General features: G+C 40.9%; 1 long non-coding RNA gene and 2 pseudogenes across 2 annotated transcripts; 2 read left to right on the top strand and 1 right to left on the bottom strand.

Moving 5' to 3' along the window:
* Window positions 1-7,146: 7,146 nt before the first annotated feature.
* Window positions 7,147-8,469, bottom strand: LOC100728736 (shootin-1-like; annotated as a pseudogene).
* A 4,006-nt stretch (window positions 8,470-12,475) lies between these two features.
* LOC100733349 (pyridoxal-dependent decarboxylase domain-containing protein 1-like) lies at window positions 12,476-13,665 on the top strand (annotated as a pseudogene).
* A 9,177-nt stretch (window positions 13,666-22,842) lies between these two features.
* LOC106025130 (uncharacterized) lies at window positions 22,843-132,763 on the top strand. Of its 2 annotated transcripts, XR_010045480.1 has the most exons (9): window positions 22,843-23,129; window positions 23,545-23,702; window positions 26,322-26,422; window positions 100,765-100,963; window positions 109,239-109,313; window positions 124,490-125,360; window positions 128,216-128,337; window positions 130,988-132,447; window positions 132,592-132,763. It is a non-coding gene; the product is annotated as an uncharacterized LOC106025130 (long non-coding RNA). The 2 variants fall into 2 exon arrangements; XR_010045479.1 differs by having other exon boundaries at window positions 22,844-23,702.
* The last annotated feature ends 11,416 nt before the right edge of the window (window positions 132,764-144,179 follow it).

Raw genomic sequence — 144,179 nt, 5'->3', positions numbered from 1 at the left:
TACAATGCTGTCAAAGTTAAGTTTTTATAAAAATAGGTGATACTGTGTTTAACTATAATAAGCCCATGTTGTGGACAAATCTATTGAAAATAACAAGAGAAAACATAGTAACTACAGAAGATCACCTATATTGTGGTCTTTTCCTTTGCATGTTTTTCTAGGAATTTGTTTTGCTGTCTTGTTACGACTTGTTTTTCCCTATAATACAGAGAGGATAGATATATATGTAGAAATTCACACATGAGTTTTTTTTTTTTTTAACTATTTACGGGAACAGATTACATAATGCAAGATGTAATGAACAGATACTCTGAAGAAGAGACGTTAAGAAACCCAATGCTAATTTTGTAGCATTATGATATAAATTCTAGCAATACTATTGTTCGCTGATTAGAATGACATTGGTCTGGTCTCTTGAGTTCAATTTCAGCGTATGTAGAGATGGGGATGGCTACCACGAAGAGAATGAGAGATGCAATGGTAGTTATTATTGTCTTCCCTAATTTGGAACTTGAAGACCTAAAAAGCCTTCATCATCCTGTCATGATTTGATTAGTTCTATAATATGCAATAAGTATATAAAGTGGGTGAAAATGGGGACAACTATTTGTAAGAAACTAGAGACAGTTAGATAGACAGTGAGGATCTCCAGTGGACTTGCTTTGAAATCTGTATTTCTTTAGATTGTTTTTTAACTGTTTTGTTCTGTTTTGATATGTTTAATCTTACCCTCTCTGAGATCTAAAACAAGTGTGTAGGACTGATAACCATATTACTGAGTTTTTGTTCGATCATTGAGCAGAACTGTTTGTAGTGTCACTTTTTGAATGTCATTTTAAATACTTTAATTTTGTAACCTGCACAGCTATTTCTAAGATGACAATATGTAACTTATCAACCAGTGATTTCTTACAGTTTGTTTTTCTGTAATTTTGTATTATTTCTACCCTTTTTTTTATCTCCATGGTTTTTTTTGTTTCCTTTTCTTTAAATAAAAAGAAATTTAAAAATTTTGGCTTTAAGAGTGGGCAGAGGAAGCTGGGATGCGGCAGTGCATGCCGATCATCCCAGCACTCCAGAGGCTGAGGCGCAGGAGGATTGCTCTGAGCTTCAGACCACACTGGGGCACATAATGAGAGCTCAAGGCCAGCCTGAATCACATAGGGACACCCTGACTCAAACTAACAAAATAGAACAAAATGGAACATGTAAAGCAGCACACAGCTGTGCTCTTAGGCATGGCAGACCAGGCAAGCCTGGGGAACCGATGAAAAGCTCTGGGGGTCAGTGGTGAAGCACTTGAATAGCACATGCAAGGCTCTCTATTTACCTCCTAGAGAGGTGGCAGAGTTCCCTTGTTAAGATTTATAAATAACTCTGACTGGCTCCATACATTTCTGAAGTTCTGTTTTGTGGAAGAAGCACAAAATTGAGAGCTAAGCAGTAAGGAATGCTGTGAGCAGATCCTTCCTATCAGCTTATATATTTGACTTCTTCAAAACACAAGTTAGAGCCAGGCATGGTGGTGCACTCCTGCAATCCCAGCACTTGGGAGGCTGAGGCAGGAGGATCATTGCAAGTTCGAGACTCAGGACCAGCCAGCACTTCAGAATGAACCTAAAGCCAGCCTGCTGCACAGAGACTTTGTCTCAAAAAGAAAAAAAAAAAGAAATAAAATTTAAAAATAGTAAAACACTAGTCATGTTTTCACACAGTGGAGAAATTATTTTTTTATGTGTTTTTCTGTCACCTGTCTCCTTATATAGTTCAGGCTGAACTTGCCTCACTGTATAACTAGGCTGGGCTTACATTCATGATGATCCTCTTGCCTCAGCCTCCCCAGTGATGGAATTATAAGCATGTGACCACACACCTGACCAGAAACTTGTCTTTTAAGAATTTGCTTAAATGTAGGAGTTTTATCTTGTTTAGATATGTAAGAAAGGGAGATTGGTGATAGTATGTAAACTGAGTAGATATTCTGTATTTTTATTAAGGAAAATCTAGAACAACATTCTAAATCAATCAGTCTGAGTGACAAGTTTAGTCATGTTTGAAATTGTGGGTTAATTTAAAGCAACAAACTGAAATGGTTTATTTTTTTAGTAAACATCCTCAAACTTTCAGAGAACTGGGTTACTGACATGCTCACCAAGATCTCCTGCAGTCATGTTATACCTTGATTTCTCAGTCACTCTGTCACAGGTACGTTCCTAACACACATTTGTATGTAACTCTACTCCACAGTGTTTAGCACAGATCTTATTTGCATATAGTCCTCTGGAGTTTATGCATTTTGCACAGAGGTGACATCAGGTCTCTGGAGGCCGGAGAGGAGTGATTTGGATTAGATGGAGAATGACCCCCCAAGCCTCACACACTCAGAGGCAAGCTTGTGGGTGTGGCTGGCTTAGGGGTGCTTCAGGAGACCTGGTTAGAGGACCTGGTTAGATGTGGTCTGGACACTGGAGCAGGAAGGATGAATCTTCTCCGTTGTGTTCCTCCACCCCTGGCTCCTGGCTGCCCCTGTGCCCCTCTGCCATACAGTGTCTGTCTGGGAACCAGGCCCCTGGGAGCCAAAGTAAATCTCTCCTCTCATCTACGTGTGTAGGTATCTGTCCCAGCCAGGAGAAAGCTGATTAAGACAGGACCTGTTACTTGGGACCACAATGACTTTTATTTTTTTATCACCTGTAAACAATGTTAGTTTAGCCCCAGTATCAAGCATTCCCTGAAATGTCTGATTATTTCCTTTCACCCAGCACATGGTTACATGGAAAGATTCCCACAGGTCCTTTGGGAAAGGATGGAAATGTTAACAATAATATCGTTTTTCACCAAGGTCCATTATTGAAGGACCCAATCTCTGTTTTGTTCAAGGGTTCTGGGAGTGTAAACTGGCTAAAGTCTGGGAATTAGTGTCTTCACATGCTATGAGTCACATGTTGCTAATTGAAGTACAATTTGACTCATTTGTCCTTAATTTTTTTCTGTGTATTGTGTACATGAAAGACTTCTCCAATTATTTTTTGTCAGTTACTGCAAACAAACCCATTTTGACTTTGGCAGTTGAGAAATGACACTGAGTCCTTTGGGATTCAATTATACTTGCTATATTTTGGCTTCCCAATTGAGTAACTGGAACAACCACCAAAAGGTCACGCATGCAGATAAGAGTAGTGATGAAAATTTCAAGGGTGCTGGTGCTCTTCTCTGAAGCTCTCTTTTTTTTTTCTATACCTGGAATCGAACTCATGACCTCATGCTTGCCAGGCTGGTGATGTGACACTGAGCTGTACCCCAGCTCCAGAAATTCTTCCTCAAGGTCAAGGGATCATTTTGTAGACCATCTCTCTGTGGAGTAGTTTTTATGTGGCAAATCCACTCCACCATTCCCACCTTCCTGATCTTTTGAATTCCCTCATCAACAGTAACCCCACTCCCCCCAAAATTCAGGCTTCTGCATATCATTAAGAGTGAGCATCTCCTGATCCATATTTCAATCCAAATAAACTAGTCACACTTTAGGTCCTCCAACTGTTGCACCAGCCAGAGATTTAGCTCAGGTGTAAAGTCTATACCTGGCACGAGCAAGGCCATGATTTTGATCTCCAGTACCAGGAAAAAAAGCCCTTTACATTGCAACCAAAATGTTTGCTTAGTGTGTTCTTACAAAAGTTCAGCATGGTCTAGGTTAACATTCCTTGCACCGATATCCAACTTCCTTAAAAATCCACTCTCACACCTTTTCCTTACATTTTTTATTGTGAGAATTAAAAAGGGAGAAATTTTTTGGGAGCACTGCACACATCCTTCAGGGCCAAACTGTGCTCCTCATCTTTGGGAGCCCTGAGATATCAGCCTGGTCTAGGACTAGAGGGCATTGTATGCAGTGAAGCTGGGTTCTGTTCAAACCATAAAGTACTCAAATTGAGACATTTGTCTTACTGTTATGTTTGTAAGTCCAATAGGATGCAGTCACCATGAAATACAATGCACACTGTTTAGAACTAATCTCGATCGAATGGAATCCCTAGAGTGTCCCATTGGGTGGCCTGAGGCCTGGCACCAAGACTCTACTTATTCCCATGTGGTCCACACAGGCCCCAGCCTTCGTGAACAAGGAGGATGAGACTTCCCTCCCTTAAGGGGGAGGCAGAAACCATAGCCACCAGTCAGGGGAGAGGCGACCACGACACCCAGTATCTGCAGGGCAGCACCTGCTGCTTGGGAGCCTGACTTTGTGTCTGATGAGGGTGGATCACAGGTAGAGTTTGTATCACTTTATACCTGTGAAATAAGTAGAGATTCAAGTTTTAGAAGGAGAGTCAAACTTACTTTATTGGAAAGGGAAGAGAAAGGAGACAGACAGCTAGTACCTTGGAGTGAGGCAGGAAGCACATAACTGTTGTGGGATGCTTTTTTCCCTCTGGCTCCTTTATCAGATGATAAGAAAGGGCCTCAAGCCTTGAGAGCTGTTACCCCTGGGTTGGCTGTTCCAGCTGGAGACCCCTGATTTGGCCATGGCCCCATCCATTCCCATGTGCATGTTGTCACATGAGCACTGTTGTGGCTCCTTGTGCTGTCCTGGCTTCTCCTGAGAGATCTGCAGCAGCCTCGCACTCAAGGCGGGGTTAGAAGGAAGAGATGCGTGTGCCCTGCACTGTGTTAACATGGTGAGAGGATAGTGCAATGTGTGCGTGCTCACACCGCGGTACGTGCGTATCTAGGAGTTAGTGTGTATTTTATATTCCAAGGGGGTTTTGGTTTTGTTTTTTAACATAACCTCCCTCACTTCCCCACCTTTTTCCTTTTGTGTTTAATAGAAGGGGGAGGGGGAGGGAATTTGAGCCTTGGCAGATTTCGAGAGATTTATCCTTTCTCTGTTTTGTTCTTAATTGTGATCTCTGACTCTCTCTCTCTCTCTCTCTCTCTCTCTCTCTCTCTCTCTCTCCTGTTTAACTGTTTATTTGCCAGAAACTTCACTGAGACTCTTTAACTATCTCTGCTTGTCTGCTAACTTTACCTACAATTAAATCTTAGAAACAACATCCATGTATATGTTGCAAGAGATATACCTTGTCTACACAATTATACACCAACTGAAAATAAAAAATAAAAAATTATACTCCAAGAACTGAAACTCAGGCTTTGGATTTAGCTCAGTGGCATAACTTCCTGCCTGGCAAGCATAAGTTTGTGGGTTTGATGCCTAGTACCTCCCTAAAACTGAATAAACGTCCAATCTTTGGTGACTGAGGGTGATGTCTATTCTTTGGGTCTTACTTTGTAGGTCAGGCTGGCCTTAGACTCGTTATGTGCCCAGGCAGGCTCTGACCTCATGGTGATCCTGTAAGCTCTGGGATTCTAGGCATGCACCCCACTCATAGCTGTCTCTTCACCAGTGTAACACACCCTAAGTTAATACTTTATGTTATCCCAACTGACTCAACTTTTAGTAACAGTTTACAAAATTATTTGTTATAAAGAGTTAGTAGCTGTATCATACCCGATATGGTAACGATTACACGGTCTAATGCTGACAGATTTAAAAGGTGAAAAAGCTGGCTTGCTTCTCTATAATAAATAAACTACTATTTGACTGTCCACTCTTTGGTTAAATTAAATACTTACAATGAAGTTTTGATACTGTTTTGTTGGGGTTTTCCTACTTTAAGCATGTTATATGTTCTTTCCTAGATATACAGTGTTTATATCTATGTATGACATAATTCAGGACACAAATATGAGTTAATAACATGAGTTTTAATACTATTGGTTAGCTCTTTGTGAGGTAGCATACATAGTCATAAACGATGTGCTTATCTTATAAATTGATCGCTTATATATAAACTATAATTTTTTGACTTTTCAAAGATCCATTATCTAGTTTATGACTATGCAAGGAAGGCCTTCTATCTATTAAAATAAAATGCTACAGTCTTTTTCCTCCATATACAATTTTGGAAAAAGAAAAAAATCAAGACAATGACTAACAGGTGGGAAGTAAGGATTGAGCAGGTTGGAGAAATCTTTGTAACAATGTAGTATGCTACTCAAATACTAGGAGATCGTTAATATTTGAATTTCAAAGTGAATGGATATAGAGTTAATTTCAAAGATGACATTTAGTAAAGAACTTTAATAGTCGCATACTTTGCTCTTCTGCTTCATTTCCTTCAAAACTGCTATACTAGGGTCCTTGCTTTAATCTGGTTCAGATTCCTAAAGGCCTGTATCCCGGGAACTTCTTGCTCCTTTGAAGAACACCCTGGAAGTAGAATTTATTCATGCAATTCACTGAAGTCACTGATGAGAGGAACATTTACTAAACACTGACAGTATGAAGCAGCCTGCACACAGCTGCTGGGGATGCACCACAGCTCCTGGCTTCCGGGAGCTGCAGAGCCAAGGGTGCGCTCGGTGGTGCAGCGCTGCCCTCCTTGCATGCACGTTGCCCTGCGCTCAATTCCCAGCACCATAAAAAATAGTTGAATAAATACACATATGTCAGAGCGGCAGATTGAGCTCAGCAGCATAAGCGCCTGGCTGGCATGTGGAAAATAGTGAGTTCACACCCTGGTGCCAGATAAGTGAATAAATAAATGTATGTCACAGAGGCCATTCCTGGAGTCCGGGCTAACTGGGACCCGCTGAACTCTGTGCTGAGGTAACCTCCTCTGCCAGGGACCAGCTTTTGTTTTCACCGTCAGCCCTTACACAGGCAGTGTGGGCTACACTCTTAACACCAAGAACACTCCGGACTGTTTCATGTGAATGCAACGTCTCTCCAAACCAGTTCTGAAACCTGACCTCAAAGAGCGTGTTCTATTTTCTTCTAATTTCTTAGTGGTGCCTGAGTCTGTGCTGGAGATACCCACAGCAGATTCTAAGCAAAGACATTCAAATTTGAATCTTAAATATCTCCAGTGCCTATGTCTTCTTTTCACCATAAAGTTGGCTACTCTAATGTTCATTAAAAGGAAAGCAAAATTTCTTAATTTTGGATTAATTGGTAAAAGCTAAAAAAGAGAGAAAGTCTCAATATTGTGAACTACTTGATGACAGAAGTTATTCTACTGTGTGTCTGTAGTTAGACAGGAATTTAAAAACCAATCTTGCTATTCCCCATGGCATTCAGTACTGATTATATCCAATGCTTCGTCCTTGGTCTTAACAGATGAAGAATAAGATACACGTCCTGCCTTCTACCAGAATGCTTTACATTTCTGCCATTTTCTTCCGCATCCTGACATTCCAATTCCAGTTTGCTCTTATCTTTTTCTAGAAGCACCAGTTGCTGTTTGAGGTTGTGCATCTCCGTGCAGTCTTTTATTTTCTAGTTGCTCCTCCATCTCTTTGACCTTTGGAAGGTGTGAAATCTCTTTTCAAATTGCTGGATGAATTCTGCATTTTCAGCTAAAGCTTTCAAAGCTGCTGGTCAGGGACTGTGTCCTGTAGCAGAAGATGGCTTTGACACTGTAGTCCATTTTATTCTGGGAACATCTCTTATGCAGATGACGCTGCTGCCTTTGGAAGGTCCTCTCCTGCTCCAGGCTCCCTTGCATCTGCTATTCTTCTACTGCCAACACGGACACTTGACTGAATTGTTCTAAGACTTTTCTCTGTTCAGGACCTTCTGCATGTAAAACAGCCTTTTCTCATTTGACGTTACTAACTTCTTCAGTTACTTCCACAAGTTTGCTCTTGAGCTTTGGCAGCTCAGTGGCAAATACCTCCTTTTTCTCCTGGGCAGACATGATTTGAACTCGAAGTTCTTTGGTCCGCTTCTGTCACCAGTGAAACACAGGTCTCTGCAGTTCTGGCTGTGTCTGTGGTGGCATCTTCATTGTTATTGCTTCTCTCCCCCATTGTCACCTCTTTGTTTTTTGGTCCTTTTTTCATTTTTATCGGTACCAGGGATTGAACTCACAACTGCCTGTTTGAAAGGCAGGCGCTTATGCCGCTGAGCTAAATCCCCAGTGGCCCCCCCACCTTTGTCACCTCTTTCCTCCACTTGGCCAGGTGTAACATGCTGATTCTCATCAGCGTTTGATTTTCTTCAGTTAGCTTTGTTGCCTAAGCTTCGCACTTTCTTGACAAGTCTTCTGTTTTCCAAGATGGATTTGCATGAGGTTAACCTCCTCCATGACCACGGGAGAAATTCTCTGAAACAGCTTCATCTCGGGCTTGCCTGGTTTTGTCACACTTCTCCTTTGTTTTCTGGTTCTCTGCTCTGAGAGCTTACATCCACCTAGAGCTGACTCCTTCAGGCCATTGTGAGCTGCAACTGCTTCGTCCTGTCTGCAAGGTTCGCTTTGATGGTGCAGCTGCGACTAAAAGGAGCAGCAGGAGCGGCAAGGGGGCCATGGGCAGCGGGGAGCGCAGGTCCTCAGCCACGGCCTTGGGGCCCAGAGTGGGGTTTGCTTCACTCTGCCTCCTCCTGGTGCCCAGCACGGGCCAGATCATCCTTGTGGTGGGTAGAACAATGTAATTTTAAAATACAAATCAAAACTGGATAAAAAGATGTTGTATTTTTATACAATGGAATATTTCTCAGCTATGAAAAAGGATAATCTTGAGGCTATTGTAGGTAAATGGAGGCAGCTTGAGACCACACTCATGAGTGAAATAAATGAAACTCATATTTGTGTATGTATTGTCTCCCTAGTGTAAAAAATAATAAAAAATAAAATCTGAGAGAATAATAAGATCCTAAATATACAGTAGATATTGCATAATGAAAGGGAAGAAAAGTGCTCCAAAGGACAGAACAACTAGGATAGGAGAAAGGAAAAAGGAAGAAAGGAAAAGATCATATGTACATTGGTAAGCACATATAAATGTGTGTGCGCACACGTGTGCTAGGCAGGTAACTACACTGCTTATCTCTGTTAGTTCACCAAAAGGAGCAGACTGTGCTGTCACTGCTTGACTGATCACCTTTGAGCCTAGGTTTTGTAACCCGAAGAACAACTTCTGAGACAACAATACGTAATATATCAACTAGTTGTAAATCCTGCTTTATTTGTATCACTTCCATTTTTCTATTTTACTTTTTCAAAACAATTAAGAAACAGTTCAGATGAGCCAAAAAATATCAGTCCAGATTTATAAATGGAACAATTCAGCAAAGACAATAATCTTTTTATATATGATATATATATCTTCATTACAATGGCTCCATAAAGCAGATGCTGCTCAACATAAAGGGACAAACAGATATGCATATAAACATAGCGGGGGAATTAAATACCCTACTCTCTAAATAGAAGATTAGACCACAAAGTCAAGGAATGTCAGCCTCAAAATCCACCGCAGGATGAATAGATTTAAGAGACATCTGCACACATCGGTCGTTTTGCCCCACGGCAGCAGGATATAGATTTTTTCCGCAGGTAATGGAACTATAACAGTAGATCCTGTTTTCACTCCAAAAACAACTCTCACCTTACACCAAAAAATGGATTTTGCTGGATTACAATGGAAAGAAACTAGGAATCAACAGAGAAAGAAACTACATTACCAGGTGAGTATTCAACAGTCCATGGCGCTCAGAAGGAATCAGGATAGAAAATCCTTTGAAATATCAGATCATAGTGGAAAAATATTCAGACTCTGTGGGAAAAAGTAGAAGTCATTCTAAGAGAAATTGCACAGCTATGAGTACCTCTGTTAGAAAAATGTATCAGTCCCAAGTAAATAATCTAGTCACGCATGTCAAGGTCCTACATGAATCAGAACACTGCAAACCCAAGACTGGCAGATAAAAAGCAATAGTCAGAAAGTTTCTGACTAGAATCCCAATAACACAGGAGATAAAAGTGGCTTATATCACATAAAAAAATGCCCTGCAGAACAAAGGAAATAACAAACAGGTAAAAAAACCCATATGAAATGATATAAAAGTTTCCTAGTTATACTCTGATGGAGAACAAATACTTAGAATCTATAAAAGCTCAAAAAATTATCCTCCAATATGGCCGAATCAAAACTCCATGAAAGAACGGAATAATCACTTCTCAAAAGGAGGACAAACCACCAATAGTTCCATCAGAAATGTAAAGATGGGACCTGGGCATTTGGCTCAGCAACACAAGTGCCTGTGTAGCAAGAACTAGGTCATGAGTTCGATCCCTGGTAGCAAAACAAACACACCAAACTAATGTATAAAAATATAAATACATTTAGGCTTTTTAGCTGTTAAGAACATGCGATTCAAAATGAATTTGAGATTCCAGTTTACACCAGTTTAAAAGGCAATCATCAACAGCACAAACACACACATAAGAAATGAAGCCTGGCAGGGTGCAGACAGATGTGTGTGATTGAACACACACAATGCAGTGCTGCATTGTCGGTGGTGATTTAAACTATGAGAAGCATTGGAGGCATTCATTAGAAACTCAATAAAAATTTCAGTTGGCCCAGCCATCTCTCTCCCAAGTGCATTCTCAAAAGAGATAAAGACATCATCATAGAATGATACATGCATAGCCTTGTGGTTTACAGCATCCTAATTCAAAACAGGAAAGGTCTGGTAACAGCCTGGATATATGGACAGATGAGCAGATGAGGAAAATGTGGCATTTGTACACAAAAGAATTTTAGCCATAAAGAGTGAAATTGTTTTATTTCCAGGGAAGTGGATTGTTAGAAGTTCAGACCCTCATGCTAAGGAAAATGAACCTATGATTTTTCTATATTTAGAGGAGGGGACCTGGGGAGCTGACAGCTAGTGGATAGAGTGTTTTGTCTTGAGATAACAAAAATTATCTACATTTCATTGTCATCAGGGTTGTACAACTCTGTCCATAAGCTAAAATACAATAAGTCCTACATTTTTAGCTTTTAAATTGTGTACTATGCAAATTTTAATAAAATGAAGTCATTATCAAAAAAAGTAAACAAGCCAGACACATAAAATTGTCACACATTTGCTTTAATTAGGAATCTGAAACATTCATAAATAAATGAATAAAATAAAGGAAAATAAGATGAAGCTTAAAGGGTGACACTTGGAAATAATGAAGGGGTTCAGATGACGGGAAGTAAGAAGAGAGAAAGAAGGTAAAAAAAGAAAAAAAAAGAAGGTGAGATATTTCAAGTGAGCAATGGACCAACATCCTGAAACAAGCATTACTTTGTGAAATACAATCATACAGTTAAAAATAGGATAAAAATGTAACTGGAGCAAAACTACCTGTTGGCCAATTTAGTTACAGTCTGTTCAGACTGGAATGTTTGCATTTTCTCTGCCATTTATAAAAGTTACTTTAGGTTTTCTTATTAAATTTCAGGCACTTTATAGAATTTTAAAAATTATTCTTTCATAAGTATTTTCCCTCAAATCGTCTCTTTAGGGGCTGGGGATTTAGCTCAGCAGCATAAGCACCTGCCTTGCAAGCAGGCGTTCATGAATTCAATCCCTGGTACTGATAAAAATGAAAAAGACAAAAAAAAAATCACCTCTTTAGTTCTGCTTTTCTTCCCCTCAGTGTCTTGGGTTACATCATGCTCCTTTCTGACTGCCTGATCTTGTGTTTCTTCTTTAAAAAGCTTCCTTAATCACAATCACAAAAATGTTTTAAAAATAAGTGCTAACCCACTACATTTTCTAATGTTGCAGTTAATGTATTTTTAGAGATTTAACTCAGTTTTATTTTATTTGTGATGTTAGACCGGGCCTAACTTCCCTTAGGAGATGAATATAGTTTACTGTTTCCTTTTCCTGCTGAAATGTTGCTTCAGTTCTACATTAAATGACCATGTTCATAAGTGGCTGCTTTGACTCCTATTAGCAGAATTTGCAATACAGGTTTAAAAACCTATTATCTTATCAACCTGCAACACTGCTATTTTTTTCTAAATGGATTTTTGGAACTAGTTATTGAGTTGAAGTCACTTGCCTGAATTGTAATAGTGATCCATTATATTTATATATTTTAAAATGAGAAATCATGAATTTCCAAGATTAGGTCTTCCATAGAAGAATATTACCAAGCCTTTTTATGTACCTTTCACTGAAATTGAAAATATTCTTTGCACATACATAAGTTTGTGGATTAGTTAATACCTTCTGTTACAAGTGTGAAAGGCACTATTCTTACTAGGTATTTTCAGTGGTCACTGCGAATTGAAAGAAAGACACTGATCTGGCACAGGAAGCAGAAGTAGCCCCAGGCCACACCAGACCCCGTGCTTCTGCCCTGCAGGGTCCCTGGAGGGGAGAGCAGACCCTACAGGAGCTGAAATGGGAAAGGCCTGAAGGAGGCACTGAAGATGGAGATGATGGTCACAGAAGAATAGAAAAAGGTCAGAGACGATGGTCACAGAAGAATAGAAGAGGTCAGAGAAAAGAAGCTTCCATCAGAGAATACACCGGGGCCTTTCAGGCAGTGGGGGAGATACGGTGAGTACCCTGCAGCTAGTTCAGAGTCTGAAGCCCAGACATGATGGTGTGGAGCCCCAGAATATGGGAGATCGCCACCCAGAATATGGGAGAATGAGGTTACATGGCTTTGCAGGGGCGCACTGTAGGAGCTATGACTTAACTCTGGACAAAGAGAGGTCGAGAGAGCTCACAATTAGGATTTTTTTTTCTCACAATTAGGATTCTTTCAGATCCTAATTCTTTCAGATCCTAATTGTGAAAAATCTGGCTACCCATGGCTGTGCAGAATTTTCTGGTGTGGAAATGGCTGTGCTGATTTCCATGAGGAAGTAAGAGAAGGCCTTGCCCAGAACTGTGGGCTGCCCATTCATTCTCCATATGAAGACTTTGAGTAAATGGATTCAACGTGTAATATAACAAAAAGCCTGGTACAGATCTCAGTGCTGCTGGGAGACCTGGCCTGGACCAGTTCCTTTTCACTCAGCCTTGTACTCAGCACATTTGTACTCAGCACCTTGGTACTCAGCTTTGTGCTCAGTACCTTTGTACTCTGCTTTGTACTCAGCTTCTTTGCACTCAGCTTTGCACTCAGTGTTCAGCTCAGTTTGCCCTTTCTGCACTTGAGTCATGTACCCTGAGGCAGGGGGTTTGGGCTCCAGCATCAGATGGATGTTGCCTTCCTCGGGAAACTGAGTAAACATGGCACAGAATGAGGGAGGCTGCCCTTGCTGCTTATTGCAGATGCTGTGCAGAGCTGCAGCAGTCAGGCACACACAAGGCTAGAGTCTGAAAGCATGAATGGGGGTTGTGGATCTGGTGTTATTGGCCCTCGCTGAGGTCTCCTCATCAGTACCAGCTGCAACTAAATTTGACAGTGTGTCCTTGAGTCCTGGCCCATGGCTGGTTATGTCCACTGTTCCTGTGGTGACATTGGACAAATGTGATGATCCTGCCTTCACATGAGTTGCTGTTCTTACATCAAGAAAGTCAGCAGACAAACTCCATGCCCTCCTCTGTGGTTGTCTTTACAATACTTGGCATTGCATGGCATCCTGGAGAGGATAAAGCATGCCTGTCAACTTGGTCAGTGTTTGCAGGATAGTTTAAGAAACTAAACCAAAATTTTGGTGGAAGGTGAGTTCAGTTCTCCAGAATTTCAGTTCTCAGATTTTGCTAGGAGTTACCAAGCTCATTTAGTGTTAAAACGTGTCTTGGTGCCAGCCTGGTGCCCCCCAGAGTGCTCTGGGAGACACTTTCCTGGGAAGCTCTGAATTCCTGGCTGGGAGAGCAGTTGAAGCAGCTGGTGCCTGTGAGCAGCCTCATCATGGTGGACCTGCAAGTCGAGGGCAGGTGTGTGCAGTTCAGCCCTTGGGTGAAGGCAGCAGAGCTAGAAACATGAGGAGCGGATGTGGATCAGTTTAGAGCCTGCATCCAAGCAAACTGTCTGTCCTGACCTGAACCCTGCAGCTTCGAAGAGAATCCAAGAGGGAAGCAGTAGGTACTACATGTTTGCAACTGGTCTGGAATAGATGTGATCAGGCTGTCAGGCAACTGCTGATAACAGCAGTCTGAAATCAGATCCAGAGGAAGAAAGAATCCATGCTGAATTCCTAGAAAAATGAAACAAGCCGGAATCTGACCTCATAGTTAAAATGGGTGCTGAGACAGGAGTATGAAGAGCTGTGTTTCTGTTCCTCAGGAAACTGAAGAAAACTCAAGGCTCCTGGAAGACATGACAGAGCCATCTGCAAAGGAACTCAGGAAGCTCAGGGTGGGCTTCAGAAGGCAAATAAGGGGTGACTTCTGGATGTGGGGATATTGTGCAGATCCCTGTGGTAGGACCATACTGAGGTGTTTTTCTCCAGTATAAGCTTCTCAATAGGCAGGAAAATTTCACTTAATAGCAGGCTCTCTAGAGCCCATGGAGCACACCTATGTGTACAAAGTGTACAAAGTGCAAGGTACAGGGATGACACTGCCTCCAATGCCCCCAGGCACTTGCACCAAACAGAGGTGTCCAGGTTAGAAGTCTTTAAAGTGGTTCCTAAGGGATCAGATGCTGGGAATGAGAGCAGCTCAGTCAGTCACGTAGAAGACTTAGAAAAGGCCAAGGACACATCTGGTGGGCCAGAGCAAAGCACCCTAGAGGCCCACAGCGGCACCTCCAGGGGCTCCTGCTCTCAGGCCAGCTGCCTGAGTCCTCAAAACAGCACCCAAGGATGACAGCCCCAGGTGGAACAGCCAGAGAGCCCAAGATGGAATCAGTGCTGGGTTTGAGCCCATACTGACTGTTTCTCCAGGGAAGAAGTTATACTGAAAGTGTGCAGCATGTCACATGTCCCTCTGATAGATATGACATCTGAGCTGGCATTTTTGCACAAACCTATGCCTGAAAGCCAGAGTTCCCAGGAGGATAATCAGTTATTTTATATGTTTGCAGATCAACAAACTATTGTTCCTGGCTCACTCAAGTGCAGTAAAACCAATTCCCCCTAAGTTACAGTTGACACATTTATTCCTAAACAACACTTATAGGTTCAGATGTTTGCCATCAGAAACACTTGCTCTCATCTTTCTAAACATAAGCGCAGGTGATTAGATTGCACATAGTGACTTTTTAACAGGCCTTTCTGGGTGCTGTACAGAGCTTTCACACAGCCAAGACAGCAGTGGCCTTTGTCTGTTACAATGGGTCTGGGTGGTGGCGTTGCCATGGACACCTGGACAGGCTGGCTTCAAGGAATGGGTTTCACTGAACCCAAAGAGCATCCAGAGCCCTCTCCTGCCAACCAGCAGCTGCTGCTTTTCCTGGAAACTAAGAAAGCACTGTGTCCACTTGAGATCAGCAGGGCTTGTGTCTGGGCTTGTCCTTTGCTGCAAAACTTTTTTCTTTCTATGCTATTTGTAAACATATTTGAAGACTTGTCAAATTAAGAATAACTGGAGTCTCTTCCTGCCTCACTGAGTATGTTGGTTTTTAAATGCTGGTAAAGCTGTTAACTTAGGAGGGAGGCACAGGTTTTGCTTTCTTCTGTCTGGAAGCCTGGGACTCACTTGCTGTGCAGCCTGGCCTGGGTTGGAAGGGTGAAGTTTGCTTTTGTCTCACTCCAGAGGTCCCTAGCTTCTCATCGCTCATGGCTCACCCTGTGTCCTACTCAGAAATGGCACCTGAAAAGCCATCCCTCCCTCCCTGAAATGACAGAAAGTAAGTTCCAGATTCCTGCTGATTCTATTTCCCCGCAGAAGTGCATTGTTTCTTTTGTCCTCAGGTTGGGCCCCTGTGCCTTTTCAGTCTGCAAAGTCAATCACTGGGGGAGCCATCTTAAGATGGTGATGAATTCACAATGGGTTTGTGAGTTACTGTGGAAGCCTTAGTTATGCCACATTAAGCCCATCACATGGATGGCCTTTTTGACATTTGGTACTTGAGAAAATGTAATTTTCCTGATGCAGATTAAACAGTCTTCTCTGTGTATTTGGCACAATGAAGTAAAGCAGATAACATGGGACAGAGGTAAATTATCATCTTTAACAATATTAATTTTAAAGTAAAGAACAGCAACATGCAGACTATAGGTCCACACTGTTCAGTGGGCATCTGAACTCTGATGAAGCTGCCACGGGGTTGATTCATTTTTTTCCTCCTTAGAAGGTGAGAATACTCACCCGAACATGCTTGGTCACATCCTTTCTGCAAAATTAAACTCTGTCACAATGCCAAAACTTTATGTTTTAATGAGAAAGCCTGCGGAACTCTTATCACGTCTGACTTCAATATGTACTAAAATGTGCAGAATCTTTATAAAAATTTGTGTTATGTTACAATAACATATTATAATACTGAACTATTTATCCTTAAAGTAAATTAGGCATATTGCTTAATCCACTCATGATTTTGGTTTTTCATTCTGTATTTTGCCTTTCAATTTTTTTCTTTGTTTTTTTTTTAATGGTACCGGGGATTGAACTCACGATCGCCTGTTTGCAAGGCAGGTGCTTATGCTGCTGAGCTAAATCCCCAGCCTCCTTGCTTTTCAATTTTAAGAGCAAAGTTTTCTTTTGGTGCTTGTTTGCTTTTTGTGCAAACACTTCTGTGCTTGGAATCAGGTCATGCTGGTTCATATAATTAATTTGGAATATTTTCATTTACATTATGCTCCAAAATAGTTTGTACAACTTTGGAGTGAACCCTTATCTCAAAGTTTAGTGGAATTTGCCCTTGAGCTCCTCAGGTCCATGACCTTCACTCCTGGCCCTCTGTGAGACTAACTTTATTATCTGATCTTCCTCTGGTTTGCTCTAAATTTCAGGGAAGCATTTATTCAGGGCAGCATGCCTTCTGACTTTCAGTGACGTGGCCAATGGGAAGCACTGATTAAAAATGGAGGAAGGGAAGAGGGAGGAGAAAGGGGACATCTCTCCTTCTTGCTACTTCTTGGGGCAGCCTCTCAAACAGTTTCTGAATGCCCTTTACAAATCCCAGCACTATTTTATCTTCCCCCTCATTGAGCCAGATGCTGATGGGAAGCTCCTGCTACTGGTGCCTTCCCCTTGGTCCCACCAGCTGCTGACTGCTGCTTAGTGATCCCGCTATTTCTCTAGGCTCTGTGTCACTTGTGTACCCAGTGCCCTTATTATGACAGCTTAGTCTGAGATGCCTACATTTGTACGATCCCACTGGTACTTGATTTATAAAAACCATAACCTGATATTTCTTTACTCAGTTTTGATTATTTTATGCATTTATGAAAATTACATATTGTTACATTTTAATTTTATTTTCATTTTAATTGAGTATTGATTAATTTTAATTTTAATTTTCTCTAATATCCATATTGAAATGTCATTTCCTTTTTCCCTAAGAAGTAATGTATTTTATACCTCTGTTTAATTAGTTAGGGAAATTTGTTTATTCTATGGTTATATGATTTTAAAATCCAGTTTACTTCTGATTTACTTCTGTGGTCACAGCCCTGTTGTTGTTCATTAAGTAGCATTTTTTTTTTTTTTTGAATACTGGGGATTGAACTCAAAACCTCACGCTTGCCAAGCAGGCACTTGTGCCACTGATCTAAATCTCCAGCCTTAAAATTGCTTATTTGTATGTGTTTTTAATGATCAAAGTTGAGAGACGTACATCTTCTTTATTATGCTTTGGAGGATACTTAATGTAAATTCTCATTTAATCCTTGAATCAGTTTCACAAAGAGGTTTATATTTTCTGAAAACAAAAACAAAGAAAATCATTGCTTTTCATACCCAAGACAGCAGCTCTGTGGGGTTGCTGAGCTGGGACTCAGGTCTCCTGGGCTGAAAGCCAGTTTTCCTCACTTCCCCAGACAGCAGAATCCTCTGAGCAGGGGGAAGGACCATCATCTACAAATGATACTTCTTTCTTTCTTTCTTTTCTATTTTTATTTTTTGGTACTGGAGATCAACTCACGACCTAGCACTTGCAGGCAGGTACTTATGCCACTGAGCTGAATCCCAGGCCCAGACAATATTTCTTAAAAGGTCCTCATTTTGCTTCACACTGAAAGAGTTTTGCTCTAGAATAAACTATAGGACATTACGGCAGTCGAAGGCCAAATCCGCCACGTGTACGCTGAGGTCACTTTCTCCTTCCCCATCACAACTACCTTTTGCCTTTCTCAGTGCTTGTGAAGAAAATTACCATCAGCTCCTCGTGTGTTGTCAGTCCCCGTCCTAAGCATCACCCCTGGTCAAAGGTTAATGTGTCCCCTACCCCATATCCTCCTTGAAGGAGACAGCCCAGCCGCCATGGGTTATGTGCTCCTTTCCACATCTTCACCTCAATAAACTTGTTTGTTTTATATTTTTACTTTTCTATTGCACCCGAATAATCCAACACACTCTGTAAGAAATTGTCATAAATGAATAATTAAAATAACAATTGTTCTGAAGGAAAGGAAATGTTATCACCCAGCTCTTAGTTTGGAGTTAGGAGGCAGCCAGCTTTATCCTGCTTTACTCTGGCTCAATAGTTGGTTTTTGAAATGTGAACTCTTTCTCTCCACTAGGTTTTTATTTTTTGATGTTGAAGTTGCCCAAAGCGATTCAAATCATGATACATGCCCCAGGAGCCTTCTCCAGCCACTATGGAATGACATGGCCCTTTTGCCCTAACCCCTGCAGCTCAGTTAATAAAAAGACTTTTTCTTCTTCCTCCCAAGGGGCTTCCCAGAATGGCCGGGGCATTGGGATTCCTCTTGGGCACCAGGTCAACCCTCACCAGCTGAGCACAGGGCCCAAGCTTCTTGGCTGGGGCAGCTGGGGAGGGATCACTTGGTGTTTCTATGTTGCAGGTCTCTGTCAGTGAGGGGCAGGGCTGAGCCCAGGGAATCTTCTGAATGCTGGGTATGCAAATACGGGGCTGGGTCTCTCTCTTTCTGGTCTTTGCCAAGCCATGGTGTCCCCTCCTTTACTCAGAAACAGGAGCCTCTGCAGTGACTGGAGGGAAGGCAGGGCCTGTGCTTACTGCCTGGGCTCCTGTGGGAACGGAGAGTGGCAGCTGCACAGCCAGCGAAGACCCCACCAGCCTAGCAGGAGAACACTGAGTCAGACTGTCCCAGTCCTTTTAGGGACGGGGGCAGAGAGCAGCTGGCTGAGCTGCACAGACAGCTTCAGCCAACATGGGGAAAGTGAGGGGCAGGTGATTCCTTTCCCTTGGACTCTGAGTGGACACAGGGGTGAGGAAGGAAGGAAAGGAAAGCAAGCCCCTGCTGTGCTGGGCACAGCCTGCTCCCAGGGTGCACCATCCAGGTGTTTGTGGAGAGGTCTCCTGAGGTTGGGAAATGCAGATGCTTTGCAATGGGGATTTCACTGAGTCTCACAGCAACCCTGGGTGTCAGATATCAGTGTTCCTGCCTCACAGGTGAGAACCAGGAGCCATAGAGTTTATGAGCTGGGGTTTGCCTCTAGTCCCAGGAGTAACTGAGCAGTTGTGTTGGGAGCAAGGACTCTGGGGGTAGAGTCAGAGCACAAGGGACATTCAGGCATCTGACTGGGAGAGAGGGGCTGCATTCACATGTGGTGTCCTGAGCAAGCACCAAGAGTCATGTTTAAGAACAGGCATGGGATCAGCAGTGCCGTTCCTGACCGGTTCCTGGCAGACTGCTCAGCCCTCAGAGGCTAGAGATAACTTCCCCAATCAGTGGCCTGCTTTCTTCTGATTCCTCACCCTTCAGCACACCAAAGCCTCTGCAAACTGTCTCATGCTGGGAAAAATCTGTACTTCAAGGCTAACACCATATGTGGAATGCCCAGATTTAATCTAAAATTTGCATCTGCTAAGAATCACTTTTCCACACAGAGTGCATTGTCTCTTGAGCAGAAGGTAAAGCAGCACCTTAGGAGGCTGGAGCCACACCTGATGCTCTGGAAGCTTTGGGGCAGAGATCTGTCGCTACTTCTTGCATTTCTTTATGCAACAGCCCTGAAAGCTTGGGTTGCATCCTTAGCGTTTGTAAACCACAGACCCAGGGCCTGGATACAAAGGATTGAAATGTGTGGTTCCCTCTTAAGCCAAGCTCATACAGTGCAGTGGTTACTATATACCTATGGAAAATCATGTGTAAGAGTACATTTCTATGTTTGGATGCATCTGTGTAAGTCATTAACTACAGGATTACTGCCTTTGAAGAATTTAAAGTTAAATTGCAAAAACTTGTAAAAAATTAGGATATAGTGACAAAATAGTTTATTGAAGACAGTACAGGAGACAATTTGAGTGACCCCTGTGGTACTCAGGACAAAACCGAGTGCAGGGCAGTGACAGCTGAATGACAGAGGGGAGCAGGGGGCAGCTGCTCCTGAAGACACACTGAAGCTCTCCCAACCCTGCTCAGCCGCAAACTGCACTGTCTCAGCCTAAGTCCCTGTGAGCAGTTATGTAATGTGGTCTCCATGGTTCTTTAAATAGTGTCTAAGATACAATGAAAAATTAGAGAACATTTTAAGGGACCTATTCGCTCTACACTCAGGAAGAATGTTTTTCTTTTTTATGAGACAATACAGTGAAATTGGTACAAAACTCCACAGCAGGATACTGGGATAACAGTAATAGGTACCATAGTACCTTCACAATAGTTGTCCATTCAATCAGATATAGTAAAATCAAACCAAAATCAAGAACACTATAAAACCAACCAAAACATAATACTGAATAGAATGAAACAATCAGAACAAAGCAAAACAATGAAAACAATATTTGCCATCAAAGAGATGGCAGAAGGAAATCTCTCATTTTGCTATATTGCATAGGGTCATCCTCCCATGAGATGCTCAACCTCTGGCTCCCAGCTGCTAAAGGTGGGGAGGAGAGCTGGACATATGATTTTAAGCCTATGCACTGGTAGGCTCATGGAAGAGGCTGACTGATTCTCTTCCTGGCTCGCCTGCCACTTACTCCAGGCATGACTGCCTACCAGGAAGGGGAGGGTTGCTTTCTTGCTCAGAGCCCTAAGTTCCAACATGGCTGGATCTCAGGAGATGCTGACTGCCATGAAGAAGAATTTCCCTGAAGCAAAACTGTAGCTTTTGTACAGGTACAATGAGATAGCAAGAACTTTAAAATGATAATTTAATAACTTTAATGGATTCAGACAAGTGGAGATAAATAAAATTCAAGAATAGAGAGTAAATTTGTATAAAGCTATATAAACGTCAGACATTTTCAAACTGAAATCTACTGTATTGTAAATAAAATTTATCTCAGACACATTAGCACGCACTGGACACAGTAGAAGGAAAGACTGGTGAATTTGGAAATGGAACAAAAGAAATCATCTGATCAAAAACAGAAGAGACATTTATAACCAATGATGAGATCATCTGAGCCCTGTAAGAAACCTATGATGAGAGACTCAGACAGACATAAGTTACAGCAGAAGAAATGTTGCAAGGGTAAGAGAGTTAGGAATATTCTGAAAATTATCAAGCAGCTTATCCACAAGATTCAAGCATTTTAATAATCTTTAATCACTGCAAGTAAAATAAAAGGGAGTCTTGTGGCACCATAATCAAAGTATAAAAGATAAAATCTTTAAGGCTACCAACAAAAAATACCTAATCTAATAAAAGAAATAAAATTAGAATGATGGGTTACAGCTCATGAAATATAAGCAAGTCACAGGGACAGTGGAATAATAACTTTCCAATGTGAAAGAAACAAAATGAACTTTCAGTTTTTTCACCACAAAACCAGAGCAGTTTTTCCTGCAGACCTGGTCCACAAGAAATGCTAAGAGGATTTGCAGGCTGGAAGAGAACTCATAAAACATCACTTGTGGTCAGTATGCAAAAATGCAAACCTGAAGATAATTAAAAATTATATTTGCATTGGGTAGAAACCACTGACGCATGTAAAAATTACACCAAAATTTTTGGGATTATTTCTCATGTAGAAATGAAATATGCAAAGGCAGGAGCACAAGAAGAGTTTGGTTACAATCATGCACCAGGCAGGCAGGGATCCTGCTGTCACTGAACTGTACGCCAAGGCACCACAGGTGTTCTCAGTTGTCCCCAATGGCTAGAGAAGCCTTGGAATTTCCTTCCTACCCATCTCCCCATGTAGCTTCCCAGCCTGGATGCCAGGAGGGAGCTGGGACACAGACATCTTCAAGACTGGGCTCCAGTCTCATCACACATCCTGTCAGTTGGAGAACAGTCAGGGAGAAGGTGGAGGGGAACCTCATCCAGCGCATTGCTGGGCTGACAGGTGGGCAGAAAGGCCAAGCAACACTGCACTTTTTAATGTCCCTTTGAAACATTGCCTCATCACCTAGTAGGAGACTGCACCTAAGGACCCCTCTTCCTAACTGAAGAGAAGAAAGGGCTGCTGCCTTGCTGCCCAAGTGAAGGGGAGGTCGGGTCCAACTACGAAGGTGCAGCCACCTTAAAATGAAGGCTGGATTTGACCCAGAGGAAGATTACAAGTGAGGTCATCAGCGAAGCTGAAATCTCAGGTTTCCCAATACATGGACCAAAATCTGAGATGGTGGAATGTCAGTGAATGTGAAGAGTGCCCTGCAATTCTCTTAAACCAATGAAGAAAATTTGTGGAATTTCTTAAAAATACTCAGAACAGAGAACACCAAGTTCAAAGTCAAAGATACTTATTCCAGAAAAAACAAAAACAAAAAACAAAACTAATGAATGTAAAAGAATCTTACTGGAGCTCAAATAAAACCACGTGGAAAGAACTAAAATTATTTTAGAGTCAATGATAGAGCTGAAACTCCTGTTTAAAAGAAACAATGTTGACAATTTAGATTTCAAAAAGGACAGAATATATCCAAGGCATTGCAAAGTAAAATGTAAAAGTTATCTTTTTTCCTTTAGAGACAAGTTGCTTCCTCAGGCTAGGGCATGCATAGCTTCCTCCCATATCCTGAGTTCAGATAAACAAATAAAATATGCAGATACTAGCATCAGAAAGCCAGGGGCCCAGTTTCCTTTGCACAAAAGCAAGAGAACAAAGAACAGAGGAGGGCTAACCCTGCGGAATCTGGTGTGGAGACCTGCATTACCCTCCTGCATTTCCCTCCTCTCTGCTCCTCACTGTGAAAGAGCCTGGCCAGCTCCATGCTGAGAAGATGATGCCACAGAGGCAGCTTTGGGCAAATCTTTCCCTTTTTCTCCAAACTCATGGCCTCCTCTAATTTCATCAACCTTAAGCAGAGAAACCTAAGCCTATGGACCTAAGAGTGTAGTAAGTTTGGGGAGCATGAAGGGACACAGGTCCCGCCTTTTGAGAGGCATGCATGCTGGGAACAGGGATGTAGTGCTGGCAGCTATTGCTGGGCTACTTTCCTAATTAATTAATTAATTAGTTATTGGTACTGGGAATGAAGTCGGGCCTTGGGCTTTCCAGGCAGGCTGTGTGGTGCTGAGCTACATCTCTGGCCCAGGGTTACTTTCTTTTTTCGGGACAGTGGACCAAACTCACAGCCTCATGCTTGCCAGGCAGGTGCTCATGTCCCTGAGCTGTATCCCTGGACACCATGGGTCACTGTTTTTTTTTTTTGTTTTGTTATTTTGTTAGCAAGGCCTGAACTCAAGACCGTTTTTAACTAGGAATGACTTTTTTAACTAGGAATTTTCCTCCTTTCCTATTCACGGCATAGGCAGCCTAAAAAGATTCCCCCTTTTGCTGTGAAAAGGAAAAAGGCTGCTGGGGAGCTGGGGAGGGGGAGATTTGTGCCTGTTTTCCTGCTGGGAAGTTCTCCCCAGAATCCACTGGCCCCACGGCTTGGATTTACTCCAAGGTCATTCCTGCAGCAAGGTAAGGACCTTCACTGTTGGGGGATTGTGGGATGTAATACATTTTGAGACATCAGGTGGTCATCAGGGCCATTTGTGTGAGGAGGGTGCCATTCTTGGTGGTCCCTTGGAACTGTTGCTGTCATTTGGGGACACTAATTGGCTTGAGAAGAGATTCAGAGGTTAAAATTATTTGTCTAGCAGTTATTTTGGATTGCAGTACTCATTTGTGCTGGCTTTGCTCTGGTATGCTTTTATTTGCTTTTGTTTCTTTTCTCTTTCTCTTCCTGTAACTACCTTTAGCCTAGAATGGGCAGCAGGCTTTGGTGCCCATTAGAATTCTGTAAGCCACTTGGGCTCAGTTCTTTTAGGGCTTCCTTGTGAGTGTGTGAATCAGCAGTAAAATATGTCCACGAAGCAGATTGTGTATGAGGACTGTGAGTGGAGCCCAGCAGGACTGGAGGGGATGCAGCCCTGAAGCTACAGGATGTGGCCCCTTTCCTGCTCTGTCCCAAAGCTGTGGGCTCAGGGAGGACATGCACTTTCCATAAATGTGGTTAGGAATCCCCAAGGAAAGCCCCTGTTCTCACTGAGAATAAAACACACAACACTCCCAAAAGTAAAGGTGACTATCAGCCCTCCCCTCACATGTCATTTTCATCAGAGATCAGTCCCAATATTGATTGGGGAGCTACAGTGAAGCAATATAGAGCTCAATGTTCTTTTATCACTTGGAGGTGAACAAACTTAGATGGAAAGATTTCAGGAACACAGAGCCCTGAAGGTGCCTGTCAGGAGCTCTGTCACAAAGTGCTCAGAACTAAAAGTGCCATGTTGCATCTCTCTAAATATTTGTAGTTACCCATGACGTGAAGAAGGTCATTTGGTTGTGATACATTGTAGCATGTTAGCAGAAGGCACCCTCTGATTTCATGGAACTGCCCTCAAAACGGTTCTCTGAGCCTGGGGGTTTAGTGCAGCAGTGTAGCTGCCTGCTTGGCAAAAAAGAAGTTGTGAGTACAAAAAAAAGATTCTCGGAAATCACTTTGTCCAACATGATATCCACACCAGCTTTCTTTGCATTTGTCTGTGTTAGGATGGTGGCAAGCAAGAGCAGTGGGGCTCCTGAAGGCCGAGGCTCTTTGACTAATGTCAGGCAGTTTCCTGGGGCTTCACTCCACCTGGTTTCTGTAACAGTCCTTGACTCAATGTAAAGCAACTGTGCTTGAAAACATTTGTAAAACATGTTCCCTAAAACTTGGTTTTTGTATGCTGTTTCCTCCTTTCCTTAACCACCACAGCAAACACCTGTGAGTACGGAAGTTTTCCTTTTGCATTTTTCCTGGTGGGCAGCATTGTTCCTAATCAGGCATCTTTTCCCATATTACAGCGAGTTAGCAACAGAGCTGATGTGAGACATAAATTTCTGACCAGGTGTATCTAATTTAGCGCAAAAAATAATGTATTAAAACCTAGGGCAGGGGCTGGGGATTTAGCTCAGCGGCATAAGCGCCTGCCTTGCAAGCAGGCAGTGGTGAGTTCGATCCCTGGTACCGATAGAAAGGAAAAAGACCAAAAAACAAAACAAAACAAAACAAAACAAAAAACCCCCAAAACACCTAGGGCAAGAACTTTGAAATTGACTAAGAACTATCTTAGTTATGGCATTATCTTAACATGGTATGAAAGTCACCGGTTTTGTTGAATTGTTACTTTGCATGTTTGTATGGTCATACATTGTCAAGAGCCATGTTTCTCTGGGTTAATAAGAAACACTCTGCTCAAAAATTTATACTCTTAGATTGTAAAATAAACATTGTTTTCACCTTATATTCAAGATTGGTTAGATTCTGCTGAGTATCTAAAATATTACAGTGGTGTCAGTAAATTATAATCTTAGTAAATTGTGTCCTTTATTCTAAGTGGGAATTCACAGTAGTTTAAAAATCATCTTAATTACATTTCTAGAAGAACTAAAGCTTGCTTCACAATAATATTGGCTTTCTTTCATTAACCTGGTCCTGTGTTTCTTAGTTCAAGTCTATGGCATAGAATAAATTTGCATTATGGTTTCCCACTGGTTTTATGTCTGTTTATGGCATAAAACAGAGATTAAAATTTGTAATGGCCATTGCAACCATTGCTTGTCAAGATTCTAACAACTTAAGATGTTAACTACTAAATAGAAAAGATTATACATGACAGCAGACTATAAGAATCACTCTTTCTAAATCTGATATTGTTCAAATTTAACACAACTAGAGCTGTGACTATGTGTCACAGCCACTGCAATGCAGCGTGTATTCTAATTAATCATACGTATGAAAGTTTCCTGGCCACCATGCTGCATAGCTATCTATGATTAATTGACAGTGTCTTAAAAATACATTCAGAGATAAGGGGGACAATTAGCAAGAATCAAAGAGTTACCTGTATGCCAGACCTACCAAAGTAAGGAGAGCTGCTGAGGTTTTGAAGGGTAACCCTGATGCAGGACTGATTAAAAGCCCCAGGCTCTGCTAACTTGTAAGTTAGTGTGGTTAAAAATCTCCGGAGCTTGGCTTTCATTGATAATTCACATCATGAAGTTTAGTTAATTGGGGGCGGTTCAAGCGCTGACTTCCCTTGTCTTGTGCTCCAGGTGGCTTTAAAGGACTCAAAGCAGAGGCCCCGCTCTGGACAGCAGGCAGGTGGTGTGACACCTGAGGCCTCAGGACACAGGCTGAAATCAGAAAGGGAACTGTAAGTGGCACCGGAAATTAAAATTTTAAATGTTTCACTTTGTTTCCTTTAGTGAGAAGTGGCTTCCTGAGGCTTAGGGCATAAACAGCTCCCCAACATCTCCTCAGTTCAGATGATTAAAAAATATGCAGATACTGACATCAAAGTGGCTGGAGCTCAGTTTCCTTTCTAGAAAAACTGGACAATGAGCTGAAGATGGCTGACAGCGATCCACTGTGTGAGGAGATTTGAATGTCTCTGCCTGCTCCTCTACTCTCTATTCCTTACTGTAAAACTCTTGCCCACCTCTACACAGTGCATCATGATTTCATGAAAACAGTTTCCTCAGCCTCAGAGCTAGCTTTGAATGAAGGCTTTTTCCTTTTTATCTATATACATGGCCCACTTTAATTTGAGGCTAGTTAAATTTAATTTAATTTGGGGCTGCTGACAAGTAGGCCATGGGTCAGTAGGTACTGGGATGACGAAGGACTCAGCCACCCACTACCTGCTGAGCAGCTTGGGGTATAAATGGTGAAGAATCTGTCCATCATCACTGTTTCAAAGGCAAACAGACTGAAATTTCACAGGTATCTTGAAGAGAGAATCACCTTGACCATGAATGTTTAAAAGAAAAATGAAAATCAAAATGGATTGGAATAATAGCTAAATTTGAAGAGTTTATTAAAAATTTTATAGAATTCTTCATCCAGTTTCCAGATTTCCCTGTTTATGTTAAGATACCATAAAATTGACATACTATGCAAATAGCAGAATTATTTCATTTATTGCAGTAGGATCAATTGCTTTGAAGTGATGCACGTGATGAAAATCATCTGTGATCCCAGTATCTGGAAGGCTGAAGCAGGAGGATCCTAAGTATGAACCCTGCCTCAGTGATTCAGCAAGGTCAAAAAAACCCTCTGCCTCCTGGGGATTTAGCTCAGTCACACAAACACTTGCCTGGCAAGTGTGAGGTCATGAGTCATGGGTACATTTCCTATTACAAAAAAAAAAAAAGAAAAAAAAAAAAAGAAAAAAACCCTCAAAATTTCCCTCTGTCTCCTCTCTCTGTCACTAGCATTGGAACAAAGGGCCTTTACATTCAGCTACATCTTCAGTTGTTTTCTACTTTTGTTTCTAATTTTGAGATTTCATCTTCCTAAATTTCCCAGGCGGGGATCATACGTCCAATCCTCCTGCTGCAGATTTCCAGATCCTGGGATCGTAGGTGTTTTCCATCACATGCATTTTTTCAAAGAAGTTCACTTGACTTCAGTCAGTGAAATAATTCTGCTGCTTAAATAAGAAACCTAAGCACACCTGTAGGACACAGAATAGAAGTTCATTTAGCCTAATAGGTCTATGGTACAAAGTAAATTTTACTTTTCCATTGTTACAGCTTAGACAGAGATTTCACTGCCTGTAGTAAGTGTCATTTCACTTATTCTGGAGCTGTATTTTTTTTTTTTTGGAGCTGTATTTTTAAAGTTTGCTTTGTTCCTCATGGGTATGTCTTAGATACAAAAAGTTACAATTGATATTTTACAAAGTCATCAAAAATAAGTTTAATTATATCCTTCAAATAATTAATAACCACTTACTGATATTATTAGAGATCATATTTTATAGACAAATAGTAGAAATGATTCATTTTTGTGTACTTCCTGATAAAGAATTATAATGACAATAGATAAAATAATGAAAAACACCATATTGACATGGTGCCAATAAAGCAGGATTAGTGGTAAATGTTCTAGAATGTAGGTCTCCTGAATGTCATTCATGCCATTATAAAGCAAGTTACTTTCTGTTTAATGTTTCTATGGAGATTCGGTATGAAGAATACATTAAAAGCCAGCATTCTTGGTGTGGTGAATCTGGAGATGATTGTAAAATGATTTTAGCATTTGAATTTCTACTGCTTGTAATACTTCATCGACTGAATGCTCAGAAGCCTGGAAAATCTTTTCCAGGACAATCAGCTTCAGTTTAGCTTTATCGTATGGCAATTTTGTTAAATTTATTTTCTTTAAGTCAAGAAAATTAAAAAACAATTGCTTTGCTACAACACTTAAATTTTTAAAAACATTTATAGTTTTAGTAATGCTTTTAGCTATTTTAAATTACTGTGCTATGGTAGGACAAGTGGACATCCTAAATTCAGCCCAGCATGCACCAAGGAGCACGGTACTTCCTTTTGCCTAAGCTCTCCCTTGGCTCTCGCAACCACTGCTGCAGGGCATGGGGCTAATAGTAGTTCAGCCCCTGTGCATCATGAGAAAGGATCGCCAATTGTATGCTCAGCAGCTCCATTTGTTTAATATGTAAGAGGTTGCGCTCAGGGCTCAGCTATGCAAATGAATGTGTAGCACACACCAAGTGACAGAAAAGCAGCAACAGAACAATAGTGTGCTGATAATTTAGGGTTTTAGTATTTATAGGCTGGACACCTGCTTAGGGCCTCCCCGAATCTTGAGATGTGCTTGCCAGCTGGTGTTTCAGGCCTCCAGTGAGGGGGGAGTAGGGTAATGCTGACCAGAAGGTCAGGCTAGCAGGTCTAACACTGAATGTGCGCTCACCTCAGGCATCTGCATCTCCTAAGCTTCCTTATTCTACTTTTTATCTCTCTTAGGATAATGGAGTCGGGAATAGCCACAGGGGATAGTGTAGAATGCCAGGGTGAGAGGGGGTGACCCATCCCCTCCTTTTCTAACTGAGCTACAATGGCCTGACCCAGTGGTTAAAGAGTCCTTGTGTTCATGCTTTCTTTCACGTTGCATATGTGGTTGTTCATCTCTGAATCTGTGCTGAGATTGCTCCTCACAATCAGTCCTAAATGTCTGAAAACATCACAGCATCATATGATTCCCATCTGGTAATGCCTCCATGGAGGATGCTTTTGTAACATAGCTCTTCCTAGAACATGACTTGAGGGATAAAGAGTGACACACTCGTGAATATTCATTGCAAACAGCGTTAGCACCTTCCTATTGCTCCTGAAGAAGCCTGGAGAAGCCTAGGCAAAGTCCCCTCAGGCTCTGTAACCCAGGCAGGAGCACTTTTTTCCCCCCACCCATTTCTTAGCAATCTCAGAGCCAGGGTACTACTCAGATCCACCCAGTGTTTTTGAAGGGGACTGCTGTGGCCCCTGGGTGCTGTGCTGAGTTCTTGGGGTAAAACGTGCATGAGCACCACATGGCACATGTAAGACAAGTCCCATTCCTGGCTGCCAGACACGAGGGCAGTAGGATAAGCTCAGACCTCACTGTGTACTGGCTCCAGGCTGCCCTGCCTAAGACCTCCAATTTCATCACAGGAAAATTGATGGAAGTCAATTTAATGCAGTAACTTTGAAAACCCAACAGGAATGTACAAGCTGTCTTGTAATTGCCTGCTTTCTCAGATAAATGAGACTTCCCTACTGGCTTCCAGCTAATGAAATACCTTAAAAATAATATTCAAGATTGCCATGAAAAAACTGTGGTCTCTGAGGCATGGACAACGACTCAGACCCACATTATAGACTGAGTTCTGCTTTTAACTCACTGGCAACATTAGTAATAGAATCTCCAGGGCAGAGTCATGTGTAGCCAGAGAGGCTGTGCCCTGGCAAGTGGAGGGAAGGTCCCAGTGAGCCCAGAGTGGTAGGGATGTGGGAGATGAGTGTTAAGTCTCAAGGTGAAAAATCATGAATGAGCTGATGCTGTCAAGGAAACTTCACCTGATATCATAGCTAGAGAAGTCAATCAATGTCCAGAGACAGTCAAGGTGCTACTTGAACATGAATCAACATGTACTGGACTTAGTGCAGCTTTCTGTGGCCTGACACAAACAGCATTTTCTGGCACACCTTGCGCAGGACAAAGGCACATGTAGCTGGTGGCTTCCCAGTGGTGGTAGCCACACTTTTGTCAGCAAATGCCTCTTACACAGTTTGGCGGAGTGACAACTGGAGGTGAACTTGTGACGTCCAGAAAAATTGCATCAGTGTGGTGCTGTGTGTGCAGGGGCCCTCCTGAGCACCGCCCACAACATACCCAGAAGAATAGAAGAGGAAGAGCTGGTTCTGTGACTTCTACTAGAGGAGCTGTCCTGCTGGCTTTCTGCTCTGAACCTGGTTCTTCTCATCATCTGAGGAGCTCAGGGCCTTATTATTGGAAATGGTTATGCTCATTTGGGGGAGATGCTTAATCTGCAGGGGAACCTGGTATGCTGTTGAATCTCCTGGAGAAGCTCACTGTACTGGCTTTCCTGACGTGAACTCTCTTCTCTCTCTCTCTTTTCTCCAAATACATTTTATTTCAAGAAGAAAAAGAAAAAAGAAGAACAAGGAAAAAAATTACGACAAAATTACAAAACACATTAATCAGGGGCAACAATGGTACCTATATTATGCATTTTAATCTCCTAATCATTCACCCAAAACACAAGACATTTGCACTCAATAGTCCAAACAATACAGGCACAAATCTTCCTCTTCAGTGAACTCACAGAAATGAATAGGATAAATTCTTAACTATTATTATAAACATAGACATAGACATAGACTTATGTTTCTTCTTTCAGCTTCTCACATTAATGAGAAAATATGATGTTTTTATCCATTCCTCAGTCGATGGACATTTATGTCATTTTCAAGATCTGGCTCCCTACAAAATCTGCTTCTAGAATCTTGGGTCACATATATCACTGGGGTTTGGTGTTTTTTATTTCTTTTGGTGAGATATCCAAAAGGTGAATGGCTGGGTCAAATGGGACCTGTAGTCCTACTTTTTCCAAGGTTTCTCCACACTGATTTCCCCCGAGGTTGCACAGTCTGCGTTCGCACGACAGTGGAGAAGGGCTCCTTTTTCCCGCAGCACTTCCAGCATTAGTTATTATTTGATTTCTAGATGGTAGGCATTCTTTCTGGGGAAAGGTGTAATTTCAGTGTTGTTTTAATTTGCATCTCTCAAAAAATCAGTGACACTGAGCATTTTTCAAATATTTATTTGCTGTTTATATCTCTTTGTCTGAGTATGTGTATTCATCTCAGATGCTCAGTCTTAGTTTTGGTCTTTAAATCTGGGAAGATTCATTTTTTTTGAGTGTTTATACATTGTCAATAATAACCCTCAATAATAATCTGAAATAGTGCTGGCAAACATTTTCTCTCACACAGTAGGTTGCTCTGTGGGTGGTTTCTCTTATGTGCATGTTTTTCAATAGGGTAAGATCTGGGTTGTTGATTCTTTGTGAAAGCTCCTGGCAGTCAGTGTTTTGTTTAGAAAGTGTTTGCCTGTACCAATGTCTTCAAGCATTTTACTTATTTTATCTTCTAGCAGATTTAATGTTTCTGTTTTAATATTAAAATCTTTGATACATTCTGATTTTAGCTTAGGGTATGCTGAAAGATTCTGGCCCAGTTTTAACCCTTGGCCTATATAAGCCTGTTTTTCCATGACTATTGATTGAAGAGGCTTTTTTCTAGGGAATGCATTTCATACCTTTGTCAAAGATAAGGTCACTTAGTGTGTCAGGAGCTGTTTTTGCATCTTCTAATATGTTCCATTGTTTCTTGCATCTGTTTTCGCTAGTGTTACGCTGTTTTTATCACAGTAATTTTGTAGTGTAATTTCAAGTCAGGGATTGTAATGCCCCCTGTCTTGTATTTGTTGTCCAGGATTGTCTTTGCTATTCTAGATTTCCTCTGGTTGCAGATGAATTTGAAGATTGTGTTCTCTAATTTTCTTTCTTTCTTTCTTTCTTTTTTTTTTTTTTTTTTTTTTTGCAGTTTTAGGATCGAACTCATGACCTCAGGCTTGCTAGGCAGGTGCTTACTCCACTGAGCTAAATCCTCAGCCCTTGTATTCTCTAATTTTGTGACACATGCTGTTGGAATTTTGAATGGAATTGGAGTGAATCTGTAAAACACTTTTGGAAGTTTGGCCATTTTCACTATATTGGCTCTTTCTATCAGAGAGCATGGGCTGTCTCTCTATTTTCCAACATCCTCCTCAATCTCCTTTTTCAGAGTACTGTAGTTTTCAATGTAGAGGCATTTTACTACTTTTGGTAGATTGATCCCTAGGTGTTTCATTTCTTTGGATACTACTGTGTGAAAGGTGCTGTTCCACTAATTTCTCTCAGTGAGTGTGTTATCCGAGCACAACAAGGCTATTAAGTTTTCAGTGTTAATATATATGGTTATTAAATCTAGAAGTCAGCTGTGCTATTATATATGGTTATTAAATCTAGAAGCCTTTTGTAGAGTCTTTGAAATATTCTATGCCGAATATCATATCATCTGTGAATGACGATAATTTAACTATTTCCTTTTCTATCTTTATTTCTTTTATTTTTTTTTCTTGTCTAATTGTTCTAAAATTTCCAGAACTAGATTGAATAAGATTGGAGACAGTAGACATCCTAGTCTTGTTCCTAATTTTAGAGTGAAAAATTTCAAGTTTTATCCATTTAGTATGATGTTGACTACAGGTTTGTCATAGATGTCTTTTATCAGATTGAAATAATTTTCTGTAGTGCTTTTATCATGAACGGGGCTGGACTTTGAAAAATCTTTTTCTGTATCTATTGAAATGATCATATAATTTTTGTTCTTGGCTTTGTTTATATGCTGTATTATGTTTATGCATTTATTGTATAAATGCTTATGCATTATGCATAAATGCAGTATCTTATGAAGGATTTTTGCTTCAAAGTTCATTAATAAGACTGGTGTGCAATTCTATTTTTTTTGTCTTTTTCCTTTTTATCGGTACCAGGGATCGAACTCATGACTGCCTGCTTGCAAGGCAGGCGCTTATGCCACTGAGCTAAATCCCCAGCCCCTGCAATTCTATTTCTTAGTTGGATCCCTCTTTGGTTTTGGTATCAGGGTAATTTACTTCCAAGAACGAATTTGGAAGTATTGCTTCTCATTCAGCTTCATTACAACGTTGAGAAGTAAACGTTGGTGTTAGGTGTTCTCCAGATTTCTTATAGAATTCAGCAGTGAATCCTTGAAGGCCTGGGCTTTTCTTTGCTGATAGGTTTTCAATTTCATCTTTCATTTCATTTATTGATATTTAATTATTTAAGATTTTTATATCTTCTTAATTCAGCTTTGGTAATTCACGTGTATCCAGGAGTCTGTATTTCTTCTGTATTTTCCATCTTCTTAGAATACAGGTTTTCAAAGTAGGTATAGAAGAGTTCTTGAATTTCTGGAGGGTCTGCTGTGATGTCACCCTTTTAACTCATAGTTATGTGAATTTAAGTCTTTTGTTTCCTTTTTTTCTTAAGGTTTTCTAAGGGTTTGGCAATTTCACTTTCTTTGTATTTTTTTTTTTTTAGTTGCCAGGGTGATGATTTCTGTTCTGATGTTTATAATTTCTTTCCTTGTATGACCATTTGGATTAGCCTGCTCTTGTTTTTCTAGCAATTTTGAGGTTCAACATTAAGTTTTTCTATGTGCTTACTCTGTTTTCCTGATATAGATATTCTCTGCCATAAATTTCCATCTTAAGACTGCTTTCCTGATTTCCCACAAGATGCTATTATTGAATTGCAAAACTCTCGAATTTCATCTTTAATTTCACCTGTGACCCATTAATTGTTCATTAGGGTGCTATTTAATTTCCATGTGTTTATGAAATTCTGTGGTTTCCTGTGGCATGGATTTCTAGTTTCATTGCACTTTGTTTTGAGAGTATGCACAGCATAACTTCAATTTCTTTGCATTGACTTAAGGATATTCTATGAGCCAGTATTCAGTCTGTTTTGGAGAATGTCCCTTGTGTAGCTTTAGAAGAGCGTGTATTGTGATGTTATGGGGTGGAACACTATAGACATCTACTAATTCCATTGTTTTTAAAAGTTTGATTTAGTTGTGATATTTCATAATTGATTTTTTGTGTAGTTGATCTGCCTTTGTGTCATGATGGAGCATTGAGGTTTCCCAATAGAATTGTATTAGGGCATAATTTTTTTTTTGTCTTTTTCGTTTTTTATCGGTACCAGGGATCAAACTCACGACTGCCTGCTTGCAAGGCAGGCGTTTATGCCGCTGAGCTAAATCCCCAGCCCCTTAGGGCATAATTTTTCATGTCTGTCAGTAATTGTTTATATTGGGTGGGTGCACCATTATATATTGCATATACATTTATGGTTGTTACATCTTCCTCTTAGATTGTTCCATTGACAAGGATATAGTGACTATCTTTATCTCTGTTAATTAGTCTTGGCTTGATATTCATTTTATCTTCAAATAGAATAGCTACCACAATTTTTTTCTGGGTTACTGTCACATGAAGTATTGTTTTCCACCCTTTGATTTTCAGTCTATGAATTTCTTTGGAATTAAGTATGTTTATTTTATACAGCATATTATGGGATCTTGCTTCTTGATCTCTTCTGCCAGTCTGTGCCTTTGGATTGCTGTATGAGACCACTGACATTGATGGTTATAACTGAGATGTACTGACTTACCCTTGTCATGTTGTTTTACTGTTGTTGGCTCCCAGTTTGTCCCCTTCCTCTAATGGTTTGCCCAAAGGGCTTAAAATTTAGAATGGATTAAGGACAAAATAGAGAATAGGAAGAAGAGAAAGAGAATAAAAATAAGGTGTGAGGACAAAAGGAGATCGTGCCAACTTGGGGAGCTGGTGCTGAAGACTAAGGAAAAGAGAGATGCAAGCCATGAAACGAAGAGCAGAACAGAATCCCACCCACAGCGAGGTCAGGAGCCGCGTCAGAAAAAAAAAAGAAAAGCAAACAGTCCACTTCCTGGATTTCCTGTTTCACTAGGAAGACAACCTCTGGAGACAGAGTCCCAAGTCATGCACTGAGTTTGGTCTGCAACACAAAATAAAAAGCTAACAATCACTTTCAGTGAAGATGTCACATAGCAGATAGCAGGGAAAAATATTCCAATATCTATCAATATGGCAAATTTACATATGCATCATTTTCTCAGTCTACTATTACAGAGAACTGTTAATCTGTAATACTTTAGAATGTGTTTAAGAATCTTTCTCACAAGGGATCAATCCCAATCTGTATCCCTGGACACCTCTATTTTTATAAGGTTGAGCCAAAGTCAATTTTGAAGGTCCCCAATATTTGTGGAGAGTTTTTTAGACTCACACACTAGAGCCTTTTTTCCTGGTACGCTCCTAAGCAAAGTAACCTTGTCTAAGTGTTTAACACCCTCATCAGCAACCTGGCTCAAGGCTAGTGTTATATACACAAGGTCCTCACGTAGCACCTGTAAACCAAGCACTACGATGACAGTCACGTCCCTTGTGCTGCTCCCATTTACTTCTTGTAATATCCTATGGATTCATTTCCCTGGGTCATTAAACTTTTCGAAGCAGTCAGCTGTGTTCTCTTCACATTTTCTCATCCCATTGCATTAGCTATTTGTTTATGACAACATCAAGATCAGCCTTCTCCAGCAGTATTTTCCATGCTAGAAGTGCTCTGTAGCCAGCCTGTGAAAGTTACCCACTGGCAAATTAGGTTTCACAGATCTGCGTGGAGGTGCGCAGCTACAGGATCAGAGGGTGCATGGTCTAGGCCAGCAGCTTAATAAGAAACCCCGGCATCCCCAAAGAGGATGTGCTCAGGAGTCCAGCTTCCTTAGTCTTCCCAAAAACAGTGATTTTTCTTAAGTAATAGCATGCTACTTAACCCGAGATAGGGGAGAATGCAGAAAAGGAAGCTTTCGAAGCATAACAGATTACTCCCTGTTTAGAAAAAAGAAAAGCAGCACTGTCAGAGATTTAAAATTCAAGTAAAATTCACAAATTTCCAGTTTTTCTGAAAACAAAGATTTTTTTTTTCAACAGGTACATAACATGAAGTCTCAACCAAATATATACATGTGCAAAGAGGAAGGTAATATGACAAAATGTTTACTCTAGACAACAGTTATGGGTAGTTTTCGGTGGTTTATTTGTGATTTCCCAAGTTTTCTATAATAAATGTGCTTGAGAAAAATTTAACAAAAATGTGAATCCCCACCAGGCAAGCCTCAGTTGAGACCAGGGCTTCAGCTTCCTGAGAGAGCTTAAGGCAGAGGGACCCAGCTGAGCTGTATCTGGCTCCTGGCACACAGAATCTGGGAGAAAGTAAATGTTAAATTTTGTCTTGAGCCAGGGTCTCACTATGAAGCCTAAGTTAGTCTTCAACTCACAGTGATCTTCCTGCATCAGCCTCCTGCATGCTGAGATTACAGGTGTGTGCCACCATGTAAAGGAGTTCCTTCAGGCTAGTAAGATTAGGGTAATGTTGCCTCACAGCACAGGCTTGTGGGTCTCAGGCTCTGGTTCCCCACTGCTCTCTGTCCTCCTCTGCTCCCAGTAACCTGGGCATTACAGGGCGCCTTGCTAACCTCACCTCTGAACAATTTCCTGTGCTGCTGAGTCTCTGCACATGGATGCTCACCCCTAGCCTGCTGCTTCCAGATACCACCCAGCAGGCTGGCTCCTCTTGTCTTTCTGGTCACAGGAAAAGTTGTGACCTTTTGGGAGCAGATCTGCTCTGAGCTCCAGCTCCGCCTCACAGCATTTTGCTTCATTTCACTCTAAGCCTGCTCTTCTCAGTTTCACGCATTTGTTTGCATGAGTTTGCACTTTCTTCTTGGCCTGTAGAAGGCAAGGACAGAGATGATGATGGCGGATGGCCCTCGCATAACCTGGGAAGTATCATCCCTGCAGCTGTGGTGCTTCCCAGTCAGGCATTCCACCCGAAAGAGCTTTTGGGATCTTTCCAAATCTGGTTGTCAACTAGCACATGGGACAAGGTCTGCCACCTGGTGGTGGAATAGTGTTAGAGTTGTTCTTTACTGTTTTGTTCAATTTTATTATAACTGATGATATAGGCAATTCTTTTTAAGATAGCAAGAGGCATTAATGGTAACCATTGTTGATCACCTTGTATTTTGTTTTTACATTATTATGTCCATCCTTTTGATTTGACTGACTCTGTCCTATTATGTCACATTTGGTTTACTTTCTTCAAAAAAAAGTAATTGTGTAATTGTCATTGTACAAAAGAGAGGAAAAGAAAGTGCTCTAAAGGACATAACTGCATGTATATTTAAGTGTATAAGACAGGTAACTATATTACCGAGTTTTATTGGATCATTGAACAGAACTGTTTGCAGTCTCACTGTTTGAATGTCCACTCTGTATGCTTTAATTTTGTAACTTGAACTATTATTTCTAAGATGACAATATGTAATCTATTAACTAGTTGTTTCCTACTGTTTATTTTTTCTGAAATTCTGTATAACTTGTACCCTTTTTCTGTTTTTTTCTTTTTTCTCCTTAAAAAAAAAAAGCCAAACAGGAACCAAAACAAGGAAAATACACAAAGCACACATCTGCGTCGTGGGGCTTCTAAGTGGAAGTGATCTGGGGCCCTGAGGGAAAGTCTTGAGGACACACAGGCATCAGGGCTTCAGAGAGACTGAAATACTCGGTTTCCCCCACCTCTTGGACTGCACTTTCCTGCATTTTCTCATGAGACCCTTGCAGCACAGCCACGACAATGTCTGCATCCCTGCTTCCCAGGGAGGACCCTAGGGCTGAAGCCAGGACAGTGTCACTATAGTGTCTCAATAGCAGTCCCATGTTTTTCTATATTCTGAAGTATGCCAAGTGCTTAGTTCTTCAAACCTTGAGGCTCCTTGGTTGTTTCCAAGGCTTCTAAAAACATCAATGCCTTAAATATCTCAGGGTGCAGTGCACACTCAGTGGAGAATCAAGCCCAGGGCTTGATGATTTCGGACCCCAGGGCAACTCACTTACTGTAATCCCCAGTAGAAGGAAGCCCAGAAGCTTTCTTTCGGGGCATGCCTTCACTCTGGGGCTTCCCAGCATGCTGGAGCAGTGGACAGAGGTCAGCATGTGGTGCACCTTTGAGAGCTCTCCCAGGCACACAGGAGCATGCAGCTGACCGTGCAAGGTAAAGCCACTCTGATTGTCTCTCTCCTCCATCTCCTCCTCCTCCTGCCCTACTGGAAAGCCCCAGGGTCAGCCTATTATACAATGAAGTACTACTCAGCTATAAAGAAGGATCACATTGAGATATTTATAAATAAATGGACACAAGTTGAGACCATACTCATAAGTGAAATAACTCAAACTCGCCTGTATAAATACCGCATAGTCTCCCTAGTGCAAGAAATGGTAAAAGTACATAAGAATTTATAGTGATCATGTTTTCCCATTACATTGCTCTGAAGCCTTATAATGTCTACATCCATTAGTTGGAATGGTTTCATCCTAGTTTGTTTGATTTTATTATCTGTAGCCAGTGCTGATTTAGTATCATCTTACTCTGAAGTCCTACTATGCTTTTGTTTTTCTGTTTCCTTTGGCTCTGTTGTGTTATATCTTATTGGATATTATTATGTATGATAGTATAAACTTATTTGCTATGGAAAATGAGATAATATAGTAGCCATTGTTTGTTCTCTGCTGTTCAGTTCTGAAAGACCTGCAATGATTTCATTCTCTTGAATGGTTTTATACTGTTTGTTTTGTTTGATACTATTGTATATGAAGCTATGCTCAACTATTTCAAAGAAAGATACATCGTGGTAGTTACTGTTAATTATGGGTTGTCTTCTGGTGATACACTGTTTTGCCTACATTGTTCTGTTCTGATCTGCTCTGTTATGTCCTGTTTTGTCTTAATCTCTTTAAAATAAAATAAAAAAATTAATCCCTGGCCCTTAGTTTTAGTTTTTTGAGCAGTCTCTACACTAATTCCCATTTTGCAATTCAATTTGCATTTCCACTTTACATTTCTGCCAATAAGACAGAAGGTTCCTTTCCCCCCATAGAATTTGTTTCTCTTTTTCTCTGCAGCATTTGTTGCTCTATTTCTTGAACGTAGCCAGTCTTTCTTGAGTAAGTTTGACTCTCAGTGCTGTCCTAACCTTTATTTCTCTGCTGCCTAGTAGTGCTGAGCATTTTAAAGTGTATTTATTTGTCATCTGTACTTCCAAGAAGTCTGCTCATTTCAGGTGCTCATTTTTTAATTATTTCATTTCTGAGTGTCTACATTTTTTGAGTTTTTTCTAGGTATTTTTCTTTGTCTGAGGCAAAAAATTTTCCCATCCTGTAGGTTGATTTTCAGTCGAGGTTGTGTCCTTTGTTGTGCAGAATCTCTCTAATCTGATGCGGTCTCATTTGTTGATTCTTGATGGTAATTTTGTGTAATGAAGAGTCTGTGTGGAACCGATACCTCTGTCATGAAGAATTTTATTTTTGTCCTGCAGATTGCTTTTGTTCTCATATTTAGATCTTTGATTCATTTTTATTGCACTTTAGTGCATGTTGAAAGAGGTTGGTCTTGTTTCAGTTTCTCCATGTAGACAGCCAGTTCTCAGAGCACCAAGTATTAAGGAGGTGCCCTACCCTTCTCCACACGTTTTTGGCCCTTTATCAAAACTGAGACAACTTAATGGGCTTTGGGTTGTTCTGATTTTGTGCCAATACAAGTCCAGGTTTTATATTTAATAATAGATTCCACCAGAATGACTAAAAATTTATAAATTTTGACAATAATAGTAAGGAATTAGAACTAATATGTGGAGGATATATGGATATTTCCAAATATCTTGGAAAAATATTGTCAGTTCCTTAAAATGTAGCCATATCTTTATGTAACCTTGCAATTCTGCTCCTAAGATTTTATCAAAGGAAAAAGAAAATATGACTATATAGTGTTTAAATTGTGTGAAAGCTTGCTTTATTTTTAGGCCCCAATGGAGAAAAATAGATGACTGTAAGCAAATAAATAACCACAATAACACAGCAATATGATCAGTGACCGTAATAGGGTGTAATGTCATTTTTTTATAGCACAGTGCTGAGGGCATCTATAAGAGAAGGGGATGAAGGTGGCTAGTGAGCACAAGATGCTTCACTCAGTGATGTAAGTAAACTAAGGCTCAGCTCCCCACTAGTAGCTTCCAGAATTCCAGTGGTCAGGGTCCCACTGCAGGTCAGCCTGGTGAGTGGAGGATATTTTGTGGGGATCTGGAGCTACTCAAGTCAAAGACACCCTGATTCCTGTGATTCCTCACCTAATGAACACTGAGAGAAGCACTGAGGACAGAGCCCCACCCGAGTCACCAAGCCCCTTAGCCAATTCCCACCTAGCACTTGAGTGGGCAGGGAGGACCATGTGGTCCTGGAACACATGCTCCAGCATCAAAGAGAAGATCAAAGCACACACAGAGAGGCTGAAGACCAGAGGAACAGGAGAACAAAAGGCCATAGCAAACCCTCAAATCAGTATGAATGTCTTCAATGTGAGCACTATGGCATCCAATAAAAGCTACCTACATCATACATAATACACACAGGGGAGGCTTGTTTGCAGGATCTCCCTAATACTTGGTAAAAAAAAGAGTAGGAGCAGCTATCTCAAGGTTCCCTGGTAGGGGTACAGGGATAACTCCCCACAGCAACTTTAAACAGAAAGCAATCAGCTCCACGTCTGTTCTCTAAGTGGGGCACTGTGAACCGAATTGCATTACAGGCAGCATCCTTGGTTTCCCCATCTCGTCACCACACGAATAGTGTGTGTTTCATGGTTTCTGTAATGGCCTAAGTAATGACCCCTGCAAGGCACTACTGCTTAACTGAGAGACTGTGCTGGGTGTCAGCTCTCACGTGTGTAAGGTGAGGCCACAGCAGATGCTGTCTTGCCATCTTCCAAGGCTCTGCATGAGATAAATTATATATAATGTTTGAGTTGCTTTTCCACACCTAATCTAGGAAGGTTCTAGCTGACATTAAGGTGAATGCCAAGCATTCCAGTTATTTATGTCACCTTGTAATTCTAGCAAAAGAATGTTGACTTCCAGCTTTTGGGAGTGGGAGAGATGGATTCAATGTTTCATCAGACAACAGAGTTGGCCATGACTCTCAGAAACACGAGGACCCTGCGGGAAGCCTAACCGTGCTAAGGTGATGCCAGTAAGGGAGACAGAGAGATTGGGGGCAGATTCCAGAATTAAAATGGAAGTGCAGGCCATCTCCAGTCAGACACCCACAGGCACCTTCTTTCTAGAGTCCATGTCAGTAGCTTAGCTTCTGGTCAGCAGCAAGAATCTGGGCAAGAATTCAGACCAAACTTCTTTGCTGTCATCCGTGGACTTTGGGAACCTGAGATGTTCTTGTCTATAATGAGGAGCAGGACCAGAATGGGAATTCTGTATACCTCAGTTCCCTACAATGTGGGAACAAACTCAAGTGGGTCATCGCTGAGAGTTCTTGTGCTTGGAAAGCTTAGCAGAGATGTTAGCACCAATTTTTTAACCTTTTCTCTGATACAATGAAGCTCCTTTGCCATGCTATAACTTTAATTTTTCTATTCAGTCAACAAAACTTCCCACTCCCCCTGCACTCTGTACTGCTATTCTGATGTGTAATAAACATGCTAAACCTATCCATTAATAAATTCCATTCAGTTTCCTTCCAAATGTACCTCTCCACTCTTTCTCCCTGTCCTAGTATGGGATTCCATCAGTTACAAAAAAGTCGACATAGGAATCATTTTCCTCACTAATGCACCTCTTCTTTTACACCCAAAGGCATCAGTAAGTCTCATGATTTCTTCTAATAGAAATTGTCCTGCCCCAAACTTGTCTCTGTATGACCATTTCTGCCAGTTTCCCTGATTGAGCCATCAGACTGTGATGGGTACATGGAAATTATAAGGGCATCCAGACAGGGTTGCATCTAAACTAGATCCTGAACGCTGGGGAGGATATGAAAGTGTGTGACTATGTCACTAGATGGTTCACAGTGAGACCTCGGTATGAGGACAGCCAGTTCCCTCCCTGCATCCTGGAAGCCTGCACCATGTACCTAGCGGGCATTCAGCACAGTGGAAGGTGGTGGCCTCACCCAGGCAGCTGGTAGGGGCCTCACTTACTCCCATGACCAGTCACTCCCAGAGTCGCATGGATCCATTTTCACTCTTTTCAGCTGTGAATTATCAGAATGTATTTTGTCAGAATCATGCCTCACTGAACATTAACTGTCTGGCTCACAAAGTGTGAAACCCAGAAATGATCACCTCACCTATTTGAGTGTCAGTTTTTTCTTCTGTAGAATAGAGTCAGAATGATGCCTCATTTAGCTGATTTGGGGGTCTTGGGGATTAAACTCCCAACTTCATGCTTGCCCTGCAGGTGCTTGTGCTGCTGAGCTAAATCTCCAGCCCTAGCTGACATTTTAATGGAAATAAAGTATCTAGGCTTGAACTCCTTCCCCAGACTGCCTGACTCTCTTTCTGGCAAATCATGACAGAGTTTGAATTACTGCTCATGTAAGATGTATAACGCTAGCTGTGTGATTCTGGGATGCAGGCTTGAACAGTGGGAGGATGCGATCCACTGGACCATAGAAACTTGAGGACAGGATAGGATAGCTTTTACACTTGAGGCTACTTAAGAGCAAAGATTACAGGAACACTGAGAAAGACCTGCAGAGCAAGCAGTTCAGCTCCAGACAGACTCTTCTGTTTACTGATATGTAATATTCACCATAAACCTAATCCTTACTGTCCTCAAACCTCTTCCATCAAAATGCATACCTGCCCTAGTATAAGACCCCATCTCTTACAAAAATAAAATGTAAGAGAGCCACAGTTCATCACTGTGCTGTGACTCTGTGAGATGAAGCAGCCAAGATTTTATTCTACCTTCCGAGGCCCCCCTCTCAGACATGGGCAAAATTATGTAAACAATAATCCCTTGCAGAGACCCGGAGATGGGGAGCCTGAAAGCTCTGGCCTCACAGCTTTCGGGCGTAACTGTACTGTCATGGGTAGCTTTGTACCCATTTCCCAAGTTTCCCCATTCCTTACTGATTGGTGCTTTGGGCTTCTTTGAGCAGCTGGCATTTCCGACTTTCTTTGCGAACAACTGTCTTAGACAGCACATGAGTGACAGTGTTATCACTCACTGGAGTCATGACTTTCTTCATTTACCTTACCTTGAGACAGTGTCCTCCAGGTGGCAGCACTCTAATCTTGAGGTGGCTGAGGAGTGGTCCAGCTCTGAGAGCCTCCTCCTCATCTCTAGGAAGCTCCTGCTCATCTCTAGGGAGCCACTGGCATGAAGCCACACCTTGGTGGCCACAAAAACACTGTAGCCATAGTGTTGGGTGCAGATGTCTCCTCAGGAGCTGGTTTCACTTGCAGAGGTGCGGACCCACTGATGGAGTTATTTTTTTTAAAAAGAAAGATCAGTGATGACACACTTTTGTAATGTATGGTTTAGGTACCAAGGTATACTGAAAGATAAAATGGAAATTTAATGTTTGTAAAGCTGTTAGAAAGGCAGGAGAAGTGAAGCACGGACTTGGGGTGCCAGGAGCAACCCTGGCATTTGCAGTGTCTGTCGGGTAGCAAGGCTTCCTCGTCTTCCTGCCCGCAGTGCCTGACCTGCCTCAGGCCAGCAAGGACTTTTAAAAACAGGATCGTGCACTGGTAATTCCTGTTTAGACAGTGTATAACTGAATATTTTAAAGTAACATGCACTTTAAGTGAAATGTATAAATTTTCATCTGTTGTTACCTATTGTACTCAATACTGTGCCTACACTGAAATGCAGAGTTCATCAAGCTTAACAATGCAGCCTCCTCTGTGTGAGGGCCTAAAGGACCCACTTCACACCCAGAGTGCCCCTGGGCTCCTCTGCTTTCATTCATTCCACCCTGGCCCCAACCCACTGATCTGTGCTCATCAGCACAGTTTAGGTTGACCTTCACGACTTTAAATACATGTGCTTTTTAAAGTCATGCTTTAAAGAGTTTAAATGAGTAAAACTTACCCCTTTAAAAGTTTTCTAATAAATTGTAAACACATCTGTGACCACACAAGTATAAAATTTTAAGTTCCATGAAAGAAAACCCTACTAGAACAGTGTGGCCTGATTTCTGTATGTGTAATGTCCTAATGGTTTTATGATGTTACAGAAGTAGAAAGGTTTCCTTAACAAACGTGGATATATGCACCCCATAATGGAAAATAACTACCGGAGATATTTTCACGGTTTGCAGTTAGTATTCTTTTTTTTTGTCTTTTTCCTTTTTTTTATGGGTACCGGGGATCGAACTCACGACTGTCTGCTTGCAAGGCAGGCGTTTATGCCGCTGAGCTAAATCCCCAGCTCCACAGTTAGTATTCTTGCAATACAGAGAAAAGTGGTAAAACAGGTAGAAATCTGTTGAGGGTTTTATGTGACCCAGGGCGCTTCATAAGAAAACGAAGCGATGAAGACAAGGGCAGTGCGGGAGCTTTGCTACCAGACTGGCTGAATCGGTGAATGATTGTGAGCTGTAAGTGACTAAACACCTGTGGGCTCTTGACACTAATCTGTGAATGATTCAACAATCCTGGTGTGCAAATTCCATTGTTTAACCTGACCTCTAGTGACAAGGCTGTATTTCCTCTGTATTCGGCAGCATACTGCTCATGTGAAGGCTTTCTGACTCGCTTGGCTGAAAGGTGAGCAATTCCATACTGGAGTTACCCTGTGCTTTAGAAAAGGGAGAGGAGAAGGTGGTGCAGAGTTCCAGGTCCTCTTGTTTTATCAAGTGCCAAAGTGCCATATTTTGGGGCAGCACACCCCACATGCACAACATAAAATCTTATTTTCAGTAAGACTTTTTGCATTTTCGGGTTCCCATCATGTCCACCTAAGACTGCCTTGCAAATGTGGTAAGAGCTTTGGTGTCTCTGCAGTGTTCCTAAAACCCCTTCTCCCCAAAACTGTGGTGAGAGGAACCAGCAGAGTCAGTGTCATGGCTAGTAACTGTGGCAGGGCCTGGTCTGCACCCTGAGCTCCTCCGTGCCCAGGTGAGTCTCCTGTGTGTGAAGCTGGGGTGGGGCTGGTCTCAGACTCACCGGCCTCCTTCCTCTGCCCCTCACATGGTGGGACTGTGGGCTGGAGATACCACGTCCAGCTATTTTGTAATGTTAATGTAATTCACTTTGGGTGCCTGGAGAGGAGGAAAATTGTACAAATTGCTGATCTGTGGGTTTTTAACATTTGTGGCTACTCAGAACACAAGACACTTTCTTATTCCAAGATATAAAGTTAAAAAATTGTTTTCTTTTGTTTGACTTTGTTGACTTTAAAGGTGTCAAATTATATGACACTTACTATTTTAATCATTTTAAATAGTAATGTTCAATATATCTTCTCCTTGGTTTTTAGAACGCTGTGATCATATATTAGAGTCTCAAATGCCGACTTCCATGTGTTCATGGTGCTGCAATAGGACGGGAACCCTCTTAAAACAGACTTCATTTGCCACCTCTTACCCCATGACGATGAGGACAGTAGTCACTCCTGTGTGTGTGTCCTCTGCCTCTGGTTACCGACAGAGTGCACACCGCTCTCCCCACTCATCCCTCACACTGACTGCAAGGAGAGGTGACCTGTAGCAGCAGAGGAGGTTCCAGGTCCCGCTAATGCAAGAATCACCAGGGATCCATATCCCGCCCACAGGAGACCCACTAATGCCTGGGCCCACAGTCATGATGCCTGCTGCTCCTAGGGAAGCCATGAAAGCCCCGTTCCTCTGTTAATGGGGTTTCCTGATTGTGAGAGCCGCACCTCCTGTGGCTCCTCACACTAAGGCCACTCACTGTTTCTATCTGAATCTGTCTAATACATTTGCCTGCCCATGCCAGTCACTGATGTATCCTTGAATCTTTTTGTATTATAGTATCTGACAAACTTCCCTGTGAGCCCCATCTTCCCTTGTGGGGTTTCACTAGGACCTGCCCAGTAACTTTCAAGATTCATGTTTTCTTTCAAAATGGAGCGTAGTTGATTTGTTTGCTTCAGTGCTACCAGAAGACACTCAGAGGGGCTGCTGACCATGCCGTCCATTGTATTTGCCTGTCTTCCTCCTTGTAAGTGGTGAGGAGACCCATAGCATCACTGCACTTTACCACTGTCACAGACATGCAAAATTTGACTGAAGATTCCCTATGGGAAACAACGGATAGGGAAATCTGTAGAATGCACTCAGTGATTTGTGCATACACAACTCAGAGGGGTGGGTCACGATGGGCATTGCCAGCCCTGGCATTGGTCTTTCATCCCAGCAGTAATAGTAATGGGGTCCAGACTAACAAATGTGAAAGACAAGCAAAGCTTTAGTTGGAAATAAAGGGGAGATGGGGAAGGCAGAAAGTGACTTTAGATAGGAGAGATGCCGGGCAGGGACACTGTCAGAGATCAGGCTGCAGGAAAGAACCAGTGCTCATGGGGCCGCTGAGGTGGGCCAGGGTCTGGCTGATCATTCATTTTGCAAGTAGCTCAGGACAAGTTCTTATTCCTGGGGGAGTCCAACCTTGAGGGCATCACTCGTTGACATGGGATCTCTGCTTCTGTTCTGGGAGCCTGAGAGCATGCACAGTGTGCCAATTGCAGAGGCTCTTCTGAAACCCATATTCCCTGCAGGTTCAGGGTGATGACTGTAAGCCTCTAACACCCTGGTAGGAGGTTCAGAGCAGAACACTGTATAAGCTGCACATAACGAGATGACCTTAGTTACTCTTGTCTCTGTGTTCTCTAGCCAGCATGTGGATGAAATAAGTTAAGTAAACTTAGGGGTAACAAAATTGGTATTCCTAGGGCTTAGACTGACACTCCTTAAATGACTAAGGTGTCTGTGTGCAGGCCTGAGCATGGATGTGATGCAGAGTTTCAAAGCAATGGAAGACACTGGTTTAAAATGAGGGCCAAGAGGCCAAGTTTGTCTGTTTTTAGTTACCACTGGGCATCTCTAGGCACCTTGAATAGTCAGTTTCTTCTTTTTTAAGCAAAAATGACTTGTAATCCCTGAATCCCTCAGGAGAAAACACAAAACATGCTTTAGTGAGTAAGAGATAAATGGCCAAGGAGTTTGTTTAGGTTTAGCCCCTCTGTGCTGATGTGCAACAGATTTACTGCCTGATTGAATTAATCCTTACATGTGATAGCAGCAGGCTTCCTGGCTTTAATAGGACCTGTTGTGCTGGTGGACACACGTCATCACAGTGAGTAAGGGTGGAATAAATAAAGGCAGGTAAGAATGAGACAAGGAAATTGAGATTTTGATGCTGTACTTAACTGCAGCTTCAAGATACAAACATTACACAAGTCATTTTTCCCTCCAGGAAACTCACTAAAGTTCCTAATGTCCTCAGAGACACGATAAGCCTGTAACTCGGCTCTGGTCCTGTCCTTTTCACCATGGAAGCAGCAGTAGTGGTGAGCAGCGTATCTCAACATGAACACATGTATATGGCTTGCAGTCAGCCTGCCAGCTGGGAAATAAACTGAGAGGCAATGCCACAATTCAAGTGTCTTTCCATTGTCCCAGTGCCCACAGGTCCAAATCGTTTGGCCTCTGTTGTTTCCTGCCACACGGATTTACACTTTAGCAGTGCCAGGTATACTGAGACACGGAATGCCACTAATTTGAGGACACCCAAACAGGAGTGTGCTTTATGTCATTATTTTAAACGTGGGGCTGCAGTACTAGATTGGACCACCATAGGGCGGATGGTGCTCGCTTTGCTTAATGGACACCTGGAACCTGGGACGAACCACCCAAAGGACACTCAGACTGACTTTCTGATTCCAGTCTAACGGGCATGCAACACGATTAACATCCTTCTGCAAACTGTGCGCTGCCATGAATAGAGGAGGGACTTTGAGGTTCAGCAACTCTGCTGCAAGCAGAGTTCGGAGAGGACCCAGTTGCAGTGTGAAAATCACCTACTAGAGTCTGAGGGGAGATGGAAAGGAGCGTGGAAACCAGTGCGGAGGGGAGGAGCAGGTGCGGTCGTGAAATAACGCAGAGTGCTCCAAGGGGCAGCTGCAGACCCCTAGGTGTGCAGCTCTGAAAACCCGGTGAGGTGACACATGACCTGTGACAAAAACACAAGCAGTCAGATCTGAAAGGACCTGGAATCAGCATGTACCAGAAGGAAGATTCCATGGTGCAAAGAAGGGCTTTCACATTTTCTGTGGTTTTCCTTAGTGATCATTTTCCTCTATGGTAAGAAACCTGGGTCAGCTATCATAAAATATCAAATGTCATCCTCAGGATGGTACAATTGATCTGCCAAAGTATTCTTGTTTCACCAGTTTTGTCTGTAAGCTTTGTGCATTTTTATTTCCGTGCAATTATATTACATGCTTTGTTTGACTTGTTATAAAACAGCAAAGATACAGAACTGTTGTTTCACAATATGATCTCCTGTGTTCCTGTTATAAACACACCCACAGCCCTTTTCACTGCGACACTCACCCACCTGCCTTCCCTTACAGCCACTAATTTATTCTCCATTTTGACAAAATCGTGATCCCAAAAATATTACATTCATAGGTTTGTGAATTATGAAACATTTGGTGGTGGCTTTTTCATAAGTGCAACTTCCAAAACACCCATGGAAAATTTCTGTGCTTCAAACATAGGTGTTTTGTTATCCTGAAGTGATTTTGCATAGTGTGGATGAGCTGCACCATGGTCACTCACCTATAGGAAGACAGCTCTGTGGTGTTTAACTGCTGAGTATTAGAAGACAGATTTCTGTGAACAGTCATGGGTCCATTTTTGTTTTACAGAGATTTTCGTGACTCTGAAAAAATGTTTAGGAACCAATTACTGAATGATGGGATAGTTGTGTATCTAATTTTATTAGAAAACTAGCCAGGTATGGTGACACATAGCTAGGATCCCAGCACTATGGAGCTGGGGTGGTGGGGGGGGGGAAGGATTGCCAGCTCATGACCAGCCAAGGTTGTGTAGTGAGTTGAAGGCCAATTTAGGCTATGTGGAGAAACCCAGTCTCAAAATGAAAATAAATAAAAAGTAGAAAAATGAGAAAGAAACTTCCAAAGAGCATGAGTATGCTGTTATCATTTTATTTTTCTATCATCAGTAAGGGATCCATCTTCTCTACATTCTTGCTGTAACATTTTTAAATTTAGTTTTTGGTACAGGGAATTGAACTCTGGACCTTCTACCTGCCATGCAGGCCCTCTGCCACTGAGCTAAGTCCCCAGAACAGGCTTTGTTTATTTTAAAAACCTTTAGTCTAAGAAGCGTGCATTGATACCACTTTATTGTTTTAGTGCATATACTTCTAATGATAATAATGATTAAGTTTATTTAATATGCTTATATGATTAGATATGATCTGTATTATCTTTTGTGTTGTTGAATTATACTTTTTATTTGTTATTTTTATGGTGTTTGAGACAGGGGTCTCACTGTGTCATTCAGGCTGGTATTGAACTCAGTCTATAGCCCAGGCTGACCTCGAATTTGCAGCGATCCTCCTGCCTCAGGTTCCTGAGTGCTGCGATTCCAGATGTGTGCCACAACACCTGGATGACTTACACTGTTTAATTCTGCTGAGATTTGAATGTCCATATGCTGTCATCACTAGCTTCTGTTTAACAACAGAAGCAACAAAAATGTGCAGCTGAGTCTTTAATAAACAGAAAAAGTTCTTTCCAAGACTTATTACCATACAACTGTTGCCTTCGCATTTATCCAATTTCTTTTCTCACAGGTGTACTAGATACGAATTCTAAGTTGAGGATGGCCCTGTGCAGAATGCGGGACATCCAGCCTGTGTGGAGCCTGATCTCACGGGATGGTGGTGGCTTTCCCGGGAGGAGGAGCCAGGGAGCTGTTTGTGGAATGGCAGCCTGTGGCCTTGGATGCAGGGCAGGTGTAGGCAGCTCTGTCCTTGGAGGCTCACAGAGGCAGAGAAAAAGCACTTGGCTCGCTTTCTTTCCCTCTGAAAGAGTTCCCAGAGAGATTCCCAGAGGTGGATACGGGCTCCCTTGCACCCCGCCCCACTTTAGGGAGCCCATGGGCACCTGTAATTTCCCATTTGACCCAGCTCCGAAATCTGTACCTCACATCACTGCCTACACATAAGCTGTGGTTTCTTTTCAGAAAGGGACTGCATCTTCAGTGAAATAATATTTCTAAAGAGTCCCCGGAGTGTTTTATAATAAAATAGAGAAAGCTGAGCAAATGTACTCCCACTCCTGCTATAGACAGCTAAGTTAGGCAGAAAATCATAGGCAGGCAGCCAGGGCCAGGCCTAGAGGGAGCCAGTTCAAAGCCTGAGAGCACATTACAGCTGGGGCTGGAGGTGCAGCAGTTGGAGACACAGATGCAGCCACCAGGCCCATGTGCCTCCCCAAGGAATAAGCAATACATTGAAGATTATGCTATAATTGGTATCATCTAGTCGAATAAATGGCCATCAGTAACTCAGCGGTGGCCAGGCCCTCCTGGTCCATCCTTTGCTTTAAATGTCTTGGTTTTTCTGTGTACCCTTGGAGCACCAGCTGCTTCCCCACTGGATCAGTATTACCCACGTGGCAGACCTGTAATCTCACTGCTTGACCATAGTTGTAACCTGTGTTTACCCACCGCCCGATCATGCTGTATGAAACTTTCTTTTGGAAATGGCTCCTTGGCCACACACTCTTAGGTCCCTTCTGTCTGTTGGGAGCTATTTCTCTTAATCCAATTATTCCTACTCTTACCTTCCATTGTTCCTTAGAATTTGTTCTTCCATTTTGGGGAACAGGACTCAGTGTACCTCATATCTAGCAAGTTGGGAGTTATGCTATTTCCCTTATGTTACTACCTCTGACCTACATCTTAATATTTAAATATTTCCTTTCCCACCTCTTTTTCTGAGTGGCTGACCACAGAGGCATGTGAATGGAAACGTACTGGCCAAATCTATTACACATTTCAAGTTAAACCAAGTGAATCTCTATGACTCCCTCACAAAGCTATGCATGCCTTGGAAGCTGATGGGAAATTCTGAAACTACTACTGTTACAGACCACTCAGGTTTGTATACCAGGTTTGTTTAGTCACTGATGACCAAATCAAAGAGGGCATTTCCATTGGTGACGAGGAATAAAGTTTTCATTCAAAGTCAACTGGAGTTGATGTACAACTGTCAGATCAATAAACCAAAAATATATAAAACAATTATAGTTAATCCAGGTATAGTTTTAGGTACAATATCCATGCTGGACTACAGTGATTTCTCTCTGTCTCTCTCTTTTTTCTTATTGTCTTTTATTTTGAACTGCATTTATATATTAGGTTTTGCATGTGAGAGAACTATTGCAGTATCTAATGTTGTGGGTCTGATATTCTTCAGTTAACTCTGTGGTCTCAAGGTGCATCTATTTTTCTATGAATGACTCGAGTTCATCCTTTGTTATGGCAGAGTGGTATTATATGGTGTGTAAATGCCACATTTTCTTTGTCCATTTACCTGTTGAAGGACACGTATGTACTTCTGAGATTTAGCTAGTATGCATAATGCTTCTACACATACTGGCATGCATATATCCCTGGAAGGTGAAGGCTTTGTCTCTTTTTGGAAACTCTTAGAGGAGATATAGATGGACCAAATGGAATTTCACACTTTAGTTTTTTGAGAGACTTTCATAGTTGTTTTACATCTTCACACTCTCATGAAGGATGAAGAAATGGTTCCTTTTCCATGAACCTTCTCCAACACCGATTATCTGATTTCTTAGTGGCGTCCATTTCTTTTGAAATGAGTTGAAATCTCTGAGTCACTGTAATTTGAAATTCTTAGGGAGCCAGTGATGTGGAACGTTTTTGCATTTAGTTATTGCCCATTTGTGTTTCTCCCTCTGTGAACTGTCTACACATTCCAGATGTCCATTTGTTGCCTGAGTCTTTAAATTTTGTGGCTCTAACTTTTTTGAGTTCATTATGTCTTCTAGATACTTTTCCTTGCCTGAGGAGGAACTGATATAATTTTTTCCCTGCCTGTAGTTTGCCTCTTCATTCTGTTGATGGTTTCTTTTATTGCGCAAAAGCTCTTTGAACTTAATGGGATCCTATTCGTTGATTCTTGGTATTGTTTCTTGTTTAGTGAGGTTCCATTCAGAATATATATCTATATCTTCAAGAGTTTTATCTATTTTTTTGTTCTGGGAGATTAAATATTTCTGATATACTAAGTAGATATTCAATCCATTTTGATTTTAGTTTAGTGCATGAGCAGAGATGTCTCAGTTCAATCTTTGGTAATGCGGAGAGCTAGCAATCCCAGCATCATTTGTGAAAAAGTCTGTCTCTCCTCCAGGAAAATTATTTTACCCTCTTCAATGATAATGTAGCTGAGTGTGCCTGGAATTGTGCCTGAATACTGTGTCCTGTGTCATCAGTCTCCAAATCTTGTTTTTGTGTGTGTGCCCACATCATGCTGTTTTTATCACCGTACGTTTGTAACTTGAAGTTCTTCATTGTGATGCCCCATGTCTCGCTCTTACTGTCTAGAGTGCTTTTGATTTGGCTTGTTCTTGTTCTTCCAGGATCCTGAGGTGCACCAGTAGGTAACTTCCTTGAGCTCATTCTGTTTTCCAGATGTGGGCATTCACTAGACTAAAAGTCCTGCTTTCCGGGTGCTCCACGTGCTCCACTATGTTGCACTTGCATTCACTGGAGTGTAGGAGCTGTCCAGTGTCTTCCTTAGGGTCACCTGTGACTCACTGGTTATTTGAGGGTATTTTTAATTTTCATGTGTTTGCATAATTTCTGTGATTTCTTTTGCCATTGATTTCTTGTTTTACTGTACTGTGATCTGACAAGATGCATGGAAAAATTTAATTCTTTTGCATTTACTTAAATATGCTTTATTGAGGAAATAGCTTATTTTGGAGAAAGTCCCAAGTGTTGCTGAGGAGAATGTGTATTCTTTTGTTGTTGGAAGCAACATTCTGCAGAAACATTTATTAAGTCCACTCATTTGAACTGTTGCTTCAGCTCTGACATTTGTTTTTTTTTTTCTTTTTTCTTTTTCTTTGTTTTACTTTTAGTTTAGTTGTTTTGTCTATTTTTGACAGGTGAGCATTAAGGAGATCTATTGTAATTGAGTTGGTATTTATGTGATTTTTTTCCTTTGTGAGACAGGCTCTCACTGTGCAGTTCAGATTGGCCTTGAACTCACTTTGTAAGGGAGGGTGGCTTCTCACTTGTAGTGATCCTCTTGCCTTGGCCTTCCACGTGCTGGGAAAACAGGTGTGTGTTACCACATCGGGCTTTTTCTGAGCTTTGAATATCCAGTAGTTTTTTGTTGTTGTTCTGTGAAATTGAGTGGCTGTTGTTCAATATGTACATATACATCACAGTTATTTTTCCTGAGTTGTACCCATAATGAATGTATAGTTAGCTTCTTTGTTTCTTCTGATGAATTTTGCCTTGAAATCCACTTTGTCTGAAATTAGAATATCTACTTCACCTTTTTATGGGTTTCCATTTGATGGAATTTGGCTTTCTATCCTTTGATTTTAAATTTTTGCATTTGTTTTTGTGTATTTCTTGTGTACTATATATCTCTGAGTTTTGTTTCTTGATCCATTGTGTGTCTTTAGATTTGGGAACTTGCAGTTATTCATGTAGGGAGTTAGTCCTTAAAAGCATTCCTGTCCTGGCAGTACTTTCCTGTTTTATTTCTGCTATTTTGTTTCCATCCCTGAGCTGCTATTCTCACCAGGTGTGTTAATTCTTTTTGATTTACGGCCTTGTTGACTTCATCGTCTTTTTGTTAGATTTCTTTGGAATGTTTTGTAATGCTGGGTCAGTGGTCATGAATTTCAGAGGTGCTTTTTTCTTTGAAATACTTTATATTCTTCATCAATTGTGTGGGGATGTTAGTAGGATAAATAGTATGGCATTGGAAGTTATGTTTTGAGGGCTTGAAGCACTTCACTCCAAGCTCTGCCATCCTCTGTGTTTCTGTTGACTTTTGCTGAATTCAAATGGATTGATTTTATGTGTTATTCACTGCCCTTTCTTTTTGCCCTTATGATTGTCTCCCTTTATTTGACTTCTGCTACCTTGAGTATAAGGTGGCATGGAGTTGTTCTCTTTCAGTCTTGGCTACTTAGGTTTCTATTTGCCTTATTTATTTGTATGCTTATTTTCTCCATTATTTGGGACATTTTCTGCCATCATTTCCACGAATACTACATAAAATGTCATTTGTGTTATTTTCTCTTATTTTCACTGGATCAAATTACTCTTAAGATTAGTTTTCTTTGTGTCACATAGTAGCTGTTGGATTGATTTGACATGCTCCCTTATTAATTTTGAGATATCTTTGAGTTGTTGAACTTTGAAGATTTTTTTTTCTAATTTTGAAATTCTGTGTTTACACTGGTCACTTCTCCTGCCAATGTATTCAATATAATTTTAGCTTCCTTTATTTCTAGTTGGAACGCTTGTATACTCTAATCCTTTTCCAAATGAGTCATTCATAGTTTGTATTACTTTATTTAGACAACATCGCTTTTATTTGTGTCTTCTCAAGTTCCTTTTTTAATTATTATTTCCATTCATCTCTGAGGATGCCTGAGTATATTTTTTGTTAGTTTTAAAATCTGGTTTTCACTTCTTCTTTTATCTTTTAAGACGTTTGAGACATATAGCTCATGCAATTCTTTCCCTTGTAGCTTCCTGGATTCGGTTTGCGGAATGTGGGAGTTTAGCAGGAATTTTATTGCCTTGCCGCTAAAGTTTTATTTTGTTGTATTTGGTGTGTTTTATGCTGTTTTGAGGATGCTTATCGTGTAAGGTTTCGGACAGAGGGACTGCTGGACTGCTTGCCGACTGAGGCAGGAGGATTACTGTGATATCCAGCCCCGCCTGGGCTGTGGAAGCAAGTTGAAGGCCAGCCTGTGTTACACAGGTATACCCTCTGAGTGAGAGACACAGAAAGAGAAGAGAGAGAGAGAGAGAGAGAAAGAGAGAGAGACAGAGAGAGACAGAGAGAGAGAGAGACAGAGAGAGAGAGACAGAGAGAGAGACAGAGAGAGAGAGAGAGACAGAGAGAGAGAGAGAGAGAGAGAGACAGAGAGACAGAGACAGAGAGACAGAGAGACAGAGAGAGAGAGCCTGTACTGCCAAAAGGAACAACTCTTCATCTGTCAGGTCCTATCCACCATGAATCTAGGAAACCCAAATCTCATAACTCAGGGCAAATCCCTGCTTCACATTCTCTGTTACTGAGGCTCCTGTTTCCCTTTTCTCTGTGCTTTGATGTCAGAGGGTGAAGGTGTCTCCTTGCATCCCATATCCACCAAGTCTAGGTGCTGCTCACCCTGTGCACACGCTGTGTGTTCTCTGGGGAGAGAGGGCTGCCAGGGAGCCTTTCCTATGGGCTCAATAAAAGCCTGCAATCCCTGAATTTTCTGTGTAATCTTCAAGATCCCCAACTGATTATCAGCTTTGCTTTGTGGAAGGCTTTGGAAGTGTGTACGGCAACATGCACGGAAGGGATAAAGCACACTGCATCATTTGAAGGTCTCCATTTTCTTTTATATTAAAGGAATGAAGAAAAAAGAAGAAAAAAGAAGGATAAACATACCAATGCAGCCAAGTTTCAAAGAATGTTGGATCATTACAATAGCTGACACATTATGTATTATCTTTGTAGCTGTTGTTCAGGGCATAATGTATGGGCATGGCATCTTGTCTTTACTGTATTAGCATGAAACATTCTTTTCAAGGAACTAAAAGAAGCCAACTGAAAGATGCTAGTAGATTCTAGTCCTCTCTATCCCTGAGAGGACAGTGCAGACATATCCACATGTTTATCGGGGCATCTCTGCAAAGCCACAGCAAACTGGCTAAATGCAGCCATCACTCTCGCTGTGTAAAATGACATCTTGTGAGAGATACGGATGTAGATCTCTCATGATTTCTTCTTCATTTGACTCCACTCATGGAGTTACAGATTGTTTTTTGTTTTTTGTCAGCAGGGGGAAATGGAACAGGAACTAATCACAAAAGATGTATTAACTGTCCAATTAAATGAGTCAATGCAAGAGAGTTCTTTATGTTTTAAGTCAAAATTTGGACCTTGAGCACATTGCTAGTATTCATCTGGCTAGATTTTGACAGCTGCAACCTGAGTAGAAAACACACTCAGTGCCCCTGAAGCCTACAGTGGTTACACTGTGGTGATTTTTGTGTGTGTGTGTGTGTTTGTGCTGGGGGTTGAACTCATAACCTCATGCTTGCAGGCAGGCAGGCACTTATGCCATTGAGCTAAACTCCAAGCCTGGTAATAGTGTTTTTACAGGGCAGTTTCTTTAGAGATCAATAGACAGTCAAGAGTGTTCCAGGTCCTTCTTGCACTGAACAGAGTGTTCAATGGACAAGCCAAATTGTTAGATTCTCCTTCTAAAAGACAGCACAATCATCATGGCAATGGTTCAAAACTGCTTTGATAAGGCACAGCTCCTTCTTCTCCAAACCCTTGTGGTTCCTCCCTCCCAAAAGTCTATGCCAAAGCTCAGGCATGTAAAAGTTTATTCAGTCCCCTGCACTCTTACAAAATAAATCAGCTCACCTCATTCCCCAGAGCCCTAACCCCATCAGAGTCTATCAGGCAGAATCTGCCCTTTATCTGCAGGGAGCCACCAAAGCCTTCCTTGTGGTGACTCCCTGTGCCCCCTCATTAAACTCTTCTCTTGTCTCCTCTCATTTAATATTCAGTGCTGCTTACATTGAGTATAAATCACATACAACATTGTCAAAAAGTTTATTTGAAAAGTACCTGGGTGAATGGGCATGGGAGAAACAAGCCCTGAAGAGCAAAATTGGGCCAAACAAAAAGAAAAAGTGGATCAAAGCAAAAATGAAAGTAGAGGCTAAGTCTAAGACATGAGGCATGACTGCTGTGGAACTCATGCTACACAGTGGCTTTCCAAGAGGGCTACTATTCTTTTATGCCGTCTCCAGCTTTGGGGAGCTTTCAAGAAGCTCTTTCTTGGGGTCCTTGTGTTGCCCTAGAATCTTGTAATTGGCAGATGCTGCTCATTTCCCCAACCAGCTGGGGAGACGAGTGTGAGTTCTGGATGGAAAGGGCAGGAATCCACTAGCATGAACTAGTGTTCCCAGTGTCTGCTCTGGAGTCAGCTCCAGAGTCTGAACTCCTCTTGGGCTCACAGACTGCTTCACTTTCTGCCCATGATTACTGGACAGCAGGCTCATCTAGTGGAATGCTACTGGACTCACTGTCTTTCTTGCTGCCTTAGAGAGAGATTTGGGAAAATGCCATAGATGCTCCTGTTTGGTGGTGCACACTTTATGCATTTGCCTCAATATTGGGGACATTGCTGCATCAGCATAAACTGCTTACCAGGAATGGGCCACTGACCATGCTGAAGTATCTCATGTTAAAGTCTGCAGAAAAGATAAGGCTCCTGCCGCTGTTTAGCTGATGGTGTGAATGTCAACTTTAGGGATCAGACTGTTCTCTTAACTGGAAAAGTTTACTGCATGAAGAGGTCTTTGGTCTAACTTCTCAAGGTCCTGCTCAGATCCTGCCTTACTTCAGTATCTCCTTGCTTTGTTTGGAAATCCAATAAATTCTGTGACCTACAAAATTCATAATATTAACTCCCACACAATTTGGACCTTCTTAGATTTCTTACAAAACCATATTACATTGCCTCATTTTATTTAAGGCTTTACCATAGCACATTGTAGGAGACTAAGCCAAGCCCCTGATACATCATAATTTATACCATCCAAATAAACAGCAATAGTGAGCACTCGTTGTAGAGCCCCTTAACAGGCCAACACTGGTCTTTTTCCAATTTGTTTCATAAGGAAATTCAATAGCCTGTTTTCTTTTTTTATGCCTAATTTTTATGTGTGATTTTATGACTTCTTTTTTTAGTTTGCTATATAAGCTCTTCTGTACATTATTTACTCATAAACTGTCCTCATATTTGCAAAGACCCTTAATTAATGCAATCTGTTATTTGATTTTCTAGGTATCTCCTTATCACTAGTAGAAATAAAATAATTTCTCAAATTTTCAACTGTTTTTTTCTAATTTGGTGCAAAATTTCGTTAATCTGAATCCTGGTGGTCTTTTTGCTTTTTAAAGTAATGTTTTCTTAGAGTTACTATTTGGCTCAGCACCTCATCCTGCAATACTGGACTGTGGGGATGGTAATGGCTGAGCAGAGCTATTGCATTTGGTCACAGTTCCTACTCTGAGTTCTTTGTTTTCCCCTGGTGGCTCCAATCACCCCTCCTATTCTTTGCCTGGTGATTTATCTGTTCCATGGCTGGGTAGTCTGCAACAAAATACTTGGAAAGCCAGTGGGAGGTAAATTTATACTGAGAATATTTTGACTCATATTTTGATCCTCACTAGAGTACACTCCAGAGTTTATAAAGTCTACACACAAACATGTGTCATACTTTTGTGCTTTCTGTGCTTAAGATTGTGCTCAATGTGATCACACATGATAGTAAACCACATGTAAACTCTTAGGCACAGTGCAGATTGCAACAATATTCACATGGCATGGTTAGGGAGTTACCAATGCACAGGAAAAAGTGGATAATTCATGTTTCCTCCTTTTTTTTCTACAAATTTTATCATGAAATGAGTTTTAGCATCTTTATTACTCACTAGGAAATAATTATTTCTATGCTTTAAATTTATGTGCTGTTTCAAGAACTGTTCACCATGACAAGCTGCAGAGTGTTGCCAAGCTGCTGTTTAGTGTACAGATAGATTTGAGGTTTATTTGTTTCTGAGATCATGACTCTGACTGCCATAGGATTTTACTGGCAAATAGTTACTTTTAAATATCAATATTTGCTGGAGTCAGGCTATCATTTGCACATCCAAAGAGTATCTGTGAAGGGCAGCATGGAGAAATCTCCATTAACTGTGATGTGCGTACATGACAAGTCCAGGGGCTGCCTGGTGGCTTAGCAATGCTCTCAGTGTTTGTGGCATGCCGCCACAGCCTGAGGAGAGAACACCAACAGCGCATGTGACTGGCATCAACCATTAAGCTTGTACTGACAAGAAACAGAAAGGAATGAAAGGAGTCTTGTTTTCCTGTGAAACTCGGATCTTCGCCATTGCCCTTGCGTATTGGTCTCCAGTAAGTTCAGGCTTGCAGCCAGTCTTGAGAATTCCAGTGGGATGTGGTGAGAGGAAGGTTCTGGGGACCAGATGTAACCTCTGAGGACTCTGGCTCAGTTGGACACACCAACACTCATGTTTCATCATAACTGACGCAGCTCTCAAGCCAGTAGATTTTACTGTAAGAGTAAACATCATGAGTTCAGGTGAGAACATTACTGTGGGGAAGTTACTATGGTGTGAGAAGAGAAGCTTCCAGTCTGTGAGGAGGGAACAGGTATTATGGGTAATTTAATGTACAGAGTCCATGGGCATTCTCGGCTCACCACACAGAAGTGACTGAGGCTGGGGATACACTGCATCTATCAGTCTGGTCCTTTTACTATTAGTCTTCAGAATTCTGATTTTCTTTGTGACTTTGAATAAAGAATTTAGCCTGCTTCTTTCAGGCAGTCAAGTTATTTTATTTTCTGTCACTTTCTGTTTTGTAAAATGGTGCTATCGTATCATATGCATTTTGTCTATTAAAGAACTATATTTTTTCTTGGCATGCTTTTATTTTTATGCCGACAATGTCTACATTGAAAGGTAAGGTGTGAGGAAGTCTGTGTCTGAGGACAACTCCCTCATTCATATTTCTGCCATCTGCCATTGTGTATTCCCTTCCTTTCCACTTGGTCCTGATCTCACCTGATGCAGGTTCTTGGGGTTTGATAATTTTTTCCATGTGAAACTGCAGAAGCTCAATTGTGATCAGACTTTCAGGAAAAACAGATAGGAAGAGCCCAGTGAGCGGATCGAGAAGGCAAAGGCAGCTCTGAATGCTAGGACCAATCCTGTGTCAGTCCCATGGTCCCTTGGGGTGGGCCAGCTCAACACACTGGGAGGGAGCGTGTGCTGGGAAGCTTGGTTAGAGACTATGATTTCAGCTTGCCACATACAGGTAATGCATTGTTTCTCATGTCCCTCTTGGCTCTGTGAAGAGAAAACAGAGCAGCCTGGCATCAGTGAAGAAGAGCTTGAGCTGCACGAATGATCTAGTCCAGCACGCTGGCCAGAGTAGGGGATCCACCTCTGTCAGGCACCCCAGTGCATTGCTGAGAGCGCTGTCATCCAGATCACCCTGACTTACTCTGACATTCTACTGACAGCATCCGCAACAGGAGAATCCTTGCAGATTCTCAATTCTAGAACTGCTTGTGGAGTGGTTGAGGCCAGAGATTGACCATACATGTGGGGCTAAAGCAAAGTCAGCCCTGGGAACACGGAGAGCCTGAGGCGAGCCACATAAACAAGCTGTTCCAGCTCTAGGAAGCCAAGGCATCCAGGCAAGCCAGGCACACAGTGTGTCAGGCAGATGGTTGAAACTGACATCAACCTCCTGAATGTGTAAACAGAGGTGTGACGCGTTGAGCAGTTCCTTTCCTCCCAGCCGGATAGAGGGCTCCACCTGACCCCAGCCTTTTCTCTCTTCCCTTTATTTCTCTGTCCTCTCACTTCCTCTCCTGGCTGAAACCTTCTACACCTCCCGCTGGATGCTTCAGAACTGGTGATTGTGCAGTGCAGAGTGAGCCAAGACAGAGGGATGCGGTGAAGCCAAAAATTTTATTTTTTTTTTTTTTTGGCAGAACCAGGCTTGGCAGGATGAGAGCCTTCCTTTATTGGTTTATTCAATCTTCCTTTATTGAATCTTTATTGACTCTTTTGTCCTATCTGTTACCATCACCGATACACTTTTGTTTCTTCTGGCCCTTTCCAGGGGGCTGCAACAGCAATTTGACAGAAGTATAGAATATAGAATCAAACACGCAAATTGTCCACTCAACATGGTCTTCATTTTGATGCCAGTAAATTCCAAAATTTCCAAATGTTTCTTCAGATTTCTGAGCTTATTACAGATATTTTTGAAGTCTATGAAATTCTGATAAAAGGTTTAGAGTTAGCTGTTACTAACCTCAATTGTAGGGCACAAGGCAGCCATGTGGTAAATCCACAGCAATGCCATGCGCGCGCACACACACACACACACACACACACACACACTTACATACTTACATATATACTTGTTCCTCATGTAGTTTAGAATGCCTCAAAAATGGAAAGGACATTAGCAATTTAAAGAGGAGAATTTGCCAATAGTCTTGCAAAATCGTCTTCTGGAAGGGGATTCTTGTCCACTCCACACTGCTAGTCTCTGAAAGACTTTCACATTTCCATGAGATTCACTATCCATGGAAAGAGAAGACCACTGTCTCACATAATTGCTGCAGTCAATTGGTTTGGTATGTAGAGCATTTATTATTTGAATGGGGAATGAGGTAGGACCTTATTGAAATCCTTGCTATACAATAAGCAAAGCCTGAAAGGTAGGTCTGCAAGCATATCTATGGTAAAGCATGAATGTGTGTGTGTGTGTGTGTGTGTGTGTGTGTGTGTGTGTGTTGTATGTGTTGTGTTTAGTTTGTGTGGTGTGAATTGTTTGAGTGTAGTGTGTGGCATGTGTAGCTTGTGTGATGTTTGTGTGGTGTGTGTGCAGCATGTACATGCATGTCTTGTGTGTAATTTGTGTATGTGGTTTGCATGTGTGTGGTGTGCATGTATGTGATGTGTATAGTGTGTATGTTGTGTGTGTTGTAAAGTGGTGTGTGTGATGTGTGTGGTGTGTGCAGTCCATGTGGTATGTGTGGTGCATATGTGGTATGTGTGGTGAGTGTGTTGTGTGGATAGTATAGGTGTGTGCTGTGTGTGTGTGGTGTGTGGTTTTTGTTTTTTTGTGTGTGTAGTGTGTGTATTTGACATGTGTTGTGTGTGATGTATGTATGGTTGTGTTGTGTGCAGGTGGTGTGGTGTGTGTAGTGTGTATATGTGCTGTGTGTATAAGTGGATTGTGTGTTGTGTGTGATGCTTGTCATGTGTATAGTGAGTATATGTTGTATGTGTAGTGTGTATGTAGTGTGTGTTGTGTGCTATATAGGTTGTGTGTATGTGGTGAATATATGGTGTGTGGTATGTTTGTTGTGTGTATGTCATGTATAGTGTTTGGTGTGTATGATGCTTGTGTGCTTTTGTGTATAGTGTGCATGTCTTGTGTGTCATGTGTGTGTTGTGTGTGGTGTGCATGTGGTGTTGTCTCTGTAGTCTATGTTGCATGTGAATGCGGTGTGTGTTTTGTGTGCATGCATTGTGTGTGGTGCATGTAGTGTGTGTACATTGTGCATAGTGTATATGTTGTATGTGGTATCTTTAATGTGTTGTGCATAGTGTGTATATGGTGTGTGTTGTGAGTGTAGTGTGTGTGTTGTGTATGTTGTGTGTGGTATGTGATGTGTGTGATGTGTATGTTTTGTGTATGTGGTATGTGTATGCACTGTGCGATGTGTGTGTATGGTGTATATGGTGTGTATAGTGTATGTAATGTGTGAAGCATGTAGTGTGCGCATGTGGTGTGTGTAGCGAGTGTAGTGTGCATGTATGTTTTGTGTCATGTGTCATGAGTTTGGTGTGTATGGTGTGTATGTGGTGTGTGTGGTATGTATACTCTGTAGTATGTGTATGTGTTGTGTGGTGTGCATGGTATGTGAAACGTGTAGTGTGTGTCTATACAGTGTGGTGTGTTGTGTGTGTTGTGTGTGTTCTGTGCAGTGTGTGATATATGCTGTATGTAGTGTGTGTGTGCTGTGCAGTGTGTGTGATGTGTACTGTATGTGTACTGTGTGGTGTGTATGTTGTGTGTGGTGTGTGTGGCATGTGCTGTGTGTGTACTGTGTGGTGTACATGTTGTATGTGGTATGTGATGTGTGATATATATGTTTTGTGCATGTGGTGTGTATTGTATATGTGGTGTGTGAAGAATGTAGTGTGTGTATGTGTTGTGTGTAGCAAGTATAGCATGCATATATATTTTGTGTCATGTGTCATAAGTGTGGTGTGCATGGTATGTATGTGGTGTGTGTAGTGTGTGTGTGGTGTGTATACTCTGTAGTATGTGTATGTGCTGTGCAGTGTGCATGGTATGTGAAATGTATCATGTGTGTATATGCTGTGTGATGAGTGTGGTGTGTGTTGTGCATTTTGTGTGGTGTTTGGTTTGTGTGGTGTGTGTAGTGTGTGTGTGTGGTGTGTGCTGTGTGTATGTGCTATGCGCTGAGTGCTGTGTGCTGTGTCTGCATGGTATGTGGTTTGTGTGGTGTGTGTATGGTGTGTGTGTGTGCTCTGTGGTGTGTATGGTGTGTGCTGTGTGTATGTGCTGTGCAGTGTATGTGGTGTGTGGTGTGTTATGTGCCTTGCGGTGTGTAGGTATGTGTAGAGGAACAAAGGTTAGCAGATGCACTGTGGAAAAGTAGGTGTAATGGTTGGTCATTAAAAGAGCTCCTGAGGGGGCTGGGAATTTAGCTCAGCGGCATAAGCACCTGCCTTGCAAGCGTGTGGTCGTGAGTTTGATCCCTGCCTGGTACTGGTAAAAATACAAAAACAAACAAAAAAAAGAGCTCCTGACCCAGTGATTTTCCTCTGCAAATGCTCTTGTCATGACGTTAAAGTAGCAGGTATATTCTGCCTCAGCCAGAAAGTGGGTCAAGTGGGACTTCAAAACCCAGTTTGAGGAATCTCCACTCCGATTTCCACAGGGATTGCAGCAGTCTGCGCTCCCACCAACAGTGGAGAGGAGTTCCTTTTGCCTCACAGCTCCCTCCCCAGCAGTGGTTACTGGTTGATTTCTTGATGATAGCCATTATTTCTGGGGTGAGATGAGATCTCAGTGTTGTTTTAATTTGCGTTTATCACAGGACCAGTGACACTGAACATTTTTTCATTATTTGTTTGCCTTTTGTGTTTCTTCTTCTGAGAAATGTGTTTTCATCTCAGATGCCCATTTGGGGAAGTCAGATTTTTTAAATTTTGGGGGCTTGACTTCAAACTGCTTTATTATTCTACATATAAGTCTTTTTTCTAAAGGACAGTAGACTATTTCCCAATTTGTGGATTTCCTTTTAACTCTGTTGGTGATTTCTTGAGACATGCACAAACTTTTAGTAAGAGGTGATCCCAGTAGTTGACTTTTTAAAGTATTTCCATGTAGTTTGGCTTCTGTTCCTGAGCTCTCTGCCTACACCTATGTCTTCAAAATTTGTACCTACTTAGTCTTTCGGCAGATTGAGTGTTTCTGTTCTAATATTTAGATCTTTGATCCATTTTGACTTTACTTTAGTGCTTGGTGGTGGACATGGGTACAGTTCTAGTCTTCATCATGTAGACAGCCAGTTTTTCCATTACATTTTTTATTTTAAAGAGTGTAAAATGAAACAGAACATAAGAAATCAATGTAAGAGATGTAAATTTTAAAGCAAGACAACCAGAGATCTTCTCTATCTAAATATCATATTGTCTCTTGTTTTCTTCCAAATGGTTGTCCATTACATTTTTTTTTACTTTGATATTTTCAAATTTATACTAAGATATATTGCATTTTGGTAACTCACTTACAAGGCTGATTTATTACACCAATATGATTATTCAGTGTACCGATGGTTCACAAATGACTATTTGAAGATCATTGAATTAGGACATTTCCATTTTTCCATTTTCCCCAATGATGGTGGATTTTGCAAAGTTAGACTTGTGCTCACAATGTTATTGCTTTCAAAATGTCCTCCCTTCATCTTCATTGTAAATCTCTTAGAAGTTACTGAGAGAGAGAACTATTGCCTGCTAAATCCTAGAGAAATAGTGGAGAGGTTGATGGTATACCACGAGAGGACCCAGAAGTGTGGAAAGCTGTACTTCACAGCTACTCCTCTAAAGGAAACACATTTACAGTGGGAAGTGGCCACCAGAGGACATTAGAGTACTGTCTGTGTTTTAATACTTATCCATAAGATGATCTAGCTGAGAAACCACTGCCATTTACTGAAGAGAGTGTCTTTCTTCCAGTGAATGTGTGGTTTCTTTGTCAAAGGTAAGATGCCTGAGCGTGTTTGCAGTTGTGTTTGCGTCTTCTATTCTGTCCCACTGACCCTCAGATCTGTTTCTTTTTGCCAGTGTCATACTGATTTTATGACACTGGCTTTGTAGTATAATTTCAGTTTAGGGATTGTGATGCCTGCTGCCTTGCCTTTGTTACCCAGGAAAGCCTTTGCTATTCTGTGTCTCTTCTGGTTCCAGAAGAATTTTTAAAATGTTTTATTCTAATTTGTGAGGTATGCTAATAGTACTTTGACTGGGACTGCGTTAGATCTGTACATACTTTTGTTATTTTAAATGTTGACACTGAGTCTCATTATTTTTCCCAGGCTGAACTTGGACTTGTGACCCTCTTGCCCCAGCCTCCCAGAGTGCTGTGATCACAGCTGTGGATCACTAAGTCCAGCTAAAGCGAGGGTTTTATACTTATTCCTATTTCCTGAGATCACAAGTGCTTGGCTAAGTTAAACATCGCGAACCATTGGCTTTCGTATCCAGAATTCTGCCAGTTTGCGTACCCTGAGAATGCATGAGGGCCAGTCTTAAAGACATCCTTGAATTCTTCTGCTCTAGGTAACTGTCTGTAAATATGAGATTAATCTTATGTGTTGTATGTTTTTTGAGAAGTACTACTCTCCAACCAGATTCTAAGTAGGGAATCTCAGCCTATCTTAATGTCCTGAGCAGGAGGAAAGTCCATTCCTTGTTGTCATAAGCCACTCTCAGTCAGTTCTTTCATTCATCCTAATAGGGTGACATGGTGTGTCACATCTTGGCATCACCATGATGGTGACTCATGGTGAAGCCCAAGAACACATGATGTGGGCAGTATACCCTGCACTGCAGCACACAGTGCAAGGCCTGGCCTCTGAAACTTTTGGGGTTGTGGTTACTCAGGGGTTGTATTAGAAACTGAGCACACAGTTTTCTGTTTGAGAGTTGCCTAGTGTTTAGCAAACGTACACATTAGTGTTTGAAACGGAAACTGTGACAAGCTGGAGGTCAGCTGTCCACTGACTAGGAGTGTAGATCTCTGCTCAGATGGGAGCCTGTAGGAAAGAGAGTCGGTCCAACTGAGGGCATGGCTGGGCAGGTGTGAGCGGGACCCTGAGGGAGGTCCCTGACCTCTCTGGCTGCCCTGTGTCAGCCCTGCAGTGCAGTGCAGTGCACTGAGCAGGGGTGGTTTGTCAGCTCAGCAGTGTGTTTAGCCAGGTGCAGGGCAGCAGAGCGGGCTTCTTCCCTAAGCTGCTTCGCAGCAAGTTATTTGTAAAAGCTAGAATTTACCTCACTATTTTAAAGTGTATTTTCATAATTTGACCATAAGGGCGGGATTTTCTTTGTTGAAGACTGAGTGGAGAACTGATTGCTTCAGAAGGAAAGGCCGGGGATTCAGTTCACTGGCACAAGCACTTGCCTGGCAAGCACAAGGTTGTGACTTCGATCTTCAATGCCCAAAAAACAATCAAAAACAAACCAAAACAAAAAAAGAAAGAAGAAATAAAGAAAAAAACCTAGAAATTTAACTGATTTATTTTTCAGTTAGCATAAATGTGTGTAAGATCCATGGAATCACACAGCAGCTGAACTGCTCACTCGTGCTTACCGCTTACACATCTCTGATTTTATTTAAATTCTCCCAAAGTGCCACAAACTACAGCTTTTGGAAGCTCTTTGTACCTTGAGAGTCTTCAAGCAGAATGTTACATAGCTTCAACTCTGGAATTTTGAGTAAGTTAATAATTGAGATTAATTCAGCATATTTCGTTAGGCATTGTGGGGCATGCCTATAATCTCAGCACTCAGAAAGAAGGCTGTGGCTGGAGTTTTGTCATGAAATTGCAGCGAGCCAGGGTTATTTAGGGATATCCAGAATATACTGAGATACATAAAAGGACCCTATCTGAAGAAAATGTGTAGCAATGTTGTTTACTAAAAGATTATTTGTGATTTCTTTGTCTCCTTTTATTTGCCATAGGATTGTATGAAGTTTATATTTCAACCACTTGATTTCTTATCCCAGTGCTTCTGGCTTCAGGTTACTTCTAGTTTCAAAAATTTGATGTGATAAAAATGTAGATGTTGACCTTTTCTGTGATAAATTAAAAATTTTAAGAATCAGAATTTTAAAGAATCAGATAAAGTGCTGTAGTGCAAATTATGAAAGAATTGTAGAAAATTTTGATACATGAATTTTTCATCTGGTGTTTTACAGATACATGCTTCTATATGATATAATCTGTCAACATGTAGAATAATCTAATTTCTTTGCTTTTGTCTAAGTTTAACCACAACGTATGCTTATTATACTGATCGCAGAAACTCATATGTAGTGTTTTTTTACTTTAGTGAAATTTTTCTGTATCAGTGTGTGTTACGTTTTGTGTAATGTTTACATTTTCCAATGCAGTGCTCATTGTTGATATATAATTATATGAGATATTTTTGTAAATTAAGCTAGGGTTATATACTTGATATGATAGTTAATTCCACCAGGCTTTTCTGTGGATACTTTAATGTTTTCCAGCATATACCGTGATCTTATACCCAAGTAGAGACAGTTTGATGGGTTCTATCTTAATCTCAATGTGTACTGTTTTTTTCTTCATTGTGTTTTCTCCTCATCCACTAACAAGATTTTAGACTTTTAAAAATAAAATTGTAATTTCATGGATGACATTAATAAGTTATTAAATGTTGCTTCTCTTGGTATTAGCCATTTCTTTTGGTTGTAGCCCATAATCTGAATGAGTATTGAGCAATGACAACAATTTGTGCGGTGATTTTCATTTCTATGTTGCTGTTATTTACTTTTCCGCAGATCAGATTTTTGTTCTCTCCTAATACATTTGTAGATTTTCAATACAAATATAAAACCCTTCAACACCTGTTGTAGTCAGGGGTTGTACACAGAGAACTATTAGGATTAGGACATGGAGTTTATTAAGTCTTTTTTTTTTTTTTTTGTCTTTTTCCTTTTTATCGGTACCAGAGATCAAACTCACGACTGCCTGCTTGCAAGGCAGGAGCTTATGCTGCTGAGCTAAATCCCCAGCCCCTAGGACATGGAGTTTATAATATTTTTATAATGGTCACTGGGAGTTAACACAGGAAAATGCAGGAAATCTATCCACAACACCAAAGACATAGATTATTTAGTCAAGAGCCTAAATCCCACACCAATGTCCCACATGTGTTCAGATAAAAACCCAGAGCTCAGGACAATGCTTCCCACAAGTCCATCTGGAGGTCCAGAGCCCACAAGAAGGACTCACACCAGTTTCTTATGGATCCGTGCTGGAAAGGCCCAAAAGGTCAGTAGTGGAAGCCAGAAAGTCCATGCCAGCAGGATGAAGGAGCTGTGCTAGTGGGATGAGGGTTCTACGCTGGAGCTGAGAAGTCACACTCATAACAAAGACCAGGGCTATCCTGAAAGGCACCACAGCCATCCTCAGCTACACGGAGGCCCTGAGCTCCTCCGATGACAAGCGCAGTCAGGTACATGCCAGGAAGCAGCATAACGAGTTCATCCTGGAGACCAAGCAGCACACGTCTTCCCCTCCGGAGCCAGGAAGCAATGCTTAGTGTGAGGACCAGAGCTTCTCCAGGAGAACCAACAGCTCAGACAGCAACTTGAAGGAGAACCCACAATGCGTCCACACAACAATGCATTAACACCTCAACTCTCAACACCTCCCTTCTTCTCCACCTATTTATCCTGGCAACTTTCCTCAGGTGGAGCATCTTTGCTCAATGCCATACTGATGTAATCCATCTGGCGTGAAGTTGACCACCAATTCTTAATCCATAACAAATACTTTTAAAGCACTCCAAGTTTAAGGTTCCTGAAGTGATACTAAGTTGTGCCTTCCTTTTCACACATTATGAAATACTTACCACCTAATTGGGCCTTTCATTTGTCACCGATATCATTTAAAACTTTGAGATTTAATCTCAAATTCTTAGGCATACTCTATTTTGTGCTCTTGAATTCTAGTTTTGTTCAGTATTTGTGAGAGCTTACATGATTTCCATTCCTTCACATATGTTGAATTCTTCATTATGAATATGATTTTATGAAAGCAAATATTCCATATTTTGAGAAGAGTGCCTACTCTACATGTATTGAATAATTGTCCAATATTCAATGAACCAATTTGAGGCATAATGTTAATTTTGACAGTTTCATGACACAATTTCCTGCCATCTTGATAGAGATGTTTAAAAATCTTAAGTAATATTGTGGGTCTATGATTTTGCTTTCAGTTCTATGGTTTTGTCTCAAGTAACTATATGCTTTTTTTAGTAAAATATGTAGTAAGCTGAGTTAGTTATTTTTTAGAATTTGAGATTATATAATTTTTGGTAAATGTAATCCTTTTTTACTTTGAGATCTAAATAATGTCAAATTAATGCTCCCTGAACAAGTTTTATTGGATCAATGCTAGACTAGTGTATTTTTTTACATAAATTTTACTTAAATCTAACTTCTATGTTTAAAGTATTATATTAAAAATATTGTGTACATTTCAGTTGATAACAAAAATTGAATACCATTGTAACTTAATGCTTGATTCTTTGAAATGTATATGTTTTCCGATGACAAATTTGCACAAATGGACATATGCTTCACAATCTATAATTTTGTAATGTGGAAACACTTCGTATTGAATCTTGTGATAGATGTAGAGAAAATTACACCATTTTAATCTGTATTAATATAGACCAGGAGAAAGATTAGCAAGGAGTGTTTTAAAGGGAGATTGACCGATATTCGGTGTTCTTGAAAGAGATTGAAACTGGAAATTAAACACATGTTTAGGGCTGTCACATGGCCCAGGCAAGATAAGATAATGGTTGTGCACAGCTGACTGCAACTCCAGTGAACTAAACAGAGGCTGCAGCTGCAGGCTTTCTGCTTGTGTAGTGAAATGCAGCACGGAGAGCTTCTCCTAAGACATTTCTCCTATATTATCATAATTTGTTACTTGGAAAGGTCATTGAACCACTCCAAAGGTCCATTTGACTTCTGCGTTTTCTACTCTAATGCCCTAAATAAATACTGGTTATGGAGAGACATCTGTGTGGTTTTGATCCTACTGAAGCCCTAAAACCATACCACTTTTCTCATTTCTTTAAACCTTTGCCATACTTTTTTGGAGTTTGGCGATGTAGGTGAGGTCCTCAAAAATTGGCCCCTGGAACGCGGACCTAAAATCCTTGGACTGGGAATTTTATCCTGAATGTGTAAGTCTGCCTAGAGTGGAAACTGTAGGTATGGAAGCTCTGGATATGGAGGAGGTCTTCACAGGATGAAACACCTCCCCAGGAACACTGGGAGGAGAGAGGGAGAAACAAGGGTGAGTCTCCCACTGTGAACAGGCTGTTTTATCGGGAATAAAAATAGGGCCAGGGACATAGCTCAGTAGTAGAGTGCCTTCCTGGTGAGTTCAAGGTCATGAGTGCAATTCATAGAAACAGCAACAAAAACAAGCCAAAGCTTTCAGCTGAGGAGCAAAGGTATTTGCAGACACTCTAATTCCTCCTGCTTGAACAGTCCGGGATTTCTGTGCCAAAAAAAGCCTAGCAAAAATGTTGAAAAGGGTAACATATAATCCATGTTTTCCTCAAATAGGCACTATAGATACTGATAATTGGGAAAGAGTTGAAAAAATCTTTAAAAGGCACATAGTGCAAAAAAAAAATCACTTTCCCTGAGATGTTCTCAACTTGGAATCTGATTCCTTTAGGTTTGAGCCCTTTCCAAAGCTTGCAGTCAGCAGCTTCTGATTTAGACCCAGGATCTGAAGAAACAGTGGGTGAGAGGCCACTTCTCATTTGCATGCAACAGGAGAAAAGTGAATAGGGTGAGACACATAGGCTTGAGAGCAGCCAAGGAGACAAGCAGGCTTAAGAGCATTCAAAGGGAAAATTGAGTTACAAAACACCAAAGGTAAAAACAATCGATTTTACCAATTGTTAGTGATAATGTGGCCGAATCCCATGCTAACACCCAGAACACACACTGTGAGGTCCAACTGGAGGGGTTTTGGTCAAAGGAAGCAGAAGTGGCACTGTGCCCAGCGGGCCAGGGCAAGGCGCCCGGGGCAGAAGAAGCATCTTTAGGAGGAGGGCTCTGTGGAGGAGGGGGTCAGGCAGATGAGTCTCCTTTTGATCCACTGGCGGGTCTCCTCCTGGGCTGTGGGCCTCTGTCAGTTGGGGGTTTTCATTTTGCCTCTGTTACTTTTGATTATTGTTTGTCCTCACTGGGGCAGAGCGAACTTGTACTTTCTCAGTTTTGAGTCTCTTCCTTTTTTGGGTAGGAGAGATGTGGCCTTATCAGTTAGGCATGGAATAAACATATTCTAAAGACTCACAAGTGTATGTGGAACTTTTTGTTGTATGCTTGATCCCAGCATTTACTCCTCTTATGTGGCTTTTTAATCAGAAGTGTCTGGGTGATTGTGGGCTTGTTGGCATGGCCACAAGGAAATTCACTTGGGGACCGTATTTTAACATCAAGTCCCAAGCAGGGAAAGAACCAAAGAGCTCCACTGAGCCTGGAGTTTAGCTCAGACAAAGGAGCTTTAGAAACAATTTTGCTTGTTTTAGCTGCAAGGAGAAATCTACTCAAAACACTGTGCACAGCTCCCTGGATTCTTACATTGTTCAATTGGTTATTCTTCCCTTGACAAAAAAAGTGAAATCTGTGGGTAAAGGAATGGGATACCTAAGGATTTGGGATCTTCCAATACTTATTGGGTTCAACAGATTGAGTAGGATCACGCTGAGATAGAACTGATATTTAAACAAAACAGCATTTAAGGACTTTGAGACTCAGGAACAAATGTTTCAGTTACTGCCCAGTGCCTATGGCACGGCTTCTGGATGTGACAAATACAGATCTACAGGGGCGAGCAATGTTCCTCACTCCAGTAAAAATGCTACATTAATTTAACCTGGAGGGATGCGAAGAGCACCTTTGCTGACACATGCAACTGATTTGCTTTGAGTTACCAATTTATGATTAATTTAGAATAGCAGCCACAGGGGTGTGGAGACTTTCTTCCGGGGTGAAAGAGACATCCCAAGATTTGATTTCTAGCCATCAGTGGCTAAAACCATTCCCAACTTTTACCTTTAAAAGTACATTTACATGGTGTAAGGCAAAGAGGACCTTCCCTGGCCTGGCTCGTTGAGGTGGAACCTGTGCCCTGGACATGGGGGTTTATAGCCCTGCCTTCCCTATGCTGAGGGGCAAAGTCTGCGAGGGTCTCCAGACCAGAGCAAGAGTACCATCTGCATGTCACCACAACAAGAGAGCCCAAAGTGACTAAATACAAACATAGGGCTTTTTTCCCCTCTATATCTTAACACAAAAATTCCTTATAATCTCCAGATCTAAAAATAGTTAAATGTATGCACCATTTAAATTTAAAAAAAAAAACAAAAGGGGAACTGTTCATCTCATAATAGATTTCTTGGCAGAATACTTGGCAGTATATGTAATTTAAAAATTTTAAATTCTAATAGAGATGCAGTTCCTGCAGCAAAAAGATAATACAATCAAATAAAAAGTAAAATGAGCCTGTTAAAATGATCTTTGTAGTGGACAATAATAGAACCCAGTTCTGTGCTAATCTGGGGTCAAGGGTATGCTTACGTGTTTCCAGCCAATGCTAAATGGCCTATCTACTGCCAGAGCACACAATCTGTATCATGGATCCAAGCCCCTCTCAAGAAGCAGACCCTCAGTGCTATGATGGTGATGCCTCTGAAACTACACAACTGATGGAAAAGAATGAAACCAAAACCAATGCTAATTGACCCAGGATGCCCAGGAAATAATAAGCAAAATCAAAATCAAAGGTCTACATAGGCAATGAGTACATAGAGATAACAAAAATAAAAGTTTAATGAAAAAAGGGACATACAAATTATATCCTTAAGATAAAATATAAAAATATATTTAATTATAGATAATAGTTTTTCTTTATTAAATCCTTTTTTACAGGATCTCTGCTAATTGACCTACAGTGAATGTGACTAGGCATTTTGTAGTTATGAATTCTAAATTTGTAAAACTTTGTAATTAAATTTGGCTAAAATTATATTTGAGTGAACTCTGATTTGTAAAATGTTTGGCAGTCTCTCTGTGTATCTCTTGCCTGTTTGTCTGGTCTGTCTGTAAGCAGTTGTTGGGAGTCAAATTAGCTAGTGATCAATCACATGTGTGGAGCCAGAAACAAACGTCTTCAGAAGGGCTGCTGGAGGTGAATGGGTGTTCCAGCCTCAAGAATACAGGGTGTAAGCAAGCAGCAAAGGAGTCCAACAAAGGGTATAAACAACAGCTTGGAGAGTTCTCACAGACCCTGACAAAATGTGCACTTGTTTCTGTGTCTGTTCTGGTCTGCACAGATCTGCTGTCCATGGTTGTCCATTTGTCCACTCTGCAAACAGCTGTTCTTTTTAATTTGAGCTCAACGTTTTTTATTCAGTTTTCCTTCTTCTGCACTTGGATCATTTGATTAAAGGTTTATTCAGGGAGATTTAGCTCAGTGCCTCCAGGGCTTGCCTGGTAAGCACAAGGTCATGAGTTCAGTACCCAGTACCAGAAATAAAAGTACAAAATTAAATAAATAAAGGTTTATTCAGGTTACAAAGTTACAAAGCATTATTCTACCTGGTCCAAATACCAGCTGAGTTGACAGCTGGTCCAAATGATGCAAAGATTGGTTAGATAAATATATGTTTTTGTTTATTATTGTGTTGAGTCTCTCACTGTTTAAAAATTAATAGCTTAAATGTTAAGATTGAGTTTTTATTAGTGATCAAAATTTTTTTTTATTAAGATGAGTATAGAGGGGTAGGGGTTTAGCTCAGTGGCATAAGTGTCTACTTGGGAAATGTGAGGTCATGAGTTCTATACCCAGTACCAAAAAAAAGAAATGAGTAAAGAAAATCCATTGGAGTTGGGATTATTGGATGGGATTCTCACTGATGAGTTGCAGCCTTTCCAAGTCAATGAGGGCCCAGGACATAAGAGAACCTCTGCTTGGGTCATCCATAGATACTCAGTGAGTCTCTGGTGGCTGAAGACACCTGGCTCCAACTCCAATTAACTGCTTCCAGATATGCAGGTTTTCCAAAATGTAAAACAGGGATTATTTGTGGTATCAAAATGTTGTTTCAAAAAAATGTTTCATATTCAGACCTCTGCTGGTACCAAAAACTTATGAGATTCACATTCTATTAAAGATCAATAAGTTACATGAAAGTTTTTATGTATTGGATAGGGATGATTGACTAAAAGGGATATTTAATGTCAAACCAAAAATTTGAATTGTTAAAAAACTCATACTTGTTATGCTATAATATTGTATATTATTGTATTGATTTCTGATTTTCTATGTAAAATATGTAACCAGTAACACTATAATATTCAAATGTTAAAATATCCATGGATAATAGAAAAAAGTTTCATTTAATATTGTAAGGTGTTTCATTTTTAGCTAAGATATTAATGTTAAGCTCTCTGTCCCTGGTACACTGTATTGTTATCAATGTTTTCTTCTGGATGTTCAGCATCTGAGACCTACAGACTGAAAAGTAGAAAGGCAGATGAACTAAGAGGATAGGTGACACTGTAGATTCAAGAGGTGCTATGCATGCTTCCAAGGCAATTCCTGAGGAGACCTAATTGACCTTGATAGATAACAAAAAACTGATTGCGTTTAGTACAGGCCTCATCTTAACTTGGGCTTGAACCTCCTGTAGAAAAGTTTAACTTCAACAAGTATAATGCAATGCCATAGTAAAATATTAGCTGTCCAAAAAAGCTCAACTCTCTAACACCTTCTGACAATTGTTGGCCACAATGATTAATAACTGATTATTATTATAGACTGATGAACTATACAGAATTTAAATTGTGAGAGCTCTCCTAAGAGCTTCTCCAAGCTTCAGCTGACTACCCATCGCTTTCAACAACTAAACAAAAGGGAGGAATATGTAGAGGGCCACTGAAATTGGAAATTGAACACATGCGGGGCTGCAGCATGGCCAGGGCAGTTATCAGATAAAGGCTGAGGACACCTGGCTCCAACTCCAATTAACTAAATAAAGACTCTAGCTCCAGGCATTTCACTCCTGTAGTGAAGTGCAACATGGAGATCTCCTAAGACACTTCTCCTAAAGTAACATAATTTGTTACTTGGAAAAAGTCACTGAACCACTCCTAGGGTCTGTTCAGCTTCCTGCATTTTCCACTGTAACCCAGTAAATAAATGCAGGCTTTGAAGAGATATCCCCTGTTGTAGCTACCAGCATCTCCAAACTCTGTAGAGGTTTTGATCCTGCTGGAGCCCTAAAGTCATACCACTTATCACATTTATTTAAGCCTTCATTGCACCCTGGTTTGCAGGACTGAGAATCTAGGCCAGGTTCCCAATACACTATAGTGAGATGTTTACTTCTGTTTTTTTACTCTCACTTGATCTATTGAAATCTAAGATTTAAATGTATTAAAAACATTGTATTTAGTAGTATTTTTTTCTAAATTTTTATCATCTAAATATGAATTACTGTCATTAACTTCAAAGAATTCTTATGTTTAAAATCTCTAAAGTAAGTTATGATATTGTATAAAAAATTATCATTTTTATTGAAAGTATTGTAAATTTCAGTGGAATTAAGTGGTGAATATGCAATATAATTTTCAGTGTTTTCATGTTCTTTTATAGAACACCATAGGTTTTTCAAGTTTCCAGTATCAAATTAGTCTGTTTGTACATACATTTCTGCCTTAATGCTTAATGTCAGTGATCTTAAGCTGGAAAGATTTGACAAGTGGACATACATTGACTCTTTGGTTGGGTATTTTACATTTTTTGAATCATAAATCCTCTTTAGATTTTTTATGTTTTTGAAGTGAAACATCTTCTATTTTATTAAACATGAATAGTGGCACTTCTAATCTTTTGTGTGCTATTTTACATCTTCTTAATTTTATGGATTAGGAACCTCAGAGCAATAGTAACCAACTTTCTTTCATGGGCAATGCACTTGACCTACAGCTTCTTTAAATATAATCAGCACACAGCATCCAAAGCAGGTTATAGTGTATCCCTGGTGAGGTTTCGATTTTCATTAATAGAAGATTTCAAGTAGAAGGTGATTCAGTGGTCAACCATGAAAAGCATTCCCTGACTCACACAACACTATTACAGCAAGTCAGTCATTTCTACTTAAGGAAGATTGACTTTTTAAATAGATTTTTTAAAAATTTCAATTAAGATCATTAATTACAAAATGTGCATTTTTATGGGATGAAATGTGGTGTTGATTTTACTTACATTTTCCAATAACTATATACAGCAAATGAAGATATCTGTCTCTTCAGATGCATCTCCATGTGGATGAATGCAGACAGGAATTTTGTTTCAGTTATCTTTAAAGGCAAAGCATGAAAGAAATATATTTTCCTGTAATTAATGTATGTAATATGAAATGGATGCTGATTAGTATAAAATGTTGCATATTTTTGGATAAAGATGTTTTTCTCCTTCTCCTCCCAGTAAAGATAAAATTAAAAAAGAGGAGCTAAAGATGGTGGATCAATAAGCTGCAGGATATACAGACTCCCTAAGAGATACAAATCAGATGCCAGAATAAAACATCCTGGAGAGGTCCGGATAAAGGGAAATGGATCCTCTTAACCCAGGAAGAAATTACAGGGATGAAACTATGGTCAAACATGCAGTCTCAGGGCTACCATTGGAGCAGCAAAGATTAGTAGTCATGGCACTTTCAATGGAGCTGCCCAAATTTGCACCACTGCAACTTGCTATAGCTGCCTGGACTTGCACCATTGTGACTCACTGGATCCACAGTTGCACTGAAGTCAGAGGTCAGGGAGCCCAATAGAGGACTGAGCCAGTAAGGGACCTGCATTAACCCCTGGTGAGTGCTGGGAATAAGATCCTCCCATGAGAAAGGAGCAATCAACTGGATGACATGTTGGAATCAGGCAGAATAGACAGGAACAAGGAATGGCAGTGACTTCAGTTGGTTGCTCCCTGCCCAGAGCAGATTTGTGGGATCTGCTTGGCCTGGGCCATGCCCCTGGCCAGAACCCAATAAGTTGTCCCAAACCAATTCCATATGCATGGCACACACTAAGACAGTGAAGGCCCCAGCAGGTTGACTGGCCTGGAGGTGAGGGGTCAGCATAAGTCACCTCTGCTTGCAACTCAGTGACCAACAGGAAGCTGGAGATTGCAGAAAGCCCTAGTGAGCATGCTTCAGAAGAACCATGACCAACAAGTAAAGGGGCTGGAACCTCCACTATACAACTGTATGGAAGAAACCAAAAATGTAAAAAGAGAAAGAAATAAGAAAAAGCCCGCAGCTCCCAACCCAGAAGATATTGACCCAAGACAGGTAAATACAAAGAGATTGAGGGCAGCAATCATGCAATATCAGACACAGAATCAGTGGACATAAAGAGATATTTTCGAGGGCCCATAGATGAGCTCAAAAGTGAAATATTTAATCAAGTAAAGCAAGATATATGTAGATTAAAAAAGAAATACTAAGCACCTCCCAATGAGACACAGATGGAAGAATGGAGGAACACACAAAAAAAGGAGGAAAATGTTCAATGAAGAATATAAAGAAAACCTAGAATACATGAAGTAGATTCAAAGAGCTTACCAGGAAATTAAAAACTCCATTGAAAGCTGGTAAAACTGCTTGAAAGAAACGAATGATAGATTATCAAAATATGAAGACAGGTTTGCAATGTGTGATCATGAAAGGAAAGATCTCTTTAAAATAACAATGAAATAGGCAGTAACAATACAAAGGCCAGCAGATGACAAGAGCATCTATACATTAAGGATAAAAAATATGAGTGAAAAAGCAGAGGTAAATACAAACAAAATGCAAAAGCTATTCACAGAAATAATTAAGGAAAACTTCCCAAGCATAGGAAGAGGAAATGATATTCATATGAGGCATACAGAACTGAAGCCACCTACAACCAAAATATAGCTACACCCATATAATAATCAAGATCCCAGAAATTTGATATAAGAACAGAATATTAAAAGCCATAAGAGAAAAGAAACAGATCAGCTATAAAGGAAAATCCATCAAAATGATGGCAGACTTATCAACACAAATCATCAAATCAAGAAGAGCTTGGAGTGAAGTATTCCAAGCCCTGAAACAAAATAACCTCCTGCCCAAATCGATGTATCCTGGAAAACTGTCCCTAGAAATTAATGGAAAAACAAAATGCTTGCACAACAAAGAGGAACTGGGGGAATTCATGATCACCAATCTAACCCTACATAGAACACTGAAGGACATTCTAGAAAAAAAAAGAAAAGACACCTGTATTTCAGGAACAGTGGCAGAGAGACCTCAATGAATGGGAGAGTCTGTGGAATGAAGGAGAAAATTAGACAACTAATAGTAGAAAAATAGCACACCAGAAATGAGCCAGAGAAGGTTGGCTATAATCTCTAACATAGGTGGCCTTGATATACTAAGGAAGAAAGAAAGAAAGAAAGAAAGAAAGAAAGAAAGAAAGAAAGAAAGAAAGAAAAAAGAAGAAAGACAGGCAGAATATAATAGGAGGTAGGGTCCACCAAGATGCTCTATATAGGAGATATAATTAACATGACCAAGGGTTTATGGACCAAAAATCAAATATGAGAAAATAATGGTCTGTGTGACAGGGAACCAGTGAGAAATAGGGGCCACTTTACCAGCACCTGCAGATAGGTTGGAAAGACAGGATACTTACATGTTTGTAGGTAAAGGAATACAACTTCAGATCAAGTCCAGGAGTGAGAAGTTTCAGAACTATTTTGGTCAATAGCAGGTTGCCCCCCCCAATCTAAAAACTGAGAAAGTTGGTGGGACCCAAAATGCACAGTGCACCCTGTGGGAGTGAAAGAGGAGGAATAGTCTAAAAAAAGAAGGCAGAGGATATTATTAATAGTGTGTCAGGATTTAAAACCCACATTACACACACTGTTATGTTCAGATGGATTATATTCTGTTCCAGCTTGTCTACTTGTACTAGATTTGAGGGCACAGACAGCTATCCCAAAAGTAACAGGATATAGTATGGTAATTATCCTTTATTTCCTATTAACTTAATCTGAATCCCTGTATAACTCAATGTTTTATCATGACTGATCTTAGCTGAATCTGGTTTGTTAGATTGCTGTTTTGTATTGAAAGATTTTATTCAAATCTGTTATGATTGAGAGTATCAAAGTCTGAGAGTATAGGCAACTAAAATGAAGTTGACAAGATTCACTAGAATACCCACTCTGGTTTGATTATTACTTGCTTTTGAAGTTTTACAGTGTCTACAATGTTTTGTTTTTATTAATATTGTTATGTACTGCAGTACTCAATTATACTATGCCTAATGATGTAGACAATTCTATTGGAGATAACAAGAGACAACACAGTAACCACTGTAGATCGGCTTGTACTGTGGTTTTATATGACTTTTTCATTTCATGTTTTTATAGGAATTTGTTTTATTTTGTCTTGCTTTGTTTTGTTTTTCCCACTAATACAGAAAGAATAGAAATACATGTAGAGGCTCGTGTGTGCATATAATATATAAACAGTTTATGAGAACTGATTATATAACACATGATAAAATGAACTACTTTGAAGAAAAACAGACAGTACAGTACCAAGTGCTGATTCCATAGAGTCATGATCTGAAATTCAGCAATACTATTATTCTTTGTTCTGAGTGATTTTAGCCTGTTTTGTCTTGTTTAATTTCAATATACATGAAGGTATGGATAGTTATATTGAAGAGAATGAAAGCCAGTATGAGAGCCATTGTTGATGTCCCTATTATCTGATCTTGAAGACCTAAAAGGTCTTCTTCATCTTGTTCAGATCATTTCTATACTATGTTGTTTGATGTGAATTATCTGTATATGAAATATAGCCAACTATTTGGAAGAAAACAAGAGACAATATGATGGATAGCGAAGATCTCTGATTGTCTTGCTTTGAAATTTATATCTCTTTCATTGCTTTCTTATGTTCTGTTTTGTTGTGTTTAATTTTACACTCTTTAAAATAAAACAAAAAAAGATTTTAAAAAGCTATCAAAATTTTAACAAGAGGCCTGGTGTTAATCTTTGCACATTTATGTACTTATTATTAGCTAATGCAAACTTCATAAAAATACAAACTTTTTTATTGTCTATATTAGTTTTACAAAGGGATATTTTACAAGATATGCATTAACTTATACACAAGAACAATTTGTAAGTACATTCAGGCTCACTGTATGTTGGTACATAAATTTGCTCATTTTATCTTTCTCACATAATTTTCTTTATAATTGCTTATGATTTTGATTTATTTTATTAAATATTTGAATGATGCTAATTTTTTTCTACTCCAGAGAAATGTACCTGTTGAGAATATTTCTACGGGCTTGGTTGATGTTGACTTTACACCCTTGCTTTCTAATCTCTTGCACCAACACTGATTTATATTGAACACGTTTTTATCTTTTTCCCTTGTTTGGAAATACAGAATTACTTCATTTTCTTATGCAATATTCTTCCCTTTCATTTCTTTGCCAAGAAACATAATGCTTCTACACTTTATCTCAGAGGAAACATATTTTCTCATCCTTTTTATTCCCTCAATATCTATGTATGGAGCTCGAAGTTACTGCATTCTAGTCACTGGTTTGCCTTTTCCATTTAAAACTATTCATCAGAATTACTGTTGATTTATACATTATCTCAATCTTTACTAAACTTTGGCAGGAAGATTGGATTTGTGTCTGTGTAAGTGGAAATGAACAAGTGATTTCAAGTTTGATTGTTCATGTAGTGCCTCATTGAATAGGAATTTCTGTGGCTGAACAAAATAGTTCTCTATTTTGGACATTTTCACAACAGGTTAAAATCAAGATCTTACATGCTCATTAGGAACAAACTTAATTAATGTTTATAGGTTTTCTCCATTGTCAATAGAGATATCTTAACTTTTATACATACAGGAACATATGCACAATAAAAAATGTGATTTCTCAGGATAAATATCTATCTTTATCTTTCCATTTATCATCATTTATCTATCCTTTACCTATCTGTCTGTTTAGATAATGATCATCATCTGCATATATCAATAATCTACAATTTATTCAAAGAGTAAGAGGTTTCCATTGATCTCATAACAATAGTGTTATTGTATCTATATGGATCTAATGGATCTAATGTCTAAAAATACAAAAATCTAAAAATGCTAAAATCTCTATTGAAATATGACACTATACTGTTATATTTTTGCTTCTAAATCATTATTTTTGCCTTTTAAAATATTATTTCTGGAGTCAAGTCCTTAAGACATAAGTAAGAAACACAGTTGTAGAATTTTCTTAGAATTATGCAAGTTTAAGGGACTGGTTGTTACAAGACAACATTGAAAAATGTGCTTGATTGAGTCTGCAATGATAGATGAAAATCTTCATATACTTTCATTGTTTCCCCTTGCAATCTTTATTATTTATGGATAATTTAGTTTTTCCTAATAGTTTAAATTCTTCTCTTTAGTCTTTCTGGTAGTTTGTATTTAGTAATTTTGAAGGATACACTAAAGGGTTTAGACAACTATTTCATTTTTTCTTTCTTTTAAGTTATTTTTGGAAGTATAAAATTTGGGTTACTGGTTTCTGAAGGAAAATAATTAGATACTGTCAGATTAACTTAAAGTCATGGAAAAGGAAATAAAGACAAACAACATCATGTCAGTTGATGTGACTGAAGCAGACACTAAATACTTCTTTGGGAAGAAAGACCGAATAAAGACTCTAAATTCACTTCACATTGCAATGCCCCAAGAAGCAGCTAAACATATGCATAAATCCACAAATTTTTATTATTGTCAGCAACATAAACACACACAAAATATTAAAATAATAGATTTAGATATCTCATTGCCTAATATTCAAACAGCAAAATGAAAATAAACATTTCTTAAAAACTATTCATAGAGATAGAAGTCTACAATAAACGTTAACTAGAGAAACTCTCCAAAATGATAACTTACAAATAAATATTCAGATTTTTAAAAATCAGAACTTTCTCCTAGATTCAGGAGGTAGTTCTAGCCCTGCTGTCACATACACACCTGTTGCTACCTGTGATGCTTCCTTCTGTCAGTAGGCACTGCAGGTTGGGAAAAGCAGGAGCCAGTCCCACACCAGCACACCTAGTGGCCACCATTGGATACCCATTGTCAGCACTGGTCCAGAGAACCAAACAATCATTCTTTTGACAGATTGTAGGGAATGTAGGAAGTGCTTGGGACCCTACAACCCACTTATCCAGAAGAACCCTGGAACAAGTCAAGATGAAGAAGCAAAATGTAATCTCTTGCCTCCACACCATGCAGAGCAAGTCCAGGAGATGTTATCACAGAAGATGTGGAGAGTTGCACACCTGAAGTTTCTGAAGTGGTGGCAATTGAAGTAAAGAAACAATTACATGAAGCTAGAAAACAAATTATAACAGAAATATTATCTTAGATAAAAGAAGAAGTGAAAAACATAATAAAAGAATTGATAAGCATCTCTGAAGAAGACATAAATTACAAAACAGAGGAGCATGGGGGAAAAAAGGGAAACCTTGAATGCACAGTATAAGAAAGACTTAGAATGCATCAAACAGATACAAAGAGCTATTTTGGAAATTAAAAACTCCATTGAAAACTGAAAAAATTGCTTGAAAGAATGTGAAACATTCAGACTTTGAAGACAAGTTGCAGCTAGCAGTCACAAAAGGGAAAGTTACAAAAATAACAGGGAACCATGTAATAAAAATTAAATAGCTTCAAGCCTACATAAGGAAACATAATTGAAGAAGAATAGTTGTCAGCAAAAAAACAGGGGTCAATAAAAATAACATAAAAAGTCTATTTACAGGAGCAATAGCAGAAATTTTCCCAATCATGGGAAAATGATGTAGCAAATAAGTGAGGCATATAAAACTCCCGCTAGCCACAACCAAAGTAAATCTACACACAGACATATATTAATTAAGATCCCAGAAAATCAGCAAAAGAACAGAATGTTAAAAGCTGTTAGAGAAAAGAAACAGATCACCTATAGAGGTTAACCGCTCAGAATCACGACAGAAACTATTAAGTCAAGAAATCTTTGGAGTGAAGGTTTTCAAGGCTTGAAAGAAAACAACTTCCATCTTCCATGATAAATCAACAAAGATAATCTACTTTAATACTGGTCAACTTTCAGGTCCCCAGGCCTCGTGAGTTTGCATTGTGCATCTGTGATTTGTTCACTGTCTCCTGCTTGGATTGATGGTGTCAGTGCTCCACCCACATAGGGGTGGAGCCAAGATGTGATGTAATGGCAGGAAGAAGGTGTGTCTTGCTCTTTGCTGGTTCCTGTTTGCTGTTTGAAGCCGCCATGAAATGTGGTCCTGCCATGCCAGCCTGCCTTGGAGCCAACTGCGTATGGACTGAAAGCTCCAAAAACTGTAAGAAATAAACCTTTCCTTTCCCAAATTTGGGCTTCAGGTATTTTGTCTCAGCAATGAGTAAAAAGTAACTAAGGAAAACCCTAAAACCATCACTTTCAGGTTTAGTTCCTTAGGATATGAAAGAGGGAGAGACACCACATCCAACTTATAAGTGATACTGTTCTGGAGTGAAATACAATCGTGCATTGAACACATCTCTGGCATATGAATACCATAACTTACTTTATAGTTACTGGATGTTATTAGACAGTTTACTCATTTTGCACACAGGACAAAATGGGACACCTAACTATAGATGTGGGACAGAGACTAAGTCAATATCACTGCTGACAGGATCACCATGTGCAATTTCTTCCAAACTGGAGAATTTCTGGAACTGTACAAATTTCCACAGGTGAGGAAGGATATTTAGGAAAGGATATAGTCATTTCACACTAGTTGATAATATGAAGTTCAGTTCCTAAGGAAGGCAAATGAGAAATTGGGTTAGTGTGTCACACATATTGCCTAGTCTCAAAGTACAACACACTGAGATTTGTAAATTATCCATGTTTTCTTTAAATGCATCAGAAAACCAGTACAAGTAATTAATGATTTCTTGAACTCACATCTGCTCAGTTACTTTCTAAGACAAATTCTTATGAAATCAGATGATTAAAAAGATGAGAATAATGAGTTTTTACTTCTACAGTTTGCTTTCTATCTGTATTTCCTTCTGTATTTCAGCTGTTTCATAATGCATGTGAGATTGTGCTTTACATCAAGTCTCTCCACATAACTTCAAGTTTTCTTTTCCAGTAAGCTTACTATTGGCATTTATACAACTGATTTCAGTGAAAATGGCCAGTTTCTATCTCTCTATCAGGTGGGCCCAAATGATGCATCTCTGGCCCTTGATGTGGTTTCCTTGATGCTTCATTTCAGGTGGACCTGAGGACTGGTCATTGCAGAAGACCAGAATGGTTTTCAATTTCTCTCAGATGAGAAAGGAGACAGGAATGGAGTATGTGTAGCATTTGTAAAAATGGTATCAAATGCTCGTGTGTCCTGCCTGTCTTTGACTGTTTGCTGAAGAACTGTGTACCCAAGGCCTCTCTGGCATGGCTGCCTGTGAATCATTTTAACCCAGCCATGAGCTATGGGAGTTTCAAAACATACAATGCAGTGTATGCGGTAGCCCATGCCCTCCAGGAGATGCTTTTGCAAGAAGCTCAAACACAACCCACAGGAACTGGGGACAATATGCTGTTCTTTCCCTGGCAAGTAATGTGATTTTTATTGTGATGCAGGCCCTGTTATCAAAGTCAAATTATAGGGCTTTCCACAAGTGCTCAAAACCAATAAACACAAATCTTTTCTAGAAAACCCAAAGGATCCTACAGATAAATTTTGACCTGGAAATGAATCAAGATCATTTCATTGGTTCTGAAGAAAACACCAAGTTTTCAATAAATATAGAAACTCTCCCCATGCACTGTTAGAAAAGAAAGTGGAATATGTGGTTTTTGTGCACCTAAATGTGCTAAACACTACTTTGGATATTTTGTCTAAAATTTATATTGCATTCTACAGCCCTGGTGGTATTTATAACCCCACTTTGCAGATAGATTTCATTGGAGAAATCAGGAAAAAATGAGTGGAGATTGTTCACATCCATTCACAGCATATATTTGTATGGGTTTGGTTGACATTTCTTCTGAAACTAACTTCTTAGGAACATTGTGATATTTTAATTTACTCTACTTAGTTTGATATCAGTGTGAATGTTCCATTATGAAACAAAGGATAAAGAAAATCTTTTTCAGCTACATGCTTTTCTGAAGGATCTGCAGTTTACCAGTCCTGTTGGAGAACAAGTAACTTTACACAAAACATTAAAACACATGTGAAGTATGACATTCTCAACTTTTGGAATTTTTCTCAAAGCCTGAGATTTGGGGCAAACTTTGGAGAGTTTTCCTTTCATGCTCCAGTTGGGCAACAATTGTCATTATCTGAGGAGATGATAGAATGAGCCCCAGGAATTATAGCAGTAGGTGTCCACTAAACATCATTTGCTTCATTAACACAAACAAATAAAACCTTGTTGTGCATCTTCTGCTGCACCCTCCATATTGAATGCTTTCACCTGAAAGCATTAACAACTCACTTTTTTTTTCCAGTACCAGGGATTGAACTCATGACTTCCTGCTTGCAAGGCAGGTGCTTATGATGCTGAGCTAAATCCCGAGCCCCAACAACTCACTTTTTGAATGTAAAATATTTCCTATTTGTCATTTTTCTGATGAATAGGGATGAATCATATTTACATAACCATGTTTTTTCAATATTTGTAGTTTTTTTCAATAAATATATTTGACATTCAAGCAAATATGTGAATATATGCATTAACACAAAATTAAGCAGCATTAGCACCTGCCTTGCAAGAAGGCAGTCGTGAGTTCGATCACTGGTACCGATAAAAAAGAAAAAAAAATTAAGTTTGTCAGTTTGCTTGTGAAAGACTAAGGAAAAGATAAAGAAGTTACCAACCTGAATCTGATTGTCCTCAGACTTCCCACGCTGTATGCAGTGAGGGCTGTAATCCTGGATTTAGGAAAACACCTCAGGAGGGAAAGGCTGCCTGCTGTTTTGATAACACCCCTTGCTCAAGGAATGAGATTGCTAAAGACACAAATAAGAGTAAAACTTCTGGATTGGTTGTCTGCCTCTCATAAATCCAAGAAATGAGTAAAATCTTGAAGAGAATATTAAAGACAATTCTTTCTCCCATTTCTTCGGAATTTCCCTCTGTAATAATACTTCTTGATAATCCATACACCTCTTTACCTGAACTATATTTGAGTACTTTTTTTCTTTCCCCTTTGCTTCTCTGGGATGGGCTGTACACATGGTCTATCACTGGGGTGTTATTTCAGCCAAATGCATTTTATTATTCTTAGAAACTTTCTCCATAATTTGCAAGGCTGGCCTGAAACTTGTGGTCCTCCTTCTATTTCTTCCAGTAAAGTTGTAAATATAGGCATGTGACATCACACGTGGCACCTTTATTTTTCTAGATCCACACAGAGCAATATGAACCCAGCCACTTATAATGAAGCATGCTTATTATCCTAGTACCTGGAAGGCTAAAACAAGTACAGTGACTTTGAGGCAGAGTCAGAGGTAGCATTGTGGCAGATTCAATGAGCAGATGAATAAGAACACATCATAATGCCTTTGAAGTCTGCTTTTCCATTGGAAAGTACTTGGGAGCATGGATCACTGAATAATAATGTGTGTGAATAATAAAGAAAGAATTTCAGTACTGATTCAGAAAGTGAAAATAATGGTGAGATAAGAGCTTTTAAAATGAGAGGAAGCATCCTGAAAGAAATTAGTGGCCATGTATCTTTTCCTGTAGTGAAATTTAAAGTATTGTAATATGAGACATACCTTTCAGTTGCCCATGTGTAGTGACATGAATAATTGTTGGTGCCACTGAGCTATAAGTGTCAATTTACACAGAATATAGGATATAATAAGTGATCATACCTACATTTTTGATCAATGTACAATAAATATTTTCATGGACCCTGTAGCATCTCTGTTATATCAAATGGTAAGGGATATGACAATTTCTTATTCTGATTAATAGAAGTAAAGAGCATGGAATATTCACAAATTGCATAGTAAGTGAAGTACATAAAATGAGGCTCAATATTATTGAAGAACAAAGAATGTCAGAAGACGTTTTGTGCATGGTACAGAAATGTCAGAGTAAAATAATATTCAATATTTTTCAATACCACAAGCATCCCTTTGGAAATGAATGAATTTATGTTAAAAATGTTGATATGGTTAAATTACCTCTCTGTTGTACATTATTTACTTTTCTGAATTGGGTGCTTTAGTTTTCTAATGTGATTATCATAATTCTGAATTAGTTTTCAAATACAATAAACTTGATGATATTTAGTACAAGACAGTTACTCTGGTTATGTACAATCAAGTTGGTTGTGTGGCAATTTGATATATGTGCTCCATATTAATTTATAGAATAAATACACCCCAAACTAGTTCCTTCTGGTTTAAGAAATACATTCTTCAATGATATGTGCTTAATTAGAAAATAAAATTTTTTGTGTCTAATGAGTATATTACTTATGAAAACTTTGGGTTGAAAGTGAAACTAACTTTATAGCCATATGTTGACTTCTCATAAACAAAGGCTGAGTTTCACATTTGAGGATTTTTATCAGAAACTAGTAAAATTAGCAAATTCAATAATAATAAAGTTGTTGTGGAGAAACAATATAAAATAAATCTGGATATCTTGAGAAAACAAATAACAAAACTAAAGTCAATTCCCTTTAAAAAACTGATATCCTTCAATAAGTTCAATTAGGAATAAAGAGAAAAACTGCAACAAGCAAAACATAATTGCGGGGAAATTAGTATTTTGTGCAGTAAAGAAACATTTCATATATAAGTGGTTATGAATAGTGGGGCATCGATCTATGAATGTTTACTTGAAATTGAGAAATTTATATTAAAAAGATAAAACATCCAAAACAAAATAGGAAAAATTCAACAGTACCACATGTATTTTCATATTAGATCATAGTTTAGGGACTTCCCAAATTTTAATAGTATATAAAGACTCACTGGAGACACATATGCATTTAAGGTCATACTAACACTGATTACTCAAACATTTTACAAAAATGGGAAAGTGGGGAGCAATTTTAGGTGAGGAGCTAAAGTTTGGCACCCACTACTGTCACAAAGTGATAGTGGAATCATGATTTCTACACTTTACTTTCCCTTTTGAAGGCTACCCAGAATTGTGATGAGAAACTAGATCATGACCAGATTTTCTATGTGGAACATAATTCAGTGCACTAATTGTCTTAGAAAATAGACCTAAAATGAATAAGTAATGATAGAATATATTGAACACCTATTGATAAGTTAGAAATGATGAATGACAGTAACTCTTATTAGGTTAAAAGTTGGAAACTGTCTTAGTTCCATAACTAATATTCCCTGAATTCAAAGCAGGCATTGTATCTTGTGATTCAATATGTGTACCACAGCAGCAAGCAGAAGGTGATGGTGGCCATGGAGGTCTTCTCCGTCTTGGCCTCCAGTGCAGGGCTGCTGGGCTGCGTCTTTGTCCCTAAGTGCTATATCATTTTGTTAAGGCCAGAAGGAAATTATTTGTATGGGTTTGGAGATAAAGCACATTCTCACAGAAAAATAGTCTTCTTAAATTAAAATTATTATTTTCCTAAATGTGTAAATATTGTAATACATCTGTCTATGATTTTCCCAGTGAGAATTTATGTTAGACTACTGAATTCACTTGAAAAATCAAGGAATAGTTACTTCTTGACACAAGACCATTACAATTTTTGCCACTTGTATTAATTTCCTTTTCTATTTGAATTTTAGTCTGTATTTTTGTTCCTTTATTTCTATTACAAAAATTAATTGGTTATCTTCAATTTTGTTACGTTATGCAGTTGATTTTACCTTCTTGGATGTCATGTTTTTCATTGCTTTTCTCTTCCCTCAACACACCTTGCCTTTAGTACAGTGATAGTAGAATAATTGGGTAGTGGCCTCACTTTTACATATCACTATATTCCTATGGATGTGTTTCAGAATTCCTCTCTCATGTGACCTTTAAACTTCTAGAATTGTTTGGTCATATGCAATGTAGCATCACAATGTCAGTGTAACATGACAAGGTACTAAATTCATATGCCAGTTTTGGGGAGAACTTGAAACTGCAGAAAAGTGATTTTTTTATTCACAATTTATATATATTTTCATTTAATCTGATTTAATCATAATTTATTAATGTGATAAATGATTCTGTTTGTACATCTTATTTAGACTCATTATAAATAAATATAAATGGTATATACAAAACTATTTTCCTGTTGTATTTCTCCCTGGATAGTGATTTGAATTTTTGATAATATTTTGAGAATGAAGATCCCACTATTTATAGTGGTCCACTGTTTACCTCTTTGCTATGTATTCACCAGGTACTGAGACTTTTGCACAAATCTTCCAACCTTGTGGCCTGACAATATTGGGAGAGACTCACAGAGTTGATGATAAGCTTAATAGGGCTGGGGAAATTCTCAGTGGCATATTGCCTGTCTGTCAGGTGTAAGATCATGAATTTAATCCCTGGTATAAAAAATAAGATAACACAATATTAAACATAAATTTTCTGGGACATTTCTTTGATCCTGATTTTGGATTTAACACTCATCCATAGGTAAACTGTAGCTTCCTAAGAAAGATGTGCCAATTTTGATAGTGCAACTTTGTATGAGTTATACCTATGCTGCATGTAACTTATGCCAAAAATATTTACTCATCAATGTAAGCTTGTTAAAGTCATTCTTTGAACTGCCAAAATCATCCCAATTCAGAGATAATTTCCATTACATCACCTCTAAAAATTCAGGGAACACTTGGTGCTTGGGTAGGGTAGAGTAGAAAGACACCTACAGATGACTCAGTTGAAAATCTCAAGGGCAAATCCTGAGTAGCCCACTTTTATATGGTATTGGCTGACATTCCTTGTTAAACTGTGGTCCAATAAGAGATTCACAGACACCTCAACAGTGTTGAATATGCTAAGGAATGTCTGACAATCTCTGGCAGTATGCACATGTGACCACCTTACCAGAGATGTGGGGGTACAGTGAGTCCTGAGTCTTGTTATTGAGTCTGAGCACCTGTCCAAGGGAAAACTCCATAGTGTCTGAAAATCAGCATTTGAGTGCAGAGATGCTGTGAAAATGACCTTAAGTACACCGCCCCAGAAACAATAGCAGAGAGCAGCAGCTCTGCACACGCTTCAGTGCATGGATGGATTGAGGAAGAGGCCTGTGCTCCGCTCTGCTCTGGCAGCTCTGCACATGCTTCAGTGCATGGATGGATTGAGGAAGAGGCCTGTGCTCTGCTCTGCTCTGGCAGCTCTGCACACGCTTCAGTGCACGGATAGATTGAGGAAGATGCCTGTGCTCCGCTCTGCTCTGGCAGCTCTGCACATGCTTCAGTGCACGGATGGATTGAGGAAGATGCCTGTGCTCTGCTCTGCTCTGGCAGCTCTGCACACGCTTCAGTGCACGGATGGATTGAGGAAGATGCCTGTGCTCCGCTCTGCTCTGGCAGCTCTGCACATGCTTCAGTGCATGGATGGATTGAGGAAGATGCCTGTGCTCTGCTCTGCTCTGGCAGCTCTGCACACGCTTCAGTGCACGGATGGATTGAGGAAGATGCCTGTGCTCCGCTCTGCTCTGGCAGCTCTGCACATGCTTCAGTGCATGGATGGATTGAGGAAGATGCCTGTGCTCCGCTCTGCTCTGGCAGCTCTGCACACGCTTCAGTGCATGGATGGATTGAGGAAGATGCCTGTGCTCTGCTCTGCTCTGGCAGCTCTGCACATGCTTCAGTGCATGGATGGATTGAGGAAGATGCCTGTGCTCCGCTCTGCTCTGGCAGCTCTGCACACGCTTCAGTGCATGGATGGATTGAGGAAGAGGCCTGTGCTCCGCTCTGCTCTGGCAGCTCTGCACATGCTTCAGTGCATGGATGGATTGAGGAAGAGGCCTGTGCTCTGCTGTGCTCTGGCAGCTCTGCACATGCTTCAGTGCATGGATGGATTGAGGAAGAGGCCTGTGCTCCGCTCTGCTCTGGCAGCTCTGCACATGCTTCAGTGCATGGATGGATTGAGGAAGAGGCCTGTGCTCTGCTCTGCTCTGGCAGCTCTGCACACGCTTCAGTGCATGGATGGATTGAGGAAGAGGCCTGTGCTCTGCTGTGCTCTGGCAGCTCTGCACATGCTTCAGTGCATGGATGGATTGAGGAAGAGGCCTGTGCTCTGCTGTGCTCTGGCAGCTCTGCACATGCTTCAGTGCATGGATGGATTGAGGAAGATGCCTGTGCTCCGCTCTGCTCTGGCAGCTCTGCACACGCTTCAGTGCACGGATGGATTGAGGAAGAGGCCTGTGCTCCGCTCTGCTCTGGCAGCTCTGCACATGCTTCAGTGCATGGATGGATTGAGGAAGAGGCCTGTGCTCCGCTCTGCTCTGGCAGCTCTGCACACGCTTCAGTGCACGGATGGATTGAGGAAGATGCCTGTGCTCCGCTCTGCTCTGGCAGCTCTCCACGCGCCCCTGCCTACGCGGCCACTCTCGGGCAGTGTCGGCTTCTCACGCTTTGGGGTTCCAAAAATGTATTTTCTAAATGTTTAAATATTTACATGGCATCTAATAAGGCACTTGTTTTTGCCTATGTATAGAAGTGAAAGTTTTCGCTTATTTTATAAAAGATTATGAAAAATATAAAACCAGCATCTAATTTTCCACAGACTTCCATTCTGTATGCAGTGAGTTTTGTAATCCTGACTTAAAGAAAATCCCTTAGGAAGTAAAACAAGGCTGTGGTTTTGAGTGTTCCCTTTGCCAAGAGAATAAGATTTCCAGTTGAACAGGTAAATATGTGCTCGTGGACGAATTCCCATTTCTCTTTATATTGTCCAATCCATCATGGAAATGGATATTTTGAAAAGACTAGTGTTGGCATTTTTTTTATTATTCCAGTTGGTAACCTAATAATTGTATTCAATATACTTCCAGGAAGTGAAGGGGTGTTTTTTCTGAGGACAGTTGCAAGGTTATCTTATATTCCAGTTGATAGTAATACCACAATGTTATGAATTACATTTGCAATGTGATTTGTATCATTTATTGGCCAACCACCTGCTACTTAGCCAAAAATGAGGATGTGTGTATCTGGCTTCATGCACATGCATGTTTTTGTGATGATTTTAGGAAGTGTTTGTGTGTGTGTGTGTGTGTGTGTGTGTGTGTGTGTGTGTGTGTATGACAATGTGTTTTATATAATTGGTTTTTGACTACTCTGTCACTGGAAGGTCTTTTGGTGTTGTCTTTTGGGAAATCACCAGGTTGGTGGAACAGCCTTACTGAAGCCTGTCTCGTGAACAGGTTTTTAAATATGTCATGTACAGAGTGTACCTGAACCAGCCTGATAATTGTCCAGAGAGAGTATAATGCAAAAAAGCTTGTGATAGGTAAGATATTCATTAGAAAGACATTGACCTTTGCATGTATGCTTCTGTTTCCATATCATATATCTACATGCATGGTTGTGCTTGCAAGATTTATTCTCTCTGTGTGTTTACTTGAATAGGGAATCCTTACTCCATTCTTGGGTTTTTGTATCACTGTTACATGCAGCTCATGTTTATGTATTTTATTTTGCACTCACACTTATGCCTGCATATGTGCTTACTTCAATTTGAATATTAGATTTACATATTTCTGCTTATACAACACATTTACATGCAGGGTTGAGTGATCGCAATATTTATAAGCACATTGTATTTTTCTTCATATCTGTGTGTTTCCTTGCATTCACATTTTGGATGTTTTCAAGGACATTCATCTTTACCTATCCTATGTCTTACTTGTATACTATAATCTTTTACATGTTCTTGCTTTTACATGTATGTCTACATTCATGTATGTGTCTCCACTTCATTAGGTCTATTTTTTTTTTTTTTGCATTTCACATCTTTGGAGGTTGTACAAACAATCTAAAGCAGTCATTGTTACCTCCAGACGAGGTAACATGAGTGAGAGACCAATAAGTATTTAGTCATATTTTTCTGTAACTACTTAAACTTTGCATTGTTTCCCTTATAAATAGTTTGTCTCAAGTTTTTGTTAAATAATGAAATGGTGAATAAATGTGGATGCCTTTAAACAGGAAAATTGTCTACCCTCACTAATGGTCTAATATATGTAAACAAAACATGAATTTATAAAGTTAGAAAACAAAAAACAAATGAAGAAAAGAAAAAAATGACAAAAATGAGGAAAGGGGAAGCATTTTAATGGGGCTGAAAGCAATTTTTTGCAACCATTTTTATCACTTTATTATATAAGCTATGCAGGGCAATGATGCTGGAAGTCACAAAATAGAATGAAAAAGAAAATGAACTACATGTTTAGCAGTACGAAACTTCTAAAGAATATTTATAATATGTTGTAGCAATTGAAATTTCAAATGATGCTTACAAAGATACGTTATAACTCAGCAGAGAACTTATGTTAACATATTAAGTGGAAAAAATTGGTATCTATTTCTAAACCTGTCAGGTAAGAAAGAGAGAACATTATAGCTGAATGAGAGTTGTGAGTTAGCTATATATTCTCTGTATTTTGAGGGTGACTTTAAACTTTCTACAATGTACTTATTATGCAGGAATGTCTTTATTTTTCCTCATTAACCTTTTGTGTTTCTGAACTATTATAGAGGTAGTTAATTTTAATGTTTTTTGCCACAAAGACGGTATCAATTTAAGAAGCCTTCCAGACAAAATATATAGTTATTTGGGAACTCTAGTCAAGACTGCATAAAGTGTTTGTTTTCTGGAACCACACAGAGCCCTCGTGGCTTTTCTGTTTGTTTGTTGGTGGGTTTGCTTGTTTGTTTTTGTACAGGGAACGGTACTTTTTGCATTGAGCTATATCTTATATACCTTATTATTTTTATTGTATTTGATACAAGATCATGCTAAATTTCACAGGCTAGATTTGAACTTGTGATTCTTCTGCTTCAAGGTCCCACAATACTAGGGTTACAACATCAAGGCTGATTTCACATTTATTTACGACTCTTTCTTCGAGCCAAATGTGGTGGTGCATGCTATAATCCTAGCATTGAGGCAGGCTTATTATGAACTTGAGCCCAACTTGGGTACCTTAGTGACTTAAAAAGACCCAGTCCCAAAACCAAACAAGCAAACAACATCCCCTGCAAGCAGTGCACTGTGCTGAGAGTAGTGGATGGCAACTGTATCCCAGGGACTGACAGAGTCAGCAGTTGGTAAGGGAGGTGAGTCCGTACTGTGGTTTTGCACACAAACGTGCAGAACTACAGGAGGCAGACAGAGCCAACAATCCTTCAGTGTTCAGAAGAAATCCCAGCAAATTATACACTTAGGTGGCTTCACCATAAAAGTCCAAGAGTGTGATAAGGGAAGAGTCATCCAGTCCCAGTGAACTGCAAGCAGTTGGGAAGTAGGCTAGGGGACATTCTTCTGAGCTGTGACAATCTGGACTTCACCCAGGTGGCTGCCATAATCCACTCCTAAGCCTAAATATGAATGAGTAGAAACTCCCCCTCTGGTCCAACCGGCAGAGCAACCTTAACCCAGTAGCACAGGCAGGCAAGCATCATTGTGGTGGAGAACAGAGGAAGCTATGCCAGGTCCAGGAGGTGGCCAGTTATACATGGGTCTGGGTGGACCCTGTGCTTTATCTACCTGAGGGTGCCATAGCAATCAGGACAGTGCTGAAGAAACAAACACAAAAAGCAGAAGACACCCATATTGTTGTTAGTTGATCTCCCAGGCCCCACATCCATAGGAGGAATTATAAAGAACAAAGCAGAAATTAATGCAATTGAGATGAAGAAAACAACACAAAGAATTAATGAACTGAACAATTGGTTCTTTGAATAAATAAACAAAATTGATAAACTCCTAGCCAATCTTATCATGAAAAGAAAAGAAAAAACTCAAATTCAGTAATTACAAATGAAAAGGGTGAAATTAATACAGATCTTGTGGAATTTCAGAAGATCATAAATACTTACTTTGAAAATATTGGCACAGGCTGAAAAACACAGAGGTAAACAATGGATTCCTAGAAATGTATGAGTTACCAAATATGACTCAAGAAGACATAAAAATTTTGAATAACTGAATATCAGGCACTGAAATTGAAAATGGAAATAAAATTTACCAAAAAAAGAAAAGCTCAGATCCCAATGGACCCATAGCTGAATTCTATAAGAAACGTAGAAAAGATTCAATGAAAATACTCTTAAAATTTTTTGATGAAATGGAAAGGGAAGCATTTATGTCTAACTCATTTGTGGAAGCAAGTATTACTCTGATGTGAAATCCAAGGAAAGACTAAACCAAAATGTAAACTATAGGCAAATCTTCCTAATGAACATTGTTGCAAAACTTCTCAGTACTAGTGAGCAGAATGCAGCAGATCATCAAGGTTAAACAACATGACCAAGTGGGATTCATCCCAGGAATGCAGAGCTGGTTCCACATATGCAAATCTATAAATGTGATACACAATATCAACAGAATCAAAGATAAAAATCACATGATCATTTCAATAGGTGCAGAAAAAGCTTTTGATAAAGTGCAACTCTTATTCATAAGAAAAATCCTACAGAATATTGGAATAGATTGACTTCGCCTCATTCAGCTAAAAGCCACTTATGACAAACCAAGAGACAACATTATTCTAAATAGACAAAAACTGAAAGGTCTCACTCTGAAGTCAAGAAAAAGACAAAGATCTCCAATATGACCATACCTATTGAATATGGTTCAAAAAATGTTAGCCATAGCAATTAGGCAAAAGAGAGAAAAAAAGGAATAAGAATATCAAATTAATAAGTCAAATTATCATTATATGCAGATGATATGCTAAGCTACATAGAAGATCTCCAAAACTCCATCAAAATACTATTACAGCTAATGAGAAAATTCTGCAACATAGCTGAATATAACAATTCAAAACTCAAGAGCATTCCTGTACACAAACAACAAACTGACTGAGCAAGATATAATGGAAACAACACCTTTCACAGAAGCATCCAAAAAGATGAAATACTTAGGAATCAAACTATCAAAAGATGTAAAGGATCAATACAATGAAAATGATAGCACTCTAAAAAGGGATATTGAAGCAAATACCAGAAATAGGAAAACTATCCTTTACTTTTTGATAGGAAGAACTACATAGTTAAAATGGCCATACTCCCAAAACTGTTATACAGATTTAATGCAATCCCAATCAAAGTACAATTAGCCTAGTTCACAGATCTATAAACACCATATCTAAATTAATTTGGCAACAGAAGAAACCTAAAATAACAAAGGTAGTCCTGGGCAATAAAGGTAAAGAAGGAGACATCACAGTCCCAGCCTGAAATTGTACTACAAAGCTGCTATAATAACATAAGCATGACACTGACAAAGAAACAAACAAATAAACAAAAAAACCCAAATAGACATGAGGATAAATGGAACACCACAGAAGATGCTGACACAACTACAAACAATCTCAGCCACCTTATATTTGACAAAAGTGTGAAACATATTCACTGGAAGAAAGCCTTCTTAATAAATGGTGCTGGAACAATTGGCTCTCTACATGCTGAAGACTAAAATTAGAGCTATGTCTGTCACCATGTACTAAATTAAAGTCAAAATCTATAAAAAATTAAACATTACAATAGAATCTGGATGACAAGGTAGGTAGAAACCCTGAAGACATAGAAATAGGCAAAGTGTTCATGAGCAAAACACAAACTGCACAAGAAGTACTTCAAAGAATCAACAACTGGGATCTCATTAAAGATTTCAAACTTCAAGAAAATCACCAGCAAAGTGAAAAGAAAATCCTCAGAGTGGAAAACAATTTTAGCCAGCAGTCCCTCAGACAATGGACTTCTAAATAGAACATAAAGAATGTAGAAACATCAAGCTACCATATTCAAAGACCCAATCCAAAAATGGGTATCAGAGATATACAATCACTGCCCAGATGAAGTAATACAAATGGCAAATAAATACATGAAAACATATTCATCATCACTGGGCACTCAGGAAATGCAAATTAAAAGTACATTAAAATCCCATCTCATTCCAGAAAGAATGGCTGCCATAAGAAATCAACTAATAACAAATGCTGGAGGGCTGTGGGGAAAAAGGAACCCTTCTCCACTGTTGGTGGGAGTATAGACTGATACAAGTAGTGTGGAGATTCATCAAAAAAGTAGGACAAGAGATCCCACTCAATCCAGCTATTCCACTTCGGTGCATTTTCCCAGAATAATTGAAAGCATCATGCCATAGCAATATATGCGTACCTATGTTTGCAGCACCATGACAGGATATACACTTACACTTCCAGGTTGAGCATGCATTCTCAGGGGACGAGAAATTCCCAAAAACTTTGGGAGTTTAAGAAGAGTCCTTCGCTGGGTAACCAGGGAGAAGAGCACAAGGGCCAGGCCAGCAATGGATTTGTGGGAAGTGGTTGACAGAGTAGGGAACAGTTAGCAGGCAGGAACTGAGGTGTGGGCAGGAATAGTTCTGGGTGTTGGGCAGGGAGCATGGACTGAGGCATAGCCAAGGGTGGGTTGGGACCACCCTGTAGGCAGATACCAGGTTTTCTGGGTTAATGTGTAGTAAATGTGGTCAGCATGGTGGGCCTGGGACGGGGTTGAATTCAGAGGCTTAGTGGTTGATATTGTGGAAATTGGCCATACCTACCCAAGATTGATCAGATAGCATGATGGAAATAATCCCTAAACTTTGTATCAGTCCTCATTCACCCAGTCTGTTAGAACAAGATGGAGGCTTTTAGGGCTCTGTATGTGTGTGCATTTTTAGTCTTCTTAATTGCTTTCAAAAATGGATCATTTAGACATCTCAACAACTTTTTTCCTGGATCCAGTAGGGAAGCATCCAATTATGTTTTACATTGAGATTGTTTTGGAGGAGATGCCCTGGGCAATACATAAATATGTAGGGAAGAATCAGCAGTACACAGCAGTAAAATAGCCTCATTCCTAATTCTGTTTCTCAGTCTTGTGCCCAGGTATAAATTGTGACTTTCTCCTATGATTCTCCAGGTGCAGTGTGTGTGTGTGTGTGTGTGTGTGTGTGTGTGTGTGTGCCAGAATTATTCATTTAATAAATATTGTCGAGTCATTCCGTAATCACTGTTTTATGTGTTGTGGCTAAGAATTGAATGAAAGAGACCAAGTTCCCTGGTCTCACATAACTTCCATTTCACTTGGAAGGCTGAGTAAGGGTGCACAAGGAAATAGAATTCCTGACACATGAGGCTTTGGTGAGCACAGAGGGAAAGGCGGAAGGGACCTGAGAACAGTCTTCCCCATGGCTGCCTGCTCCCCACTTTTTTCTCACACTGGGCCTCTCCTCTCCTTGTCAGCCATGCCCTTGTCACAGAGATTGCTAGACACAGCCTGTCCTCCTTCACCATGGAGCCTCAGCTCTGATACTGGGCACACACGACTGCTGCTGGGAGGGTTTAGGATCCTTGGCGTTGGGAGCTTGAAAGTCTCAACAGCTTCACATGTGAGTGCTTTGCTCCTTTTCAACTGCACCCCTCCAGTCTGGGACCCATGGTCTGGGCAACTTCAGATGCATGGGTGCCCTGGAAAGGAGACTGAGGAATGTGGCTACTGATTGCATCTATACTGACTTAGATTCTGTGTAGGGAGAAATGGCATCTTTTACAGTTCTTCCTAACCTTGAAAGTGGTTTAGCATCTAAATGACTCTGCATTTCATTTCAGTTTGTTGCTAGACTGTTTATATACTTAGTTCTTTTTGTTTCCTCCACAGCCCCTTTTGGCATTTTAGACAAGGGTCTCACTCTGTAGACCAGGCTGGCCTGCAATTCCCTATGTACCTCGCTCTCCTCAAACATAGGTTCTACCTGCCTCGGCCTCCTGGATGCCGTGATTACACGCAACCACCATCAAGCCTGGTTTATTTCCTCTTTACATTTATTGATAACATTTCTGAATGAAATTATGAATTCTGTAAGATTTCTAAAGAAGAAACTCAGATACAAACTCAGATACTCACCAATCCATGAGTCAGATTTATCCAATACTCACTTTTCCCTTTTTCTTTACAGTTCTATATTCTCATATGTGTACCATTAATTGGTTTTGCCTTCTGAGAGTATCATGTGAATATTACTACCATCTACTAGGGCCCCCTCTCAAAAAACAACCTGGTGTATGCATTTCATAATAAAAGATCATTTTTGTGCAGTAATTACCAGAGTTGGGAAATCTGTCACTTTCCTACGCTATTATCTAACACAAAATCCACATTCTTATGTAACTGATTTTCACAGTGTTGTCTTCTATATGTTTTATGTTCCAAGTTCCAATCTAGGATCATGTCTTGGTCTAATGGCCACATCCCTTTAGTAGTGACCCACAAAAATTATTTAGTATTTGGTTTTCATAATCTTGACATTATGAAGCAAGAAATCTAGGTATTTTGTTGAATTTTGAGAGTGTCTCTGAAGTCAGTTTTTCTTCTGGCAACATGCAACTTAATAATTGTTAGGCAGCCTTAGGGACTCGATGATCTGACACTTTTGATGGCCAGGTTAAAATTAGATTTAGGAGGTGGAGGACTTAAAGAGGTTTGTGGACACACACTAAAATTATGTAAAAGATTTAACTTGAGGAACCATTATATTTGAGGACAAGTATAGTAAATAGTGATATTAATAAGAATATCAAATCTGACATACATACTAGAGCTAAAAGAGACAAAAGAAACAGAAAACAAACCATGATTTTAAAAAACTTTGCAAAGTACAGATATTGAGAATTTGTATAGTTGAAAAAATGTAGAAATTATTTCAGAATTAATAACTTGAAAGGAATACACTCACCATCAAAACCACTGCTATATGTAGTTTTAGGCAGTAGGGTTTGGTGTATTTGAATCAATGATTACATTAGGAATTAAGATATATTTTAAGACAAACACATTTCATTTTGATTTGGAATACCAAAGTGAATAATGAAGGTGATTTTCAAGTCTGAAATTTTAGTGTGGTAGAGAGTAAATGCAGTTAGTATATTTAGAATGTCTGATTCCCCTAATGTTTCCTGGTCTTCAAACCTGACAAAGAGTTGTTCTCAGATCTTAGGAGAATAATACAGCACTTAAAAAGGAAGATGCAGCCCAGCAGCCCTGCACTGGAGGCCAAGATGGAGAAGACCTCCATGGACTCCATCATCTTCTTGTTGCTGTGCTACATGAGGTGGAGAGTGACCCACATACTGCAGAACACCAGCATGCTGAATGTCAGGAACTTGGCTGCATTGAATGGGTCAGGTAGGTTCTTCACCATGAAATCCACCATAAAGATGAACAAGGTCAGGGAGTCCAGGTATCCCAGGACACAGTAGAAGGCAGTGAGGGATCTCTTTCTGCATATGGTGATGATGTAGCCATGCTCAGAGTTTGTGTCTATGTCAATTCAGCGTAGATTTGTCCCCATCCAGATGATACAGAGAGTGAGTTGGATCAGGGAGCAAATGGGGATGATGGAATTTGATGCCCATGTTACCAGAAACTGCTTCATTCTTCTGCCTGGACCAGTGATTTTAAATGCAAGCAGCACAGTAATGGTTTTGACCAAGACAGTGGAAACAGCCACAGTGAACACAAATCTGAATGTGATTTTCTGGAGGTTACAGGTGGCTGTGTTGGATGGCCAATGAAGGAAAGGGCACAGGGGAAGCACAGGAGGAAGATTAGCAGGTGGTACTGAGAACCAGATTATTGAGCTGCACAATGGGAGTGTCTCAGTGCTTTAACAAGACTGCTAAGGTCAAAGCTGGGAGGACAGAAAAACTCAGAGCTATGTGGATCAGAGCCATCCTTAGGGAATTCTCAAAGAATAGGAAGTCCATAACCTTGGGGAGATAGTGATCTCTGTTTCTGTTTGGGTATTCAGGCTTTGCACATCTTGTGCATTGTTTTGCATCTAGAGAAAAAGCAAAGATTCAGCATTTCTTTTTCAGAAATTTTCAGTTTTATCAAGTTGATAGAATTCACTACATTTGCGATATCACTCCAAATACACAGTGGTTAACATACAGATTGAGGTATACCAAATGGTATTTCTATATGCTTGACGCATAAATAACTTTTCTAACTATCTAAATATCATATGAAATGATTCAATTGGTGTTTCCACCATATTCAGCAGAATTGGGTGAGAAGTCATGTCATCCTCTGACTCAGTGAGGTCACCAGGATTGTGATCTCCTCTCAATGCTTCTTTATACTCTCTGCAGTGTTCCTCAAAATAAGCTCTGTATTGGCACAAAATTCAGTGAGACAATCTATTTCAAATATTTCCCTCATTACTAGTCAGATGGAAATTTGTGTAATCCTGATACAACTTGAATATTATAATTGCTATATTGTTATCCATTTATCATTTGTCTAATCTATCACCCTGTCTGATTGGACAATGGTTTCATGGCCTTATATTTTAATTTTCATATGGTGATTCTTGTAATATTCCTTACAGCTCTCAAATTTAAATATTCTCACAGACATACTCGACAACCTAAGTTTTATAATTATCTATAGCAGTTTCTGTTTTTATTTTCTATTTTCTATTTTTATTTCTCTGTGACTTTTTTTATCAGTTTTTCCATATAAATATTGAACAAATGAATTGAAAATATTTTCATTTTGAATTTAGTTGTCTTACTGGCTTATAACTCTTTGGAGAGCAATTTGTATTTTAATTCTGTTACTTAAGAACAGTGTGTTTTTAAAGCTTTAATTTTTAAAGTTTAAAATTTCCAAATGTTAAAGCTGAAAGTTAGCTTTGTTCCCCCTTGCATTACGTATACCATTTGACATAACTGACAGTGTTCACATTAATGATGAAAATAATACTATGTGCAAAATTCGTGACATGGCACACAATGTAATGCAACCGTTCTAAAACAGGTTGTCCACTTTATCCATTCATTTAAGTCCCTAAAATGTACATTATTGTTAGATATTGCAAATATACAGCAAAAAAGGAAAAATTTGTATGCTTGAAATTTGTAAGGGAAAAGTTGGTTTTGAGACTTTCAAGCATCCACAGGAAATTTTGAGAAATACCCATGCTTTGACTCATAGGCCTTCGTCCTGGGTCACTGTAAGATTTCAGATTTGCTCAGTCTCTCTCAGCAGTGGATATAAACATAGCTGGTGATGGAAATCAGCACTTCAGTTTAGGATAATAGAATCAGCACTGCCGGACAAGAATATGTACGTGGTGACTGTAACTATAAATGGGTGTACTGAAAGAATGAATCTGTAGATGAGTGGGAAACAGTGCTCCACTCTGATCCCCTGGGCAATAGGCTCAGCTTCCCATCACTGAGAAGTTGTTAGAGGGAACAGTTATCACAGTGACATTCTCCATTATTTACCTGTCTGATTGGAAATGTGTCTCTCTGAGCAGGAAACACAGGTAAAGCAACAGACTGATCTTCCTTCCTGAGGAATTTTTCTGAATCCCGGACCACAGCTCTGACTACACACTGATTGAGGAGTCTAAGAGGAAGAGAGAAGCACAGGTTATGATTTTTACACATTATAGGCAGAGTAAATGTGATGTACACATTTCCAGGTTAAAAAAAACAGGTAGAGGGGTTGGGGATTTAGCTCAGTGGCATAAGCACCTGCCTTGTAAAGCAGGCAGTCGTGAGTTCGATCCCTGGTACCAATAAAAAGGAAAAAGACAAAAAAAAAAAAACAGGTAGATTTTGGTCCTTTATTAGGAACTGATCATGACTTCTTTTCTCACCATGTGCCATGTTTGTATGACCTAGCTTTTGAATTGAGGATCACAATGGTTACCTTTCTATTGTTTTTGAAACTTTGTGTCAGTCACTACAGTATCACTTTATTATGTTAAATGAGACATCCCCATATTATTCTCTCTTGCCCCATTCCTTTAGAGGCATGTTCCCAAGCAGTAAAAAAAAAAAAAAAAAAAAAAAAAGAGGCCTTGTACTCCTGAGGGGATTTTTATCAGGCCATTGTACTTGTTCAGATATAAGTTTATGTTCTAGGAAAAAAAGTGCAGTGAGATGATAATTTGTCTCAACACTGACAGTAATTACTGAGAAAAACAATGAATAAATCAACAAAGCTTTGCCAACATGGAAATACTGGAGAAATTTGTAGAGTTCCAAAGTGTTGCAATCCAGCTGAAAATGCTGCCATGATTTCTGCAGTGATAGCAGCAAATTTGCTGTGTGTCTGGCAGTCATATTTAGAGAGATACTTCTCTGTTCCACAGCCAAAGCAGAGTGTTCCACAAGGTGAAGTAGTCACTGGCAATGGAATTGTAGATGTGGAAACTCAACATCCACATAGTAGATGTGGAAACCCAGCCAGCAGTCCTTGTTTTTCTCTTAAATGGCAAAGTAGAAAACCAATTCTTACTGGTGGTTCTTCCAAAACCAGATTTTCAATTAAAAATTGTATCCATTCCACAAATTGTAACTAGAAAATGGTAGAATATGGTTCATTTTCTATTTTTGCTAACAGAGATATTTGATGCCACAAAAGACAAATATACTAGGAGACTGTAAGATTATTTTCCACGGTGATACCTGCTACATTATGGGTGAAACTTGAACAAATTGCCCAACATGAAATAATCCAGACAGAAAGTATCAGAAATCATATAGACTCATTCATGGGATATATTCTGAGTAGACAAATCAATAGCATCAAAAAGTAGACTAGTGCTTTCCACGAATGGAAGGAGGAAATGGGACAAGCTATAGGTAATAGGTGGTAGTGAAAATATGTTGGCTTCCTAGAGAATTTAACAAGAAACAAGAAAATCAGCTTTGTCCAGTGATCATGTGTTTTGGTGCACTGATTTTATTTCAACTACACTTATAGAGGACATGTGTATTTAAAAATATTGGACATTTAGTTGTCACAAGAACAGAAAGTTAATTGCACCTTCAATATCCAACATTTTTAAAATGAGTATTGGGATACTTCAGTAAAGTGATACTTTATAGGCCTGGAACATATAAAAGAAATTTCCATTAATCATAGGAAATTATGATTGAAATACATACCTGCTATCTAGAAGACCATTCACAGAAAAAAATTCAGAGGCTGTGCTCATATTAGGACATGCACAAGTGTAGAAGGAGGTATTTTTACAGTATTATAGCCATGCTAAATTTGACTGGATTTTTTACAAAAATAAGAGTGCTCAAAAAAAAATTTCTGAGTGGATAACAGAACACAGAGAGCAAAGTTGGCCTTCCACTTTTGTGAAATGCAATTGGGGCCTTTATTCTGCCCCATACTCTCATGGACACACAGGTTCCCGGAAGTTTATCTGGGATTAAGATTCTTCTCTACCATCGACTCCTACCTCCCTAACTGTGGCACATGAGAAGAATGAGTAGCTGTCATCTAACCATAGATTTCACATGAACGAAGTAATAGCCAGAAAATGGTCCATTTCATGCTTTTGGTAAAGATAGAGAAAGAGATAAAAGGGAAAGAAATTCAAAATTAACAGTCAAGGAAAAAAATGACAGACAAGAAGTTGCCCTTACAGAGACAAACAACAAAAGTTCTACCTCATAAGTCAGCAGTTCAGTATCATTTATTTCTATTGCATGCTTTTTGTTAAAATTACATGTTAATGATGTCAGGAGAAACTGCTAAGGATAGAGACAGGCAATGAATCAAACTGCACACTGAATGTTTTTTTCTTTTTCTTCCAATAAATTTGGCTGTGGATCTCAGCTCTGGTTGAATTCATCCTTAGACATATTTTAACCATGTGTTTGTCCAAAGTGGACAACTAGATTGGACCCCTGGAATTTAATATTAGTATCAGCCAATAGCTAAGGTTCTCAGACGCCTATGGCTGGAACACCATAAGAAGTCTCAGAAGCAAGCCCTGAGGCAGCAGTGATTTAATTTATTTGAAGTATCTTCTGCTTAATAATGGGATATAAAACATGAGGAATTCTATCATTTGTTACAGAGAGGAGAGAAGAATAAAAGTGAAATATGGTGGAAGGATCAGGAAGCAAGAGAACCTAAGAAATCACCAGTATGCCCTCCTGCCATGTCTTTACAATTTTAAAAGCAGTTCTCAAGATGCACGAACCCCAGCATAACAAGGATGTACGCAGACTGAATCCCACAGAGTCATAGTCATTTGTAATACACACACCCAGAAAGACAGACAGAGAGAGAGAGAGAGAGAGAGAGAGAGAAGGAGGGGGAGAGAGAGAAGTGGGGTAGAGTGGAACTAGGGTGTTCCTTAGGCTCAAGGGAGTTGCCTGAGGCAGGTTAGAGTTAGGGTTAGGCTTACGGTTAGGGAAAATTAGGGTTTTAGTGTTCAGGGTCACATTTCAGTGCGCCAAGTGACAGTCCATGGTGTCGAGATGACACAGGGGTCTGGGCTCACCTTAAAGACACACACGTGTCCTGCTTCCCCAAACTCGCCCTAAACACACACACACATGTCCCGTCCCCCAACTTCACACTAAGAGACACACACATGTCTTAGTCTCCAGACTCACTCTAAAAATTCACACATGCCCTCTTCCTCAGTCTCACCCTAGAAACACACCCAGGCTCCATTCCCCAACTTCACACTATAACACTCACACACACCCAGTTCTCCCACTTTACATTAAAACACACACACACAAATCAGTGTCAGACTCTAGCTAAAACTTTCCTAGTGGGACATCTTTCCATTTGGTGGTTCACTGTGTGTTCAAAGTCTTTGTGATTTTTTTTTTCTTTTCCTGGCTCGGGGCTGGCCAGCCACTTTCAGAGATTTTGAAATAAGAGAATAGTGGTCACCCAGCCATGCTCCTCCCAGCTCAGCTCCGTGCAGCTCAGCTCACTGGACTGTGAATGCATCCATCCGGCTGTTGGGATTCCTCTGTGTGTCTGTCAGTCACAAACCCACTTAAGTCCCTTTGCCACTTTTTTGCTCTCTGGCCCATGTTGTAGCTTGGCATAAGTGACAGTGTCTATCTTGTGCCCAGCACTTCATTTTACTAGTGCCCTGGATTTGATGCAGGAAAATAGAAAATGACTTACTGTACAAGTCCCATGAGAAAAGCAGAATGAGAAAAGTGAAAACCTGCTCAACAAAAGGAGGAGGATACAGGTGTCAGTCAATAGAAAATGAATGAAGGATTCAAGTCAAAGTGTTTCGAACTGTATATCTTTTGTGATTCTCTCTTTAAAAGACTCTGTCACTTTCCAGTTCACTCTGATGCCATTGGCTATTCCTTCCTCTGGGCACCAGAGGGCTCAGCTCGAAATCCAGCACTAGCCAAAGATCCAGAACTTGATGGAGACAGAGAGAGGCAGAGAAAGACATCACAGACACGGCACATGACACATTCATTCTAGGATGGACCTGTCGCATCATTGGCTGCACGGGAGTCAGGATGGCACCCCCTTTGGAGTGCTAGGCATAGGCTTAGGCCTAGGCTTAGGGTTAGGCTCAGCATTAGGGCTTTAGTTTGTGGAAGTGAGGGAAGGTGCTCTCACACCAGCTTTTCTGGGGCCAGCATTTTCCTAGGGCTGCCTGTGGACTCACATGAGTGCCTAGTGTTTTCTCCCCATCTCTCTTTCCTCCCATAAGAGGATGGAATTAGCTGTGCAGAATGCCATCTTATCCAAGGATCACACCACGTTTCCTCTGGTTCTCATGACTCATGATACCATAAGAATCAACTTGTTCTCTGAGATGCTAACCACTGCCCTGCAAAGAGGAGCCAGAGTGCCCAGCAGCCCTGGCCTGACATGCCTGGCTATACAGCACAGCACAGCACAGCACAGCACAGCACAGCACAGCACAGCCCTCCTTGCACTGCAGGGGCTGCCTTCTGTAGCTATCTTCTTGCCCCTAGAAGTTGGAAGGCATGGAAGCTCTCCTTGGGGTTGTCAGAGCACCTGAACCCTGGAAGTGCCTCTTGGGATGTGAATGTCCCCTTTACCCACCAGGTGACACTGTCTCATTTGGGTAGAAGAGTGGCAGACAGGGAAACCAATGAAATGGTAGTGAGGGCTATTTCTCTCTCGCAGGTGACCACATGGTGTGGCATTCCATCAGTGCAGGAAGAGATCATCTGTTGGCTCAGATTGAGGGGTATATCTCTATTATGCAGGGCTTCCTGTGTTGGGCTGAGGCTTCGTTTGGAGTCTGGAGGCCACTAAACTCCATTCCAAACTCTGGTGGCTGCTGCTGGACACCACTCTGAGGTGCTCTCTCTTGGCTATATATATGTATCCCTGCCTGTTCCTGGGAGAGCCCATGTGTGTGTGAGAGGGGGACGCCTTGCCCCAACCGGGCCCTGCTCACTGAAGAGGCCAAAGTTTCAGGAGATCTGTAAAGCCATAACTAAGGAAGGAGACCATCAGGGAGCACCAGATGGCATGCACGGGAGGCACACACACAGACAGATGGACTTGTTCACCTGTCTGTGGCAAGTGCAGAATGAAGAACTGTACCTACTTACAGACAGGCAATTTTTCCTGGGGCCAGGTCTTTGAGAAACCTACAGCCCCATCCCCATCTGCTTGTCTGTCTGTCTGACGGGTGAGGAGGTAACCACCCTTATGCCTGCTGCCAAGGGTGCCAGAGCAGGTGTCCCAAGTCAGGACACCTGCGGTGGTGGCTGTGTCTGATGATGAACATGGACACGAAAGAGGTAGTGGAAAGTGCTGTCTGTAGTCTCTGTTTTGGATGTATGTAGGGGAACTCAGGGTTGTGTGTGTATAGGTCTGGGTCAGCATCTGGTGTCTCCCAGCACTTGCCAAGGTCCCTCTGGAAAGGAGGCACAGCCACTGGAATGAATCCCTGCTGTCGGGCTTCCCTCCCTCCATGGCGCCTCCAATGATGGTTTTTCCCCCTACCCTTACCTTCAGCCTGGGCTCTGCATAGACCCTTCAGGCTCATATAAGGGTCTGCATTGTGCCCACTACCTACCCCACAGGAGGACCAACACTGGAAGGGGATTGGGGTTACTGAGCAGCCTGATATCAGATCCTCCACTGAGGTTCAGGAGGGAATAGTGCCAGTACTTCCTAGAGGGACTGACCACTAGAACGGCTGCAGCACAGCCTAGTGTGACCCTTATGCTACCACCCTCCCATGGAGGGCTGCAGACACTTAGTTCTGATGAGCCCATGACTGATGAATATCAGATTCTACCTAAATCATTTATAGTGGCATGTCTGGAGCCAGAATGTTTTTTTGAGGATTTGGAGAGCAATGGGTTAGGGCGACGGCATGGTCCTTGGGCATTAGGTTTAGGTCTAGCAGAGGGGGAGAATTATCGACTGGTGAGATAAGCCAGTCAGTGGCTTAGGGGAGCCCCCAAACCCGTTAATTCCCCCCCTGCTCCCTCCCCCACCCACCCACCATAAAGGAAACCTGGCTCTGAGGCTGGATTAGACACCCCAGAACACCTACACCCAGGAAGGAAGTTGCTCTGTTCCACCAGAAAACAACTCAAGATTCCACTTAGATTTCTCCCCATGGAAAAACTTATTGTGTTTCTCTGTTCCAAAGGTAGCACTGAGAAACTTGGAGCAATCTCTCAGTCATGGTATGAAGCCCATGAGAGAAGAAGAACCAGCCAACTAGTGAGGTGAGCCATGCTCCTCCCACACCCCCCACACACAGGAGAAAAAAATCAACCCTTTCCCTTCATCAGAGGAGGTGGGAAGAGATGATTTTCTGTCAGTATGTCTGATGCTGAGTGAAAATCGATGTCAGACTCTAGCCGAATCTAAGTTGCAGCAGGATATCAGTCTGTATGTTTTGGTGGTTCTCATATCCAGAGCACTGTGGAAAAAATGGGAAAGAGAGTTGGGCTCCCTGGGTCTCAGCCTCCCGGACTTGAACTGGGTACCGATTGGTGCAGGTTCACCACACACATGTGCTATTTCTCCTTAGAGTTAGCTTCCTAACTCTAAGAACACACACAGATGTCCTGATCATCACCTATAAACCTGGCACATGCAGCTCTGCTCTTCTCTGCTCTACTCTGTCATGCATTAGCAAAAAGAGCTTTGCCATCCTGTGGTATACTTATCACTGTAGTAACCGTGTAACTATCTTTAAAAACACAGCTGTTTTCTGCAGCCAGCCACACTCAGGTACCCACTCCATTATTATAAATTAACTGAAGTGCTGCCACACTGTTCTGTTTGCATTGTCACCCTAATAACCTGTTTGCATTGTCAACCTATGCTCCCTTTGTTAGAGACTAATGTTGGTTTGTCAACCTTTGTTCTTTTTGTGAGAGACAAATGTTGCTGTGTCAACCTTTATTCCCTTTGTGAGAGACAAATGTTCATGGAATTAGCAGACCAAGTGCTGTGAATTCTTTTAAGGAAGAAATGAATTCTTTTAAGGAAGAAAGATGGCTATGAAACATCTCTGACCTCAAGCAAAGGGGAACAAAGGCCTTCCTCATTCCTGCTCACTATGTACTTTGCAGTTAATGGGCTATAAAAGTCTGTCCAAATTTTAACCCAGTTACACAGCTTTACAAACTCAATCTGCACTGTGTTGCTGGTGTCAGTTTAAATAAAAGCACTCTTTTTCTTTTTAAAAGATGTCTTGCCCTGTTTTTTGGACAACATTTCAGGGCTCATTTTTGGGGTACAACATTTGGGGGCTCATGCTGGATTGAATGGGGACTCACTCCCCACATTATGTTTCACCAAATGATTGGCTTCAAACATCTGTAAGTATTTGGATCTTTTTTATTTGTAATTTAAGTGCACATGTTTGGAGTTGCAGATGAGCCTGGTGCTCCTTCTGCCCTGGAGTGGGACACCCTCCAAGAAAAGGTTTCTAGCACATTAGTGATTCGGGAATTTGGCCTAATTGGTTTTGTTCTTGGTATATTTACACTGTGGAGCCATTTGCCTGTTTGAATCTATTACCTCAGTACTAACATTCAGGTTTCTTTTATTTCTCTTAAACTAATGTTGCACCCATGTGGTTTCTTGGCTTCAGGGTTATAATGAAAATTATTTTGCTATAGGTTGCCAGACAACTGTGAATCAACAAGTCTTTGTGTGTGTGTGTTTGCGTTTTTCTTGTCTTCTCTGGTGCCTTGTGTTGTGTTATTGTCATTGACCAGTTATTGATAACTATGGGTCAGGCATCATCATCAGAGCCTTTGTCTCCCCTTACTTTGGTTCATAATCATTTCAGAGATTTCAAGGATCAAGCATGGACATATGTAGAACCACAAAATTCTGGGAAGCTCTGAAATTTCTGTGAGCTTGAATGGCCTGCTGTGGTTCCCAACTGGCCCTCAGCAGGTAGTTTTAATTTCTGCACTGCTCATGCCATCCGACAATATGTCTTTGGATCCCCAACCCACCCTGACCAAATTGTGTATATTCAAATTTGGAATGATCTCATTTGTGATCCTCCTTCTTGGCTTAAAAAGTTTCTCAAGGCATCTGAGCTTCAATTTGGAAACCACTGTCTCCTGGCACCTATGAAAATGAAACCAAAACCTGAGCCTGACTTGTGAATGACTCTTCCAAGCAAGGAGGAAGGACCTCTGCCATGGCCTTACTGACCCTTGGCACCAATTCCTGCTCCTCCTGAACCAGTACCCCCTTCTCACCTTCCTAGCCCTATCCAAACCAGAAGTTATTAGCATTTGGAATCCCCTAATTCCTCCACCTCAACTCCCACCCTTCTTCCTCTTCATGAGATCCCTAAATGTGAAGATCCCTCAGCCCAGTATTTACCTATGTCCCATTTTCTACTTCTAAACTTTACCAATGGAAACAAAAACACAAAACAAAACAAAACAAAAATAAAACCTTTTTCTAAGGATCCTCAAGGTATTATTTCTCTTTTAGAATCAGTCTTTTCCACCCATCATCCCCCTTGGGATGATTGTTAGCAGATTTTGCAGTGTTGTTGATGGTGCAGGAAAGAGAACGCATCCACACGTTAAGATGAAAAGTGGTGTGTGATCCTGATGGGAACTCATCCTCTGATCCTGAATGCCTGAACCATGATTTTCCTTTGTCCCGACCTGATTGGAATCCTAACACACTGAAGGTAAGGAGGCTCTTGTTTAGTATCACCAGTTGTTTCTAGAAGCCCTTAAAGGCACTGCCAGAAAACCCACCAATTTGTCCAAGGTCTCAGAGGTAAGGCAATTGGCTAATGAGTCTCCCTCGGGGTTTCTGGAAAGGCTACAGAAGGCCTATTGCATTTATACCCCTATAGATTCAGTGGCACCTGAAAATGCAAGAGCCATTAATATTGCCTTGTAACTCAGTTGGCCCAAACATTAAATGAAAATTGCAAAGGCTTGAGGGATTTGAGGGAATGCCTCTTAGACAGATCAGAAATAGCTCAGAAGGTAATCAACAACCGTGAAGATCCCAAACATCAAAAATTGACAAAGGTATTAGAAGTATTGACTGAGAGAGTTACCAAAACAAATGCAAAGTGTTACCCACCTATAGATAAAAAATCAATGTGCCTACTGTAAGGAGATGGGACACTGGTGAAAGCATTGCCCCAAGCTGAAGGCCAAACTGGAAATGGAAACCAAGGCTCTATTGTCCCGTGATTAGGGAAGTCAGGGCTCTCATGCCCCCCCCCAGCCCAGGCTAACTCTAACTGTGCAGGCCAATCAATTGATTTCTTAGTGGACTCCAGAGCTGCTCATTCAGTTCTGACTTGGCTCATAGGAACCACTACAGGAAAGAAATTAAAAGTATTAGGAGCCACTGGCACCACAAAGATATATCCGAAGTTTCAAGCTCAGATAGCCCAACCAGGACAAAAGACTATCTCTCATGAATTCTTCTGCATCCCAGAATGCCTAGATCCCTTTCTAAGCTGAGACCTCTTGTGTAAACTAAAAGTTCATCTCAGTTTTGAAACAGCCACACCAACAATGCAAATGGCCAATGGCCCAACTGAATTCCTTGGCGCCAAGGTCCTTGCCCTATATCCTGAGGGTATAGAACATTTATTATTGTAAAATCCTAAAGGTTTAAATGACAATGAGCTATTGCACTGCTGGACACAGAAAATCCCTGGGGTTTGGACAGAATAATCCTTCCAGTCTGGCAGTGAACCAAATCCCTTTGGTGACTGAGCTTATACCTCAAGCACTTCCTATTCGGCTCAAGCAATATCCTGAGTCTGAATGCACTACAAGGCATAGCCAGACATATACTAAGGTTAAAAGAACATGGTATATTAAAATCTTGTGTCTCTCCCTGGAATACCCCCTTGCAGCCTGTTCAGAAGCTGGGCACCTAGGATTACTGGCTGGTGCAAGATCTCAGGGAAGTAAACAAAAGAGTTGTAACTCTCCATCCTACTGTACCTAACCCCTATACTTTATTGAGCCTCTTGAGCCCTGAGAGATCTGGTACTCAGTACTGGATTTGAAAGATGCCTTCTTCACTCTCCCCATTGCTCTAGTAAGTCAACATACCTTTGCCTTTCAATTGACTGACCCCACTACAGGAACATCAGAACAATTGACTTGAACATGCATACCACAAGGTTTTAAAAAGGTGCCCACTCTTTTTGATGAGGCTTTGGCCAGAGACCTTTTGGGTTTCAGAGAGACTACCCAGATATGACATTCTGGTGGCAACAGATTCATATGAAAGTTGTGCAAGTGACACCTAAGTGACACCTTAAGGACTCTAGACAGGTTGGGCTATAAGATCTCAGCTAAAAAGGCTCAGCTATGCCAAAAGCACGTAACCTACTTAGGTTACCAAATCCATGAAGGAAAGTGGACTCTTTTCTCTCAGTGGATACAAGCTGTCTGGCAGATCCGAATCCCTGTAACTAAGAATCAGGTATGAGAATTTTTGGGAGCCATATGTTATTTTAGGCTTTGGATTATGAGCTTTGCTGCAATAACCCAGTCACTTTATGACTCATAGAGAGGAGCCACTCAAGACCCTCTAGAGTGGTCAGAATTACAAGACCAGGCCTTTAGGCAACTGAAATCAGCCTTAACAGAAGCTCCAGCTCTGGCTCTGCCAAATTTGCAAAAACCATTTTCCCTCTAAGTTGATGAAAAATGAGGAATAGAAAAAGGAATACTGACCCAGAGTTTAGGACTATGGCAAAGGCCTTTTGCCTATCTTTTAAAGAGATTTGAAACTGTGGCAGTCAGGTAGCTGCCTTGCTTGCAGGTGATTGCCTCAGTGGCTCTCCTCGTGAGAGAGGCCCAAAAGTTGACATTTGGACAAAATGCTTAATTGTCTCCTCTCATTCACTGGAAACTTATTAAGGCTCCGCCAGATTGACTGCTGTCTAACACCTGAGTTATGCACTATCAGGCACTGCTCCTGGATCCAACTATTATCAGTTTTAAGGAAAGAGCAGCCTTAAATCATGCTGCCCTGCTGCCTGATGATGACCCCTACTTGCCTCTTCACAATTATATTGAGGTCATTGATCACCTCACAGGACTTCAAACCAGATTTGATGCATGAGCTGCTACCCAGAATTCCATCATATTTCTCTGATGGAAGTAGTTACATCTATCAAGGTAAGCGGGTCATGGGGGGTGCCATCAGACTCTCAGATTCTATGGGAACAAACCTTGGAGCCAGGGACATAAGCTCAATGAGCTGAACACATAGCTCTTATTAAGGCCCTCAAGTTGTCAGAAGGAAAAGATAAGTATTAGCTACTGCCAATGTTCATGGGACCATTTATCAGGAACAAGGTTTATTGACTTATGGGGGCCAAAAGATCAAAAATGCTCCCCAAACTTTGGATTTGTTGGCTGCCATTTGAATGCCAAGGAAGGTGGCTATTATCCACTGCAAAGCCCATCAAGTAGGAGATGATCCTGTTACATGAGGAAACAATCTGGCAGACACCACTGCTGGAAAAGTGGCCACAAAATTAGTGGGGATTGAAGACAGCCCCGACATTGTGGCTGATTACACCTACTCTGTCAGAGCCCTTTTACACTCAAAATGACTTGCCTTTGGTAACTCAACTCCAAGGGAAGCCTGAATTCCTGGGGGCTTGAACCAACTGCGTGATAAGTGAGTTCTCCTCCCTGAGAGCTTGGGATGAGAACTTAATGCAACAAGCTCATTGGTCAATTCACATAGGAGAATCAAAACTCTCTACCCTTTTATGAGATCATTTCTTTATCCCTCAGTTATCAAAGCTTACTCAGTCTGTGAGCCATAGGTACCCTCAGTGCCAGTTGGTGAACCCAAAGCGACTGCAACAAATGGAAACCACTCATTATTGTGGGACTAGGGCTGGAGAATATTGGGAAGTAGACTTTACAGAGATGGGGAAGCCTGGATTTCAAAGGTATAAGTATTTGCTAGTAATGATTGATACTTTCACTAGTTGGGTCAAAGACTTTCCATCTAAATCTGAGTCAGCTCTGATAGTAGTCAAAAAGCTTTTATATAAGGTTGTCCCATGAATCAGCCTCACTTTATCCATGGGGTCTGACAAAGGCCCAGCTTTTATAGTGCAGATAACTCAAAAATTAACCCAAGATTTGAAGATCAATTGGAAGCTCCATTGCTCTTACCAACCTCAAAGTTCAGGAAAATTAGAAAGGATGAACCAGACCTTAAAAATGGTAATAACTAAGATGGAATTGGAAACTGGCATGAACTGTGTGAGTCTCCTTCCTTTTGCCCTCTTGTGTGCACAATGTACTCTCTATGTTGGAGGTATTTCCACTTTTAAAGCTCTATGTGGGAGACCTCCTCCTCTTATTCCTAAGATTTCTGAGGAAAAAATTAGCTGATTTGGCTAATCAAGATCTCATTAAGTCCCTCCAGGCCCTCAAGCCAGTACTAACTTCCATCCACTGAGTATTCCGACAACAACATCCTCTGCCTGCAGTCCACTCTGAAAATGAATACCCTGCAGAGGAACCTGGGATACTAGTCCTCATCAAGAGACATCACCGTGAATCTCTTGAACCATGGTGGGAAGGCCCTTACACCATGGTCCTCAGCACTCCAACTGTGGTCAAAGTTGCTGGAAAGCCTGCCTGGATTCATCATTCTCACTTCAAGTCGGTTCTGTCCTCTGCCAGTGATCAACCTACAGATGAGTGGACTGTTGTATTCTCCAAGGATTCTTTAAAGCTTAAAATTGCCAAATATATCTGATAATCTTGTACTTCTGTGTTGTTCCTTATGGAGACCTCAAGGAGATACCTCATAATCCACTGTTTGGAAGTTGGAAAATTACTATTTCATTGGTGAATTATTGATAGTCAACACTATTGTCCATGGGATAATTAAGATAAATTTATGTGCCCTATTAAATGACCTCCCAGCAAAAATTAGACAGAAGAGAATGTTGTTTGGTCTGCATACCCTGCTGCGTGATTGGTTGCTAATGGAAGAGAAACCAACTAGGTCTTGCAGGGACCTACATAGTCAAAAGAAATTACAGTCCACTGGTTGGTATCTTTGCCCCCCAAATCAACAGCCAGCCTCTGATCACACTAGTAGGTGTTCACAGTCCATAGAGACAGAATATTTTTATAGACATTGGGGTTTTCAATCTATATCTCCTTGGCAGGGAAACAAAGAGGATCATTACATTTTCCTTATGCAGGACACCTCATCTTCCTGTGACCTCAACCAGTGTAATCTTATGACTTTCAGACCCAAAATCCGAAAAGATCCTGTTTGGAAAGTGGGATTTTTTTTTAATTTTAAAGAATTAAGACAAAAGAGGACATACCAAAGCAGATCAGAACAGAATAATGTAAGCAAAGTAGAATTTCACTAGAAGACAACCCGTAATTAATAGTTAATCCACAATGTCTCTTTCTTTGAAATAGTTGAATATAACTTCATATACAATAGTATCAAACATAACAAAATAGTATAAAAACATCCAAGAGAACAAGAGTATTACAGGGCATTCAGAACCAAATAACAGAAAACAAACAATGGCTACTCTATTATCTCATGTTCCACAGAAAATTTGTTTATACTTTCACATGTAATACAATCCAACAAGGTACATCATGATAGAGCCAATGGAAAAAGAAGAGCAAAAGCATGGTAGGACTTCAGAGCAGGATGATATTATACCAGTACCTGCTATTATAATGACTTATTTCCTTCAAATTAGCTGTTCATACCATCACAGTTAATAAAATCAAACAAACAATGGCAAACCCATTCCACCTAACCAACGTGATTATTATAAGGCCTCAAAACAATGTAAAGGGGAATCATGATTACCATAAACTCTTATGAACACTTACTATTTCTCTTTTTTTCACTATTTCTTACACTAGGGAATAAATACACTATGGTATTTATTCATGTGAGTTTGATTTATTTCGCTTAAGATTATGGTCCCAAGTTGCACCAATTTATTAGCAAATATGTGATCATTCTTTACAGCTGAGTAGTACTCTATTATATAAAAATACCACATCTTTTTTATCCGTTCCTCAATTGATGGACACTTAAGTTGTTTCCAAGATCTGGCTATTACAAATTGTGTTGCTATAAACATGGGTGTACATATATCATTGTAGTATGATATTTTCAGTTCTGGGAATATGCCCAGAAGTAGATAGCTGAGTGGAATGGGACCCCCACTCCCAGCTTTTCTGAGGAATCTCCAGACGGACCTCCACAGTGGCTGCACCAGTCTACACTCCCACAAACAGTGCAGGAGAGTTCCTTTTTTCCCCGCAGCCTCTCCAACATTTTTGGTAGTAGTTTTCTTGATCCTGGCTATTCTTTCAGGAGTGTGATGTTATCTCCGTGTTGTTTTAATTTGCATTTCTCTAATGACTAATGATGAAGATCATTTTTCCATGTATTTATTTGCCTTTGTATATCTTCATCTGAGAATTGTGTATTCATCTCAGAAGCCCATTTTTAGATTGGATCTTTGAATTTAAGGGGTCTGAATTTTTAATTCTTTATATATATTAGACAGAAATCCTTTGTCTGAGGGACAGTTCACTAAGATTTTTTCCCATTTTGTGGGTTTTCTTGTCACTATGCTAGAGATTTCTTTTGACATGCATAAATTTTTTAATAAGAGGTGATCCAAGTTATTGATTCTGGGAAGTGCTTCCCATGCAGTTTGATTCCTGTGCATGAATTCTCTACCTCCCCTATGTCTTCAAGATGTTTACCTACTTTGTCTTCTAACAGATTTAGTGTTTCTGTTTTAATATTCAAATCTTTGATCCATTTAGATATTAATTTAGTATATGGTGATAGGCATGGGGCTAGTTTTAGTTTTCTGCATATGGAGAGCCAGTTTTTCAGGCACCATTTATTAAAGAGACTATCGTTATTCCAGTTAACATGTTTGGCCTTTTTATCAAAGATAAGGTGGTTGAGTGTGTTTGTAGTTGTGGTTGTATCTTTTAGTGTATTCCATTGATCTTCAGATCTGTTTTTATTCCAGTACCAAGTTGATTTTATTACAGTAGTTTTGTAGTGTAATTTCAAGTTAGGAATTGTGATGCCTCTTGCCTTGCCTTTGTTTCCTGGAATTGCCTTTGCTATTCGAGATATCTAGGTATATATCTAGGTATCAGATGAATTTTAGGAGTGATTTCTCTAGGTCTGTGAGGTATATGGATGGTATTTTCATTGGGATTGCATTGAATCTGTATAAAAGTTTTGGGAGAATGGCCATTTTCACAATACTTATTCTCCTTATACATGAGCAAGGGATGTCCCTCCATTTTCTGAGATTGTCTTCTATTTCTTTTTTCAGTATATTATATTATTCCCTGTATAGGTCTTTCACTTCTTTCAAGAGAGTAATTCCTAACTCTTTTAATTTTTAGATGTTAATTTGAAGGGTGTGGTTCTCTAATTTCTCTGTCCATAATTTTGTTCTTAGTGTATAGAAATGCTATTGATTTTGAGCATTGATTTTGTTCCAGCTATATTGCTGAATTTATTTATTATATCTAAGTGTCTTTCAATGGAGTTTTTGGAGTCTTCTATGTAGAGTAACATGTGGTCTGCAAATAATGATAATTTTGTTCCTCTTTTCCTATCCCTTTTATTTCTCTCTCTTGTCGAATTACTCTGGCTAGTATTTCCAATACTATATTGAATAAGAGCATTGATAAGGGACATCCTTGTCTTATGCCTGATTTGAAGGTAAAGGCCGTTAGTTTTTGGACATTGTTATGATACTGGATGTTGGTTTGTGATAGATGGCCTTTATTATATTGAGGTAAAGACCATCTATTCAAATTTTCTGTAAAGTTCTTATCATAAATAAGTGTTGGACCTTATCAAAAGACTTTTTGCATCTATAGAAATGATCATGTGATTCTTACATTTGGTTTTATTGATATTGTGGGTTACATTTATTGATTTACATATGTTGAACCATTCCTGCATTCCTGGGATGAATCCCACTTGGCCATGGTGTGTAATCCTTTTAATGATTTGCTGCATCCTATTTGCCAATATTTTATTGAGGATTTTTGCATCTCTTTTCATTAAGGAGATAGGCCTGTAGTTCTCTTTTTTATTTGGATCTTTCTCAGGTTTTGGCAGTAGAGTAATATTTGCTTCCAAGAATGACTTAGGAAGGATTGCTTCCCTTTCAATTTCATTGAAGAGTTTGAGGAGTGTTGGCAGTATGTTTTCTTTGTATTTCTTGTAGAATTCTTCAGTGAATCCATCTGGGCCTGGGCCCTACTTTGTAGGTAAGGGATTAATTACATTTTCAATTTCATTAACAGATATTGGGTTATTCAGCAGTTTTACATCTTCTTGACCTAGCTTTGATACTTCATATGTTTCTTGGAATCTATCTATTTCTTCTGTGTTATCAAATCTATGAGAGTAGAGGTGTTCAAAATAGGTGCTGATGATATTCTGCATTTCTACAGAGTCTGTAGTGATTTTACCTTTTTCATTCCTTATTGCATGAATTTGAGCTTTTTCTTCCCTTTTTTAATAAGGTTGGCTAGGGACTTATCAGTTTTATTTATTCTTTCAAAACCCAACTCTTTGATTCATTGATTCTTTGGATTGTTTTCTTAGTATTAATTTCTGCCCTGATTTTTATAATGTCCTCCCATTTTTGGCTTTGGGCTTGACTTGATTTTCTTTTTCTAGATGTTTGAGGTGTAGCATCAGGTTATTTATTTTTATTCATTCTATTTTCCTGATATTGGAACTCAGTGCAATAAATTTCCCTTTGAGGATAGCTTTCATTGTATCCCACAGATTCCTGTAAATTGTATTTGTATTTTTGTTTGCTTGTAGGTATCGCTTAATTTCTTCTTTTATTTCTCCTGTGACCTGCTGATTACTCAACAGTGTGTTATTCAGTTTCTATGTGTTTGTGGGATTTGTGCTGTATCTTTTATCATTAATTTCTAATTTCATGGTGAGATGATCTGATAACATACATGGGATAATTTCAACTCTCTTGCATTTATTTAAATATGTTATGTTGTCTAATATATGATCTATTTTAGAAAATGTCTATGTACTGCTGAGAAGAATTTGTATTCTGATGTTGTTGGGTTGAGCACACTGCATATTTTTATCAAGTCCATTTGTCCACATGTTTGATTAAGTTCTGTTAATTCTTTGCTGATTTTCTGTCTGCTTGATCTGTCCCTTGGTGTCAATGGTGTGTTAAGGTTTCCTGTTATAACTGTGTTACTGCTAATTTGGTTGTACATTTTTTAAATACTTTATATAACTGGGTTCTCTGGAATTTGGTGCATATATATTTAAGATTGTTATCTCTTCCTCTTGAAGTTTTCCCCTAAACAGTATATAATGACCTTCTTTATTGCTTCTGATCATTATTGGCTTGAAATTCACATTTTCTGCAAACAGAATAGCTACCCTCACTTTTGGGGGTGTTCCTGTTGCATGAAGTATTGTTTTCCATCCTTTGTCTTTCAGTCTGTGAGTATCCTTTTGGATTAGATGGGCTTCTTATAGACACAATATGGTTGGATGCTGCTTCTTGATCCATTCTGCCAGTCTGTTTTTTTTTTAACTTGGTGCACTGAGACCATTTACATTAATGGTTATAACTGTTATATCTTGGTTTATCTTTCACATGTTATCTTTCTGCTGTGAATCTTTATCTTTCAGTTCTGTTTAATTGTCTGCTTTGCTTACTGATTTTTTCCTAAGTGCATTTAAACTGTCTTTCAGTATTCTTAGTGGGGTTGGCTTGGTGATCATGAAGTTCTTCAGGTGTTCTTTGTCATGGAAGTATCTCATTTCTCCATCCATTTTGAAGGACAGTTTTGCAGGTTACATTATTTCTAGGTTGGAAATCATTTTCCTTTAGGATCTGGAACACTTCAATCTATGCTCTTCTTGACTTTATTGTTTGTGCTGAGAAGTCTACTGTGATTCTGATAGGTTTTCCTTTATAGATGATCTGTCTTTTCACTCTGACAGTTTTTAATATTCTATTCTTATGTTGGCTTTCTGGGATGGTGATTATTATATGTCTGTGTGTAGTTCTATTTTGGCTATGACTATTTGGAGTTCTATGTGCTTCACTGATCCTGATGTCAGATTTTGTTCTCATGTTTGGGAAATTTTCAGTTATTACATCTCTAAATATCCTCTTGACATCTTTTATGTTGTCCTCTTCTTTTTCATTTATCCCTATCAATTGTATATTGTTTTGCTTTGCATCATCTTGCAGCTGTTGAATTGTTATTTCCTGGTTGCTTGTTATTTTTTAAAGATATTGCCTTTCCTGTTCACTAGCTGCAATCCTGTCTTTGAGGTCTGAAATTCTATCTTTGCTTTCATTGAGGTGGTTTTGACAACTTTCAGTGGAATTTTTGATTTCCTGTATATCTCTTTGCATCTGCTTTATGTATTCTGTCTGTTTCTTATATTGTTCACCCAAGGGTTCTACCTTTTTGTTAAGTTCCTCCAATTTTTAAACTGTGTCTTCTTTAGACATGTTCAGCATCTCTTTCATTACTTTTATCATTCTTCTTTTTCCTGGGAGATTATTTCTAGTTTGAATTCCTTTAAAGCTTCAAAGAGTTGCTTCTTTATTGCAGTTGCTATTATCTCAGATATTTCAGGTGTATGGTATATATTTTCTTCTATGTACATAGCTCCTAAGGTTTCATGGGATACGCTCGAGTTCTGAGATTACATTTTGGTCTTTTGCTTTGTCATTTTCCTGTATTTCTATGCTTTACATGTTATTCCAAGGCTTCCTCTGGATATGTTGGAAATCGTCTCCCATGCCTTAGGCTCCTGGGACTGAATGGAAGTTGCTGAGCCGGGTCCAGTTAGGCCCTTAGGCCCTCCCATGCCACCTGCAGTGTTTTAGGTAGCTGGGCAGGCATCTAACCACTGTGAATGATGGGTTGAAGCTCTCCTTGGGTGAAGACCAATGACCTGGAATACACTTCACCTTCTCTGAGATCCCCAACCAGCCATTTCTTGGTTTTGGAGGTCACTGGGTGTGTCCTGGGCAGAGCTGAACCCTGCCAAGTGCAGCCTAGCTTGGCTGGGCTCTGGGTGGGTCCTTGAGCTCTGGAAGAGATTTTCTTAAAGTATACCCGGGGCTCTGGATGGCACACAGACTTGCCCCAGCAGGCTAATTCCCCAGTTTGGGAGGTCACTCAATGCTGATTCCTTAAAAGACTGGCCTCATGAGTCTGTAATCTCAAGCAGGAAATATCCTATGGCTCCTAGAAATTCACACATTTGCTTTCTAGTCATGGGGATTGGAATCTGTTGAAGGGCTTGCACCCGCTGGTAGGAAAGAGTTAGTTTTAAGTAAACTCTAATAACTAACTGTGGGGCATTTTGCTTAATATCAGCAGCCAGCAGTTACAAAGGCAATATCAATGGCTCTTGCATTTTTAGGTGCCACTGGATCTATGGGTATACAAATGTAATAGACCTCGAGCAATCTTTTTAGAAAGCCCAAGGGGGAATCATCATCTAATTGTCTCACCGCTGCTACCTTGGACAAATTGGTGGGTTTTCTGGCAGCCCTTAAAGGCTTCTGAGAACAACTGGCGATACCAGAGGAGAGCCTTCTTGACTCTGTTTGTCCAATTAGGGTGGGACAAAGGGAAAACACGGTTCTGGCATTTAGGGTCAGAGGACCGGTTTTCATATGGAATTCACACTGCCTTTTACCTCACAGCACGAATGTTCTCTCTCCCTTCTGCTGTAAACAGAACCTACAACATCTGCTGGCAGTCATCCCAAGTGGGATGATGAATGGAGAAGAAAGATCCTACCCCTTTTTAGAATATAATCTTATTTTAATGGAAACATTTTGCAGTAAAGGTTTACTGATCCAATTTTGTCAAATTCTGAATACATTTGTTTTTCTCTGTTTTGTAATTATTACCAGTCAATTACCCAATTACCTTTTTCTAGCTTTTTAGACAATATTAAAACATTTTTTAAAAATCCTTGAAGTCACTTTCTTAGTAGTCTAAAATATATTAAATCATTTTTTGTCTTTTTATCACCTTAAAATGGTACACATTAAAAACTGTAACTTTTTTAAACTGGCTCAATAACGGTATGACCTGGCTTTACTTGGTAAAGTCAATATGATTTTAAAAATCATAAACATATACATGTATATTTACATTTTAACCAAAAAGAAAAATATTTTAAAGACATGCTGAGGTTGTACATAATCAGTTGAGGACTAAAAATTAAACAAGGCACCACAAAAGACAAGACCAACATTAAATACACAAACAAAGGTTTTTCTGTCCATGGTTCAGTGACCTAAAGGGAAATAAATTTTCATTATGACCCTTAAGTCCAATAAGCCACATGGAACCTGAAACAGTAGTTTAAGAGAAATAAAAGAAATCTGAATGTTAGTACTGAGGTAACAGATTCAAACAAGCAAATGGTTCCACAGTAAAAATATACCAAGCACAGAACCAAATGGACAAAAGTCCCACATCATAAATGGGCTAGAAGCCCTTTCTCAGAGGGCATCCCACTCCAGGACAGAAGAAGCCAGCCAAGCTCATCTGCAACTTTAAACGTGTGCACTCAAATTACAAAGAACAAAAGACCCAAATACTTACAGATGGTTCAAGCTGATTGATCATTGAAAAAAAAAAATGTGGGGAGGGGTCCCCATGTAATCCCGGATGAACCCCCAAACAAGGCCTCATGATGAAGAACAGTGCAAGATGACATCTTTTTTAAAAGAAGCACTTTTATTTTAGCTAGCCCAGTGACACAGTGCAGATGGAATTTGCAAAGCTGTGCAACTGAGTTAGAATTTTGAATGATTTGTATAATTCATTTATAATTAGCTCACAGATCATTAAGTACATAATGATGAGAAATAGAAATAAGGTGGGCCTTTGTTCCCTTTTACTTGAGGTCAGAGTCATTTCACAGTGGGCAGTTAGCCAATTCATAGCCCTTGTTCTGCCAATTCTAGGAACATTTGTCTCTCATAAAGGGAACAACTATTGATACAGCATCATTTGTCTTTTACAAGGGGAACAAAAGTTGACACAGCAAATGGGTTACTGGGGTGGGGGTACAGAACAGCAAGATGCTGTGTTCAGTTAAACTATAACTGTGTGGTTGGGGCTTGGTTCCTAGGGTGATAAGCATAAGTATGACACACTTAGGCTTGGAGCTGGGATGGAGCCTTGCTCTTGTCATTTTCCTGATAGGATCTTATAGCTGCAAATTGACTTGAGTCCTCAGGCCATAGCAAGATGAACCCCTGGTTGGAGACACTAAAAGAATTTGATGACTGCCTGAGTGACTTCTCTAATCCATACAGGGAGCATGGGAAAGTCCAGTGCATCATGGAGCCATACCTCTGCCTGCCTCCCACAGCTGCTGGTGAAAGCAGCCAGCAGGGCTCAAACCAGAGCCAAGCCATGCCACCCTCCAGGTCCCCAAGATGATTTGTGGCTCCTCTGATATCCCCAGGAGTGTGAACACCCAGAATGCAGCAACAGCCCCAGATGAAGCCATGGAAGCAATCCTTGATGAGCCGACTGAGACTTTTCTTCAGAAGGCTCACGCCATGACACATGAAGAGAACTGGCCCACAGCAGACTACACAAGCACCCTTTCTCTGGCATCCCCCAGATATCACTCCTTGATTGCCCGAAGACCCATGTCTGCACAAGCAAGCTGACTGTCCCTGAGGGTGGTGGCCAGATGCAGGATATAAGGGGTCAGAAGACTCTCAATGGCATCCAGATGAGTACATTGTTGGGAGGTCACATCATCAGCCTCAAGGAGAATCAGATCCTCTCTGGGACACCGATGAGAGTTGCCTTGGGTCAGCAGATCTTTCACTTGGCTGCCATGGTAAACCCTGTTTGTGATCAAAGCCTCTATGTGAAGAAGATTACAAATGCCTCGATTGGTCAGAGGTTAATGGGGACCAGATGGTGACTTTAACCAATGGTCAGAAACTCAGTGGAGGATATCAGCTTGTAGCAGTGCCATGACTCATAGACTTGCTGGCAATTACTGGCATCTAGGAACAAATCCCAGAACAGAATGGGAACTTCCAGATGAAGAGGTACCCACTGCAGACGAATTCCCAGAGATCCAGGCCCTATGTCTGCCCACACAAGTGCTGCGAAAATCTTACATGATGCCTACTCACCTGCGTATCCACTAGCACACACCCAATGGTAAGTGAGGTTTTGGGTGCCAGGGAGGTGCATGTGGCCCTGAATGGGTGTGTTTACAAAGCTTCACAGAGCTCCCTGGGCATTCGTGGTTTCCACTTGTATACTGTTGATGGGCCTTCAATGCAGCTTCTCCCCCATGAGAGCTTCACGCTTATGCTATGCTCTACCAGAGAGCTTCATCTCTAGCTATCTTTTCCTCTTCCTTCCTGTCCTCCACACCTTGCTTCTTGTTCTTCCAGCTCATTTTGTTCTACAACTCTTCCTCTTCTCCAGCTTCCAATCTCTTTCACCCTGTCTCTCCCTCTCCCACTCCTTCCTACTTATCCTTTCCCTGGTTCTTTCCCAAATGACTGCCTCACACCCCAGCCAGCTTGACAAGCATCTCTTGTGCACTCTCTCTGTCTCTCTCTGTCTCTCTCTCTGTCTCTCTCTCTGTCTCTCTCTGTCTCTCTCTCTGTCTCTCTCTCTGTCTCTCTCTCTGTCTCTGTCTCTCTCTCTCTCTCTCTCTCTCTGTCTCTCTCTCTCTCTCTCTCCCTCCCTCTCCCTCCCTCCCTCCCAGGCCAGAAGCCCTATGTGTGCAATGTGCAAGAATATGAGTGGAGATTCAACTGCTCAGATGAGCTGAAGTGACACATGAGAAGCCACAGTGGGGAGTGACCCTACATGTGTCACATCTGCCAGAAGAAGTTTCTGAGGTCTGATCACCTAACACAGCATTAGAGAGTCCACAACTGATCTCCCCGCCAACTGGCACCCAGCAGTCTACCAGGAACATTGCATACTTGGGACATTCCCCCTGAGCCTTTGCTCTTGCTTCCTACCCATCCCTCTACCAATCCCTAATAAATAGCTTACACCTGCCAGCTCTCTTCTCTTTCATTATTTGCTCAAGAAAGGGAAAAGGCTTTTGTGGCTTTGGCTGTAGAGACTTAGCACTGTGCACATTCAGAGTTATAGAAGCACTCTTGCTTCATCTCCCTCTCTAGGGCAATGGTGCACCTGGGCTCTGCATCTCAGGATTTGCTCTCTAGATGCAGTACTTGTCTAATACACTTGATCCACATTTCTGCCCCAGTGGTTTTCTCAGCTGGACTATTTCCTGTAAGTCTTTCAATCCCACCTCTGGCATGAAAAGTGAAAGACTCTTTTCCTTGACCTCAGCTGAGCACGGTTGTCGTGGTTTATGTTTGTGGCCCCCAGCCTCATGATTTTCATTGTGCATTTGTGATGGTTCATTGTCTAATGCTTGGATTGATGGTGTCAGTACTACACCCACAAAGGGGTGGAACCAGGATATAATGTAATGTGTAATGTAATGGCAGGAAGAAGGTGTGTCTTGCTCTTTGGTGGTTCCTGCTTGCTGTTTGCATTCTCTGTGAACTGTGGCCCTCCCATGCCAGCCTGCCTTGGAGCCAACTGAGTATGGACTTAAACTCCAAAAGCTATAAGAAATAAACCTTTCCTTTCCCAGTTTTGGGCTACAGGTATTTTGTCTCAGTGATGAGTAAAAATTAACTAAGAAAGAATTTGGTACCAAGGAGTGGGGTCGTTTGCTGTGACTATACCTGACCATGTTTTTTGAGAGTCTTTGGAAATGGCTTGTGGGCAAGTTTGGAAAGGTCAGACATGTTGCCTGGATGCATAGAGCTGGAGCAACGTAGGTTGTTCTGTAGAGGAGATTCTGGTCAGAGCTCAGGAGACCAGAAGACTGATAGAAAGCCTCATGGTAAAGACCAGGCTTGGGAGGTTTCAGCTGGGAAGAAGGACTGCATTCCCCATGATGTGTGTTATGGCTTGGCAGAAAGTTTGTCTGCATTTTGCTCCTGCCCAGAGACTTTGCCTGAGACTGAGACAAAGGGCAATGGACTGATTAATATTGAAAAAGAAATTGAATATTGAGTCTGTGGCATGGCTATTGTTGGGGCTTTTAGCCTACTTTGCTGAAAATCAAGAGCAAAGAGCCCAGCAGGATAATTTGCAATTCTGTGATATTGGCCAGAAGGAAAATGCCAGGAAAGCTGTGTATTGTAAAGACAGAGTTGAGATTTTGATTGCTGAAGAGAAACAGAGATAAGAAAGATGGCCCTGGGGCATCCCAGGAAGAGGATCCCCCCACACTTTGCAGCCTCACTGCAAAGGTAAAAGAATTTGCTCAGAGGAGAAAGCTGCAGAGCACCAGGTTTCAGAATGTCGACAGAGGCCATATGAGGTCCCAGAATGGTGAAAGAGGCCACATGACATTCCAGAATGACAGCAACATAGAGAAGCTTTGCCTCACAATCAGTAAAAAGAGCCCTGAGATCCAGGCAACTGACCCCTACAGCTGAGAGAGAGAAGCCGGGCTACTGCTCCAGCTAGCAGCAAACCTTAAGGGCATCCACAAGGTGCTGATTTTAGGTGCAAAGAAAATGCACAAATTCTGAGGGTAAGGCAGCTACCTAAATTGCAAAGGGTCTGGCAGGGCAAGCAATGTGTCCCTGAAAGGGAAACTTGTGAAGATGTAAAGGTAAAGCCAAAGGTATAGTGGAGACCCCAGAAGTTTGGAAAAGCCTGGAATGTGAATGACCCGAGGGAAACTGCAAAAAGCGAGCAGAGAAAATTTAAGAGAAAAGCTGTGGGAGTTGAAATTGCCAGAAGTGCTGTGGGGGTGGAATCACCCAAGTCTTTTGGAGCTTGAAACCAGTTTGCTTCAGATGCTGAGCATGGAATTCTAGGACTTAATGTTTGCCTTGCTGGATGTTGGACTTGCTTTGTTTTCAATGCTTTATATTTCCCTGCTTGTAACTTTTGGAATGGTAATGTTTATCTTGTGCCTTTGCATTTCAGGAATGTTTAACCTTATTTCATTTGTACAGGGGGTTACAATTAAGAGCTTGCCATAGATCTTGGAGGAGACTTGGAACTTGGACTTTTCCTCAATGCTGAAACTTAGGACTTTGGCAACTCTTGGAGGTCGACTAAATGTCTTTTGCAAAAAGTAAGTTCATGAGTACTGGGGGCCAGGGGAGGAATGTCATGAAATATGTCTGTGGCCCCCAGGCCTCATGAGTTTGCACTGTGCATTTGTGATGGTTCATTGTCTAGTTCTTGGATTGATGGTGTCAGTGCTACACCCACAAATGGGTGAAGCCAAGATGTAATGGAATGGCAGGAAGAAGGTATGCTTGCTCTTTGCTGGTTCCTGCTTGCTGTTTGGAGCTGCTGTGAACTATGGCCCAACCATGCCAGCCTGCCTTGGAGCCAACTGAGTATAGACTGAAACCCCCAAACACTGTAAGAAATAAACATGTCCTTTCCCAACTTAGGGCTTCAGGTATTCTGTCTCAGCAATGAGTAAAAACTAATTATGACAGTGGTGGTGTGCAATTGTGTTTCTAGATAACTGGGAAGCTGAAGCAGAAAGTCAACAAATCCCAGATCCATCTGAGTAAATCCTTTATTTCTTGGATTCTATCCTCTTTGGCTTTCACATGGTGTGACTATGCAGTTGAGAAAGAACTCTGAATCACTGCAATCATCTTGCACCCGTCTCTCAAGGAGGTGTGTGTGCATGGGCGTGTGAGCCACCAAACACACTTAGCCTGGCAATTTGGGAAGATGCTCTGACAGTACAGCTCACAAGTGGATGATGAGGTCCCTCAGTGGTAGAGGAGCCCTGAGTCTTATCTGTAAAATCCTGGAGACACGTCCCTTTCACTAAACTCTTAAGATAGCAGGCAAGGGGCAAGAAACTATGGAGAAAGATTCTTTGGCATGACGGTTTGGTCTGCTTTGGGTAGTGACTGATCAACTGCATGCCTTTGTGGCCTGTGGCTCAGCAATGGCCCTAACAAGGGTTGGGTGTGAAAGGAATGCCCTCAACTAGTGACACAGAATAAAATGGAGGATAAACGGAGGCTTGGGTACCATAGCAACATTAAATAGCCTCTTGCTAAGACCTTGTTTCCTTGCTCCAGGATCCACATTATAAGTTCCCCAACCCCTCTCAACAGCAGCCTGGCCTTGGAACTATCCTTTCAACATGTGCACATGATAATGACCTTTAGCACCCAAGCTAGAATTGCTGTGGACACCAACATTTTTCTCAGCCCCTCTTCCATCATTTCAATTTCTTTTCAGTGTTTTGAATACAGCAAGGGTGGAAATGAGAGGCCAAGAGTTTAGAGAGTGCAGTTGGCCTTACCTTAAGGCTGCCAAGTGGGCTAAGAGAAGACTCTATGCCCATCTGTGACCATCCAGATCTACATTATGGGACATGCACCTATAGGCAAAGGTCTGTGACTCATGAAACACAAGGAGACAAATGCTGATGACACATCACATTCAGAGACTCAAACAGTTTTCCTCCATTTTCAAGGCAACAATAAAGCATGCATTAAATGGTTTCACCTGCCATAAATTGTGACTGCCCTGTATGACACATTTCATTGAAACCCTATTGTATTCATTTGCACACAGTTTTGAGTGCAGTATACCAAGATTCTCTGCAACTATAAATGCTAATTACCATATCCTTCCCCACCCCAACAAACACATTCTGATTCAATCTGTTTCTATCTAGTCAATAGACAATGCCACTTGGTCACTGCAGTTCATGTCTCTGTCTTCAGAATCTGGGAGGCTGGGCCAAGACTATCACATGTTGAATTCTAAGAAGCAGAACTGAGGGAATTAGCAAGCTTTTAACTGGGAACCCACAAAAACTAGGGCTAGGTGTTTAATTGAGTAAGAATGCACTACAGGCAATAAGCAGGAGTGAATGGAAATCTAACCAAAAACAAATACAGAGATTGCCAAGAGAGTGTGGGCAACATAGAGGGATCATACAGGAGTGAGAGTGAGAGTGAGAGAGAGTGTCATAGAGAGAGACATACAGACAGACAGGCAGAGGGTGAGAAAGAGACACACACAACAAAAGAAAGAGACAGAGACAGAAAGACAGAAGGAGACAGAGAGACACACAGAGAGAGATACTGAGAATGAGAAAGAGTGCCAAAATTAGAGGTAATGAGAGTCAGAAAGTTAAAGAAGATGAGAGAGAGAGAGAGAGAGAGAGAGAGATGACAGAGAGATGACAGAGAGATAGAGAGACAGAGAGAGAGAAAGACAGACAGATGGACAGAGAGAGACATATAGACAATAAATGAGAGAGACATGGAAAAAGAGAAAAGACTGAATGATAAAAACAAGTGATAGCAGAGGGTGAACAGAGACTCGGAGAGAAAATATGAGCATGAGGCAGACAGAGAGAAGTAGAGAGACAGAGAGAAAGAAAAACAGAAGCAGAGAGAGACAGAGAGAGAGAGAGAGAGAGAGAGAGAGAGAGAGAGAGAGAGAGCTGAAAAGACAAGGAGAGAGAGCTAGAAATTGTGAGATAAATGAAAAGCTTTTACTCTAGTGGGTACCAAGGAATATGCATGGGAGTTGTGTGCCTGAAACCTGAGGGTTGTATGTTCAATAGCAGCATGGGCTATTGTGGGAACAGTTGGTCAAAGATGAGAAGCACAGACTGAACCTAGTCATGTGAGTGCCACCAAAAAAGAGAAATATTTGTAAGACCTCAGCCATTCCAGGAGCCTTGTGTGTGCTGCAATGTTAATATTGTTGTTTTTCTTTTCCTTTTTCAGGCACTAAGTCCCTGTGTCTTGCAGGCTGGCCTCAAACTCACTGTGTATCACATAGTGTGATTGAATTAATGACAAACTTGTGGTCTCAGCCTGTCTGGTGCCATGATTATGGGCATGGGCTTCTACCAAGTCCTGGCTCATCCCTAGCAGATGTTGAAATGAAAAATGGAAGCACAACCAAAGGATTTTTACTAGTGTTTTTTGGACTGTAGTCTTGAGTGGATCCATAATGGGCTTTGGGCAACATGATTCTTCATGAAAGTACATAAGAGGATGAAAAATCCCCTTCTGTGGACAAGAGGTGAGCACTCCTTGCCTCTGACCTGAGAGCACAGCATGCCAATGTCAAGAGTGCCCTGCATGGTCTCTACAAGTGCTACACAAAGATATGACACCTGCTCATGTTGATCAGGTGTCCTGGGCTCCATGGAAGAGGCATGGGAACAACACAGAACCAGGGAGTCAGTGCTGTCGTGTTATGACCAACTCCACTCCCAGCTCTCCACACCAATTACCTCCTGTCTATCACCACCATATGCAGCCAGCCACCTGCCTTCCTACCCATCTCACAGACAGGACCCACAAGAGAACTGCCATCTTGAAGGAGGTACATAGTACAAGATCGATTTGAATTGGAAAAGGATGTGAGAGACCTGCTGCTGCCTCCATGTTTGAATTCTAAGTTGAAGCCTGAATCAAATGCCATTTTGTGTCCTCCTCTATGTATCGGTGTCCATGCATTTACTTTGGAGTGTTGACACATTGTGTCACTGTTGGCTTGGGGGTATCCTTGACTTCATAACATATGCCAGGCTGGCTGAAATTGCCTGCAGTTCATCTGGGCCAACTTCCCAAAAGATGGGATATAAGATGGGCCTCCAATCCCATCAAATTTGCATCAGATGGCACCTGTTAGGAGATTTGTGTGGGACTAGAGATTTAGTTCTCAGAACATGTGGAAAGGGATTCAGAGTCCTTGCAAGACACAGGATCCAATGGAAGGGCTAGACAGCAGGTGGACAGAAACGGTGGAAACTGCATTAGATGTGAGGTGAGGAAAGTCCAAAGAGAGAGAAGAACAGAGAGTTCTTTCCTTCTGCCCAATGATTTCTGATATCTGTGAGCACCACACTGCCTAAAAGGAACACATGAGGGATGATATGACAGGTGACTACAGCAGGTGAGGCTAGGCAGCTAAGGGGCTGCTGGGTTGCGAAAGCTGCCCCAGACCCTGGAGATGGCCTCGCCCCAGGTAGGCGTGGCCAACAGCTGGCTGGAATCTTCGGATACTCCCACTGCACCTGAGGGCCTCTAAAAGCCCTGCACTACTCCTCCTGAAACTGAGAAGTATTCTGACCGTCCCAGCTCTGTAGAGGCTTCCAAGCTGAGTGCAGCTGTCTGCCATCCTCATTCGACTTGGAAAGAGGCCTGGGTGTCTGCACTTCTGGGAGCACACTCTGGTGAGTCTCAACCACCAAACGTGTGGTCCTAGGTCCAGTGCCCATGGCTGCGAGGGCAGAAATTCCTAGGTGGAGACAATGGGATCTGTAGCAGGGGCTTGTTCCAAGCAGTAGGATGAGGTAAAGGTGCTCCCTTTCTTCCAGGTGCATTGTACTGGATGAATGTTCAAGAGAAGTGAGCACAAAGTTCTCATTGCATGAGGCAAACTTGTCATCCTCCTGCAGGAGTCTGTCCAGGGCTGCTATATCGGGGCTGGTATGTTCTCAATGGCGTGATTTTTGCATTCAAAGAATTATAAACACACAGTATCATAAGATGGGATAAAATCTATACAGAAATATATATATATATATATATATATATATATTTATTTATACAAGTGTTTCTATGTATATCTTTCTATTTGTATATACCAATATTAGCATGTGTGAACAAAAGATACATACAATAGACTTGTACTACCTTTTTCTTTTTGAAGTCTCTCCTCTGATGTGTTTGCTTCTCTTTTTGCCCCATGCATTAAAATCTATTTGTGCTGCAAATTCCTGATCTTGGAGAGTTATCCTGATGGCTTGCAATCCTCATTTCAATATTGTGATAAATTTCACATTTAATGCTCTGTGGCATCTGTCAAATTTGAGATATCGCAGTTTGGGTTATATTCACCTAAAGGGTTTTCTAGCTTCCCTGGTGATTTCTTCTTGGATCTTGGTCCAGCTGGTGTCTAGATGTTTCCTGGAAAGCCCTCATTCTTCAAAGTTGGGCCTTTCTTTGAAAAGTGCCTTGATGGAGAGTGTGGAAGACTGAGATAGGCTCCTGGTGTAATGCTAGGATGCAGTGTACTAAGCTTAATTCTGTGAGCATTATATGCCTTCAGTAGTGTAGTTCATATAGAAGTGATAGAACCAATTATGGTCCTGAATTTCTTGTTGGCACCGGTAGTTTTTCCCACCATGAACTTTATCTCCTCTGCAATGCCAGTGTGCCATGCTGTGGTGCTTTGGAGTCAGCCATGAACAAATTGAATCTCTAGAAACTGTAAATTAAAAGAAAATATTGTCCTTTCACTGTGTGTGTGACAAGGAGGCTTTTTTCAATCCTAATGATAGTCACAGATTCACAGGCAGAAAGAGACATAGACCGAGAGAGACACAGAGAAGCAGAGAGACCTAAGTAAGAAGCACACAACACACACACACACACACACACACAGAGAGAGAGAGAGAGAGAGAGAGAGAGAAAGAGAGAGAGAGAACTCAAAGAATGTGAGACCTACTTTTGTTTCCAATAGAAGGAACCTGTTGAGTACTGAAATTTTACAGAGAGATCCAGAGACTGTTTCCAAAGCAAAATGTCTGCTGGGTGGTTGGGTTTTGGGGATGTGATTATAGAATGAGATTCCCTGGAGGGTTCTTAGTTGGAATGTCTTGAGTGGATGCAAATCTGTGAGGATCTGGAGCCACATATGTCCAGTCTATGATAAGACCCTTCTCCCTGGCTCTGTCTTTCCAGCTTTCTGAAATTTTGTTTGGTCCCATTTGCATTTGCTGAGAAATGCTGGGCCTGGGGCTGTATGCTTGAAATGCCAGCAGTCAGGAGACTGAGGCAAGGGAAAAGGCCTTGAGTTGCAAGCCATTGAAGGAGCTAGCTAAAGCCTGTGTGAGAAATGCAAGAAATTGATCCATCGGGGCTCCTTGGACCTGGTGTCATGGCAGGCACTGGATGAGATCAAGATTGAAAGGACACTCTTTGGAAAGAGATGCTAGTAAGATATGTGGGGAACAGTGCACCTTTTCAAAGTGTTGGCCAGGAGCTCTCTGCAGGCAAGGCAGGGTACTTGTACTTCCTTGTGCAGCTTTGCCATGCCTGGTAGAGAGTCATATTGGCAGAATTGTCCCACAAAGAATTCCAAGTACATGTGGAAAGTGCGCAGGCCCAGTGTAGATGTGTGCCAGGCATGTAGGCCAGGGAATAGGCTGAATGGACTAGGATAGCTTGGGTGGGATGGAGAGAAGTGTATGTCTATTTAGGCTTGGACCTGGGATGGAGACTTGATCTTGTCATTTTCTGGGTAGGATCCCACAGCTGCAAATCGATGGAGTCCTCAGGCCATAGCAATATGAACCTCTACTTGGAGACAATGGAAGAAATCAATGACATCCTATATGAGTTCTCTCATCCAAACAGGGAGCATGGGAAAGTCCATTGCATCCCAGAACCACACCTCTGCATGCCTCCCACAGCTGCTGGTGAAAGCAGCCAGCAGGGCTCAAGTCAAAGCCAAGCCATGCCACCCTCCAGGTCCCCAGAGATGACTGGTGGCTTCAGGAGTGTGCACACCCAGCTCCAGATGAAGGCCTTGAGGCAATCCTTGATGAGCTGACAGCTTTTTCACCAGAAGTCTCAGGCCATGAACCATGGAAAGAACTGGCCCACAACACACTAACAGAAGACCCCCTTCTCTGGATTTCCCCATTTATCACTCCCTGATTACCATAAGACCCATGTCACTGCAAGCAAGCTGATTGTCCCTGAGGGTGGTGGTCCGATGCATGACACAAGGGGTCAGAAGACTCTCAATGGAATCCAGATGAGCACATTGTGGGAAGATCCCGTCATCATCTTTGAGGACAATCTGACCCTCTCTGAGACCCCAGTGACAGTCCTCTTGTGTCAGCAGATTTTCCACTGCGGTGCCATGGCAAACCATGTTTGTGACCAAAGCCTCTACATGAAGCAGATGACAAATGCCTCGAGTGGTCAGAGGCTCAATGGGGCCAGATGGTGATTTTAACCAATGGCCAGAAACTCAGTGGAGTATATCAGCTTGTAGCAGTGCCACGGCCTGGACTCATAGACGTGTAGGAATACCTGGCATCAAGGAACAACTCCCAGAACCAGAATGGGAGTTTCCAGGTGAAGAGGTAAAAACTGCGGATGAATTCCCAGAGATCCAGGCCATATGTCTGCCCACACCAGGACTGTGGATAATCTTACATGAGGCCTACTCACTTGCATGTTCACCACTGAACACACAGTGCTAAGTGTGGTGCGAGTGCCAGGGAGGTGCAAGTGGCCCTGATTGGTGTGTTTATAAAGCTTCACATAGTTCCTTGGGCATTCATGGTTTCCAACAGCACTGTTGCTGGGCCTTCAATCTAGCTTCTTCCCATGAGAGCTTCTCTCTTATGCTAGGCTCTACCACTGAGCTCCATCTCCAGTTGTCTTTTCCTCTTCCTTCCTGTCCTCCACACTTCGTTTCTTGTTCTTCCAAGAAGAACAAGAATTGGTGCAAGGGAAATGTCTCCTCGATTTTATGGTCCTGACCCTTAGCTCCTCAAATGCTAAGGGACTTCATCACCCACTTGTGAGTTTTACTGTCAGAGCATCTTGCCAAATCATCAGGCTAAGTGTGTTTGGTGGCTCACAAAGCCATGCACATACACCTCCTATAATTCTTCCTCTTCCCTGGCTTCCAGCCTGCTTCCCCCTGTCTCTCCCTCTCCAACTCCTTCCTACTTTGCCTTTCCCTGGTTCTTTCCCAAATGACTGCCTCATACCCCAGCACAGCCTAACTAGCATCTCTCTCTCTCTCTCTCTCTCTCTCTCTCTCTCTCTCTCTCTCTCTCTCTCTCTCTCTCTCTCTCTCTCTCTCTGCTCTCTCTCTCTCTCTCTCTCTCTCTCTCTCTCTCTCTCTGCTCTCTCTCACCTAGGCCAAAAGCCCTATGCATGCAATGTTCAAGGATGTGAGTGGAGATTCAACCACTCAGATTAGCCAAAGTGACACATGGGAAAGCCCACTGGGGAGCAACCCTAAATGAGTCACACCTACCAGAAGAAGTTTCTGAGGTTCAATCACGTTACACAGCATCAGAGTCCCCAACTGATTTCCCCACCGACTGGCACTCAGCAGACTACCAGGAACTCTGCATACATTGGACATCCCCCCTGGGCCTTTGCTCTTGATTTCTACCCATCTCTCTACTAATGCCTAATAAATAGCTTACACCTGCCAACTTGCTTTTCTTTTCATTATTTGCTCAAGCAAGGGAAAAGGCTTTTGTGGCTTTGGCTGTAGAGACTTAGCACTGTACACATTCAGAGTTATAGGAGCACCCTTCTTTCATCTCCCTCTCTAGGGCAATGATGCCTCTGGTCTGTGCATCTGAGGATTTGCTCTCTAGAGGCAGTACTGGTATGATACATTTGATCCACATTTTGGCCCAAGCAATTTCTTTGTCTTTTTTGAGATGGGGTCTGGCTATGTAGTTCAGGCTGGACTTGAGCTTATTTTGTAGCCTTGGCTGGTCTCGAACTCACAATGATCCCCCCAACTCAGCCTCCCTAGTGCTGGAATTACAGGCATGAGCCACCTTGCACGGATGCCCAAGTGACTATTTCCTTTAAGTCTTTCAATCCTATCTCTGGTGTGAAAAGGGCAGGACTCTTTGCCTTGGCCTCTACTGAGCATGGTGGCACACAGCAGTGTTCCCAGCTACCTGGGATTCTGAGGCAGGAAGTCTGCAATCCCAGATCCATCTGAGTAAATCCTTTATTACTTGGATTCCATCCTCTGTGGCTTCCACATGGTGCCACCATGCAGTTGAAGAAGAGCTCTCAGATGCTGCCATAATCTTGAATCCATCTCTCAAGGAGGTGTATGTGCATGGCTTTGTGAGCCACCAAACACACTTAGCCTGACGATTTGGCAAGATGCTCTGACAGTAAAACTCACAAGTGGGTGATGAAGTCCCTCAGCATTTGAGGAGCCAAGGGTCAGGACCATAAAATCGAGGAGACATTTCCCTTGCACTAAGCTCTTAGAATAGGAGGCAATGGGCAAGCATATGGGGAAAGTTTCTTTGGCCTGATGGTTTGGTTTACTTTGGGTGGGAACTGATGAACTGCCTGTCTGTGTGACCTGTGGATCAACAATGGCCCTTCCAAGGGATGGATGTGAGAGGATTACCCTCAGAGGGTAACTCAGAATCAAATGGCAGACATAAGGAGGCTTGGGTATCATTGCTGCATTAAATGGCCTCCCTAGGACCTCGTTACCTTGCTCCAGGATCCCCCTTCTAAGGACCTCAACCCCTCTCAACAGCAGCCTGACTTTGGGATGATTCTTTCAATGTGGGCACATGAAAATCACCTTTAGGATACAAACTAGAATTGCTGTGGACATCAACATTTTTCTCAGCCCCTCCTTCACCTCTCCAATTGTGGGACTAGAGATTTAGTTCTCAGAACATGTGGAAAGGGGTTCAGAGTCCTTGCAAGACACAAGATCCAATGGAAGGGCTAGAGAGCATGTAGACAGGAGCAGTGGAAATTGCATTAAATGAGAGGTTAGGAAAGTTCAAAGAGAGAGAAGAACAGAGTCCTTCCCTTCTGCCCAATGATTTCTGATATCTGTGAGTGCCACACTGCCTAAAGGAAACACATGAGGGATGATATGACAGGTGATTACAGCAGGTGAGGCTAGGCAGCTAAGCAACTGCTGGGTGGAGAAAGGTTCCCCAGGCCCTGGAGATGGCCCCACCCCAGGTAGATATGGCCAGTAGATGGCTGGAATCTTCAGATCTGCTCACTGCACCTGAGGGTCTATAAAAGCCCTGCACTAGTCCTCCTGAAATTGAGAGGTATTCTGACCCACTTTGCTGGGCTCCCTGCTCTGTGGAAGCTTCCAAGCTCAGTGTAGCTGTCTGCCATCCCTATTCAATTTGGAAAGAGGCCTGGGTGTCCGCACTTCTGGGAGCACACTCTGGTGAGTCTCAACCACCAAGCGTGTGGCCCACAGGTCCAGTGCCCATGGCTGCGAGGGCAGAAACTCTTAGATGGAGATGATGGTATCTGTAGCAGGGGCTTTGTCCAAGCAGTAGGACGAGGTAAACTCACTCCCTTTCTTTCAGGTGCATTGTTCTGGATGAATGTTCAAGAGAAGTGAGCAAAAAGTTCTCATGCATGAAGTAAACTTGTCATCCTCCTGGATGAGTCTGTCCAGTGCTGCTATATCGAGGCTGGTATGTTCTCAATGGCCTGATTTTTGTATTCAAATGATTATAAACACACAATATCACAATATGGGATAAAACTTTTACACACACACAAATATATATATATATATATATATATATATTTGTGTTTCTATCTATATCTTTCTATTTGTATATACCAATATTGCCATGTGTGAACAAAAGATGCATACAATAGACTTGAACTCCCTTTCTCTTTTTGAAGTCTCTCCTCCAATGTGTTTGCTTGTCTTTCTGCCACATGCATTAAAATCTATTTGTGCTGCAAATTACTGATCTTGGAGAGTTTTCCTGATTGCTTGCAATCCTCATTTCAATATTTTGATTAATTTCATATTTACACAATGCTCTGTGGTGTCTGTCAAATTTGAGATAATGCAGTTTGGGTTACATTCACCTAAAGGATTTTCAAACTTCCCTGGTGATTTCTTCTTAAATCTTGGTCCAGCTGGTGTCTAGATGTTTCTTAGAAAGCCCTTGTTCTTCAAAGTTGGGCCTTTCTTTGAAAAGTGCCCTGAGGGAGAGTGTAGAAGACTGAGATAGGTTCCTGATGTAATGCTAGGATGCAGGGTACTAAGATTAATTCTTTGAGCATTGTATGCCTTCAGTAGTCTAGTTCATATAGAAGTGGTAGAATGAATTATGGTCCTGCATTGCTTGTTGGCATTGGTAGTTTTTCCCACAATGAACTTTATCTCCTCTGCAATGCCAGTATGCCATGCCATGGTGGTTTGGAGTCAGTGATGAACAAATTGAATCTCTTGAAACAGTAAATGAAAAGAAAATTTTGTACTTTCACTGTGTGTGTGACAGGGAGGCTTTTTTCAATCCTAATTATAGTCACAGATTCACAGGCAGAAAGAGACACAGACCAAGAGAGAAACACAAAGAAATAGAGAGACTTAAGTAAGAAATATACACACACACATACATACACACACACACAGTGAGAGAAAGAGAGAGAGAGACAGAGAGAGATATTGAGAGACAGAGAGAGAGAGACAGAGAGAAAGAAAATGAGAGAGAGAGAGAGAGAGAGAGAGAGAGAGAGAGAGAGAGAGAGAGGCAGGGCAATTGTTTTTCCTTGTGCAACTTTGCCATGCCTGGTAGAGAGTCATATGGGCAGCATTGTCCCACAGAGATGTCCCAGTAGGTGTGGAAGGTGCACAGGCCCTGTGTAGAGTTATGGCAGCCATGTAGGCCAGGGAGGAGGCTGGGTGGACTAGGATAGCCTGGGTGGGATGGAGAGAAATTTGTGTCCATTTAGGCTTTGAGCTGAGATGGAGCCTTGATCTTTTCATTTTCCTGGTAGGATCCCATAGCTGCAAATCGACTGGAAGAAATCTATGACTTCCTGTGACAATTCTCTGTTCCATACAGGGAGCATGGGAAAGCCCAGTGCATCCTGGAGCCACACCTCTGCATGCCTCCCACAGCCTACAATAAGAAAGATATAGATATAAAGATATAAAGAATATATATATATATATAAAGAAAGATATAGATATAAAGATATAGATATGAAGATATAGATATAAAGACATATACACAAATGTATGTATATATATATACATACATTTGTGTATATGTCTTATTCCTTCTTCTGATTCTGTGTGTGTGTAATATTTTGAATAAAATATCAGGCCAATGGGAACATACAAGCCCCAATATAGCAGCCCTTTTAGGCAGACTCATGCAGGAGGATGGCAAGTTTGCATCATGCACAGAGAACTTTGTGCTCACTTCTTTTGAACATTCAACCAGGACAATGCACCTGAAAGAATGGAAGCACCTTTACCTCATCCTACTGCTTGGACCAAGCCCCTGCTACAGATCCCATCGTCTCCACCTTGGAGTTTCAGCTCTAGCAGTCATGGGCACTGGACCTGTGAGCCACATGTTTGGTGGTTGAGACTCACCAGAGTGTGATCCCAGAAGTGCTGACACCCAGACCTCTTTCCAAGTTGAATAGGGATGGCAGCCAGCTGCACTCAGCTTGGAAGCTTCTACAGAGCAGGGACTCCAGTGGGAAGGGCTCGAAGACCTCTCAATTTCAGGAGGAGTGGTGCAGGGCTTTTATAGGCCCTCAGGTGCAGTGAGAGTATCCAAAGATTGCAGCCATCTATTGGCTATACCTACCCGGGGCGGGGCCACTTACAGGGCATGAGGCAGTTTTTTCCACCCAGCAGCAGCTTAGCTTCCTAGCCTCACCTGCTGCAGACACCTTCCATGCCATCCCTCAGATGTTCCCTTTAGGCAGTGTGTCCTTCAGAGATACTGGAAATCATTGGGCAAAAGGGAAGGACTCTCTGTTCTTCTCTCTCTTTGGACTTTCCTCACATCTTATGCAATGTAATTTCCACTGCTCCTATTCACACCTCTACACTAGACCTGTTTATCTTCTACACCTAAGGAGAATTCTCTGCGGAACAATGCTGCCCATATTACGCTCTACCAGGCAAGTGCCCTGCCTTGCCTGCAGAGAGCTCCTGGCCAACATTTTGAAAACATGCCCTGTTCCCCACATAGCTTACTAGCATCTCTTTCCAAAGAGTGTTCTTTCAATCCTTATCTCATTCAATGCCTGCCATGACACCAGGCCCAAGGATCCCCAAGGGATCAATTTCTTCCATTTCTCAGACAGGGTTTTACTAGCTCATTCACAATGGCTTGCAAGTCAAGGACTTTCCCTTTGCCTCAGTCTCCCGACTGCTCACATTGCAAGCATACAGCCCCATGCCCCGCATTTCTCATCAATTGCAAATGTGACAAAACAAAATTTCAGAAAGCTGGAAAGACTTGGCCAGGGAGAAGGGTGCTATCATAGGCTGCATATATGTGACTCCAGATCCTCAAAGATTTGCATCCACTCAAGACATTCAAACTAAGAACCCTCCAGGGAATATCAATATTTAATCACATCCCCAAAACCCAAGCACCCAGCACCTATTTTGCTTTGGAATCAGTCTCTGGATCTCTTTGTAAAATTTAAATTTTCAATAGGTTCCTCCTCGTGTAAACATAACTATGTCTCACATTCTCTGGGTTTTCTCTCTCTCTGTCTCTCTGTCTTTCTATGTCTCTCTCTGTTTATATATATCTCTCTGTCTTTCTGTCTCTGTCTTTGTCTCTGTCTGTCTATCTGTCTCTCTCTCTCTCTCTGTTTCTCTCTCTCTCAGTTTCTCACTGTGTGTGTGTATATGTGTGTGTGTTTCTTACTTAGGTCTCTCTACATCTCTGATTCTCTCTCTTGATCTGTGTCTCTCTTTCTGCCTGTGAATCTGTGACTATCATTAGGATTTCAATAAAGCCTCTCTGTTACACACAAAGCAAAAAGTCAAAATTTTGTATCATTTACAGTTTCTAGAGATTCAGTTTATCCGTGGCTGGCTCCAAACCACCATGGCATGGCACACAGGCATTGCAGAGAAGACACAGGTCATGGTAGGAAAAAATACCAGTTCCAACCAGGAATGCAGGACCATAAATGGCTCTACCACTATTATATGAACTATGCTACTGAAGGCGTATAATGCTCATACCCTTAATCTTAGTACACTGCATCCTAACATTACACCAGTAACCAATCTCAGCTTGCCACACTCTCCATCAAGGTATCTTCCAAAAGAAAGGCCCAGTTTAAAGACTGAGGGCTTTCCAGGAATCATCTAGACACCAGCTAAACCAAGATCCAAGAAGAAATCACCAGGGAAGCTAGAAAATCCTTTAGGTGAATATAACCCAAACTGTGATATCTGAAATGTCTTGGATGTTGGAGAAAATTGCTAAATGTTAAATTTGTCAAAATATTGAAATGAGGCTTGCAAACTATCAGGCTACGTATCCAAGATCGGAATTTGCAGCACAAATAGATTTTAAAACGTGGCAGAAAGGCAGGCAAACACATCCAAGGAGACATTTCAAAAAGAGAAAGGGAGTACACGTCAATTGTGTTATTTGAAAAATCATATGTATCTTTTGTTAATGCATTCAATATTGGTATATATAAATAGAAAGATATAGATATAAAGACTTACATACATTATATATATACATATATATGCATATATATTTGTGTATATGCTTTTTTCCTTCGTGTGTGTGTGTGTGTGTGTGTGTGTGTGTGTGTGTGTGTAATCCTTTGAATGAAAAAATCAGGTCACTGGGAACAGAATAGCTTCAATATAGCAGTTCTTGGCAGACTCATGAAGGAGGATGACAATTTTGCTTCATGCACGGAGAAATTTGTGCTCACTTCTCATGAACACTCAAACAGGACAATGCATCTGGAAGAAAGGGAGCACTTTTACCTGATCCTACTGCTTGGACTAAGCCCCTGCTGCAGATCCCATCGTCTCCACCTTGGAGTTTCAGCTCTAGCAGCCATGGGCACTGGACATCTGGGCCACACATTTTGTAGTTGAGACTTACCGGAGTGTGCTCCCAGAAGTGCGGACACCCAGGCCTCTTTGCAAGTCCAATGGGGATGGCAGACAGCTGCACTCAGCTTGGAAGCTTCTACAGAGCAGGGACTCCAGTGGGAAGGGCCAGAAGACCTCTCAAAATCAGGAGGAGTAGTGCAGGGCTTTTATAGGCCCTCAGGTGCAGTGGGCAGATCCGAAGATTCCAGCCAGGTGTTGGCCACTCATTTCTGGGGCGGGGCATCCTCCAGGTGCTGGGGCAGCTTTCCCCACCCAGCAACAGCTTAGCTTCCTAGCCTCTCCTGCTGCAGATACCTGCCATTTCATCCATCAAGTGTTCCCTTTAGGCAGTGTGGCCCTCACAGATACTGGAAATTCTTGGGTAGAAAGCAAGGACTCTCTGTTCTTTCTTTTTGGACTTCACCTCTCATCTAATGCAATTTCCACTGCTCCTGTCCACCTGCTCTCTAGCCTATCCCATTTGACCCATGTCTTGCAAGGACTCTGCACCCCATTTCACATGTTCTGTGAACTAAATCTCCAGTTCCACTCAAATTTCCAAACTGGTGCAATCCTATTCAAATTTGCCAAGATTGGAGGCCTTCCTTTAAATCCCTTCATTTGGGATGTTGGCCCAGATGAACTGTGGTGGTTTCAGGCAGCCTGGCATATGTTGGGAAGTCAAGGCTAGCCACAAGCCAATAGTGACTCAATGCCTCAACAATCCAAAGTAAATGCATGAACACTGATACATAGAGGAGGACCTGAAATGGCATTTGATTCAGGCTTCAACCTAGAATTCAAACAATGAGGCAACAGCAGGTCTCTCACATACTTTTCCAAATCAAACTGACGTTGTCCTGTGTACGTCCCTCAAGGTGGCAGCTCTCGTGTGTCCTATCTGTGCGATGAGTAGGAAAGCAGGTGGCTGGCTGCATATGGTGGTGAAAGTCAGGAGGTAATTGGTAGGGAGACCTGGGAGTGGAAATGGCCACAACAAAGCATTGCCTCCCTGGGTTCTGTGTTCCTCTCATGCTTCTTCCAGGGAGGTTGGGACACCTGCTAAACAAGAGCAGGTGTCATATCTTTATGCAGGGTTTGCAGAGACCATGCAGAGCACCCTTGACATTGGCATGCTGATGCTCTCAGGACAGAGGCAAGTGCCTGCTCAACCCTTGCCCACAGAAGGGGGATTCTCATCCTCATATGTACTTTCATGAAGCATCATGGTGCCTGAAGCCCATCATGGATCTACTCAAGACCACAGTCCAAAAA

The sequence above is a fragment of the Cavia porcellus genome, unplaced genomic scaffold, assembly GCF_034190915.1.
Source record: "Cavia porcellus strain 051 isolate PalLab524CR breed Dunkin Hartley unplaced genomic scaffold, mCavPor4.1 scaffold_34, whole genome shotgun sequence".
Classification (NCBI taxonomy): Eukaryota; Metazoa; Chordata; class Mammalia; order Rodentia; family Caviidae; genus Cavia; species Cavia porcellus.
Note: the sequence above shows the minus strand (reverse complement) of the source record. Positions and strands in the feature narration are given on the sequence as shown.